This window comes from Rhododendron vialii, chromosome 5a (assembly GCF_030253575.1).
Source record: "Rhododendron vialii isolate Sample 1 chromosome 5a, ASM3025357v1".
Taxonomy (NCBI): Eukaryota; Viridiplantae; Streptophyta; class Magnoliopsida; order Ericales; family Ericaceae; genus Rhododendron; species Rhododendron vialii.
The window spans coordinates 6,879,910-6,998,901 of NC_080561.1; the positions used below are offsets into that span (position 1 = coordinate 6,879,910).

Here is a 118,992-nt window from a genome sequence, read left to right on the forward strand (position 1 = left end):
CCTTATGTTAGAAGAGCATTACAAATAACCATGAATTAGAAAAAATTTCCTTCTCCCAACAAAATCTACTTCGCGGAAATTTTCATTTTAAGAATAAGTTTCAAACACGGTCTATCTAACTAAGTTCATAAAATAGTCTAACACAACAAATATTACCAAATCTATTTAATTTCATTAGTTGCATTCAATGATAGTATCAGAGATATTAAGAAGGTATAATCATACGGGATTCCAACTTGAATTCAATTTTTTGAACGTCCACTCACTCAAAAGTGACACCCCTATCGCACTTGTTTCTTTAACTGACCTAGAAAAATAAAAAAGCAAAATAGTTCCAAGATTACATATATGATATAACCAAGTGAGGAGTAGAGTTTGAAACTCTGTCTACCCAAAAGACTCCAACAAAAAACCTACAATCTTCAATCCAAAACAGATCATGAAACTCCAAATCATCTAAACCAACAGCTCAAGTTGTATTAAATAACAATGTTGTTCGCTTACCTTTTAGTTAAAAAAAAGAATCTAACACGAAGAATTACTATTGGCCGCGAAGAATTGCTCCTGGCCGAGAAGAATTACTCTTGGACGCATCGAATTACTCCTGGCCACAAAAAATTACTCTTGACCGCAAAAAATTACTCATGTCCACTACGAATTACTTTTGGCCGCAAACAATTGCTCTTAGCCGTATCAAATTGCACTTGGCCTCACATAATTGCACTTGGCCACAAAGGATTGCAAGACCATAAAGTAATTCGATGCGGCCAAGTACAATTAAATGCGGCCAAGAGTAATTTATAGCGGCCAAGTGCAATTCGTAGTGGCCAAGAATAATTATGTGCAGTCATGAGTAATTTTTTGCAGCCAGGAGTAATTCTTTGCGGCCAAGAGCAATTTAACGCAGCCAAGCGCACTTTGATGCGGCCAAGCGCACTTTGATGCGGCCAAGTGCAATTCAATGCGCTCAAGTGCACTTCAATATAGTCAAAAGTAATTCTTTCCAGACACGAATAATTCATTGTGGCCAAATGTAGTTCATCGCGGCCATGAATAATTCAGTACAGCCATGAGTAATTCTTTGCAATAGAAGTAATTTTTGCGGCCAAGAGTAATTCTTTGTGAACTTCTAATCTTGGCCATTGGCTTCAATGGTTGGGATGGAATGCCTTTTTTGTATCTCCGGAACGCTCCCTTATATATATACTAGTGAATGTCCGTGCCTGCTCCGAATCGATAGCCAAAAAATTACTCCCTCCGTCCCTTTTTAAGTGTCCTGCTTCGTAACTCCAACTTATTAAAAAGACATCATCATTACACCTTTCACATCAACTTTTTCCTCCACTTTCCCTACTTACCCATCATCATTACACTTTTACTCACTAACTTTTCAAAATAAAATCTACTTTTAGGGACAAAATAGACAATACACCAACTTTTACCCCCTAACTTTACAAAATGGACACTTATTAAGGGACAGCCCAAAATGAAATACTGGACACAAAAAAAGGGACGGAGGGAGTATTAAGTTTTATCCCTCCAACCTCTTTAACACAATGGCAGAAAAAAATCAATAGAGCATCATTTTCTTCACTCATCAATGACTGTGCTTAAATATCCATGTTTAAAAACACATTGTAAATAACCTATTCTTCCCCCAATTGATTATCTCCACTTATCCTTCCCCCAGTTGTAAATCAGTATCACAAAGCGTATGAATATCAATATAAATTTTATGAGTTACTTTCAATGAAAGACATCCCGAACCAATAATCATTCACAAAGACTATCAAATTTAGTACATACCAACATCAACACCACCTTCATACAGGATCATTCGATTTTGCCTCCAAAAAAAATTCCATTGAAAGCCATAAGAAAATATTACTTGAAGCAGTAGTCCCAAGTCCAAACAATCACATCGCAATACTTCTCAAGCAACTGTGAGGACCTAGTCAATCACATAACCACCATCTCTTGCCAGCATAAAAAATTAGGAACCAATGTTATAGACAAAGGGCAGTGCAATTGGATTTAATCCATCACCAAGATTGTAGATCGAAAATATAACTTCAATCCCACTCTCCCAATTGCACAATACATGCCTAGTACTACAACTAAGTGGATTCAAACAAAATGAAACCTAGATAGCCAAACCAACACATGTTAACTGAAGACTTTACATTTACAAAATTAATTTATGTTGTCTATAGCTTCCCCCAAAAGCTATTTTAACCATGAAACAACAAAGAACGAAGCAACATAAAAAAAAAATTAGGCTTAAAATAGTTACATACTTGTGGCAAAGCGTAGATCGGGCGAGAAAGAATCCACTAAGCGAAGCACAAATAGATTGTTCCCTTGCATCTTGAAAGAATTGGATCGAATCCTTTGCATCTTGAAAATGATGACTAAACCATTCAGAAATGTTGAAAAAGAGTTACACTATTTTCAGAAATGTGCCATGCACGGGATGAATCAAAGTACACATAGTTAATCTAAATTCATATCAAACAAAAAAATTCTTATTCTAAATTGTCAACATCATTCAACAACAAAAAAATAAAACAAAATTCAAGTTAACAAAATAAATCAGAATTTAACCTAACAAAGACGGTTGGTCATCATGAAGACTCCAATGCTCCTTTGTCCCTCAATATTCTTAAGATTAAGATGGCTGAGGAGCTCCTTTAGGCACGCATCTAACCTTCCTTTCCTGGACAAAGGACGTGCTAGAACACCACGCCAAAGCCCCTTTCTAGGAATACCTGCACCAATCACCACCAACCAAAAACTTAGAGACATAATACATACTAACGATATCATCACGCCAGAAAATAGACTGATTATAATAACCTAATCAAAATTCTTCCATAATTATAATGAAATTAATGTAAACCAATTGTTCGGAGTGTTTGTAAATAGCAGAGGAGAAGCATAAGGACTGATCATGAGCCATGAAGCACACTTTTAGGGAAAACATTGGCATTATTGTCTTGATCTCATTGCCAATCATTGCACTTGAAGTAGAATCCCAATAAAAAAATGAAGATCATTAGAGCTAATAGTAGTACAAAACAACTAAATCAAAGCAACTACACCTTTTTACCAATGTTTAAAGGGAGAAATGAATGCTAAGAGGCATATTGAAATCTTTGAAATGGAAAACAATGGCTGAAAAAAAAAAGATGGTAGAAATTTTTTTATCTGTTGCTATCCGTTGTCCTTAGGAAGCCTATCGGATTTTCAAAGATTAGTAAACAAAAAATTAATGAACACATTTTCTCGGAAGCCTATCAAATTAAATTAGTTAACAAAACATATGTCCAGATTTTCAAAGAAACCATTTGCAAATTTCAAAGGCAGAAATCAAAATAAGAAGTTTGGATAATCATTTCTAAATAAGATCAAACGGAAGTAGAAATAAAAAAAAATCATATAAGAATAGGAATATTGTTAATACTTACAACGCTAGTTCTTCATATAAAGTTTCAATTTTGCCAAAAAAAAATCCCTTGAAATTACTTTGACAGCAATTTGAAGTTTCAGTTTTGCAGGAAAATTCACTTGAAATTATGATGCCTCCAAAGCTTCCATTTTATGTCGTCACTCCTATGAATCTGCAAATAGCAAATAAAAAGAAAATTATTAGTAACTCTGTGAAAATAAAGACTAATGTAGAAAAAAGACGATATAGATTTCAATAACAAAGAAAAAAACATAGAAAGTCTAAATGACTTAATGCATAAAAGAGACCTTTTGATTTTTGTAGATCAAACATATGTTTCAAATAAAGTAGAGATTTGTTAGTAAAGAGTTTTTTCTTCATAAGCTCTTCCAATTATTTGTTTCCTTTTGAAACCAAATTGCCAAATAAATCGAAAATCATGGGATGTGGTAACCAATCCTATTAAAAAATAGTCACTTTTATAAAAGGGGGTAACCAATTCCGTGATTACCAAATGAGAAACTTAAAAAAAAAGAAGGTTATTCTTTTAAAATCTGAACCCACAAAATCACGGGGAAGGAAAATCATGGAATCTTAATTACCAAATTTTACAAAGAATTGCTGTAGAAACTACTTTAAATGGTAATGGGGAGTACTCCTACGGTTTTCTTTGGAAAAATGCTGCCGTAAGGATAATAATTATGGGATGATTTTGCCATGTTAATGATTTATGTTTCCTTTTCAGTTTGGAATTCTCGCAAGTCATGGGATTAGAATATGGAATGTAATTATGGCAGATTTCGTTTCATAAAGGCGGGATAAAAAGCAAAGTATTTACCAAAACACCATTTTATAGAATGAAGGGGGGAGATTTATACAGAATGAGGGATAAATCTTAAGTGTTGGTTGTCTTCAAATATCACAAAATTTGGAAAGTTTTGGTAATATTTTTTTTTTTAAATTCAAAAAAAAATCACAGAGACATTAATTTACAGTTATTATGAGTAAATAAACCCATGTGACAATTGTGTAATATGTGCAAAAAGTGTGATCACTTTACTGAAAGGAGACTGAGCCTAAATCATTGGATTAAAGTAATCATCTATTGCAATAACTTGTCTTTTGTTAAGTATGGATGAACTTACACCCTTGTGTTATGTACTATAGAAAATTATGTTAAATAAAAAAATTAACTCCAATGCGAAAACACAGACACATGTATATTTTCGTTGGCTTTCAACCTTCCTGATGAAAGGCGAAGATGAATTTATGTCTTTGAATCAAGATGCAACAAAATCAATACATTTGCTGTCACCAACATATTGCAATGAAACAAATAACTAAATATATAATTAATTATTTTTTCCCTTAATCTTTCGATCAACTAAACATTTAGCAGTCTGAATATATTTTAAAAAAATTCCATGTTTTTGGGAACCATATATGATCGAGTTTGTGCTAGTACAGTACTGTAGGGTAATGGGGTATGATGGCATTCCAAGTAGCTCAACATCACATTTATTAGTATTATTATTTTTTCTTAGTATTAACATTTAACTGCTAGTAATAGGGGCTAGTAGCAGGTTTTTTTTTCCTCTATACCCAAGTATTGCTTTACACCGTAGGATTAGTGGTAATCTTGTGAGACTTGGTCTCCTTAATTTTGTCCACAATATTAGAATCTCACCCTAACAAATTATTTATACATGGGATTAGTGGTAATCTTGTGAGACTTGGCGTCCTTAATTTTCCTCACAATATTAGAATCTCACCCTAACAAACTATTTATACATCATACTAACTCCTATATATATATACCACCGCGCAAACCTTTGATTTCACTCAGTGTTCTCTTTGAATAATCCACACCTAACCATACCTTTCCTCTGCCTTTAAGGCTTCAATCGGTTCACAGATTCTAAAAAAGCTATTGCTGTTTTCCTTTTTCGTTATATATAATTGAGGGTTAACCTTCATTAATTATTTCATTTGCCCAACAGTTCAGGAGAACAACACAAACAGTCCACTTCAGGTACTTTTTCATCTGTGTATGTGAACATGCTATACCCAACATTAGAATCTACCAAATTGATAATTTGAGTATTTGAGATTGATCATGTGTACTTATTCTCGGGTTTGAGCTGGGTATTCTATTAGGATTCTCTATTACCTTTTCTTACGTATTAACATTTCGGCAGCCGGCTTTGAAAGTATGTGCCATGTTTCTAGGTTTTGGTAATTGTGGTTCTCCCCTGTATTTTGTCTAGAATCTGTACTGCCTTCGGACTTTTATTGAATGGAATTGATTCCTCTTTAAAAAAAAAGAAAAGAGAAGAAGATAGGTTATGTCATATGTGTACCGGTACAAGTTTTCTGGTGCCTAATACATGTTTGATGAAATCCTTTAACAGCGGTTATGTGTGTGATTCGCATGTGTTTCTTCCCAAAGTCATCATTCTTCAAGATTCTGGCCTAACGAGGGATTTAAATTGAACAAAGGATAAATGGGTGCGCCATTTGGTGTAAAACCAAGAATTTCATTTGACCTAACCAACACCATAATTTCTGTTGCTAATTTCGCTTGGTATATATTCTCCAATTGCATGCCTTGGTTGCAGATTATTTGTCCTTGATTTCATGTCATATCCACACTAGTCAATGATTTCAAGTGGATTTCTTCATGTAACAAACAATTTGATATAGATTTTTTTTTTCTTGGTGATTTTTGGGTATGGAGTGTTGCTGCAATTTGAGCTTTCTTCTCAAGTTTAAATTTGTGTATTACTTAAAATGGAAGACCAGTTTGATCAGAACATCAAGCAAGGCTCCTTGTATACTGTAAAACATACTAAGAGGCCCACTCCTATTGCGTGGTATGAATTTGATACTTTGCCTACTAGTGATGATGGGAAAAAAACGGCCAAGTGTAAAAAGTGTGGGCGAAAGTATGTTGTTAGTGGAGCAGGCACATCAAATTTGTTACGGTATATGATTAATTTGAATGATTCTAGAACTCTCTTACGAAAAGAAACATATTTTGCATCAACTAAATATTACAAAAGTTCTAATATTTGAGGCTCTTGTGATTCTACTCACTGGATGTCGATGGCTCCATTAGTCCATTATAACATGTTTACTTCGTTAAATTAGGTGGCAACTTTCAAGAATAGAAGAGTGCTATTCGATGCTCGGGCTGCGTTGAAAGGGCTCAACGCCTTGTGAATTGGATTATGATATTCCAGAATATTGCGACGAAGAACCTTTTTATGTTCATTATTACTGTCGTCAGCATTTTTGTGGTGGATCAACGACAACCACCCCAAAAATGCCAACGACGGTTATTATGAACGTAAAAATGTTCATTGTCGCAGTATTCTGGAATATCAGCATCCAGTTCACCAGAATTATGAGGCAAAACATGAAACCAATTCTTCGGCTGAGCACTTTCAACGCAGCCCGAGCATCCGAGAGCGTTGAGTCTAGCGCTCTTCTGTTCTTGAAAGTTGCCACCTGATTTAATGAAATAAACATGTTATAAAGGAAGTATGGAACCATCGACATCCAGTTGGTAGAATCACAAGAGCCTTAAATATTAGAACTTTTGCAATATTTAGTTGATGTAAAATACGTTCCTTTTGCAATATCCATCGTCATCGACACGGGCGGCAAGTGGAGGTCATGAAGATGTTATACTAGACGAAATGGATGTAAGTATGTCTAATTGTCTATCATTAAATTCCTTCCTCTTATTCATATTTTGATACACATATGTTGTCCTTTTGGATGCGAAGAGTACAATTAAACAAGTGTTCCAGTTAACAGTAAGCTATATTTCTGTTTTGCCTTATGTCCGAGATATCATTGTGCATTTTGTTCCCAGTAGTAATTATACGAACGGCGTTGATGCAAGCATTAAAGGCCCAAAGCCATTACCTTCGGACATTGAAGCTTACATCATGTGGAAATGGAATAAAGTTGATGCAGTTTCTTACACATGCATTGCTCTCTGTTCAGGATGCCTCATGGAAGTGGCCTCCATTACGGCCACTGTGTTTGAGCTTGAAAGTTTTTCTGTAGCAAAGAGAGTTAAATGTCTTTTTCCTCCCAGTCTTCTTGGTTTAAGAAGCCAGTCTGTTCCTTTCACATCAGGATTTTTAGTCCCGTTTCTTGGTTCAAACAATGTTTTGGTATGCTTCGATTTTAGGTGACTCATTCCTGTGAAACATGTTTTCATCTGGATTTCATACAACGGATGATTGTCTCCAACGATATAAATGAGCCATTGATAACCGGCTATGAGGTCTGCCCTTGATTCTCGATGTTTTCTGGAGGGAGTCGTGCGAACTGATTAAAACATTTCTACTTGTATTTGCAAACTTCATACGGAAGAAACATTTTCTTATTTGTTGATCATTTCGCTAATCCAGTTTCAGAATCATCTGATCTTAGCGATAGATTTCACGTATATGGTGTTCTCTAGCTGCTTCGATGGAAGAAACATTGCTACTCTCTCTCTCACTCTGCCCTTTGTTTCCATCTTTCTGTAAACCAATTTGAATCTCTATAATACCCACAAACACACGTACATATGGATCTATAAGTACATTCATACGATCCGCATATTGGGGTTTTGATGTAATCCGCTTCGAATCTTATTTGTTGATTATTAAATAAAACGCAGCTTGTTGTTGAGTTGAATTGTATATGCCCAATTTACTAAAGATTTTAACACCTTTCTACGTATGCCCAATCTGGGACGTTTCTGTACGGATTAGTGTGACTTTGGTTAAGTTTTGCTACATCAGTTCTGGATCAAATTGGTATTTTAAGTGCTGAGGCATGCGAATGTTTCCCCTTGTATGATTCGCCCGGTTGCTGAAGAACGCTCGCTGGGAAATGAAATAACTAGGCTTGCACTTTCTTGTACTGCTTCAAAATTTCTCTTTGAACTCAAAGAACGTATATTGTTTGAAGAATCCTGACCAATTAGTGGAGCCTTGGCACCAGCGGTGGATGTCGTGGAATCAATAGGCCTATTTCATGGAAGGTCCTCAAAATTGTCCATCCGCAAGAATCACAGCATTAATCAGCGGCCGACCGTGGTTTTTTTACTGCTTTTAATTCGATAATGGAGAATTTTCCATTGTTTTCTCAGTTTTTTTATTGGTTCACTCCTATTTTTGTTAGGGTTTCTATGAGATGACTTTACAAAGAGAGAGGTACTCCTGCCATGAGTTCAAATGCAGTGGGTTTCTGTCCATGGTTTACGATCACATCATAATCCTTAGATACCTGGAACTGAATCTATAGGCGGTGCATGGCAGGATGGAACAGAAAAGCAGCATGGCATTGGACTGAGGTAATGAGAGATGAGGCGCTTGAGCCGGCTGATTGAGGTGATCGGAATCTGTAGAGGTTGATATATGTTGGCAGAGGAGCCATTGAAGGAGTGCAAAATTATTGAGGGTGATGCGAAGATCTCCCGTTCCCTACTGATTATGCTGATGGATATGTATCTGCTGGGAGGTATATTGCTCCATTTTGTTTTGCATTGGGGTTTTCTCTGCCTTTACTTTATTTCAGTTGCTTGCTTGCTTCGCATTCACGGTTGACATGGTTAGTTTAGTTGTGGCAATGCATGACCTTTTATTTTTGTTGAACGGCATATGCATGATCTTTTAGAACTTGCTATATGAATATATGATCATTCTCGAGCTTTGACTTATTGATGATTATCTTGATTTGCTTGAGTAATACTGTTGCGTAGTTTGTTGGAGATTGCTCCAGCCTCCAAGTCTATTTGGAGATGAAATTTGGATCGGTGGAAGAATCCTTCCCATTTCCGTGTTTTGTACATGAACTAAATGTTACTTAAATGTGTCTTTTTGCTGAAATGGGAGACAACATACGCGGCAATATTTTGCAATTTCATATGCATAAACAAATTAAAGTCCCTTTGGTATAAATACTGGTGGTAGTTTTGGCTCTTATATTCTTGAAGTCAAATGTTCATCTTACTTATACTTGTTCTGTGAAGTGCATAGAACGAAATGGAGTAACGAAAAAGGAAGCGTTGGGGATTTTCATCAACACCGTCGACATGGGATGTTTCAAATGTCAGTTTCCTGAAGCAAATTTTGCATCTTTGGAAAGCGAGGTATGCCTACTAGTTACTAGGAAATTATTGATTCCTTGTACACGAGCTATGCCTTCTGTGTTTTCGTAAACATTGCTAGTGGATTGGCCTCAGTTTTGATTTTGTTCTATTGATTTATCTTCATGTACCAGTAGAAGTGCAAGTTAAAATGCCCAAGTCTTGAGTTGGTTTAGGAACATAAATGAAAGTCCAATTAGGAAGTTTGTTTTGGGTTTTGAAGGAGGTTTGAGTGGAGAGAGATAGATAGAGAAAATGTATTAGAGACCGTGTGCAGGGGCTTTAAAGCCCGCAAACAAACATGATTCGGAAACAAAGCCTTGGTTCTTCATGCTTTCATCTTGGACTTTAACATTTTTTTCTTCAAATCATCTTGGACCCACCTGGTTCTTCATGTTTAGGAACAGGGGTAAACCTTCTTCTAACAATATTTGCTTTCAGTGTTCATTCATTTTGATTATTATGTTACCGTACATACGAAAATAACCATCACTACAATAACTGAAACATAATAAAAATAAATAAAAAGCAATGACCACACACAGTTATATGCAACACACGTCCCCCGAAACACTAGTGATATCATAAAAAGTTTAAAAAAATAAGTCGCTCCCAAACACCCCTAAGAGGGGCAAAAAACAATAGCCTTTGCTGCTTATATGACCAGTTATCATCCAATGGTCCATATTTTTTTTTCTTATCCTGCCTGTAATATTCCCACCCTAGACGTGCACAAGATATATGAGCCTATAAATGCATCACCTACCCTTCTCCCATGGTATCCTGGAGGAGGTTCTATATCTCGTGGTGTTCCATAGCCTTGCTTGCCTTGTCTGTTTTTTGGCGAATCAATTAACAAGTCCATAGGGTTGATTAAATTCCTACCGTCTAGGTCTCCGCATACTATGACCAACACTGGCCATCCATTTTTTTCCTTAGAAAGTAGTAGTAGTGCTCGGTAGGTTTGAGAAGGTACATATTCTCATCTCAAGGAGTATCCAATACACCCGAGACAAATGGACAATGTTCTCGTTCTTCCTCCGTGGAGGAGGTGGCAAGAGATGACTGGTAAGGAGATCGCGTCTGCAATTGGAGTTACCATCTTGATGATAGTGAAGAAGGGGTGGCAAGGGCGAGCATGCCGTAGAGAGAAGCAGCGATGAAACCAAGCATATCATATATTCAACCGGTCAGTTTCTCATTAAAGTCGTTCTCTTTAAGACCCTCATTAGTAAATTCACGTTTCTACGCTAGATTCCAAAGGCCAATATGTTTTGTACGAAAGAGAGAAGGAAAATCGGGTGACGAATGTCCTATATGAAATCATTTAGACATTTAGTGCAAATATTCTCTCTCTTTCGTACATTGCATATTGGCCTTTGGGATCTAGCGTAGGAATGTGAATTTGCCGATGAGGATCCCAAAGATAACAACTTCAATGAGGAACTAACCAATTGAATATATGATATGCTTGGTTTGGTCAGGCCTTCTCTCTACAATATGGCTTGCCGTTGCTAACACCAACTTTACTATCTCCAAGATGGTAACTCCAATTACTAAGGCAATTTCGTTATGACTCATCTTCTGCCACCACCTTCGCAGAGGAGGAATAAGAACATTGTCGACTTCTCTCGGGTGATTTGGATACTCCCTGCGAGGCGAATATGTCCCTTTTCAAACCTAGCGAGCACTACAACTATTTTCTTGGAAAAAATGGATGGCAGTTGGTCAAACTATACGGAGACTTGCACGGTTGGAATTTAAGTAACCCTATGGACTTGTTAATTGATTCGCCAAACCAGATAAGGTGAGTAAGGATGTGGAATACCATGAGATACCAGGATACTATGGGTGAAGGGTACGTGTTGTATTTATAGGCTCATATATGTTGTACACGTTTAGCTAGGGTAGGATTAAAGGCGGGAAAAGGAAAATAGAATAAATATTGACGATTGAAAGATAATAAAGAAAATACTAGGGGTGTTTGGGAGTTTAGTGGTAGAAGAATGTGAATGCCAAAGCTTAAAATTCCCTCGCAATGCCTTCTACAAAATATTGCACTTCGTTGATCCGTCGTATATGATAAGAATATTAAACATTTGGATCCTTCTATTGAGAGCCACTAAGTTAAAGAAAATGAAAAAAATTACACACTCCGCTACATTTTTTTATACTTTTCAATATACTTTCACACACATCTACGCATTTTTCACAAATTTTAACGCACTTTTTCAACATTAAAACAACTCGATGGGCTGCATTTTAGCATTTTCCTAAATTATTTTATCTACTACTGTAGTACTTTTTTCTTCACAAGAATATGTAAATTGAAAGTCGAGCAAATTTCTTACCTACTTTTAGTACACAATAAAACATCCATTTTATAGCTTTACTTTGACATGATCAAAAAGCAGTTTTGAATAAGAACTGAGAAGGTGCAGCAAATATACAACAAAGTCACAACATTCCTTGAATACATAAGACTATTTTTCTGTTTCCAGAAATGAAGACTCGACAGAGTCTATGTCGAGTCTATACATCACCATCCTTTCCAGAAGATAGCCATATATCACGAAAGGTCAACTAGCCATTGCACATCCCTGCTTACAGTTTTGACACTGGTAAACCTGTACTGCGAATGGAACTTTAGGTGCAAGTGAACTCATACGTCTATTGACAAAACTGGAAGAGTTATAGAGTGATAGTATTACCTAAGGCTTTTGCGTTGACAATGCTTGGGCTTGCAGCTGGAGGAGGAGCATTCTCATTTAAGAATGGTTCTACGCGATTTGAATCGGACCAAACTGGGTATCCTTTGATTTTTCCCTGTAGTTGTCACAGTAAAGACGGTCACTAGTCCCTTAGAATTTGCAATATCATTTGAACACAAGTTAAAGCAGAAGGGTAAAATTAGACAAAACCAAGCTTAAACAGAGGCTTCACTTTCCAACGAATAAGTTTCTCAGCTGTAGATTTCATACCAAGACATTCAAAGCAGCCAGCGTTGCCATTCCTTCACGAGTCCACTGCATAAAATCATGTGGAGGTTATTTATCTATCGAGGTTATTTATCTATGGTGGTGTTATTTATACAAGGATATTCTCAAATAGCTTTAGACGTTATTTTAGTGCTTAACCATTACATAGTTTAGTTAGGTTATCTAATCTTCAGTCGCCCGTTATCATTGGGAAGAGCCTATTAAAGGGAAAAACTATTGGGTGCTCCTAGGGCACCGCCAATGGTGTCCCAACATGAAAAACAGTGTCCTTTCTCGACCACAAATTCATGTGGGGCCGATATCATCCATCTATATTGTCCCGCATCAGCTATCTTATATACATTGATGACCAAATAGCAACACAAGGATTAGCTTGGTTTCGTAAATGGACAAATCTATTGGGTATCATTTGCAGGAAAATATTTTTACCAATGTTTGAGCCTAATCTAGCGATAAACTGATCAGTATTACCTTGGAAGCAGAAGCAATGTGAGGTACCACGATGGCATTTTTCATGTCTGCAAGTCCAGGTTTCATGTATGGTTCATCCTAGTTCAGAATAGCAATGGATGAGAATTTGCTAACTTGAAGCTTTATAAAAATAAGATACACTCAAACCAAATAACAAGGTTCCTTTACCTCGAAGACGTCGAGACCAACTCGAAACATAGGATTCTCTTTCAAATGCTCCACAAGAGCTACTTCATCAACCACAGGCCCGCGACTGCAGTTTATAAGAATTGCTTCCTACGGATGAAAATTCCATCCTTTTACTGGGATGTAAATCACGTACTCGTACTATCTTCTCAAATCATCAATAACTAGAAAAAATTCAATCAAGGTTTACCTTTTTCATCTTTGAGAGGCTTTCTTTATTTACTAGATGATAAGTTGTTTTGTCCAAGATTGGATGAAGACTTATCTAGAATGAAGCATCAATAGCCATTAATTCAAAAAGAAACAAAAGAAGTTTTCCTAAAAATGCACAATAAATTCAAGGCAAGATTCTTACCACATCGGCCTCTCGGAGAACCTCTTCCATGCTCGAGGCTCTTTTCCAAGTAACAGGTTGTTCACCATTGGCTTTTAGGAACTGACCGTAAGCTGCAAAAGGGCAATGAATCAGTATCAACATAGACTTACAAGTGGTTAACTTCAAGAGGTCATCCAGACATGCCTGTGATAAACTTTTCGAGGCGTGTGGATTGATACAGATCGTAGTAAATTAAGTTCATTTTGAATCCTTCGACCTGTTACAATAGCACAACAGAAGTTCGTAGCACAACAAATGCACATACTGAAATACATTGAACCAAGCGAATGGCTTCCAGGTCATCTCACGAGTCATGACAAAACACATCTAAAATCTGAGCCTTCTACTTTGGCACTACCTTTCCTGACTACCTCTTGAAATGTTTATCATGGTAGAAAGTGAAATTATGTAAAAGTATTAATGTGCATGCCTACTTTATAAGCATAGTTTTACAATTTGGGATAGCAAAATAGACATGGGACAAGTCTTTCTGTGCCCTAGATCTCCTTTGCAACAGCTCAAATACATTTCGAGTTGTTGTGAACTATGTTTATGCACCTCTCAGTTTGTTTAATTACTAACTTAAATAAGTTTGTAAACAAAACTACTTAAGCAGAACCAGATTTTCGAACAGCCGCAAACCACAGGTGGGCAAGTAAAAACTGGTCAATACACCAGATTGGATAGTTGGCAGTATGAAATTACCATCATTCTAGCATAAGCAGATCCAATTCGACCAGCTCCAATGACACCAACAGTCTGTCCTTTTAGCAAGTTCCCCACAAATCTATTTAGTAATAGAAGACGAAGTGCATAATCATACTCATGAAGAGCACGGTGAAATCCACATTAACATAACTATCATAAGTCAAGCAAAAGTAATAAAGCTAAGGCATTGGAAATTCAAGTTGTCATACAAATGTGGAAGCCACCCATCATATAAGCCTGCCCTCATGAACTCATCAGCTTCAACAATTCTTCTAGCTGCTGCTAAAGAAAGCGAAGCAGCTAACTCTGCTGTAGTCTCCGTGAGAACTCCCTAACCACACAATCAATGCATCGATGTCAATATATTACTTCTTTGGACCGATTCAAATTTTATGCAAGTACATTGCCATATTTATGCATAATCTCGTGTGCATTCTAAAGCATTTGTGTTTGTGGTGACTCAAGTGGAAGGGATGCTGAATGCAATTTAAGTTTGGATTCCTATGACAAAATGACAAAAGGGTATGCACTTGTGGAGTTAGAATGGTACAACACAATGGCTAACTACTCTATGTAGCATAGTTTCGTCTCACGAACATTTCATCAAGCATGTCGTCTGCATTCATGACCAAAACACAAACAGACATCAAAGAGAAACAAACATACAGGTGTGTTGCCAACAGCGACACCGTACTTAGTGGCCGCGTTGACATCGACATTGTTGTACCCAACAGCCATGTTACTGAAAGCCTTGCCTCCTGCTCTGCTCAATGCAGAGAACAGTGTTTCACCCCAATCCTCAGTCAACTGGAAAACCCAACAAAAAGTTTAAATATACTAAACCAACCCAATAAACACAAAGAAAACCCATCTCAAGAATCGAAATATAAATACTTGTCCGATCACTCCATCGCACTTATTGCCGATCAGAGCAATGATATCTTCGACAGACAATATGGTTTTCTTCTGTGTGCATATCTGAACATCAAAATGAACAAAATTAAATCAAAAATACTTAACCAAAATGCTATGGGTACTGATCGGTTGGTCATAACCATTAGGTACTAACCCCTTGTGCGGGGCCATCTCGAGTCTCACACAAATAATGAAATAAATAATTCGAGACGTTCACTTTGTTTTTTTGAACGATGGACGTGCATTTTGTTTTAATGTGCTTTGTAATAATTCGATTCCGATATCGATAAGAGTTTAATCAATAACTTCAACTAGTGGTCTTCTTCAAAATTCTGGATAGCGAATTCTAAATAAATAATTAAATGAATTGTCGATATCCGAATGAATTGAAGTCTTACAAAGCATATTAAAAAAAATTATTTTGAACAAAATCAACGTGTCGAATTATCTGTCTGGACCCTATGCGTATCGGTACCCACGGCCGGATTCATTACGTTAAAAATGCAAAGAAAAGGAAACAGAGTAATTGAAATGGAAGAAGATTTACTTCGACGCGACAATCTTGTTCGATTAAGAGATTGATCCACCTGGTACCAGGCATGGATTTTGTGCTGATAACTCTGTATTTCCCATTTGGGTTATACACCTCGATCGACACTGGCTTCGCCATCTCTCTCTCTCTCTCTCTCTCTCTCTCTCTCCAGCTACGAAGTGGAGTAGTACCAAAAGAAACAGAGAGGTTTGAATTTCAGTTGCTCTGTTTCTCTTCAGTAAATGCCTGTTATGGTGTGACGCGGACTACGGTATTAAGGGTGAGTTCAGCCAACTTTTAGCGGATTTTTTTGACACGATTTTTTTTTTGGTTTTCTCGTAATTTTATTGGCTCCGTTTGTTTCAATGTAAAATATTTTACATGTAAAATATTTTTTCAGAAAACAAACTTCAAACTTTTATTTTCGGTATTTGATTGGCACTTGAAAATATTTTTAGAAATTAACAGAATTGTGTAGAGAGAGAAAATGAGGATTAAACGGTGGAGATATCTGAGAATATTAAAACTGAATGAGGGTTAGGACTGACGATCGAGGAAACTGAGCAGTGAGAATTGCAATAAAACTCAGCGGATTCATTTCGGAAATTGACTTACCTTGAAAATAACTTGTGGAAGATTTAAAGGTAAGTCATTTTCATCCAATTAAGGGAAAAGTTTTACATGTAAAATATTTTTTTCATTTTTTACACAACCAAACACTGGAAAATAGGTAAAACATTTAACCGAAAAATATTTTACACTCAAACAAACAGAACCTAAGAGTCAGGTCAAATTTTTACATCATTTTTTCCGTCTCGATGAAAGGAATCGAAAAAGCATATGAAGGCAAACAAAAATTGAAAAAAATTCATATACTGTAAGATAATTTTCTTGAGTCTTTTCGTCGTCTTATACTAACTTTTATGTATATTTTTATACTTTTTTGATTTCTCTCGTTAAGACGAAAAATATATGATGGAAAAATTATGAGAAAACAGCTAAAAAGACTGAAAAAGTATGGCAAACCAATCCTAAATTAGGTTTGCCACTTGATTTGTTTCAACGAAAAAGATTGGAACGGTTATTATAGGCCGTTGATTCTGTGGGGCCTATGGGGGATGCAGGTTATTATGGTGAGTCAGGTTGGAGGATTGGAATTTTGGCCCTGGAAGTGTTTGGACCTCTCGATTGTGGCACTGGATAAAACGGATATGGCTGCACGGCTGAACGACACGTAAGGGGCCTATCCTTTTTCTTGGAATGACATAAATGACCCCTTCTGACTGCAAAGTGAGATCCATTGGGTTTGGAAGATTCGGGACACTAGTGTTAATCCGTGCTTACGGCATTACGCATTTCAGTTAAAAGGGGATGACAGTTGTGTGATTTAGGTGAAAATCATGAGCACTTAACCAAGAAGTAGGAGGATGCACTATAGCCTTTGGATCAAATGAATCTAAACCGTTCCAACAACTTGTCCCCACATTCTTCTGTTTTATAATAGAGATTACGGTCACATAACTGATCTAGCTCAAAGATGTTCGTACGTACATCCCTTTTTTATGAACGGAGTTCTGTTTAATACAGTCCACTGAGCAATGAATAATCCAAAAAGATGTACCTCTTAGCTTATCTGGTTGTATCTTTTAACTTTCGACGAAGATTTTTGTGATTCGAGTTTATGAAGAGATGTCGAACACTGTTTAGAATTATATTGCAACCGCAAGAAAAGAATAAGATAAATCAACCTCGCTTGAGTATGCACACGGTCAAATGTAACACCTTCGAATTCAACCATAAACTCGAATCGAAAATGAGATAAGGAACATCTCTAAGCAGAAGCCATTGAACAAACTCTGGTTTGGTGTTTTGGGATAGCTCTAACGGAAAGATGAAGTAGGGTGGCTCGGCTCCCTCTGGCAATAAGTCTCCAATGTACGGAGTGGCGTTTCGCTGGCGATAGATCCGTGGCCGGAGGTTCCAGTACAAGCTGTTTTTAGCTTGGTTTCTCCCGGCCGGTCTTCCCGGTCCGGTGCCTGTACCGATCTGATTTTCCAGATCCGGTGGGCGTGGTTGGTGGGCAAATAATTTTCAGTCTGTTTTGTTTGTTTTGTTCTAGTTTGGTGTTGATTTCATCCGTGCTTACAGCTATGGTTTGAGCTGGGTGTCCCTTTGAACTCTACTACTAAAATCGAAGACCGGTTCATTGCCCTACATTTATGTATGGTCTGCCTTCGGCAGTATGTGCTTAGGAGCCTCCTAGTGGATGTGTTTTGTGTCTAGGTTTTAGTAATTTTGGTTCATTCCTGTATTTTTTTTGATGAAATCGTTGTAACCTTCGGATTTTACCATTGGGTATCGTGAAATGAATTGATTGACTTATAAAAATAAAAATAAAAACAAATCCCATGGCGAATATACATAGGGGAGGGATTTAGAGACAGTAACTTTGCTACTCCAATATATTTGACACTAAATCCCAGCCATTGATTTGGATGGTTGGGATTAAACGTAAAAAGGATACACTCTCTCTATCTTGCCCCTTCTCTCTCACGCCTCACGCGTGTTCTACTCTCTCTCTCTCTCTCTCTATCTACGTTATTCACGCTCCTCCACACAGAAACTCCAACCATCGACGAGCATCTACGCTAACCTTCTGGCCTCCAGCGACAAATGGATTCCGACTGAGTACTCTCAATTTCCGGCAACTGTTCTCTCTCCCTCTCTCTCTCTCTCTCTCTCTCTCGATTGAAAACAGAGATGCCATGGCAAAAAATTTGGGACTTTTCAGGGTCGCTGGAGTTGGGTTGCTGAATCTGTAGTTCATCATCATCTTCTTCTTCAGGACCGATTGTTGCTGATGGTGGAACCAGTGCCGGTCGCCGGAAATTGAATATCCACGTTGGAGTTAAAGGCTGTCATGACTCCGATACAATAATGGCCTTCACCAATTTCAGCCATTATAGATCTCGACTTTTGCGAAGCTTGATTTTTTTTCTTTTCATTTCTAGGTTTAAGCGTTGTTTGTTGTGACTTTTGTTCCTCACATTGGTTTGTCCATGGCTTATGCCCAACAGGTGTTTGATGTAAGTTCTCAGAGAAAATGTACTGAATTTGGAATCAAAACTGTGCAATGACATAGTATTTCTTTTGTTTTACGTGTATGTTCGAGTATGTGATGAGCCAAATTTTCTTCTTTTGACAAAATATTTGGATCTATGTTTGCCCCAAATTTTTTGTTTCTTAATCCTAACTGGCAGAGAACTTCTCTCTTCGGCTCTCTTTTTTCAATCTAGGCGGAATGGGTTGTATTTTCATCCTTGAGATAGCGATATAGGTGAATTGACCTACTCCGAAAGAGACGCAGGGCTGGCTTCCCTCTCTTTCTTTAATTTAGGACAGCCCTTATCTTATGGGTGTAAGATCTTCGATCCTCATCCCCTGGATGAACAAAAGTAGAGGCATTAACTAGCTGAAGCTGAAGCAGGTTCAGGAAGTTCTCGGAGGTTAGAGCATCATTCATAGGCGAGCAGGCGAGTTGTCCCATGTCTAGTCGAGTGTGCGAGCGGGATAGTCGAGGGGATGGATGGCTGATACCTACTTCTAGTTGTCGTGGGCTTCCAGTAGAGCTTTTGAAGTAACAGCCCCTCTCCATAAAAATGAAGTTTAATTCGTGAAAAAACTCAGCATCAATCTTCTCATGGAATGATGATGACACCAACGCAATGAATAGATATCCATATTTGTATATCTTGTAAACTTTGCCTAGAGATTCTTCCATTGAGCACACACTGCCAATAAAGTATTGCTTTCAATGTTATCCCAATAAAGTTTTTTAATATAATCCCAATAAACTACATCATGTGCTAACAAACTGAATTATTACTTTTAATGTAATCCCAATAAGCTACACCATATGCTAATAAAGTAGATTATTGCTTTCAAGGAAACCCTAATAAAGTACACCATATGCCAATAAACTACATTATTACTTATGTGCAATGATAGGAACAAAAATAAAACTCAAAATAAACGAAGCACCCTTATCCAGCATTGAAATTTTTTTTACATCGGAGGCATCCTTAAGGATGACAAGAACAAGGAACAACATAAATGCGAGGACCTAGTTAAACAAGAAATTGGTAAACTAGCATATGATTTTCATTACGAGGCCCAAGTTATAAATGAAAAAAACTATACACCAGATTTTCACAAGTAGTGTGCTTTCAGAAACCAACACAGCTTATCTTTCAAAAAAAAAAAAATTATCAGCCTCCATATCCTTCAAACATAAATTTTTGTGCACCGTATCCTTCTATTTGAAACAAGAAATCACCAAGAATTAGGGCTTGGATTGGGGATTTTCAGAAAGGCGTGAGAGAGAGATAGTTGCCGAAAATCCAGAGCACTCAAGCAGATTTGATTTCTCGCCGGAGGCCGGAAGGTCAACAGTCGTCGACGGTGGGAGTTTCCGTGGGGGCAGCGTAGAGAGAGAGAACTGAGAGAACGGTTGAGAGAAAGAATACCACGTGAGAAATTGGGGCAAGAGAGAGAGTGTGTCCTTTTTACTTTTAATCCCAGCCATCCAAATCAATGGCTGGGATTTAGTGTCAAAAATATTGGCAAAGTTATTGTCTCTAGATCCCTCCCGTGCTTGAAGAACGATAGTCCTTGTGTCACTGATCATAACAAAATTAACGAGAGTCCTTACGTAAGATAGAATCTAACTCGGGCGGAATACAACCTGTACTTGAAGTAATTTTCCTATCTAGACAACTAGTAGCAATCCAATGAGCCGCCTTGTTCTTCGAGCGATTGCCGCAAACAAAAGGCCACTGCCTATCCCTTGCCCACGATTTTATGTCTTCCACAATTGCCTGAATCTCCCAGCAGCCTAGAGAGCTTGACCCAGAAATCATCTCAATAAGGATTTTACAGTCCGATTCCAAAATAACAGAAGGGAAGTTATATTCCATTGCCAAGCCACAAGCAATTCTCAAAGCCCATGCCTCGATAGCAAGAGCAGAAGACACCTTTACTTGACCATACCGCCAAACCTGAGCAGATCCACTGTGATCTCTGACAACAACGCCAAAGGCAACTAGGCTGCAAGAGGAATTATGCGCTCCATCGCAATTAAGAGAAGATGGAGGTGGGGAAACCCACCGTTCCACCTGAGAAACCCCCCTCGGGACCATTGGATTTTTGGATAAAACCGCACTGAGATAATCTGAATTACCTCTACTTGCTTGCTCAATAACTTCTTCTGGAATTGGAATTTTCCCCCTGAAAACGAAGACATTCCTTGCCTTCCAAATTGACCAAAAAATCTGGAAAATTGCCCCGTCTTCTTCAATCATTTCTTTGGCCAGATCACCACAAAGAAGATCCTCCAAACCAGGCAGTTATAAGAAAAAATTATGGATATTGAAGCAATTGTTGAGACATGTTAAATTTGGAAAATAAACGGGAACATGACACTAGGACGCCAATTGCTTACAATCTAAACAAAAAACCGGCAAAAATATGATAGCCGTATGACATAGTATGGTAGCCATTTTTTTTATAACTGGATGTCTCGGCCAACTTGCACCCACCACGACTAATTTCAGAGTTAGAAAGTTGACGAACGGGCAAACATCTATGCATTGGTTTTGAAAAGCAGAACATTTTTCAAAATGGTTAGCTTCAATGGGAAGCTCTTTGTTTTTGGAGGCGGCTGTCGTCCTGATGGTCGTCCTGATGATGATCTGTGGGCAGAGTTTCTTGAACCCAAGGGGGCTGATCAATGTGTGGACACCCCTACCTCAGCCCCCAGCCTGCTTTTGCCTTGCGACTACGGGAGCATTTATTACGTCCACGGATTCTCCCAAAAAAAAAGGTTCTGGTGGGTTCGCCTTTCATCTGGCCGACCAGCGCTGGGAGGTATTATTCAACGGGAGCCCAGAGGAACTTGGTTTGCCACCACTGACGGCTCACGATTCTGCTCCTACGGGGCTTTGGTCTGGACTTAACATTGATCCCATGGCGGCTTGCAGCAGCCTGTATTGGGTAGGCTCCTTCGCCGTAGTACATGCCAACGACTTTGCACGGAACAAATTGTCCAAGGGGCGTTTGGAAGCTCCTCCTGTGCAGCTTCAAGCTCTTATCAGGGCCTCCAAGAAAATGTATCTACGACTTCAACCCGTCTTGTTTCACTTGACTGGCCAAATGTTCTGTTTGCTTTGGCATTGTACGTACCGATTGGGACTTCTACCCTATTTTCCACTGCCTGACCTTCCTAATAGTTACCGAAGATGGTAATGGCAATGACAACCACAACAATGAAGAAGGGTCCTTACGCTGCGTATTTTTGGCATGCTCCGCTCAATGCATCCATAGCAATGTGGAGTTGACAGAAGCTACGTTTCTGTAACCACACGGCTCCATTCGTTCTGCCCTAAATATTTTTCCAAACTGTGTGCCTGATCAATTCAAATGTTATGTTGCAAAAAAGTTTAGTTAAAAATTTTCACAGAAGGATAACTTTCATCATACGTCCCAAAACGACATGTTCTAAATCCCCGTTAAGTCAAATTTTCACACATCATTACAGGTGACATCAGAAGCAAATTGTATAAGCTCAGCAAATTCTTGCCTAGCCGTGCATGTGTTCTTATGGGCTAATTGCCCTAGAATTGGGACCGAAAAGACTAAAGTTAAGCCCATTCGTTCATTCCGTTGCAGATGTACAAAAACAGCTCTGAATATCTTGCTTAAAATATTTTCACAAGTACGTGAACCAAACCCCAGAAAACATGCAAAATGGAAAATAATACTTTTCTGCGATCATTTTATCTGCAAACTATTTTACTTCAAAACAAACGGAGCATAAAAGCGTCATAATTGATAGTCATGCCTAAAGGAAAGCTCTTACTCGATTCAGTTCTGATCCAGTCACCGGAAGTTGCTGTCTGTGTTTCCCCTTCTAGAACCTGTTGGAAATCGGAAGCGATAGTTATCACTGATGGGAGGAGGAGATTTCTCACACAATAGTAAGCACAATTTTATTGATAATGCTTCACTAATTATACAAAGCTATCATCGCTGTATTTGGTTCACAATTTTTTATTGAAATTTTTGAGTTAAAATATAAAAATATGTGATTGGATGAGTTATTTAAAAAAAAAAGTGGGACCCCTGACTAAGACTTAGGCTCCGTTCGGCTAAATAAGCCAAGTGGCTTATTTTTTTTCATATTTGTTAGTTTTTTGTCAATTTTTTTGGGGATTATTGCATCATCATGACGAGAGGAATCTAAAAAATAAAAAATTATGATCGAAATCAAATTTTTTTTAAATAAAAACAAAAAAATTGGCTTTACCGGCCTTGAAAAACTCTTTTTGGCCCCACATCTTTTTGGCATTCAAAAACAACTTTATGAAATAAAAACTCCAAATGCGGAACCGAACACTGTGCATACTTCTCTCTGTCTTTTCCTCTCTCTCAACTCTCATACTTATACTTTTACAATATGGATTACAAGCCAATTTATAGGCAGAACAATAATAAAAACAAAGATGAGATAATCTCTCATTTATTTTGCAAATCTCAAAATCTATCACGGAAGTTTGAAAGTCTTCAAGCCTAATAAGAAATAGTGCTCCACGTTTTTCTTCTCTCGAATCTAATCTTTGACTAAATCTTCTCCACTTGCCTTAGAATCTTATCACCTCCAAACCAACAGTTCCCAAAACGTTCTTGTACATCAAGCTTACTTTTCAACACAACCTCACTATTGCTGCATTCACCTTCAGGAGTCAGGAGCAGACCCTTGTGGGCTACATTGTACATTTTTACACCTTCAACTTCTAAGGCCTCGTCAACCGTTTGAATGGCAAAAATTCAGATTTCTGGCACTTCTCTTGCAAAACTAGTTTGCAATTCGTTAGTTATTCTGCTTTAGGATTATGAGTTCATGTTTCCCTGGGGAGGGGAAAACAAAGATAGTAGAAGACAACCACCCCAAAGGACCTAATAACGAATCCACTGTGTCGAGCGTTTGAACCAGTTGTAATCAGGTAAACGTTGTACTGGCCCCATGGCAGAGACAGCAACATCCTGGTCAAATATAAAACGGTTTGCAAACACGTTTGGCAGTGCCAGCGTCCGGCGTCTATGGCATCAATCCTTGCAAACCATTCTGCGAATGTGATTCTTCGGCCATATGCGAGTAGCTGCCGAGCGATATCTTCGGCAACAGGAGTGGTTCCATCCAACCGAAGCAGCAGAGAACATTTCACCTTGATACGAGCGCACGCAACATCATCTTCCGAGACTCGATAACATAACTTGCTCATCTCGTACATAATTTCATATGCCAAATTGCCCAAGGGATCTGGCTTAGCAACGGCATAAACGCCGAAAAGACCAGCGTCCTTATAGTTTTCGCTGAATATCATCATGCTCTCGATCAGCTATCCCATTTATGCCAACTCGTGCAAGCTCGGAACCCTAGCGCCTGCATTGTTATGCTGACATTCCAACCATCAAAGCAATGGAATCCGGATCCTTTGAAGAAGCTCCGTTGAAAGCGACAGCAAATTGTCTGAAAGGCGCATCATCATCGACTATATCCTGACCTTGGAACCCGAAAAAAATGCCGGTTCTTTAGCAACTAACTCAGATGCCGTGGTTGGATCCGTAGACAATTTGACAAACAGTTTTCTAACTTGCTCAACAAGGTTCTCGTGCTTCACAGCTCCGGAAGCAGCAATCACCATTCTGGGCGTACCGTGGTGCCTTAATATGTACTCCTGAATGTTATCTCTAGTGATAGTCTTGATATTTTGAGCAGGCCCAGCGATGGTTCTTCCCAACGGAGCGTGCCGGAAAGCTGCTGCGTGCAAATGGTCGAAAATAGCTTCCTCTGTTTGCCCTCGAACCGCCTCTTCTATCTCTCCCAAGATCACGTCGCGCTCTCAGTTGAGTTGTGTCCCATCAAACTTGGGACTCAACTAATCTATTACCATCAATAGATTATTTTTAGGGTAAATTGAGTAGGAGGACATACTATAAGGTTTTTAACTATAATAAGGACATAAATATTTACTCTTAGAGTTTAAAGGACATTGTGTCCAGAATTTACAAAAAAAACCCTTACGTCACGCGAGCCCTCACGCGAGCCCAAAAATTACAATAAACAAACACGTGAGCTCACTGTACGCCAAACGTCTGTGGAAACGAGAAGGCAAAGAGAGAATCGACAAAGAATCAGCAGATCGTTTTCATTTCCATCGATCGATCACTAATGGAACGTCCGGTGAGTTAATCGACCTTGTTTTTACTTCTCATCCTCTTGATCGAGTTCATCATTGTCTTCTTCATCTTAGGGTTTCATGTCTGTATCGCATTTTCTCGTTTTCATTTCTCATCGTCATGGTTGAGTTCATCATCGTTGTTGTTAAGTTCATTATTGTCTTCCCTTCTAACTTAAGATTTCATGTCTGTATCTGAATGCATATTGGTAAATCTGTTCGATTTGGTACATCTGTTTGTTGAGTTCATCATCGTTATTGTTGAGTTCATTATGAACGAGTTGGTACATCTGTTTGTTTTGTGCTGGTATCTGTTTGCTTTTTGACATTATTTTGGTACATCTATTCTGTAGTTTCGAACAATGTAGGTCTGTTTGTAGGTCTGTATCTGTTAGTACATTTGGTACATCTGTTGTTGTTGTTTGGTATACTAACTGTCTTCTATGTATATCGTTGTGCCTGTATTAGCGTATTTTGTAAGTTTTTAGTTTCTTTTGAGAACCTTCTTTCAGAGTTTATGTTCACAAAGTCATGGATCCTAAAGAACGAAGTGCAAACTAATATGTCTTCGATATCCTACTTATTACCCTGTAGTTTGGAATAATGTAGGTCTGTTTGTAGGTCTGTATCTGTTTGTACACTCGGTATATCTGTGTTAAGCATGTTTTGTACATCTGTTCTGTAGTTTTTGTAGTTTGGAACAATGTAGGTCTGTTTTAGGTCTATATCTGTTAGTACAGTTGGTATATCTCTTTTTAAGCATATTTGGTATATCTGTTTGGTTGTTTGGATCCATGTGTTGGTATCTCTGTATCTGTTAGTACACTTTGTATATCTGTTGTTTTGTGTTGGTATATTTATTTTGGATTTGTGTTTTTTATTCTGAACAGGAAGATGTAGTAGAACAGACTAGACTGTTAGAGGCAAAAAAAGTAAGATTTAAGATGCGAGCAAGAAAGAACTCACCTTCAAATGCTGTAAAGAAAACAACAGATCAAAAGGAAGATGATGATGATGATGATGAAACACAGATAAAGGAAACTGAACAGGAGAAGAATGACATTGAATCGCCGCATAAAAGGAGGGCTTCACAGAAATCACCTGTTAAAGGTACTCAATCGAGGAGAATAACAAGATCTCTTACCAAAAGAGAAATAAGAACGACAAGGATGTCAAAAAAAATTGAACCGACGATTGAAATAAAAAAGAAGCATGTTCGAAAATCAAACAGAAACAAGAAGACTAGAAACAAGGAAGAAGATGATGTGGTAGTCTTAGAGGAAGATGATGAAGAAGACAAGCAGGAAGATGTTGAGGAAGACAAAGAGGAAAATGAGGAAGACGAGGATGGTGTTGAGAAAGACGAGGAGGAAGATGAGAAAGAAAAAGAGGAAGACGAGGAGGAAGACAAGGAATATGTTGAGGAAGATGAGGAGAACGTCAAGTTCGTCAAGGTCAAGAGAAAAAGGAAGAAGTCTAGCCCACGTCTTCCTAACAAAAGGGTAAAAAAACAAGAAAGAAAAAAGGAGAAAGAGGAGAACGAAGATGTTGTTGAGATCAAAAAAGAGAGCTGCCAATACAGGTATCTGTTTTTATATTGGTGCATCTGTTTTATGTTAGTTTATATGTATCTGTTACATTACTGGTGTATCTGTTTTTATATTGGTTCATCTGTTTTATATTGGTTTCTCTGTATCTATTCCATTATTGGTGTATCTGTTTTTATATTGATGAATCTGTTTTATGTTGGTTTCTCTGTTACATTACTGGTGTATCTGTTTTATATTGGTTTATCTGTATAACATTATCTCATCTGTACAAAATCTCCTGCAGGTCTAATCTCGTCAGCCTTGTACGGCTTCTGAAACGCAGAAAATTCACTCCTTTCCAAGTTCGTGAGATCAAAAAAACCCCTTTTGCAAATCTCTTGTTTGCAATGACCAAACCGGAAATTAATGAACTTTTCGTGAAGAAAAGCGATGAAATTACATTGAAGTTGGTCGAAAAGTACAAAGGGGAGGGATACTTTGATCTTGGTGGCAAATTAGTTAAGATAAGTGTCAAAGATTTGACACTTATCTTTGGAATCAAATCTGGACCAATCAAAATACACCTCCAGGGGAACCCGAGAAGGCCAAATTCAGATTTTCTCGACAGAGTCTTCAAAAAACAAAAGGAAATGTTAGTTTCAAGGATGAAGATATTCTTGAGAAAAGCTTTTACAAAAGATTCTACTCAAAGTGCGCAGGACATCGCACGTGTGCTAATGATGTTGGTTCTCGCGACAATCTTTGTCCCACTCTCATAACCAAAATTAAGCTGGGCTTACTATCCATTCATTGACGATCTCAACACATCCACAACATATGCATGGTCAACATTCATTATAGAGCACTTGGTCAAAGAGCTTGATACAAAGCATACAAATCCAACAACTGTTGGTGGATGTGTACTTGGACTACTGGTGAATATCTCTTCTATTTTTGTAGTTTAATGTCATGTTTGTTACTATATCTGTATCTATTTTATATTGGTATATCCGTATATGTGTATCCGTTTTATCTGTGTATCTGTATCTGTTTTATATTGGTATCTGTATTTGTATCTGTTTTATATTTGTATCTGTTTTCTATACCTGTATCTGCTTTATATTAGAATTCTATGGTGATAGCTACTTTGCTTGAATGCAGTATTGGCTCTGCGAGCATACAAGCATAATGAATGTGCAACAATCAAAAGACAATTGTCCAAGGTTTATGAAGTGGGATATGAGTGATTTACCAGAAGCATTGGCACGAACACCATTGGAATCTCTTAATCCAGAAATGGTAAAGGATGCAGAATTGGAGCCCATCAACGAGAAAGAGAAAAAGTTGTTGCATTTTCTTGAACAAATTGAAAATAAGAATGATGTGAAGGATGATGATGCTCGGGAGTGCAGCTTGGACGACGATGGATCGAAATCTGAGAAGGACGAGGGGGTTGAGGAGACTAACAATGATACCAACAACCTAATTTCTGACCTACTCAAAGAAATTGACAGGTTGAAAGAAGAATCGAAGGAAAAGGACAGAGTAATTCAAACTTTGCAACAAAAAATAGCTGAACTTGAAAGGGACCATGTTCCGTATGAAGACGCCGCTGAGCAAATGTTTGACTATGAAACAGAAGTCAGGACGGTACACGTTGAAAAGGGTATCCTGCAGGAAGAAATTGTGCAAAAGGAGGTTGAGATAGGAGGTTTCTACGTCAGCAATGACTTATTAGAGGAAAAACTTGAAAAATCTGAAAAAGACAAAGCAAGTGTCGAAGATGGCCTAGATGACATGGTAACCCATATGGTTACACAAGAATACCACGTAAGAAAAACATCTCTTCATAAGTATGTTGCTATATCTGTTTGTATATCTGTTGGTATTTGTTTAGTTTTATCTGTATCTGTTAGTGTTTTGGTATATCTGTATGCCTTGTCATATATGTATCTGTACATTAGTTACACACATAAATCATAATTGCCTAATTCACTTTGTCAGGACAAAGAAGAAGACAAAGAGAAAAGGCAAGAAGAGGAGCAGAGCAAGAAAGGAGAAGTTGATCAAACTATCAGCGAAAGAGTTGAGATAGCAACTGGATTGCATGATGAAATTTTGTCTGACGAAGTCATTGACAAAACAATCTCCCAACTCTTCAAAGACACTCAGGAAGGAGAAAGGAAAGAAGAAAAGAAAAGGAAGAGAGAACAAGATAATATTGACCCGTCGTCAATGGTAAAAGATCTGAAGGGCAAAGATGACAGAACAGTGAAGATGGAGGAAGGGTTCATCTACTATAATAGGAACCAGAAGGAAAGAAAGAAAAGCAATTCTGCATTTGAAATGACAAAGCTATTCAATTACATTTCGGAGGAAGATATGGATCTACTAGATACAATTTATGAATTTGAGAAAGAAGACAAAAAGTAAGTGAAATCAGCAAAGCTAGATTTGTATCGAGTAAAATTCACAAATTTCATTCCATTTAATACATCTTTTCTTCTGGCAATCGCAGATCTTTCGTCTGGCACAACCCAGTCAACAATGATACAGTTACAATCGAAGACGTCCTGAATCTGTTGAACGAGGGTGATATTGGAAACACGGTAACACAAAAGAAACTATTTTTACTTGTATCTGATTTATGTGAGTGTGTCTGTTAATACGTTTGTATATCGGCTGGTTTCTAAGTTGGTTTTGTATATCTGCATGTTGGTAAATCAGTTCGATTGTTGTAGTTTGAAGCAATGCTGGTCTGTTAGTATATCTATATCTTTTAGTACACTTGGTATATCTCTTTTAAGCATGTTTGTTACATCTGTTTGATAGTTTTTGTAGTTTGCAACAATATAGGTTTGTATCTGTTAGTACACTTGGTATATCTGTTTTTAAGCATGTTTGGAACATCTATTTGGTAGTTTTTGTAGTTTGGAACAATACAGGTTTGTTTGGAACAACATATCTATTAGTACACTTGGTATATCTATTTTAAGCATATTTGGTACATATGTTTAGTACTTTGGAACCATGTAGGTCTATGGGTACATCTATTTTTTATCAACTTCAAATTTAACATCAAGACATAACTATTGCAGTGCATTGATGGGCTCACTTACATTTTGGAAAGACAAGAAGAAAAGACAGCAAAAACACAGGGGAACTGCTTCTACATTACATCCACCTGTTGGGTATGCAAACTGTTTAGTATTCCATCTTTGTCAACTGAGAACAGATATATGTTATCCCAATATCTGATAATATATGAAATACATTCTTTTTTGACAGACACTAATCAAAGAAAAAGCTGATGCAAGAACAAACTTAATCAACGAAAAGCTGAAAGAACTAGACAAAGTTATCGACATAAATGGTGTTGCATTCTACAAATATCTCATATTCTCGATGAATTCAATGGGAGGCAGAAAAGTGAAAGCTCCTGACCATTGGACTCTTCTGGTCTACGATACTTCCAAGCAACAATGGATGCACTACAATTCTTTGACAAAGCCCAAGAAAAAGAAGGATCCTTACTTGACAGATGCCTCCATTGTGGTACATAACTTTACCTTTAATTTGGTAGTCCATCCCTCAATCATAACAGTTAAAAAAAATTGCTATTTTTTACAAATTATAGAAAGAGTACGTGGAAGAGCAAATGAGGAAGTTGACTCTTAGTAAACCACCAAGTTTTGAACTCATTTCTACACCTAAACCAACACTGTTTCCAACCAACACACTCAGTGCTCCAATAAGCTCCATTGATGATGCACCTCAGCAACAACCTGGATCGTAAGCTTCTGTTATTTTTATGTTGGTGTATCTGTCCCTGTATCTGTCACCGTTGTCGTGTTTCTAAACTCTTCTCTTCTTCGACCTACTTTCTATGAATTCTACAAGGTTGATTGTGGAATAATTGTGTGCTATATCATTAAACAACTTGAAGAACAGAAGCCCGTCCCAACGTATCTCACTGTGGAAAATCTGAAAAAATTCAGAGCTGAATTGGTCCATATATTCTTGAATAACAAGCCCAGAACATGGTCAATAGAAGAATGGAAAAGCAACCAGCTAATGCAAGAAATGGCAGATTAGGAATATACTTTTGCTCAAGAATTAAAGTTTTTTTGTCCATACCAAGGGTTGTACATATTTTTTTGGTGTCCGGTGGTAAACTGTTATCCTCAAACCGGACGACAAGGGATATGAAGTAGAATTAGTCTGTACATGTAATGACAAGCCCAGAACATGGTCAACAGAAGAATGGAAAAGCAAGCAGCTAATGCATGGATTGGCAATTTAGGCATATACTCGGCTCCAAACAATTGGAATTTTCCATACCAATGGTTGTACATATTTTTTGTTGTCCAAACAATTGGACCACAATGGTTATGATCTTTACTGAAGTAGATTTATATCTCTCGTTTTTCATTTGTACAATTATTCTCACTAGGCATCCAAGCAAGACATACCACCAACAGATATACCCAAATGAAAGTCAATTACAAAGTGCATTCTGGACAATGATGAAAATCATATGTATGGTTTGAGGGAAATCTTTCAGATACACTAACGCACCAACAGATACAGACATACCACCAACAGATATACCGACATACACATATAGATACACCAATATACCAACATAAAGACAAACAGATACACCAACATAAAAAAGATACACATATACCAATATACCTTTTTAAAACAGATACGGTTATACCAACATTCAATTAGATACACAAAATGACTGCAGTAAATGAACCACCTCAATTTATATCCAAATGAAAGTCAATTACAAAGTATATCTATAAAACGTAAGAATAGCAATTAAAGAATCATCAATCAACGGCCTCTTTGCAAGTCCTTCTGTTGTGTTTGCCTAACTTTCCACACCTCCCGCACAACATTTGCCTTACTTTCTCACCCCTTGATCGGATTCTCCCAACTTTTGGCCTCCCACGTGGCCTCCTCGTTTTAGGAGGAAGAATGATGGCAGATTCTTTCGTGATCACCGGAGCTCCAAGAGTGGGGACCGGGTTTATAGTACCTTCATACGACAATTGAAAAGCCTCGATGGTATAATAGGGATCAATATAATCGTACATTTGCTTTTCTGTCTTTTGAATAACTGTAACAGCATGCACACATGGAAAAAGATGAAGTTGCCAACGACAGCACGTGCATGTCCTTTTCTTAAGATCAACCACAACAGTTGGCTGAGAAAAAACCTCAAAAATATCATCGTTTGCTGCTGCCACATGCCAAGTTCGACCTTTATTGAAACGGTCAATCAACTTTTTCTCCATTACAGGACAAACATAGCTGCTCCACTTGTTTGATAGTAGTCTCCTGTTACACATCTACTCCATGATTAGCACCCTTACCTTATCAACCAACTCACATATTGGCAAATGACGGAATTTAAGAATCTGGTTGTTAAATGACTCAGCTGCATTTGAAGTCATTTCACCATATCGTCTACCTTCAAAGTACAAGTTTGCCCATCTCTCAAGCAGAAATGACTCAACAAAATTCTTTGCACTCGCTCCACCAACAGTACATAGCTCTTCAAGAGCCTTGGCAAAAGTTATCACAGTAGGAACATGTGCGCAATCATTGAAAAGATTGACTACTTTCTCCCTAAACCCATTCGAGAGTCGACCTGAAAGCTTATCCCTAAGGTTTCCCTTCAAATGCTGCAAGCAGTAGGAGTGATAACCAGTTGGGAAAACTGTAGGCACGTACTTTACAAGACCAGAGTGACGATCCGTAAAGAATGTAAGAGGCCGAGAACACGTAATAACTGTCGACAGCTTCTCCAAAAACCATTGCCAATTTGCCTCTGTCTCAGAGTCAACAACACCGATAGCAAGAGGAAATAATCCTACTCCAACAAAAGGCAACAACAAAAAACAATATCAACAACAGATATACCAAACAAAAAGACAGATACACAGATATATCAACAAAACCAATATGTCAAAAGACTAAGAGATACAACAAAATCAACAAAAGATACACGAACATGCTGACAGAGATACCAAGAGACTAAGAGATAAAACAAGCAACAACAAAAAAAAGATTATCAACTGTTTGAACAACAGATATACCAAAACAAAGAGACAAATATACCAACAAAACCTAATCCTTCAACAAAAGCAAACAACAAAATACATTATCAACTGCATCAACAACAGATATACCAAAACAAAGAAACAGATACACAGATATACCAATAAAACCAACATGTCAACAGATACACGAACATGCTGACAGAGATATCAAGAGACTAACAGATACAACAAGCAACAAAAAATAGTAACTAACCTTGATCAGCATCCTTTCCTATAGCTGAGAGAAGCGTCCCTTTGTATCTCCCCTTCAAAAAGGTACCATCAACAGCCAAAATAGGACGACAATAGTTGAAGCCTTTAATGCATGCATCAAATGCCAGGAAAAACCTTATAAACCGATTAGTCTCATTGCAATATTCCACATCCATAACAGTCCCCGGGTTTTTCTCCTTTAATTCCTCAGCATACCAGCGGAGTTTGTCAAAAGATAATTGAAAATCACCAAATAGCTCCTTATTTGCTTTCTCAACTGCTAACCATGCATGGTAATAACCAATCAAATAACCATATCGCCCCTCAAAATGTTTCAAACACTCTATCGGTGTATAAGATGGCTTCGAACGAACCTCCTCAACAATTTCTTTGGCAATAATTTTTGAGGTCATCCGAGGATTTTTTGAACTAAAAAACGTACCAATACAGTTGTGCTCTTTGTGAAACTCCCTAATAACAAAAAAATTATTCGATCTTTCTAAAGTTGCGTGAATTAACCATGTACAACCATCCAGCTTCTTACAGCACTCGGCCGTTACTCTTGATCTGTCATTTTTCAGATATTTATACTTGAAACCAATTTCAACGGCATATTTGGACAAACAAGCCTTAAAATCATCTACACCATCTCTGAACTCTTGACCAACACACTTAAGCAAATTAACCCAATCGGCTGAAAGACGCACTGTCTCATGATGAGGACAAAATTTATCAAGCGGATCTTCTTCCTCTCCTTGAAAAGTACTACACTCACCATATTCAAAACTCCTAACACATTCACCCAAACTTTTACCGCATTCAATGGTAGAAGAAGAAATAACCCCAACAGATACATCAACACAAGTCACACCAAACGCAGCAGCTAATGCAATCATGTTACAAAAGTCTTCATCATTGTCCAGACTACAATTATGATGGTCAGCGACAGCATAAAAAAGCTCAAAACTACTCAAATTCTGCCACTTTTTATGAATGCTTTCCACCAGATCATTGAAACCAAAACCTCTTGTAGCCATGACAACTAGAGTAACTTCACCATATTTGCACATCAATATAACCGAAGAAGCCATTGAAATAGAGTAATCCTACTCTGCAAAAACAAATAGAAAACAAAGGTATAACAGGACAAATATAAACGCATATACCAAACAAAATAGAAAGACAAAGGGACACAGATACATGAACATGCTGACAGATACAGAAAATAAACATGCAGAAACACAGAGAGACTAACAGATACAAACATGCCAACAAAATCACGCTGATAGATACAGATACAAATACAGCATACGAACAAAAAACAACATGACAGATACACAGAAAGACTAACAGATACAAATATCCCAATGCACAAATGATCATTGTGCCAGTAAATCAACAAACAGCATTAACGAACAATGACAGCTTGCAAAACTCCAAAAAATAGTACAATTACAAAACGCACAAACTCAAAACAGAGTCAAAATCGCACGAACTCAAAACTAAACCATAACTTGCAAAAAAATCAACGAGAGAGAGAGAGAGAGAGAGAGAGAGAGAGAGAGAGAGACGTACCTGATAGAGATCAAGAGAGAGAGATCCAGAGAGAGATCCAGAGAGAACGAGAGAGAGATCGAGAGAGAGATCCAGAGAGAGAGAGAGACGATCGCCAGCCCTAGCGTTCAACGCGCCATTTGAAAAACAGCGGGCGATTGGAATGTAAATTGGCCCCAGTTTTAAATACAAAAGGCTAAAATAGTAAATTCAAGGACCTTAGACTTCAAATTAAACAATGTAATGGACCAAGTCCAGCAAGGTAAAAGAAGCTGGGCTAGAATCCAAATGGGCTGGTCCAAAATGGACTGTAGACCAATTTGCTGTTATTTTTAATCCGAATCGGCCAAAAATTGAGCTCCGTAAACAGTTCTGTAAACAAAGATTTTCTCTTCTAACAATCCCTCGTCTAAAACTTTAATTTAGAAGTAAACTTAAACTATTGGGCTTTGATATTGGGTCTAACCAAGAAGTTAAAGTTGGGCTTTTATTTTGTTTCTAACCTTATAAATTTAGATTTTCTACTATGTTATTTTTGTACATTGAAATGGAAATTATCTTCAAATTTAGATTAAACGCAATAATAGATGACTTCTGTGACTTGAAAGGACATCCAGTTCCATTTTGATAGGTGGTTGGGTTGTATATACAAGAGTAAAAGAATTTGTTTCGTCTTTTATTTTATCTATATATGCTTTTGTGAAGCTTGAAGTAAAATTATTTATATGTATTTTCGAATTCCTAGTCTTGCATTTTATTTCTTTCATGCTTGAACTTTTAAAATTTGGCACCCTTGTGAGAAAATCCTAGCCACCGCCACTGCTAATATGGATGGATGGAGCCCGCATACACACCGTCAGTTTAGTATTTGTGAAGTCCGAATGTGCTTTTCATTTTGTGTGCAAATTATGTGTAATTTTAAACCTTTTCTTTTAAAATGTTCATCAGGAGAGATTATTTAATACCCCTAGTGGTATCTCATGCTCATTTTGTAGTATACATTGGGATGGGGTAAAATTCGGCACCCCTTTGAGAAAATTTTGGTTCCACCTCTGCTAATATGGATGCATGAAATCCACACACGTTGGGAGTGCACTATTTGTGAAGCCCGCATGTGCTTTTAATTTTGTGTGTGCAAATTGTGTGTAATTTTAAACCTTTCTTTTAAAAATATTCATTGGGAGAGATTATTTAATGCCCCTAGTAGTGTATCATGCTCATTTTCTATTACACATTGGCACGGTGTTTACACCATAATTTCGTATTTAGTCTAATATGATCAATTGGGTCAAAACGTTACACGTGTTAGACTGATTAAAGAAAATGTAGTATGAAGCCTGTTAAGGAAAAATCAAGTGGACTTATCGACGGTTGATATTCGACTGAACACGTTTCAGAATATGCATCACACACAGATCGTGGGCATGACAATTAATGCAAGCAGGCAGTTGGAGTAATTACCACATTGGGAACATGTGAGATCGTGGAGAAGTAACCGCCTCGTGCAGATAGTGGAGCAAGAATAGGGAGCATGGAGCCACTTAATTCAAATCGGAGGAGGAAATTCCATATGATTTGAATTTCAAGTCGATGACAACCTATAAATACAAGAATAAAAGACATTTAGAACTCCCAATCAATCGCCCAAAGGCTTCTACTTTTATCTGTACTTTACATTTCTTGCTCTAGGAGTAGCTTGTAATTTAACCGTCTGTTCGATTGTGTTCTCATAGTCGATTGACTTCTACACCGAGCAATAATAAAGTCCATTTTGTTGTTCTTCTTTCATCTCCATTTCACTTCATTCAGTTTGCTTGCAAAGAAGTTCTGAAATACGGCAAGGAACCAAACTCCACCATCACAAACACCCACATTTCCAGCACACTCAACAACTCTTAGTCGATTCGTCGACTGCAAGTAAAAATAGACAAACACACGGGGTACAAATATTTTGTTTTGCACCCTACTTCAATGTGAACCGAACACACCCACGTGGCGATAACTCAAAAACACTGAGCTGTTTCTCGTTTTTTTTTTGTAATCTTTTGTTTTTGTCTCCTTGTTTTTAAAACGTGGAATCTATGCATAAGATCAAGCACCTCATAATCCCAATCGATTATCATATGTTATTAAGTTAACCACCTGTTCTCGAAACGTCCAAATAGAATATGATCATGTAGTAGGGAGAAAGGCCAAATGTGGACAAGGCCACCAACTATACCTACTTTTTATTCCAAACTGAGTGGACTTTTTTTTCTCCCCCATTTTCTCACCCCACCAATAAATAATAGTAGTACACTATTCTTGACTTTTATTAAGTCATACACAATTATGTTATGTCTCAATATCTCCATGCCCCTCAAATTGAGTCCGATTGAACTTAATTTAAATATTTTGAAATTAATGACTGAAAAATCTCCACGAGAAAACTCGATCTGACGATCATTTGAACTCTAGGTATTTGATCATTTGGAACTACTAAACTGCAAATACTTATTGCACTTGATTAAGGCCTTGGTCGATTGTTGTTTACTAAAAAAACTGAATAAGGGGCAATGCCTATAATAAAGATTATTATTGAAGAATTGACCAAACCAACTAACTCTTCACTCCCAAAGCCTTGTAAGAAGGAGACGTGACAGCTAGGAGTATTATTGTGGGCAGAATCAAGCCACGAGTTTCCTCAAACTTCTCAAAAGAGAGAATCAACTTCTTTTGTGAGCCAACTATATACAACTAAGCTATTAATGGACCGAATTTGATAGGACTAGAATTTGAAATAGCTCAAATCCGATCGGAATTCGAATCCGTTAAATCTTAGAGCCCGTTTCAGAACTCAAAATAAGTATTTATTTTTTAAGAAGACAATTTCAAGCTCAAAAATAATATATTTATACAAATAATTTTTCTAACAATATGTATCTTATTTGATATATATCATTAAGATCTTTTGAACGGTACAAAAAAATTAAAAATTTATTTTTTATTTATATTATTTTTGAGTTTGAAAATGTAAAATAAGTACTTATTTTTTAAGAATGTATCCTGGAACGGAGCCATCTTGTGGGATTGAAGGCAAACGAAAGAAATGAAAGTGATAAAATTAAGAAAGTGAAAAAAGTTTAAGGTAAACTTATTACAGTACCTTTTTTTATTTTCACTTATTAATTTCATTTGCATGACATTGAGAATAAAATACATATTGTTTTTCATCTTTGAACTAACATAAAATAAAGATCAATCTCTGAATAACTTCTCCTAATATCCCCACTTACAAATTAACTACCCACTCCAGTAAAAAGTAACTCTAACCAATTATCTTATCCTTATATATAAATTAGTAATTAACTTCCCACTTGCCGATCAAAAAGTAAATAATACTCTACCCACTTAATAAATTAACTACCCATTTCGCCTTCCACTCCGACATGTTTTCCATCCACTCCACAAAATTTGAAACAAAATACTAAATACTAACAAATTGATTAAATACTTAAAATGCTCTAATTAAATTTATTTTCCAAAAAATACTCCTATCAACTATACTACGTAGTACTCTCCTATAAAAACAAAACAAGTGTTTAATTGCAGATACGTAGCTCTATCCTGATTCTGATTTCCACCCCCCCTCTCTCTCTTGATTCTTCTCCTTAACAAACAAATACGCCTTTGAGCCTCTTTGGTCACGGAAAATCCCAGAGAGGGAGAAAGAGAGAATGGAGAGGCTTATCTACTCTAAATTCTCTCCAAAACCCTCTACTCATCACCTCCCTCAACTCGGCCGAATCGACGCTGCAAGACTCCGTCTTCCGGCCGAGTCACTGCGAGTCGCCTCGCTTTTCCACAAACACGATGACCCATCTCGTCGTTCGTCCCTTCTAACGATCCCTAATAGAGTACCCGATAAATACCCTACCAAATGTTCATCTGCCTCGTCTTTTCCACCAGTGGATTTGCAAAATGGGTCGAAGCCTACACGCCATTTGGTCAAGAAAATCGTGGAAAGGTCTTTTGGGCCACGAAAGGTATGAACTTTATGCGATTGGACGTGGGTTTTTTTTTTTTGTTAGCGTTTTGTTGGTGGCGTATTCTGATTAGTGGTTACTTGGAATTTGGGAATTTTGAGAATTTGTGCTGTCTTTTTGGGGTGATTTATTCCGTTGAGTATTTGTTAGTACAATTCAATAGTTTTCATCAGTGTACAATTCAATAGGTTTGGCTGCTGACTAGTTAGCAGCTAATCCCCGCCTAGGCGCTAGGCGCCCCTTTTCCGCCCGACAACGCCCAGAGATTTTTAGAACATTGGTTTTCAAATGCTAAAGTTTGCGGGTCGTTGATTGATTTATTAATGTTCTTTTGGTGTGTGATAACCGACGGGCAAGCTAATAAATAGTGGCTTTTTTGTGCAGTATATTCTGGAAATTTTACTTTGATTATGAGTAGACAAGTTATGCATCAATTGTTATTCCAAGGAGTGGATATACATTGTTGGTAATTGTGCCAAATATATGTTTGAGCATTTTAGGTTTATGGCTCTTTTGATTTGAGTGGGCACGGGGCAAAAAAACGAACTCTTGATCCATGACTTCAACCAATATCAGGAAGGAGCAACCGAGATCTTTGCCAGCATAAAACTATAGGAGCTCCTCTTTCAATTTGGTGAATTAGTCATTCTGTAGTAAGCAATATATTCCATGTTCTCCTTCTACTTGCTGATTATTGTGACTGTGTTCGCTTTGGGTCTCTAAAACCAACCCCTCTTTGCGCATGGTCAATTGGAAGTGTGTTATGGGGAGCTGCATGATTGCTAATTACTGAGTGCCTTCCGTGTTGACTTTGGGTTTGGATTATGAGGAGCTGCATGATTGCTAATTGCCTATACGTCCTCTAAGTGTCTGTAAGTTGTTATGATTTGCCTATCAAAAAAAAAAAATTTGTTATGATTTCGTTCAACGGAAGCAATCTTATTTGCAAGTTTTTACAGTTTCATTTTAAGGGGTGGAAAATAGAGTAGAAGGGATCCTTTCATTTGTTAGAGTGGATTTATATCTTCATGTCCTTAGCTGTCGTTTCTTTTGAGCATGTATTATCACCAAAAATGTGTATCAGTAGAGCTGGTTTGCATTTAAAGTTTAGTTTCAATAGGGCTTACTGTATTTTGTGGTTGAATGCTGTAGATAAAGGCAGGGTTCTTAGGTGACTTTGAAATGTCAAAAAGGGGTACCACTTTCTCCATTTTATTATAACTTGGAGTTAGGTTGGCATGACTACTGTATAAATTTTACTGAGAAAAGGCCAGTCAATTAGGCGGTTACTTAGGGACTATGAAGCACGGGTACTTCAGAAATGTCGCCGTACCCGTACCGGGTACGGGTACGGCGCCGGTACGGCAAAAACGTACCGGGTACGGCATGGGTACGGCAAAATCTGATCGGGTACTTTTGATAATTTTGGGTACGGCATGGGTACGTTTTAGCCCAAAATGATTTTTTTTTCAAAATTTCAGGGATTTTTTTGTAAATAATTATAAAATATGGGCTTATTGTGTAATTTTTTTGTCTTTTATATACACATACACGTTTATGAGTCACTGAGAGAGGCAGCGGTCTAGGGCTCCAAATCGGAACAGAAGACGTAAGTTCTCTCTCTTTTATATACACATACACGTTTACACTGAGTCAATGTTTGTAAGTACTGTTGGTATGTAAGGAACAAGGAACTCGTCTAGCTTTGATCTAGGCACGTTGAACTTGATATATGAACTTCGAACTTTTATCTATCTTACATTTTGTTGGTAAAATGGGTTTATATTTCATTTAAAGCAATAAAAAAATAGAAAAAAATTATATATCTAGTCGCCGTACCCCCGCCGTACCCATACCCTACTTTTTTGGGGTTTTGCCGTTTCCCGTACCCGTACCCGTACCGCGTACCGGTACCCGTGCTCCATAGCTTAGGGATAGGTGTCGTGATTTTTTTCTGCCATTGAGCTCTAATCTCTCTTAAGCACCTCGGCTCCTGCCAAACTTGGGAAATTGTATCCCCTCCCACAGCCTTAGTCCGTGCTCTTTTATTCGCCTTATAGGGAAATTTGAATAAGTTGATAGGTTTGTGCGTGTCTGAGTTATATTTTGCGACATTCAGTATCAAAGGTGCCAATCTGTTTCCTGTAGTTTTAGATCCAGATAGTTGAAACTTTTTTCAGAGGCACATAGATACGCAATTGGGTTCTAAGTGTCCAGTGTCTCGTTCTTGAAATAACAATCGAAAGGTGAATTGCTTCAATCAAGAGAGGGATTCCCTCTTTGTTATTTTTGTGGTATGATATCCTTCAATTCACATAAATCATTATTACACCTATTGTCTGCCGCACGTGAAAAGCCGGTACTTTGCTTACCTAGCACTTAGCGTCATCATTATGTAAAGTTGGGTGTATCTTTCATGGCAGAACAACTGATGGTTCTTTCAGAAAATGAACATAGATAGAAGTGTGCTAGTTAGTTTTACTGGTGCTTATAGGCTTATGGCTTTACAGCATTCTAAATGATGCCAGAAAAAGGGGCTATTTCCCGAATTGCATCTATACTATCTCGGATTTCTCTTAATGTTGTGGAGCTGTCTTTGTTTTCTGCACCTTATCCGACTAGTAGCATGTTCATACCAAGTGTACAGACACCAAGATTCCTGCCAAGCTTTGCACTAGTTTGCTCTATTGGTGCAGCACATTTTGGGAGCAAGGTGTCATAGCTTGGAAAAGATACAGTGATTCTTGATGATTGTGGTTATTACTATCTTTTTTTATATCCGATGGCTTTGATCATAACCAGGATCTTGAAATTGTTCATTGTAATATGAAATTGATAAGCTACTAGGAAGAGTGTGGACAACTGAACCTTTTCCTTCTCTCTTCTTCCTCTTTTTGGTTTTGTTGAGAAACTTTCATCCTGCAGTCTACTTGGCATTTTGTCTGTTCGTCATTGGTGCACTTTATATGTGAAGGGTCATAGGCATACACGTGCACATCTATATACACTTGTATACGTTCTCACAGTTTGTATAAAAATGATATTCATTTCCGTTATATTCTGGTGAAGTATTTTCTGTTTCCTTAAATGTTTCAGGCAGTTGCTGCTGGAACAATTGCACTACTCTCAGCTCTCATTATGATATTAATCCATCCAGTCATAGTGTCGCCAGCTTTGGCCACCTTCCAAACCGCAACCAAGACGGGGGCTCCAACTGCAGTTGCAGCAGGGCAAAGACTTATCCGCACTGAACTACTCAGTAGCGCTTGGACTGGTTTCTTCGCTGGTTGCTTACACACGCTATCAGGCCCTGACCACCTCGCCGCATTGGCGCCACTCTCAATTGGACGCACTCGACTCGAAAGTGCTGCCGTTGGAGCATTATGGGGTTGTGGTCATGACGCTGGCCAAGTCATTTTTGGCTTACTCTTTCTAGTACTAAAAGATCGACTCCATATCGAAATCATCAGAACATGGGGCACAAGAGTTGTGGGATTTACTCTACTTGTTATTGGTGCTATGGGAATAAAGGAGGCTTCAGAGGTCCCTGCCCCTTGTGTTGCCTTAGAAAACGGCGAGTGCGATGTCAGTGTCTATGAAACCCTTGATAACCCCAAAACCGAAAAGAAGAAGAAAATAGGGTTTGCGACTTTTGCGACAGGTATTGTGCATGGTTTGCAACCGGACGCATTGATGATGGTACTGCCTGCACTTGCTTTGCCTTCTCGCTTGGCGGGGGCAGCATTTCTAGGTATGTTCTTGGTTGGGACTGTTGTTGCGATGGGAAGCTATACCGTGTTTATAGGCTCGTGTAGTCAGGCATTGAAAGAAAGGGTACCTAGAATTACTGAGAAGCTGACATGGGCTTCCTCCATTGTAGCCATTGCTCTTGGACTTGCTATCATCATAAGCCAGTTTTTCGGGTTTAGCCTCTATTGATTTAAGTCCTTTTATAAGGTATTGTTAACCCACAGGGGATTGCTCAAAACGTAGTGAAAAGGTGGGAGCAAAGTTAGGAAAGAATTGAGGGATATTTAGTAGCAGCAGTGTTCATGGTTTAGAAATTTCATCTTATCGGGATTACTTTATTTATTTTCTTTTAGATGGTTGTTATTTTACAAAAATTTGGACCTTTCTGCATTCTGATTAACTATTTGTGACTTGAGTTTTCACATTGGAGTCCAGACTCAATTGGAAATTTGGGTTTTCAATTCTGGTTTGTGCTCGCAATTCACCTACGTGCCCTGCAAGAGAAAAAAGCTTGAACCTAATGGTCGTATCCTGTCCAATTTCTTCCCATCTTTCCTGTCCAGTTTGGATTATTTGTGGCTCCTTCTTGGGCCCACAACAATGATTGGAACCGTTCGTTTTTAAGAGCTCGTCAAGAACATTGACGACGCCAAAAATCACGTCGATCCGATATCATTTGATATTATTTCGAAATGCATTGTGCCAAATGGGTTGCAACCCAGTGTTAGCACACTTTTTTTCTTACGAACTTAATGCATTTCGAAATAATATCAAACAATATCAGATCAACGTGATTTTTGGCGTCGTCAATGTTCTCGACGAGCGCTAAAAATTGAACGGTTCCGGTCATTGTTGTGAGCCCGGGAAGGGCCCACAAATGATCCAAAACTATACTGGACTAGTTGGAACCCAGGACTGGACGGGATTCTGTCCCTTGTCAAGGATGTATCAAAAGATGTGACTTTTAGGGCTCTGTTGGCAGCACATCAGAGTTCTTGAGTTCCAGAGAAGCATGGTTGCAAGGTTGAAACTTGAAAAAGGAGTTGTCAAAGCGGCACCACTAGGATTGAAGAATTGATAGATTGAGAGCTCAATGTTGATTCTCTGAGTCTGCACCTTTTTTTCCCATTTTCTTCGGTGGTTCAACCCAGAATGGCAGATGGTTCTGGAACCAATGGTTTGTTCACCCGTTTCTTTCACTAATTGCCCTAACAATCGCTATGCATTCCTTGATACTAGATTATGATTCAACTGAAAGAAACATCCAATAGACTAAAATGGTTAGTTGCAAAAAGCTGCAATATTTACCAAGGAACAATCCAGCAGTAATTTAACAAGGGTTTTGAAAAAAATGCAACACAAACCAGATGAGAGAAACCATCTTCATTCTGATTACAGAACAATGTACATCAGTCCTTCCAAGGATAAATGACCTAGGCCTACAAAAAGAAAACCAAAACCACAATTCCGAGTATACAAAAACCATAGAGAGTTAATCTTTTCCTATCTGTAGTAAGTCCAAACAAATAGTCATGATCCATGGTAAATGGTTACACTGCTTCCAGGATGTTTTTGCTTAAGCAACGGATAACTCAATGAGGTCAGGAAGATAAGGAGGTCTGCATGTTTTTTGAAGCAACGATGCTGTGGAGAAATTTCTCAGTTAAAGTTTTACGCCTTTTGCTTTTTGTTGATGTCGTAATCCACGCATAGATCTGCTGCTGTCTTCATCTGAGACCATAAAAACGAGTTTCAATTCAACTTGGTCCAGATCACTGCAATTCCAGGATCACAATACCCAAAACAAAAGAAATCCGAAAGAATGACATGCGAACACCAATTAGAAAAGGCACGGCTAGAATCCCCACTGAACCTTTGCAGTGAAGCCTACTAGAAAAAGTGTATTAGAATCATCATGACAACACACATCAGCCAGACCAATGAAAGTGAAAAGGTAATCCATTAGCGACCACAATCGGCTGTTAAAGATTTAATCACAACCCCATTTTTCGACTCACAAACCCCTCCCAGACCCCAACCTTAGTTGCAGGAACCTTCAACTATGCCCACGTTTCTTCGACGGAAACGTGTTTCCGCGTTCCCGTCGAAGGAAACTCCAAGAAACCCGTCCCAATGACGACGGGAACTCGTTCCTTACCTATACGGGAACTTACACCCAAAAAACGGTTGAGAGACTTACGATTCAAGTTGCAATTGGTACCTTTAAAGTTGTTTTGATCTTGTTAGTGAGCACATCTGATATTAACCTTCTAGAGTCATATTAATGCCCTTAACTTTTATGCCTACTTAATATGCACAAGAGCTCTATTGTGTAATCATGTGCTACAATAAAAATGTTGAAATATAACTAGAAACTTATAATTTTAATAGTAATATTTTATGTGGTAGAATAATATTTATATATATACATTTAACAATATAAAACTCCAAAATATATTTATAATTTTAATAATTTTTCCTAACCGCTCCCAATGGCGCTCCCACACTTCTGTGATCATCCGCTCCCGCTCCCGCTCCCGCTTCGTGTAACTAAGACCCCAACTAAAAGTACATACATAACAGAGAAAATAGCAAATGATTAGGAAAAGCTCTCTGAAAAAAGTGTAATGTTACAAGTAGCAGATAGCCTGCGAATAAACAATAATCTACATGAGGAGGGTATTGTCACTGTTGTCATTATTGTCTGCCAATTTATAGATAGAAAAGGAAACATCTGAAATCTAAGTGAGACAGTTCAGCATCATTATAGTCTAAACTGAGAAACGTTATCCAAAATCAATGCAAGCATTACCCTTAACTTTAGACAATGAGTAAAAGAACTTATTACTGAATCTGTAATATGCACCAAAATTCAGCATAAAAGATATGCATATCAACTGAATTACAGTTTAGACAAAGAGGCTTGACAGTTGCTAACAAGAATCAGAAGCATATGCATGAGTCATGACTACTACTTTTCAAGACAAACTCACAATAAGCTCCACATTGAGTAGCTGTATGAATGGAGGTAATATTTTGTCCATTTTAGTGTAGGCTTAGGATAGCTAAACTTCACCGCCACCCAGAAATAAGCTTCTTTCAATATTTGGTAGGGAGGTTAAAGAGGAAGGGAATGAGTCTGGCAGAAGACTCGAACGCAGCCATCACACCTGGTGAGGGAGCCAGGCCGTAGTCCTGGCCCTACGCCGAACCCCATTGTCTTCCACAAATGTATAGGACAGGAAATGTTTTTCTTCTTTACTTAGTGACAGCCATACTTCTTACCTGTATAAAATTTACTGCTTGCTTGATCGCCCATCCAACCAATAGTAAAGCAAGTAGAACGGCAAGAGCTGAGTTCTGCTTGGCAGCCTCCAGTACAACCTAAATGGAAAGGATATAAATGATAACCTGGGTAAGAAAATCCTCACAAGTCACAACATTCAGGCAGAAAATGTAACACCATCATGCAAATGAAGTCTAACCTTGGTCAGATTCTCATTCTGGTTCTTCGCCAGAAGAAATAGAGTTATGTAAAGTAGCTACAGACCAAAGTACTTAGTTTAAATGAATAGCACAAATCCAAATGAAACAAATGTCTTAACAGAGGTAACCTGGAAAGATATTCACCTCACATGCAACACAACAGTAACACATAAAGATCCGATTTCCATAATACGCCTTGAATAGCCAATTAGTGCTGTCTTTGACATCTTTATGGCTAGCTTTGCCTGCCAAGAATGTACTGCAAAGAATAAGTGGTGGCAGAAAACAAATGAAAAGCATTAATGGCCATAAAAAAATCCCCTGGAAAGTAGCATGTATTCTAACAGAGGAGGACTTTGGTGAACATCAATTCTCGAGATCTATTCAATCTTCTTCAGATATAAATGCGACATGAGAAATACAAATTAATAAGTTAGAGTACCTATACATCTGGAACCAATGGCTGCCAATATCCAAAGCCAGTAATGACAAGAAAACTAAGCCAGGCCTGGAAAACAAACAATAGAAACCTCAAATATACAAGAAATAAACTCAAGTGTGATGACAGCAAAAGTTGCAGGTTAAAGCAATTTCTACCTATATACTTGGGAGAGAATTACCAGTAGACAAGCAGTGCTAATCCTGAGAAACAAAACATTATGAAATGGAATAATTGTGGTTGCTTAGGACAAAAACACTACAGAAGATGACAGACAAAGATTGGTAGTTGCTATTATTACACCCTTCGCGCCATTTTGTTTTCCCATCTTCCACTTTGGAATGTCCCAAAAGGTATGTCACACTTTAAAAAGTCAAAGCCTAAACATTTTCGTTTTCCAAAACTGTCCTACAAATGGTTAGATCCTCTTTCAAACATAGGGAAGACAGGGGGCAATGTTGAAAATCACTACCTTTGTATTTCAATTTGAGTGCATAAAATGCACGATCCAAAAAAAGTTGAAACTCCTGAAAGGACTACATCGTTGGATGGAAGGAGTATTATTATCAACATTATGCTTTTGAAAGAGAGAAGAGGGAAGATCACCTATCTGTCACCATGTCCAAAACGGCTCCAAAGGTCGAAACTGGAAGTAAGAGAGAAAAAACAAAAGGCATAGAGATAAATCAAATCATCCTTCAATGTGTATGACAGTGTATACAATCTGGAATTGCAAAAGTTCGTCAATTTGACACAACCTTATTGTTGTAGAGTACAAGTCAGAGACATTTTGAGTAACACTTGCAAACTCTCTAAAACATTAAGAGTGTGTCCATTTATCAAGGTGTAAGGAGAAGAAGTCTTGTTCAATGAATTTTTTCATTTATCGCTGGCAAGGAGAATAAGTCTTTTATGAATAAATACCTAAATTGTCTATTGAGTAAATTGATTTTAGATTTTAGGTGCACAGATACACAGAGGGGGAGAGATCAGATGGAACATCTAAACCAGAAAAAGAAGGTATTAAGATAAAGACGAGAAGGGGAAGAAGGTACAGGGAAAACTAAATGAAGAAAAAAAAATTAATGTATGGTTAATCAGTTTAGTATCATACAGGCAACCGATAGTTATAAACTTATAATGCTCCATTGACATATGCAGTATGTAGCCATTAATGGTCTACTTCAAGACATGTTTCTATGAAGAAAGAAAAAACTGAGGCGACAAGTTGCATTATCAGTAAGTTGATCCCATCTAATTGACACTAGACTGTAGACATTTAAGTAAGGTTTTTCAGAAACTTGAGTCTACAAGAACTAGATGAATTCATACCTTGATTAAATTTGCGAGCAAACCAACCATCCAAGGCATCACAGACAAAGCTGAAATCAGACAAAACCAGTTACCACTTAACCTCTTCACAAAACTAGAGGCAACAAAACTCATTACAAACAAACGGTAACACATATAGCAATGAAAATAACTTATAATACTTTGGACCTCACCTAATGAAGTAGAGAACTGAGAAAAGCTGTTTGTTTGAAGAGCAAATGTAAAAGGCAAAGCAGTTCATGAGAACCCTTATATATCCTGGATGTCATAGAGGCATAAGAGAATTAAACACACCAAATGGAAGTGAGCAACTATAGAAAAGAATTCTCAAGAATATTGCACACCCTTACGCCTTAGCATAGAAGCTAGAAAATGGCAGCACACCCATGTAACCCCAATGAACACATACGTTAGCCCCACAAAATCTACATATGTAAACAATATATTGACCCATTATCTGAAAAGGCAAAGAAGGCATGTGAACTCTTACGTTTCCTGTGTACCAATAAAGATTTCGACACGCAAATGGAACAAACTCAACATGAATGTTCCATACACTAAACACTAATAACAAGAAAAAGGCAGCTCACTCTTGTAAGGAATAATGAACTCCTACAGTAACCCCACAATATGTAAGCAACATACTTGCAAAATAGCAACTACCATAGAATGACATTTTCCTTGTGGCAAACCGATTACCCATATAAGCTTGCAATCAAAGAACTGAATAATACAACCATAGCCCGAGCACCCATAGAGGTATAAAATAATCCAATACGCAAATGGAACTAAATCAACATGAATCTTGCATACACGAAACATCAATAAAAAGAAAATGGCAGCATATTGAACTCCTAGTAGCCCCACAATGGCCCCGTTTGCTAGCACATATAAGTTAGCTTTTTGGATTATAACTTTTTAGATTATTTGCTTAAATAAATTAAAACACGTTATAAATGTGTTTGTTATAGCTTTTTATAAGTTATAAAAAAAAAAGTATAACATGTTTGTTTCAATAAGCTATCAAATAGATTTTTATAAATGAAATGTCTAGATTGTCCATAAAACTTGAGTAAGAATAACTTATTTACCTTAGGATTCTTTTGTCCATTCATGTTCTAACAACTTAAAATAAGCAAAACAGCTTCAAATTGGAGCTTAAAATAATCTAGCTTTTTTGGGTCAAATAAGCTAGAAAAGTCAAATAAATGATTATTCATAATTGTTAACAAACACCATTCATTAGCTTTTTTAAGCAAATAAGCTAGATTATAAGTGCTAACAAACGGGTCCAATGTGTAAGCAACATAATTGCAGAATAGCTACAGTCATTGAATTACATTAACTTTTTTCGGAAAACCCAAATAAGCTTATCTACCAATTAATTGAATAACACAAAAGAATCAAGAAATGCTCTCCACAGTGGCTGTGACATGCATTTCATATTATTGCCTATGTAATTTCTTTGAAGCCCTAATTGGAAAGGAACAAGAGAGTGAATAAAAAACCCACCAATGATGTTTGGAATGTAGAGGTACACAGATAATTTCCTGGGTCTCGACTTCTTGGCCATTTGAACAAATCTACTGCACACAGTGCACCAATACCGTCAAAATCCTACACGATTTATAAATTACAAATCTTTAACATACAACAATACATAATTTTTTTTTGAACAGAACAGAACAATAATACATAGATACATACATGTATATATCTACGAGAGAGATGGGCCAGGAACGGTATGCCTCACTTCCGGGAAGATGCAGTTCTTGAATCTTTGGTCACTTGTTTCTATGTTTTTCTACGAGTTTTGTGAATGTTTTTGCACTACTAACCCAGTAAATTTGGTGTATTATGGAAAGACCCCAGTCAGAATAATATTTTCCTTGTTTGAGAAGTGGCTCAAGTGGGTTAGGAATATCAGATGTCCTTTACTTATCAACTAATTTTCTTCCCGGTCTAATGAAAGGCAGATCATCCATGTCGAGACTAGAAAATTTACTAGAAATTTCTTTCTTCTAACCCGACCCCAAAAAACGAACCTTGATCAATTATGTTAGGAACAAACCCACCAACCAACCGAACTAACCGTTGGGACTCAGATAATGTTTTTGGTTTTAGATTCCAACCAAAACAAGAAAGCTATCCAACCCAATACAGAACCTGTCCAGTTTTAAGCCCAGACAAGCCGATGTGTATTAAAATCTTCCTAAATGGTGGATAAGAGCAAGTCCAATGGTTAAGCCAAATCTGATTAAAAAACAAAAAATGGTTAAGCCAAATTGACTTGAGGATTAGAAAAAAAAGAGTCAAACTGACTCATTGCTATTTTTGTACAATGAATAGCGATATTTTGTCAGTGCAATAGTGCAATGCCTTTTTATGAAATTTTTTGTGCAATAGTGCAATGCCTTTTTTCCCCTTTTTTATATCCGTTTTTCAATTAACCTCCACCATTGGTACAATAGTGCAATGCATCTGAAAATTGGTGGTTCGGTTCAATTTAAAGACGTGCCAACAAGCGACAGTCATCTTGGTGCCATTTTGGAAAAAAAAATAGCACAGATAAATGACCATTTTGGACAACAAGAATGGTTTTGTCATTTTAAGACCACATCTAACAAAATAAGGGCTTTTCTATAGACGGATTTGACTTGAAATTTTGACACATAATTTGGTGATGGCGTGTCAAAGTGAATTTAGAAGCTTGGGCACATGTTAGCATCGAGTTTACCCCGCATGTCCAAATGCATCAGAAGTGCTAGACACACAAATACACAAATGCATTTGCACACAATTCACAATGCCCGTGGATGGAGGTGCTCCATGTGTATTGTGAAAGGGAAAAGAGAGAATGCGAACGCTACATGTATTTTGTGCGACGTATGTGCATCGAATTATCCGTATTGAATTTGTATTTGTAGCTTTACTCGTGACAAAAAATTTCAGGAATGGGATGGATGTATCACCTACCAACACTCACTCTTACTTCATATTCCATTTTAGTTACTGAATAGACAAGACTTACGTGAAACTAACACACATCAAACGACTCCAGATGTATTTGTGCTCGAATATTATCAGAAAAAAACTGCCGAATTTGAATTGACCTTGCCATATGCTGACCCAAATGAGTCATTATTTTGCAGTGTGAAGTTACTGCAAAATTTGAACTCCCAGAAAACATAATGGGACTCATAGAGCGGTGCATGAGTGGTCGGATCTTAACCGAACAAAAAACAATTTAAATTTATATCCGCTAAAATTCGAACCAAGTCGTCTAGATGAACGGCCGGGCCGGGCCAGCAACTCGGTAGCATCTGTGGGTCCCAGAAAACAATGAATATCTTGATGCCTATATTGTTTCTTGTGCCAAAGATTACCTCAACCGGTCACTGACTGTACTTTCCTTATAACCTTCTGTTCACTGCGAAATTTACCACTGCCAAAAGACAAGGAAAAAGAACGGTAATATCTGGGTCGAGTAATCATATCAAAACCCATAATGCTGAATTTGAATCTCATAAAAAAGAGGAAGAAAACAGATGCTTTTCTTCAGTAAAATCTGTTCAATTCATTAGTGGGGGTTGTTGGTTAAAAAGTACAAATCCAATCTGAACACAGACACCCCAAAAAGGGACAACAGTGAAAAAAAAAAAAAAAAGGGGAAAAAAAAGGAAATGACCAACTGGGTTTCTGTTCATTTACCCTCACTTCGACCAAATCCACCAATTTTTTCTTCTTTTCCAGGAAAAAAAAAAAAAAAACAATATTTCCCAAGAAAATCACATCACAGCCTCAATGCTGGCCTTCTTCACCACCCCACAAACAGGGCAAGAAATCAAGAAACCTTGGCAAGATCTGCACGAACAAAGATGTCTACAGGGTAGAAAAACAACACACGAATTTCGAGAATTGCAGCATTTGCACAGCATCTTCCTCGCGTTCTGTTCTTCATTTTCTCCTCCCCTGTTTTCCCCTGTTTCCTCATCGCAGCAGGACTCTGCATCTTCAACCCAATTGGTGAAACACTGGTTTTCTTTGAGCCGTTCGATTGAATTGTTGAGGCTTGAAACCAAGGCTTCGTTTTCGTTGGCCAGTCTCTGCCAATTCTGGCTCTCGATCTCTATCGTTCTCAAGAACTGTTCGAGCTCCCCTGTTCTGTTCATGGCTTTGGAAATCTCTTCGTCTTTCTGTTTCAGTAAGTACTCTGCTTTTGCTTCGAATTTCCTCAGGAGCAACAAGATTTGCTGTTTTCTCTGCTCTTGCAAAGCCAATTTCAATCTCTCATTCTGTTACCAAAATTATAGAACCGCAAATTAGAAACTTATCCAAATTAATACTAGAAACAACAAACCCAAATCACATTTTTACAAATTGTTCTCAACTCCATCTCAATTCTCTAGTCCCTTTTAGAAATATTTCTTATTTTGAATTGCTAATATATATTATAATGTGATTTTGCAAACTTCATTTTATATCTATAAAGCTAAAGCGTATAAAAGTTCTAACAATAAAAAAGACAGTATTAAAGGGACAAATAAATTGAGATGGAAAAAATATATCATATGGATTTCCTAAATGCTCTGTTTCCGCTATATTACTAAACACAAAAAGAGTAAAAAAAAACTAGAAAACCTCTCATTCTTCGTCCAAACCCAGAAAAATTAATCAATATATTAAATTCTATAAACCCAATTAAAATTTCTAAAAAAAAAAAAAAAACTTCATTCCATGGATTTGTGAATGCTCTGTTTTCTAACCTGTAGACAGATGAACCGATCAACCTCTAGTCTCTGCATCTCAATCTGCGCCAATACGTTCATAGAAAAACCCAAATCTTGATCGTTCTTGTGATCGGAAATCAACCCACCGTCTTGAAAACAAGGATTTTGTGTTTTCTGCAACAAATTCTGTCTCTGCGGAAGATTGAAACACGACTCATTGAATCCATAACCACTGTCCATCCAATTCGTTGGCCCTCCCAAAGAAAACCCAAAATTATCCGAACACAACTGCGCTTGTATGGCCATCACGTATGCAATTGTCACAACTTAACAGGATTTTCTCACCGTTTCTTACCAAAACAAGAAGAGAATCGAAATGGGTTTGGGTGAAAACATGGGCTTGACAATTGTTGAACGAGAAGAAGGGTTAGCACAACCGCTTTCTCTCTCTCCATATATATATTTATAGAGAATCGTGCGTGTCCCTTGCGTGGGTTTGGGTTTGGGTTTGGTATGATTTCAAGGAAACATTATAATGGTAAAAGACAAAGGTGGTGGGGGAGCGTGTATATATACGTGGGGAGTGATGGTGAATTAATTAATTAATTGGGAATTGGTTTTTGTTTTTGTTTTGATTGAATTAAAGTAACTGAAAAACTGAAAAGGAATACAGAGTGTAGAGAGAGAGAGAGAGAGAGAGAGAGAGAGATTGATGGGGGGGTGGTAAGCGAAGGACGTAAACACATGCAGATTTTGTGACTAAACTATCGGGTCAGAGATTTCTGAGGAGTTGTTGAATGAGAATTCAATTCCAACTGGGGTGGTGAACGAGTACAATTATCTGAGTGAGAGACAGGGCCAAAAATTGTGTACTCCCGATGCATCATGTGACATTGTCATATGGTACTCTCGCAAAATAAAAGATCACCATTGCACAGTCTACACAACGAGGGTCACTACTTATCTCCCAGCTATCCAATAAAAGAGATCGATAGTGTCTATACTGCATAATTTGTCAATATGTAAATAGTCGGAATTTCGGACCCGGGGATGTTGTAAAACACCACCTGCCAAGCAAGGTGCCGAGCGGCATTCGGCTGTCCATCTTGGCACGAAGGGCTCGAATTAAATTTGAACGTATATAGATCTGAACCGTCCATTACTCGGTTAAGATCCGAACCGTCCATTACCGAGATGAATAACCGGATCGACCGCTCGGCACCCACTTGACCCGGGGTGCTTGGCAGTATCCCATTCCCAGAATATCACATAGGTAAACGCCACATAGTACTCCGAAAATGCTGAATAATTACTCGACAAGAGGGGAATCAAGATTTGTCAGTTTTGTCATGTGGGGAGGCTGAAAAATAGGATTCAACTTCCTATCTCTCTCTTTTTCAATTCTGAACCTCTAATTAAGGATCTTTCCTCTCCTATGTTTTTTTACCATTGATTTCTCACATTCTTATCAGTAATTTGTTGGAACTTAACCCTTTCAAAACCTCTTGTTTTTCCACACTATTAATGTTAATTTTGACTCTTCAATCACTCCGTTTAATTAGGCCAAGTTATTTCTTCCTTTTCAAAACAGATTGGATCAATTTCAGTGACGTCCCTGAGGTTTTTAAACCATTATCTAGATCCCCAATTCCATCAAGTTTGGCACTCACGGCATTAGGCGTTAGTTATTGCTATTACATGAGTGAAATGCCCTTAAATATTAGGTACACTAAATAACAAACGCCTTGAATTTTGGCTGTTTGTCCTTTGAGAATGAGAATATTAGGTAAGCTAAACAACAAACGCCTCGAATTTTGGCCATTTGTACTTTGAGAGTTGAGACAGGTCCTGAAACTGGAGTGGAGTGCTGAGTAGTCATTGTCTAGGTTCAATGACTTCGTTCATGTGTTGATGCTTTCTTCATGTCGAGTACAACCTAACAATGAAGGTTCGACAATGAGCCACTAAAACCTACGTAGCATCGTAGTACTCTAGGTTCATTGGTTTCATTGACGTGTTGATGCTTTCTTCATGTCAAGTACAACCTAACAACGAAGGTTCGACAATGAGCCACTAAAACCTAGTTAGCATTGTAGTGTCCAACATGCATACATGGTAATGTTGGTTGATGACCATTAATATTGTATGAGCAATGCTAGGGACACATCTAAGTTTATATTCACTTGTAAGTACAGCCTTTTTCACAAGTGATGGCAGGACCCATCACACTATGAGAGGGTCTCAAACTCTCACCATCACTTGTAAAAGGAGATGTAAGAATAGATGTAAATTTGAATATGTACCTAGCATTTTTGTTAAGTTATGAATTAAATTGATCAAGGAAGCTGGGAATTTTTCTGTGATTGCCCCACGGTGGTATCAAGGCATGGATGCCCCCATAAATATGAACAATTAGATTGATAAATCTCAGCCATTAGATCAAAACCACTCAAAAAATAAGATGGTTTTATGATTTTTTTTCCCTGCAGGCTACACTTACTAGAATGTATGGTCATACTTATCACAAGGTATTGTCATAATTTGTATCCACACTTACCACAATGTATAGAGCCATACTTACCACAATATATGGCCACAATCTATACTCCAACAATTGTGGAAAAATGAGGCAGGGAAAATTGGACTGGGGCATCATACCCGGATCCGGAAGCTGGCCTTCAATGAGTCCCATTATATAAAGTCTCTTGTACACACCAAGAAATTCATGAAAACGAAATTTCCTTGAAAAGTTGATGCTTAAAAAAAGGCAAATGAGCTAGCCCCCACAATATGTACAAAAAAAAAAAAAACAGTACGTGGAGTTAATGGCTATTTCTGTACGCTCGCATCAAATGCATTGTCTCTTTCCTTATTGTTTTCGAGAAACATCGCAACAGCTAGCGTGCGTGGGAGGGTGGGCAACTGGGCATGGGTGGTGGAGTCGTGACTTGACTCATGATCAGTCATGCATGCCCCCCCAATTTGGACGGTAACAAATTTATAGCTAGGATTTCGAGTCCGTTCTATTTTGATATATAATGCTGCAGCGGACCTATCGATTTGGATAAATATATGTGGAGAAGTCATTTCCTTGTGCTTATTTCGCTTTAGGGGATTGGTTCTTCGGAAAAGTACGGGGCTAATTAAGATACCTAAATGGCCGCTCGATAGTGTAAATTTCCATTATAGAGGTGTTTTTTTTAAAAGGAAAACTTTGGAAAATACAGGTTATGATAATGAATTTTAGCTTCCTAATTGCGGAAAGTTTAACCACTCGTTTTAATTATACATCCATATTGGAAGAGTCCGATACTTCTTCTATTCTTTTGTCTAGCGCAAAGTGAGTCGTCCAAGACTTGAATCAGAGACCATGCATGTGCTACTTGGGACAAAGCATAAACTTGTGATGCTCTCGGATTTGCTTAACAAAACAAAAAAAAAAAGCAACTTAAGCTTAAAAACGTGCAATGCTAGGTATTAGGGGTGTGCAAAAAAACCGAAGCCCGACGGACCCGATCCGATCCGAGGGGTTTCGGGCGGGGGCCGAACATATGGTTCGGTCGGGTACGGGTACACTTTTCCAAAAAAAATCAGTTTTCGGTTCGGGGCTCGAGGTGCTGTTTTTTCTTACCCGACCCGACCAAAAAGACAACGAATTCATGTAGTTTACTTCGGTTTTGGTTGGACCCGCCCGACCCGACCAAAAAAATCGGTTACATGGACGGGTATCTCCCCTCCTTCGGTTCGGGTTTGGGTGCCAAAAAAGTGGTAACCGACTAGTCGGGTCAGGGCCAAACCCGACCCGTGCACATCCCTACTAGGTATACATCTTTTTCTTATACAACTATATGACTACGATATTACAGTGTGCGCATTTGCTGATACTTTCATTTTAGATCGAAAGACCAAAAGTACTTATGGTTCATAATGTTGAAAATTCCCACTTATGGTATGAATGTTGAAGCTAATTAACATATGCAAAGATACATTGTGTGATATATTTCGAGTCGGGAGTTCACCAATTAAGTTCCACTAACTTGGGCCAGGTAGTGAAGACACACGGGATTTAGAAGTTAATTCCTTCTCAAAGTTTTAAATTCAAAACCTTTCATGTCCTATCAAATCTTACAATGCCAGTGGTGATGCCACATTGCCACAATGGTGGTAGTGGGGCCGGGCGACCTCGCGGAGGGAAAAAAACTACTACTATTAATACTGTGACTTTTTTTTCTAAATTAATAAATGACATCACGTGCCCCCACTCAACTCCGTTTTTTTTTTTTTTACGTTTTAGAAAAGCATAATAAATAATAAAATAATACAAACTCAGAAAGCATCCCACCATCGCACGAATGCACAATGGGGCACTTGGTTCGCTGAACTTTCTACATTGAATTCATGGCGAAACAGGATGAGTGATCAAGAGTTGAATGATATCTGGAAGGTATACATATGGAGAATGCTTTTGATGAGCTTGAAAATTAATGAGACAATCATGCAACACTTTCAAGATATGAAAATTCGGCAACCGGTGTCCCGCTATCAAAAAAATTCCTGCATCCGCCGCGGCTTTAGTTGTCAAAAAGTTCCACTTACTTTGCCGGCATTAAAATCATCTAATTGTCCGGTTCCATGTAAAAACGAGACAAAAACCAAGGCCACAAAAGTCTAAAAGGGCAAAAATCTTACAACACTTCCCAATGTCTTTTTTTGCAGTAAATTTGCACAAGTGCATTGCACGTAGATAAACAAGTTAAATGTAGGTACACCAACACAATAAAAGGCTCCGATTCCGAAGGACAATCTAAGAATTGGGTATCGGATTCTTGAGCGCGGAATTATTCTTAGATTCAGGGATTTATTTCTTAGATTTAGGAATATAATGTCATCAAATTCTTGTTTTTTTAGTCTTTGTAACAATTTTAAAAAGTCTAAATTTTTTTTTCCGTTTAAAAAAATATATATACGAGGAAAATTAAGGTGAAGGAGCGTAGATGGGGGACCACGTGATGGTCACCAGACTCACCACCGATGGTCCAGTGAGGGCCTTTCGTGTTTGGCCGGCCAATCTGCAACCAATGGTGCAATCCATGTGAATGAATGAATGCACCCAAATTTACACAAGTACAAATGACCCCAACACCAAACACACCTTGTGACAAAATCTCTGCACCATCCTTGATCACTTAGGACCCACTAGCCGATTGACAAGGATACTATAGGATAGCTACCTTCGTCGTAAAAAGATTGTTTTACTTCGTAAAATTAGGACTTAAAAGTAATGTATTTTTAAAAACATATTCCGATATTTTGAATACTGGAAGATAGCTGCTTCTGTCGCAAAAAGATCGTTTACTCCACAAAATCAACTTAAAAGTAATATTTTTTCTATAAAAAAATACTCCAATATTTTAATAAATTATTTAAAAGAACTCAAAAATATCTTCTAATAATAACTTGTAGAAACAAGTTTAAATAATTTTTAAAAAATGTATAATTTTGAAGTTTACACTTTACGACTCGAACAATTTTTTTGGGTCGACAGAGATAGGATATGAAGAGTGTTTTGATGACTCATGAGGTGGAGGTGGTTAAGGATGGAGCGAAGGAGCATTGGAGGAGCTCTTTATCTTACTGAGGTCAAAAATATCAACTAGTCCGATCATAAAAACATATCCGAAAGGGTCAGAAAACGACCCAGATTGGATTGTCCAGCCCTAGCCTACCGGAGAAGATGCCATTCCAAACAACAACAACAAAGTCTTATCAAGTACGAACTGTATACATTCACCATCCTCATGATGATGCATTGGATCCGGCTATCCCCCACCCTATTAGGGCACAATCATAGCCGTTCAAAAGTGCTTTCAATAGTTTGAACCGTTAAAAACACTCGTGGACGGTCTGCAAGATTTTCTCATTCCGTGATGCATTAACTTTGGAAAACCCCGCTAATGTTTCCCTGTATTTGATGAGAAGTCCCTAGCACTACGCAAGTTCCCAACGACTTCAGCCTCCCTTAATTTGTCCTCAACCATATTGATATATTCAAATTTTTTAAAAGGGTTGCCCCACGTCATTTGAATGTTCATTTTCAAACTTGAAAGTATTTATCTTTCAATTAGCTAGCACGCCAGTGATTTGGCCTCATTCTAATATTCATAACATGTTACCATCACTCCCTGACCAGCAACCGTACCAAAGTATTTAGTCCTTTAATAACCAATGTTTAGGAACGGCAATCCGATTACTTATCCTCAAACAACGAACCCCCATGCAAAACGTGCCAAGAAAAAACTACTCAGCATTTCCATTAGTATTAAAGAAAATTAGATAAATAGTTTGAGGGCTTTGCCATGCATGTATGTGGACACTGAAGGAGGAAAAAAAATCTTCAATGCAACATTTATTTGTAATGCTCTGTTAGATGATGTGAACCTGTAGGTCCCACACCACATAGAGAGGCATTAATTACAAATAATTGACGTACATTTCAAGAATAGCCAACAAAAAAAAAAACCAGGGTGGTTGCCTGATGGTCAAGGAGGTTTATTTCCTCCGAGGTCTTTAAGTTTGGAACTTTTTAAGTGTTATGAACTCGTGTAGGATTAGTCCATACGAAATTTGACAATTTTTTTTTTTAGCTGTTTGAATTGGTAAACTGTTCCGAACACCCCAAGGTATCCAAAAGAAAAAAAGTGTACGTAGAACCAGCAAAAAAACTACTTCTCAGGCACACTACATTGGCTTTAGTTCCTATTATCTAGCTAGGATCCCCATTCCCCAACACACAATATATCTTCTTCGTTCAAATTCAAGACGAATCACTATATATGGAAACAGACTCAACAACTGTGGTTAACATGATCAACGACACCACCATCGATCAATCATGACACTTTGCGTAACATGGCCTTTGATTGCAGGTTCCTTCTTGCCAGGTCAGACGTACGTAGGGGAAGGCAACAAATGTGCGGATATGATGGCCAAGCACTGTTGTGATGGGCAGTGCATAGTTATCTTTAATTCTATCCCTAGTTTTGTCTTCAATCTTCTGTATGATGACTCTCATAATGCACTTTCATTTCACCAAAAAGCAATAAATTCAACACGAACTTGAGTAATATTGGTACTCTCCTCCTTCTGTTTGCTACCTTTACCATGTGGTGGTTTCAAACCCCCACCAACTCCATTCCCATTACTTAAGTTTTTTGAAAATAAAAAATAGAAAAATTGAACGTTTACTTAGGGTTAAAGTACTATAAGATTTGTATAGTTCAAAGAGAAAGGACATTTTATCGGATCTGGGACGCGTGATGTCCCCTCAACGATGCAGCACTGTGCTGCTCTGCCGACTGGGGTTCGTTCGGTCTCATTCTGATTGATCGGAAACGTTGGGTTATTATTAAGTATCTGATCGAAACACATATAACTTGAAAAATAATGGGTTTCAGTGGGTTTGATCTAGTGTTTCAAATCCATTCTTTTCAAAATAAAAAGGTGTTCGATCTGGAATTTCCTGATACCCGATCGAGTTGATTATTCGCACAGTCGTTCTACTCGACATGCTCTACAAAAAGTGAACGTTTTTTATCAATACGAGTGAGACCGGAACAAACTCCGCTTGGTGGCACGTCACCCTCGATCCTCGTCACAATTTTTCTACGTTCGGCGGTGGGAACGGAGGAATGTATTGTCTTCTCGCGCACCCATGTTTGCTCCCCTCACTAAGGCATCGAGTCGGTTAACGTGACCATAATTGCTAGCACGCATTGGAGACCGACACTCACGATATGGTCATGTGAACTTGTGAAGAGTCTACGAAGGAGCAATTAACGTTGCTTTCCTCGGGTCTATTGATAAGAAAAGCAGCTTTGCTTTTTTAGCGTTATCCGTTGTATTGATCTTTGACCAAATTGAGCACTCCATACCCCATGTACTCGATGGCGCACATAGAAAACTTTTGTTTGTTTGTTTACATGTCGCTTTTTTACGATTCACGTATCCGAGCAAGCTTTCATATACACCTCGATTAATCTTGAAAAACCAATCCCGCAACTCACTTGCAGGAACCCCAAGCAGATCTGTATAGACGGGTCTCAATGGAATTGTTAGCACCTAAGAGGTTTCAAACTTAAAACGTTAGGAGAGGAGCAAACCCCTAATTTTCAAGTCTTCACCAAATTGTTTTTTAAGATGTCTTGATATGTCAATCCGTCCCCATAATTAGAAAAACGTTTTTTTCTTCAATGTTACTTATTGCTTATTAGACCCAATATCTTAACTTTTGCCGACTTGGTTAATTTTCCAAGAAGCTTGGTTTGTAACCTCAAGTCATTGATTAAAGGCATTTCCTTGTTTCTATCTTCTAGTACTATTATTCTCCTCTTTCCGTTCTCCATAATTCATGAGAGGGAGAGGGAGAGATAATCTATGACTCTATTGTTCATTTTATGTGGAAATTGGAGAATCTTTGACTCTTTGTTTTGATTGGAGAATTTGGAGAGGGGTAAGAGATATTAGGGCCATGTTCGGTTTGAATTTTTGAGAGTAATGAGTCTAGTAGTTTCTTCCCAGATTAGAGACCGTGTCCCGGGGTTATTCTAATAGTTTCTTCGCAAATTATTTCGAACTAACGAACGATTCTGAGTCTCAAGGTAGATTGTGTTGCAGAAAAAAGATAAAAGTTCGCAATATATAAATATTTTCTTGAAAAATTATTAATTGCTCTTTGTGGTGCTCCAGAGGCTATATTCTACCACACATTACTAGGGTTGTACCCATTCATTACACAGGGAACCAAAAAAAAATCCCTTCTTCCCTACACTTTAGTGCATCGAATAAGCACGCCGCTAGTTATAATAAGAAAAAGACCAGTTAAGAGGTGTGCACAATCTCCGAACAATTTTTCTGTGGGAAATTCACGGATAAAGGTTAAAAGTGATACATTGTAACTACCCCCATGCGACACCCTCTCCTGAGTTTTAAAATTTTATTTTGTATATACTTTTAATAATTTTGGTGATTTGATAAAAAAAATCGGTTATTTTACATTTTCATTTCTCAATCTGTTGAAGTTGCCTAAAAAAATAAAATAATTAGTATATTTTAACTGCATTATACTACAATTATTTCAATATACAAATGTAATGTATTGAAAAACAAAAATTTTATGATATTAATAAGTATACGTTCTAATAAAAAATATGTCTATTAATCCACCCTTGGACCAAAAATCCTGACTCTGCCACCGCCCGTATGGCTCTTTTTGTAAGTGGTCAAGGAGTCATAACTTGCAAAAAGCAATAACTGGTTATTAGTTCTTCTGTATAACAGTGTGTCGTCGTTAGTTTATTTCTTTTCCATACGAGGCTGTTTTATTACTCCGTATGTATTAATTGGCCATTGGGCTTGATTTAATTGTTGCCGACCCCCATGACTAGGCTTGTCAATAGACCGGATCAGATCCGAAGAATCCGACCCGAATCTGATAACGTCGATCCGATAATCTGATAATCCGAATCCCATAATCCAAATTCTGATCGGATTCGGATTAAATCCGTTATCAATCCGAATCCGATCTTTGTTTTTTTAAATTTTTTAAGATTTTTTTAAAAAAACAGTAAATTTTTTATTTTGAAAAAAAAATGTTTAAGAAGTTGTATTTTTATTTTAAAATTTTTTTGAAAAAAATAATTTTTTTTTGGCTAAAACTTTTGAAGTAAAAAATTTTTCGAATCGGATTCGGATTTGTCAGATCCGGCCCATTGACAGGCCCACCCATGATTAATGTATTACTTCTATTTCCTAGTCATTATTTTCGAATATAATCCCACTTATAACAGTTTAATAGGACTAATGTGTAATTATGTCCAATATTAATTACAGAAAGTAATTTCGGGATAACGGGCTGAATTGAACGTGGGCTTGACCATTTCGTTCATTTTCTTTGGGAACCGAATTGCAGCTCTTCATAGTTCCACATCATGGGCCCAACAGTGAAGGATTTGATCCATTTTCACATGTCCATCACCATCTTAGAAGCAAAGCCCAAACAGAGTATAAGGCGATACTTTTCAATATCTTTTCAAGAAATTTTTGGGTGCCGAGCGGCTACCACGTGGCGGTACCCGTCAACGATCTCAGGCGTCCAAATGTATTTTGAATGGTTCAAATTCTCTCTCTCTCTCTCAAAAATCCGGACCATCCAAAACATGTTTGGATGGTTGGGATCTACCCACCCGACACCCAAAAACTTCTCTATCTTTTCAGAAAGTTAATCATCCCCTTAACATCGGCAAATAATTTGTGCACTCTTAACATTTTTTATGTGTCCTTAAAAATTTCTTCTAATGCTTAAAATTATCAATGACACAACTGCCAAAGCACACTAAAAAGGTACTGAAATTTGCTGTGTACTCTGTGCAAAAATTATTTCTCATAGGGCCTGTTTGGATAGGGTATTGTAAAAGGGTGTTGTCTTATACCCCTTTTTAACACCTGGGACCCATCTTAATACCCTGTTTGGCAGTCAAAATGGAAGGGGGTATTCCCTTCACCTGGCGTTCCACTGCACCACCTAATACCGCCTGAGGGGGTGTTGGTGATGGGCTCCCTCCGACCGGTCGCTGTGTAATCCCCCCAAAGCTCCCTCTTTTTCGGACGAATCTACCCCTCCTAATCCCCCTTTCCCACCCCGAGGTACCCATTTTCCTATCACAATTCTTCGCCGCACTTGTTCTTCGAAGAGACGAGGGTTTGTGGCGATTTGGGTGTTTTTCGATCTGAGTTCGATTCTTCGCCGCACAGTGAGGTATGGGTTTGATTTGTTTGTAGTTTTTATATGTTCCTACTCTTCCCGCACTCTCTCTGTTGGTATTTCGATTCAATTAGGTTTAGGTTCGATTTTATGCATTTGGGTTTCGACTGGTATAATGGGATGCATGGGTTTCGGATTTTGTTTCAGGTTTTGTAGGTTGAAGGTTTAGGTTTGATTTTGGGCGCTAGGGTTTCGACTGGTTTGATGCATGGGTTTTAGATTTGTTTCAGATTTTGTAAGTTGATGATTATGAAACCCAAACCTCAGATCTTGTTTTTTTGGTTAGTTTTACACAAAAAAAAAAAACTACATTGCCTCCTTTTTATCACGCAAGACTGTATACCAACAGTCTCTCATGGCTGGTATTTCCCATTTCCAAATTTTAACTAATCATAACAAATCAGGTACCTAAATCTTGAGGCAATGAAAGATACCAAAAAACGAGAGAGTGAAAATAAAAGGGAACCAAACAGACCGTACCTCAGAGTACGTGCATTGAGAGATGAAAATGTTAATGTTTGAAGGTATGGAGTTAGAACCCATGCATATTAAGTGAATATGGTGTTGATACACAGAAGGTTTGTATGATTCTTGACGATTCTCTTTCATGGAGTTTTCTTGACGGTTGTTACCAATTCAACAACCTTGTGTTACACATTTTTGCTGGTGCTGTGCATTTACTTGTGGTTGTGTAACCATTTTATCGAATATTGTGGTTATTGTGATTTCAAGAAAAGTAGTATAACTATTGTTGTATTTTTATGCGGTCATTGTGGGCATTCATACCAGTTTATATGCAGAGAGATTTAGAATTGGTAATTGTTAAAAATTGTCAAAGTCAGGGAAACCTTGTCCTTGGGTTCCTTTTTGATGAGGTTAGAGTTCTAAGGAAATTGAAACTTGAGGGAAGTGAAGAGGGACGAAAAGAGCGTGCCGAGTTTGGTGCTATTGCTCGATCCGAGCCCTCAAAATGCAGCTAAAAAGTATGCTGTGTCGTGCCTTGTGTCGCTCTCCTCGAGCAAAAAGTGCAAGAAACTGATGGTTTCATACGGGGCAATTGGATATTTGAAGAAGCTAAGTGAGATGGATGTTTCGGGTGCCAAGAACTTGCTCAAACGGTTGGAAATAGGGAAATTATGAAGTTTGCTTGGCCGGAAATAGGAAAGAAAAAGAGGTTTCTTGATCAATGAAGTACTTAATTTGTTCATTCCAATGTATAAATTTTGTGCCATATCATCTGTATGAGACAAAGTAGTTTAAGAGATGAATTAGTATGTACAACTTACAAGCAGTAGTTAATATGGAGTACGGGTTCAATGTTAAGTAAAGTCTACAACTGTGAAGTCCTAAATTCCTGTGTCTTCGTTTGTTCTTGAAGACTTGAACTTGTTAGCAGAAAGGAATTTTTTTAGGGAATTGCCACATGAGCCATTAACACCCTAGTATCAGTTGCTAGATTTGTCTTTTTTTGTAACCGAGTGGCATTCCTGCTAAGCGCCCGATTTTTAGCCGCATTTTGTCTTTTTTTTTAGCTTCTGGCATTTGAGTAGTGAATGGTTTGCAATTAAATTCGTAAGTTCTTGCTTTTGTAGGGGAAAAAAACCCAACGTTTAATCTATTTTTAGATGCGGGACATAACATTAGTGGGGCATCCAGGGAAAGCCAAATCGTATATAGGGTTTAGGGGATGTGGTGGTGGAAGACTGGTAGTAGTGTTTTGCTATTCTATTTGGAGTTTGGACCATGATGGCATTTGCCAAGGGCAAGTGTTTTTGTACCTCTTATTTGCTAGTACTCGTACAAGTAGGCTATATTTGATTGATAAGATTAGTTAGCCGAGTATTTACAACCGCTAAAACAATTTATGGGCTGGATCACCATTTTTCCTTCACTTTTAAGAATATCCCACTTCGTAGGAGTATTTCAAAAACCAAATTAAGGTAACCCTACAAGAAATCAATACCCATTTTCCTTTGTCAAGAACCGACTCGAAGCTTAAATTTTTGCTTAAAGTGTTCCTGATAACTTAGGCTTTCAGATTGGGTAAGCCCGAGTGAACCCTTTTATTATATGCTTAAATTGAAATGAAAGGTTTATAGGTTTTCACAGCTTACTACATTCAAATAAATAAATTTTCCGTATACCTTGCTTTCTTTATAATCTTTTAAGTTACAAGGAGACTTTCTTTACAATAATTATTAGGTTAGGTGAATATTGGCTTTCATTCATCAATATATATTGTGGTACTTATCAAAGAAATGATACAAGTAATCTAGCTTTCATTCATGAATAAATATGTTGCTACTTATCAAACAAGTGGTACAAGTAATGTATAAAAGTACGATAGGCATTATCTGCTTTTGTATTAGTGGAAGCCTAATGCTACCACCATTTTGATTATCTACTGATGCTTGGCTGCTTTCATGTGATATGTTGTACACTTTCGTCGTATGAGTCTTTACTATTTAGTTAAATCTATGATTTGGAAATAGTGTCACCTATTTATGCCTTAAACATAACCTTACATCAGTAAAAAACAGGCCCATTGTTTATGATGTGCCCCTTAATTGTGAGCCACTATTTAGTATATTGTACTTTACTTGGGTTGATCATTATTATTTAGGATCCGAAGATTAGGTTTTCATAAAAAAAACCCTAAACCTTGTAAGTGTTTTTTAGGATGCCAAGATTAAACAGAAAACAAAAAAGGAGAAGAGAAGAGCAAGAGGGATTCATGGCATTACATGCCATTATTAACGCTGTGATTGGTGTGTTTCGTCTCTACTTGTTCATCACGTCCACGTTTCACCGTTCGGAGCCTCGTCCGGAATTGTCACCGAATCCGGACTTTTACCAGTCGCACATAAACAATATCAATAGGCTTGTAAGGGGTAATGACGTGGACTGCCACGAGCAATTGAGGGTGAATAGGCATACTTTTTTAAGACTTTGTTGTTTAGTCCGAGGTGTTGGGTTAAGGGACTCACGAAACGTATGTCTTGAGGAGAGGGTAGCAATATTTTTGTTCATCCTCTCTCACCATACGAAGCAGAGGCGTACGAAATTTGATTTCTATAGATCTACTGAGACAATAAGTAGGCATTTCAATGTTGTACTCCAAGCTGTCTTGCGCCTACACCGAATGCTCCTAGTGACACCCGAGCCTGTACCTGCTAACTACCATGACACCAGGTGGAATTGGTTTCAGGTATATTCGTGTTCAGTTGTTCTTATTTCTTACATTCTAAAGCTTTCCTCTAGTTGGCCATATTCACTTACGTTTTAATAATCTTGTCCAAATTTGTCAGAATTGTCTTGGGGCATTGGATGGGACGTACGTCCCAGTAAATCCCCCGGCCGTTGACAGGGCACGATATAGGTCAAGGAAGGGTGAAATTGCTACAAATGTCTTAGGTGTATGTACTCGAGACCTAAAATTTGTCTATGTATTGTCTGGTTGGGAAGGCTCGGCCACTGACTCTAGAATCCTTGGGAATGCCATGGAAAGACCCCACGGTCTCAAAGTCTCCCATGGTATGTTCCATATCCTAAAGTCATGTTTCCTTTCAGTGCATTACAATTATCCACCCATCAACGTGTTGTCTTCCATTCGTTACAGGACATTATTACCTTGTTGATGCTGGCTATACCAATGGGAATGGTTTTTTAGCCCCATACCGTGGCCAACGATATCACATTAACATTTGGAGGCAAGGTCATATGCCAACAAGCAAAGAGGAGTACTTCAACATGAAACACTCTGCCGCTAGGAATGTCATTGAGAGAAGCTTTGGGGTTCTCAAGATGCGGTTTGCAATTTTGAGATCTCCCTCCTATTACCCGATAAGGACTCAATGTCGTATCGTGTCGGCATGTTGTCTTCTTCATAATCTAATTAAGAGAGAGATGCCTAATGATCCAATTGAACACGAGTACACAGCGTGGGAACAAGCACATATTAACGATGTCCCTGTTGATGATCACATTGGTGCCGTAGAGAGTTCCAATGAGTGGACCGCAGGGAGGGATGCTCTTGCGGCAGCCTTGTATAACCAATGGTTAGGCAATGGTGGGGGACAAGTGGAGGGCATCATTCCTTGATTGTATTTGATTTTGTTGTCTTTGACGTTGTGTTTGACATTGTAAATGTAGTATTTGTAATTTATTCGTAACTTATCTCGTTGAACAACTTGTAATGTACTATTGTTTTTCATGCTCTATTCATAACTTTTGTTTACGGTCCTACTTTTACAATACTTGCACATATTTAAATGCATGTGCAGTAATGGCCACTAATGAAGTCCAAGTAGTGGACGTAGAAGGGCCGTCCAAGCAAAAACGTAGGAGTTGGAGGAAAATTGAGGAGGATGCACTAATGAAGTGCATGTTGAATGAAGAAGGGGATAGGTGGAAGTCCGAGAATGGCTTCCGAACGGGTTACTTCACCCACTTGCAAAAGGAGTTACAAAAAGTGCTCCCGGGGTGCACCATTCAAGCAAACCCCCACATTGACTCCAAGGTCAAGCATTGGAAAACCACATGGGCTAGATTAGTAGACATTACAGGCCTAAGTGGTTTTGGGTGGGATGCTGTCAACAATCGCATTGACGTGGAGCAACCCATTTGGGATGCGTACGAAAAGGTAACTCCCAATTTTCAATTCCAATACTTTAATTGAATATTAAGGCATGAGAATGCCTTACTAAAAGTGCCAATATTTGTGTAGGCCTATCCAAATAAGGTCAAAGGCTTGTACGGGAAGTCTTTCCCGTACTTTGAGGATTGGCAAATATTATTTGGCAAGGATAGGGCTACGGGGGTGGGTGCGGAAGATTATGACGAAATGGCGCGCCCGGAAGTTGCCAACGAAATTGCGGAGCCACACAACTCCAATGACTTCTATGAAGCTCTATTCCCTGACTACGACGTGCATCTCCCCAGCACTCCCACAACTCCCGTAACTCCCACAACTCCCGTAACGCCTCAAGCATTCACACCTCATGCGTCACTCCCCACGTCCACTCCCCGTGGCTCAATGCCGGCGGCCAATGCCGGAGCTCCAAAGGGGAGGAAGAGGACAAGAATGGGTGAAGCGGAGTTGTCCATATATGCGAGCATGGACAATTTCTTGAAATCAACCAATGGGCATGTGGAGAAATTGGCCAATTCCTTCGGCTACGAGAAAGAGCTATCCGCACGACGCACGATGGTCAAAGAGGAGTTGTCAAAGCTTGATATCACCTTGGCTGAGAAGTTCAAGCTAAGTGCCATAATTGTTCAATCGGAAGAGAGGGTTGATGACTTCTATGGCACGAAACCCGAAGAGAGGCAAGCTTTGGTGGAGGCCATCCTCGCCGGTGAGGTGTATGGTCCGATCTAGTGGCAATAGTAGTGCCCTTTTGAAGTGGCTTAAGTACCATTATAAGCAAGATTGGTACTTGACCCACTTTTTTTGAAGTGGCTGCACGTTATCGTCGTACAGATTAGGCCATTTGTTAATTCGTAGGCAGTAAACTAAGAACAATATATGATGCTCTAATTTGTATCCTATCTGCTGATGTACTACAATGTTGTTATCGTATGTATGTTATGTCATATTATGGTAATGTGGGTCTCTTATTATAAAGACTGTTTTGTAATTGATAATATCTTTGCATGACAGGGTTTCGTTGATTGTGTACTACAAATAGGGCGATGATAAATAAATTAAAAATGGTAAAGATAGTAGTTACCTTGGCGGGGTAACCTTAGTTGCAGTCATGAGTAACATCCAATAGTTTTCCATTAATTGCTTGAGCCCACATCGATTACATAACTGCTGGCTATGTTGGTGGCTATGATGATATTTTTCTGAGCCTAATGTTTGAATCACTTAACTGTACTTGCACTCTATTAATGAGGGTTAATGGTGGCGATGATGAAATTTTTCTGAGCCAATGGCATCCATTCACACTTCTGGATACTTGGGGCCTGTTTGGATGGGGTATTGTGAAGGGGGATTATGTGTGTGTTTCTATAGCAGTTGTGTTCTGCATGGTTTCTGCAATTATGTTCTCTTCTGGGTCTGCAGTTTTGATATGTTCTGGTTCTGCAGTTTGTTATGTTCTGGTTCTGCAGTTTTGGAGGGGGTGTAGTGTGTGTGTGTGTAGCAGGTGCAGAAAGTGTATGTGTGTCAAAATTTTTGCTCTGTTCAGTTTTAAGCATGTTGTTTATGCTATGTTAAGTTGGATGTTCTGAATTCCAATGGTTCTAAGTGGTTCTTAATAGGGCGATGATGATAAAATGACAAAGTAAATGAAGGTAGTGCCTTGGCGAGGCAACTTGTGGTTGCAGCCATGCGTACCCTCGTGCATTTCTTAGTACTTTCCTGAGCCCGCTATGATTTCTGCTCTGTCCAGTTTGGGAGTTAAAAATGGTTTCTGCAGTTGTGTTTTGTTCAGGTTCTGCAGTTGTGTTCTGTTCTGGTATTATATTTTTGATTTGTTCTGGTTCTGCAGTTTTGTTATGTTCTAGTTCTGCAGTTTTATTATGTTCTGGTTGTGCAGTTTTGGAGGGGGTGTTGTGTGTGTGTGTGTGTAGCAGGTGCACATAGTATGTGTGTGTGTAGCAGGCTCAGTTTCTATACTCAGTTTTGTTCAGTTTCAGCATTGTATTTTGTTTTTGGGCTGGTATGTGCAGGATTTTTGTGATGGTTTCAGGACTGGAAAGTGATTTCATGTATTGCAGGGAGGCTGGTATAGTCTCTGTTGGTGTTGCTGCTTTCAGTTTTGTGCAGCATAGCTGCATTTTGTGTCCAAGTAATGCATATATGTTCTCAGCTCTGTCCAGTTTCCACCATGTTGTTGCTCATCTGTCCAGTAGCCTAACTGTGTCTGCGTGTAGGGCTATGATGAAAAAATTATTTGGTAAACAAGGTAGTGCCTTGGCGGGGCAACTTTTGGTTGCAGCCATGCGTACCCTCGTGCATTTCTTAGTACTTTCCTGAGCCCGCTATGAATTCTGCTCTGTCCAGTTTAGGAGTTGAATGGTTTCAGCAGTTGTGTTTTGTTCAGGTTCTGCAGTTGTGTTCTGTTCTGGTATTATAGTTTTGATCTGTTCTGGTTCTGCAGTTTTGTTATGTTCTAGTTCTGCAGTTTTATTATGTTGTAGTTGTGCAGTTTTGGAGGGGGTGTTGTGTGTGTGTGTGTGTGTAGCAGGTGCACATAGTGTGTGTGTGTGTAGCAGGCACAGTTTCTATACTCAGTTTTGTTCAGTTTCAGCATTGTATTTTGTTTTTGGGCTGGTATGTGCAGGATTTTTGTGATGGTTTCAGGGCTGGAAAGTGATTTCATGTATTGCAGGGAGGCTGGTATAGTCTCTGTTGGTGTTGCTGCTTTCAGTTTTGTGCAGCATAGCTGCATTTTGTGTCCAAGTAATGCATATATGTTCTCAGCTCTGTCCAGTTTCCACCATGTTGGTGTGTCGTTTTGTGGAGAGTGTGTCCAACCTAAAATGGTGGCTATTTTCACCAGTTTTGTTGCCTGTTTTCTGCAGTTTTTTGGTGACTTATGTGTAGCATTGGCTGGATGTTTAATTTTTTTTTAAAACAACCAGTTTCTGGACTGTTTTCCCCTTTTGTAACTGCTGCTGCTGTTTTGAGGCTGTTAATGGGATGCATTGTTTTGCCATGCTTTGGCATAGGTTTTGCTGCTGCTGTTTTGCCATGCTTTGGCATAGGTTTTGCTGCTGCTGTTTTGGATCTGAGCTATGGTTTCATGTGTTAGCTGGGGTATTTTTTGTGAGGTTGTAAAGTAGTGGCTATGATGAAATTTTTCTGAGCCAAATGTCATAATGGTGGTGTTTTGGTATGGTGTGTGTGCGTTTAGGGGAGGAGCAGGTGTGGGATGTGCAGGTGTGGATTGTGTTATGGTGGAGTTTTGGCATGGTGTGTTGAAGCTGTGTCCTAACCGTGTCCTAAGTGTGTCCTGCTGCTGGTGCGTTTTGGCATAGGTTTTGAGGCTGTTTTGGGCTATTTTTTGGTGGTTATGTTGCAGGCTGTTTTGGGCTGTTTTTTGGTGGTTTATGGCCATGTTTGTTCCTGTTTCTGGGCTTCTTTTTGGCATACTTTACGGCTGTTTTGTGCCATATTTTGAGACAGTTTTTCGGCCTCTTCTTCTTACACTTAGGCCATGATGATATAAAAGAGACATTTGAAGGCATGTCACTTTATCTTGGCGAGACAAGTTATGAGGGTCAGCGGTTCAATCACCGTTCGGCAACATAACTTGTAGCCAAGTAGTGTACTATATGCCTGTAAAATATATCTGAGCCAAATAGAATTTCTAAGCATACTATTAGTATTGTTTCACATTTAAATATCCTAATTGTTTTATCCAAATAGATTTTCGATGGGAAGTCAAGATAAAGATAAGTTTTGGGTGGTTTTCGTTGGCCATAAACCGGGAATATATACAAGTTGGGCGGCCGCGGAATTGCAAGTTAATGGATACGCGGGGAACTTGAAGAAAAAGTACAACACATTAGACGAAGCGGAAGAAGCATTGTTAGCATTTCATGAGGAAAGATACCGGCTCATTCAAGACATGCAGTTGGCTCAAACCCAACATCAATCAAGTGACGGTGCTTCAACATCCACGAGTGCTTTGGAAGTTCAACATAAAATTAGTCTAACAACATACTTTGTTGTAACTTTTTTATTAGGTTTCGTATGTTGTATTTTATTGGCACATCTGTTATCTGGTTCGGAATGAAGTTGTAAGTTCTATTTCACAAATTCGGATGAATTAGGTTGGGAAAGACTGTATAAGTTGTAAGAATTTCGTAAGTTGTACGTTTTATTTCATAAATCACGTGATTATATATTGGTTCGATTATTCGGTTCAAAAGTAAGGTATGGTTATGATGAAATATTCGCTGGTTCGATAATTCACTTCACTTCAAAACATGATACAATACAAATGAACAACAGAAATGCACTCTCACACACATACATCAAACAAATTAGGAAGCCATGAAAAGGCAAATCCATTTATTTGACAACTACAAATTTATTCTTCGAACACATGCCTTCAACTTCGACCATCTAGTTTTCCCGACGACCGAAAATATGGCCCAATCGATTGAATTTGGGAATTTGCCTGTCCCGATAAAGTCTCACTTGTGGCCGATCCTGCATAAAGTAAGGAAAAATATTTAAGAAAATTTAGTAAACAAGACTTTTCCTACAAAATTAAATTTATTGAACAAGCCTTTATATAATATTTACTTACTCGGATTAATTCCTCCCAAACTTCATATTCTGCCACAACTTTGTTTTCATTTGAATCCCACCCAAATCCAGGACGGTGAAGTATTTCGGTTACGTAGAAAAAACCCCGTTTCCAATACTTCATCTTCCTCAGGATATGATTTGGTTCGATACCTGCTTCAGGAAAAGAAGCTTGCATTTGATTTTGAAGATATTCCAAGTATGCGGGTTGGCACTCACTGGGCTTGCCATTCCACATTCCTTGATCTACAAGGGTCGTAAGCTTGGAAAGTAACGTTTCTTCCTCCACCTCGGTCCAAATTCGCTGTGCCATCAATATGATTGACCAACGAAAAGAAAAACTTTTTTCCTCAATCAATATGAGATGTGGAATAAGAAGAGACATTGGAACAATTTATAAGGAAAAAAATTTACCAACTTAATTAGTTAGGCACATTTTGACCAAAAAAATATGTTGGTCACATGGGATTTCACCTAACAAAATTGTTGGACTCCAACTACCAAGCAATGTATTTTTCCATAAAAAAAAAAAAAAAACCAGAATTTAAAAAAAAAACGAATTTTATCAAATTATAACTGACTTTTTTATTTTCTAATATTATTAAATGTGTACATTTGTTAGACAAATTAAATACTACGGCTTAAAGTGTGAAATATTAATTATATTTTAAAAATGATATATATAACAAAATATATAATTAAGTTTCGGACTGCACAAGGGCAAAAACGTCATTTGACAGCTTTTTACATCATTCACCATTCCTTATACCCCATATTAATCCTCTATCCAAACAAAGTATTACTTAATCCCCCTTCTCTAATACCTCATCCAAACAACCTACTATTTAATACCCCCTCCATAACCATCACATCAATGTGGGCTATCCCTTACTATCCAATACCCCCTACTATCCAATCCCCCCTTATTAAATAACACCTCCAAATCTAATCCCGCATCCAAACGAGCCCATACGTCATACCATGAGTATTTTAGGTCATTGAAACCTTAGTCAAAGGCATGAGACTTAAGAGTTTACTTTTTTTCTTGTTTTCGGATTCAAAACATTTTAGGTGTTGTTAACTCTATTGGGGCCAGTTCATACGCAACTTTGCTCCCACTTTAAGTGGGTTCCGTGCAATTAGAAGGTGGGATTGCACTCCCAAAATTAACCATTGTGCGCATAAGCTGACCCGCACACCAAAACTACGGAGCAATGTTTGGGTTGATATTTTAATTTGATGTGCCTCAGTGACATAATTATGATTGAGTCTTTAGTCCAAATTGGTGTGATTAGTTTTTTGACTTGGAATGTGATCCCAATCGTGTTTAATAATTTACATTAGGAAAACGCTACCTACAAAGAAAAAAGACCCTTAATCTTCCCTTAAAACATGATGTCATTGTGGGATCCACCTATCCAACCAAACTCATTAAATCTTTTTTTGTTTTATTCTTGGGTCAGGCCCTCTTTCTGCATTCTCTCTCTCCTCTTCATGTACAACTTGCAGTTTTGTTTTCCAATTTAATTTTGCCGCTAAACCGGCGACATCCACCACCACCGGCGACTCCCACCACTACCACCGGCGGCCGCCACCACACTGGCGACCAACCCTTCACACACCACAGCATGCGAAAAGCGCGACACCACCAGCACGCGAAAATTGCGACGACAAATTCCATGATCTCTCTCTCTCTCTCTCTGGGTTGTCGATAACCCAACAAATTCTATCGATTCTACCTTAATTTCACTATAACTTGTTCAAACCACAAAAAAAGGGTTTGGGAAATTGGGGATTTTTTGGTCGAACCCTAATTATGTATTTCTGGTTCCATATTTGACTATTATATATACGAAAATTTTCGTCAAGAACAATCATCAAAGTTTGGTTCCATATTTGACGATTGATACATACCAAAGTTTGCCGTCGTGGATCAAGAGATTTTTTGATCAAGTCATGTGAGTGCAAGAGGTAATTTAGAGTAGAAGAAGGGCTGTTTTGGAGCCCTGTTTAGCGCGAAAATGGAAGTATTTTGGAACCTCTGTAGCGCCAAAATGAAAGAAGTCAGATGGTCCCCCTCCCCTTTTGGAGGGGTAAATTGCTACTCCCCCCCCCTGACACACCCCCCCCCCCGGCCCCACCTCCCTTTCCCAGTTTACCCCCGCCCCCCCTCTCTCTCTCTCTCTCTCTCCCGCCCCCCTCTCCCTCTCCCTCTCTCTCTCTCTCTCTCCCTTTTCTTTTTTTCCACTTTCTGCTTCTTTTCTTCTTTTTTTTTTTTCTTTTTCAGTTTTTTTTTTCATTTTATTTCATTTTCTTTCTTTCCGGTTTGAATTTTTTTTTCTTTTTAATAATAGGTTCAAGTCTAATTCTAGGCTTTGTAAAGTAATTGAGAGAAAAAAAGTGTTTCAATTGATCATGTTTATCCCACTGTTTTTTTTTCTTTTTTTGTCCTTTATAGATTAAAAAATATAATTACGAAAATAAGTGTTTCAATTTATAATCCGTTTGAACCAGTGCAAAGATGTTATTTTTCTGATCATTTCATCCTAAATGGTCGTAATAAATTTTTGGCTCCAAGGCCTTTTAATGAACACCCTAAGAGAGTCCTGAAACTAAATAATGAGTCTTAGGTTGCTCGTTGAAAGGTCGTAAAGCAAAAAATTCATTAAGATTACAATTAGTGTTCGGGAACTAATTACGAAATGTATTTTGCAAACGACATACTAATCCATAATACAAATATTATATTCAGGATTACTTTTTTTTAACTATAGTACAATTTTATAAATTTGTTAACCATTATTTAGCATAGATCCTCTTAACTGATTCAGTAGTATGTTGCTTCAAATCACGTTTATACTCCATAGGATTGCAAATGGATGGGTTCTATTTTTTTATAACTAAAACGGAAACGTTTTAGGGGCTACTATGTCAATGGAGGCAGCAGAGCCCCGGGTCCCCCATACTTTTTAATTTATTTTTTTATTTAATTACTTATATCTTATTTATTTAATTTCTATAAATACACCATTTGTATATTTAAAAATATAATTCAAGAATTAAGTGCTTTAATTCTCAATTCAATTAAATCAGAGCAAATATCGTTTTTTTATTATTTTATTTTAAATGGTCATAATGAATTTTTTGGTTTAAGACTTTTCAACAAACTCCCTAAGACTCATTATTTAGTTTTAAGACTCTCTTAGGGTGTCCATTGAAAACCCTTGGAGCCAAAAATTTATTATGACCATTTAGGATGAAATGATCAGAAAAATAACAACTTTGCACCAGTTCAAACGGATTGAAAATTGAAACACTTATTTTCGTAACTATATTTTTTAATCTATAAAGGACAAAAAAAAGAAAAAGAAAACAGTGGGATAAACATGATCAATTGAAACACTTTTTTTCTTTCAATTACTTTACAAAGCCTAGAATTAGACTTGAACCTATTATTAAAAAGAAAAAAAAATTCAAACTGGAAAGAAAGAAAGTGAAAAAAAAACTGGAAAAGAAAAGGGAAAAAAAGAAGCAGAAAGTGGAAAAAAAAAAAAGGAAGAGAGAGAGAGAGAGAGGGGGAGGGGGGGGGGTAAATTGGGAAAAGGAAGGTGGGGCCGGGGAGGTGTGTGTGTCAGGGGGGGGGGAGTAGCAGCCCTCGGAGGAGGGTTTACACGAAGAGGAGAGAGAGAGAGAATGAGGGCCTGGCCCGATAATAAAGCAAAAGAAAATTCAAATGAGTTTGGTTGGATGAGTGAGTTCCACAATGACATCATGGTTTAAGGGTATTTTAAGGGCCTTTTTTCTTTGTATGTAGCAGTACCCTTTACATTAACTAGTCTAACAACCTGTCAGGAGACGTAATCTCAATTAGTTTAATGATAATGAGTGGTTCATTGGATAATAATACGGAGTAATAATATACTCATGAAGGCTAATTTTTATTCATTTAGGAGTATTTAATAATTTGTTTTGACACGGAGAATATCTCAATTTGTTGTTGAGTACTTGTCTCTTTCATATGAATATTTCGAAAATATGGAAAAATGTCAAGGTGGGGTCCCTCAAGTAACAATCATGTAGATGCAGAGCACCACCACCCCACGACATTTTCTTCGATAGAGCATCGTGAGGATTACTTTTGCGCAGTAGCGAACGTAAAAGCGTTTTTTAAAACAATTTGAAGGTACTAAAATTCGCAAAAATGAGGGTTCACAGCACGACCCCAAGATTATAGAGATTGAATGATGATGTGAGTAAGGAGTTACATATATGATCCTACTCTGCAACAACATATCGAGCTCGATCTATTATGACAGTGAATAATCTTCATTTTAGAAAGTTTTTTCGTTAAGAGTCTATTCTATCCATTAGAAATCCTCAAACAACATTGTCATATCATACAGTTTCTTAACATCTCCTACTCATCCTGAAAATTTCAAAATGAAGAATGAATGTGATGTGTTAATGAGAGATTTTGACTTATTATTCAGCGGGAATTTTATAATCAAAGATGCTACATGCACAATGGTTGTGCAAAACATCAAACACAACCAATCTCCATTCGTCCATTGTTGAAATAAATGGTCAAGATTCATTCAAATTTTTCCTTGGAAGAGTTAAACTTTTTCGTTGGAAGAGCATCTTTGTAAAATCTAGAGCGTCCAAACACATCTGAACGGTCAGAATTAGTTACACAACACATACAACGGTTGTGTGAGTATCATTTCCGTTATACAATTTATCCCCTTTTTTCACTTTTTGCATTTTTTAGAATAATCTTGGAGAAACTCATTATCCTTTTTAGATATTTCAATACCCAAAAATAAATTTGGAAACCAAATCTCTAAAAAGAATGATGAGTTCCTTCAAGGTTCTCTTGAAAAAAAATACAAAAAGTGAAGAAAAATATTGATAAATTACAAAATCTTTTCAATATATATCATATCTATTTTTCATTTTGGAGTTTTGGAGATGGGTTGAAGATGTTCTTATCCATGTTTTAAAGTTTCTCCAAATTACGAGGGGACCCCGCACCCCTGCTTTTCGATGCAGAGAGGCCCATCCCAGAAATGAATGATCTACTTGCCGTATCTATCGTTGGGAAAAATTATTCAGTGCTACTACGGTGCTGCACTTGGGAGCTCGATTGAAAGATTAATCACCTTTCAAACTCAAATGCTACTATATACGCTACATAGTTATACTATATTTTATGTGGGATCCTTTTTGGATCCCACAAAAATTCAAAAAAATATTCATAAATTTTAAAATATTATTTTATGGGGCCCTTTAAAAAATCAACTCCAACGGAGATCGGTAAGTTATTATTTCTAGATTTTTAAAGGCGAAACTATGCAGTTGAACAATTTCACTCCTATAAATCCAGAAGTAATACTTACTGATATCCATTAAAGCTGATTTTTTACAGGAACCCATAAAAAATAATAATTTATGGGTATTTTCTGAATTTTTGTATGACCTAAAATGAGCCCTACACAAAATGTAGTGTAACAAGATAGTGTACTATCTTTAGTGCTCCACTCGCTTATCTACCCAGTTCCTTAAAAAAATAAAAAATAAGCAAATACAGTAAATTCCTTTAGTAGGTAAGGATATGTTGTGACAAGTGACAATGCAAGGAAACCATAGTGATATACTTAAATGTATAGTTTTGGAAAGATGGTGTAGAGTAGTTCAACCTAACGATGAGAAATTGATATTCCACTATGGAGATAGAAAACACATGTGTCTCAAAAGGCTAGGGCATATGCCCAGATAACTAAAAATAAATCTATCTGACCCTCATATTAGTAGTTCTATACTTTAGCACTATACTGGTCAATAAATTCGGGGGACACATTAATGTACAAGTCATATCTTTATCCGTTTGAAGTTACTATAGTTATCTATTTGACACGTGTTCGTACTCTTTAATTTGAAAAATTAACAGCCTAAAAATGTTTGGCTAGCTTAGAAGGTTAGGCATTCCTAGATGAATAATTAATCTCGTTATCGTGCTCGTATTATACTAGTCCAACTGATTCAAGATATGTGGTCGTACAAGTTATTTCTTGGTCCATCTTAGAGTTATAATTTACTCGTAGATCTTATAAACATGTATGATTCCAAAGGATAGGGTATGTTGTGGAGTGTTAGATTGTTTTATCTCGCTCCCATTTCCCATGCTACATATAGTTTAACCGATTGAGAAGTTATTTCTTTTATTCATCTTGAGTTATGATTGGCTCATAAATCTGATAACAATGTATGACTTAAAAGGTTAGGTAGGACAAGACTTAAAGCATTGAATAATTACCTCCCCATCACACCTATACAGCGGAGTAATTATTCAGTGTTCTTGGAGCATCGTCACGTAGCACTTTAAATGTCATTTCTACCACCCAATTGTTTGGGGCTACACACTTGTTTGTAGAAAATCATAAAAATATCAGTAAGTCTGTTTACACAGACATTTTTCACACAGATCACGCACAGATTTGTTTGTGGGGTTCACTTCGAGATCCACACAAACGATCTGAGTCGTTCAGTAAATGTAAAATATATTTTCAAGAGCCCTCGCAAAAAAAACAACTCAATCCAATATCTATAGATACTCGATTCAATCATCTAACTTTTCATCATCTTGAAATCCGAATGAAAAGTTAGATGATTTAATCGATCATCTATAAGTATCGAATTGAGCTGATTTTTTTGCAGGAACCCCTAAAAAAATGTTTTACATTTAATGAACACCTCGGATCAATTGTGTGGGACCGGATGTGAGCCCCGCAATAAATTCGTGCACAAAATCTGTTTTGTGTGTGTAGCATTACTGTAAAAATATATGGTAGAAATAGCCCGTGGTCCAAAAGCAATTAGTACTGTATAATTTTTCCATTCGAATTGCTAATCTAGTCCTGTCACTCATGGTGCTCTAGTGCAATCCGTGTAGTGCACGTATAGGGCGACACACAGTTGTTGATCTCATCAATTAATGGTTCATATTAAAAATTAATTATGACCGATGATAAATGATTTTTACCCATCATAATTAAAAATCATATCTTAACCATTCATTATTAAGATCGATGGTCCAAGTACGCCCTATAAAATGCCTTGCAAGGCTTTGCACTACAGAATTTCCCAATCCATTAGTAAGATGTGAATTGAAAACAAGAAGTTATGGATTGAAAAATCCTGTAGTGCTGCGAACAGGTTTAGAAATTTTTGCGAAAGACTTTTACTGTCTCGATCCTCTTAGATCGCGCCGATGTGGGACACGTGGCTGAAATAACTCTACGAGTGGTACGCGGACAACGGACGACTGAGATTCACGTCTGAGGTTTATATAATGTTAACCTCCTCAAATAGTCAAATCGACAACAAAAGGGTCTCTCTCTCTCGTCACATCTCAAGCGTGAAATCGAAGAGCGATAAAAAACAGACCAGTTGGTGGGATATTTGTTTGCTTCAGACATCATCTATCTTCTAGTTCGATTAACTCCATTTTCAACAATGGGTGCTCTGGATCATCTCTCTAACTTGTTCGATTGCTCCGGCGCTTCCAGCTCCCAGCATTACAAAAGACGCAGGCAATTGCAGGTACCCTTTTTCGATTCCGTATTTTTTTTTAATGCAAAGTGTTTCGAATCAGCTTGCGCGCACCTCAGACTAATCACTACAGCCTCTCCCACAGTCATGTCACGCGTTTGTGCACTCAAGAGAGGTGGTCCGAGAGTTGCTGGCAAGGGGAATCGAATTTTTTTTTTCTCACTCCGTATTGCTTCTGTGATCTTCAAAAATTTAAAAGCAACAGAACTGAACTCGTTAAGAAAATTGATTTCTAAGGGTGGCGAATTACTTGGAGTAGTTTCCTTGAAATGATCTCGGCCGGCCAGATCTACTCTGCCGAGTACAGATCTTCTCACCTCTTTCAAATTTGAGAGGTATACTGTAACTTTGGTTCTGTTTTTCCGGCGAGGTACAATACATGAGACTCGATGCATGAAACCGTTCGTGAAAAGAAATGAATATTCCAGATTCACATCACTCTGACCGTTCATTTCTTTTCGCGAACTGTTTCATGGGTCGAGTCTCATGTATCCTAACATTTTTATTTTCGGGCAGCCGGATGTTGTTAACATGACTTGGTGGTTTTCCACCGCTCCTAGGTGAAAAAGCACCACCACCGGTGTTTTGCGAGTTTGTTGGCATTTGTTTTGAGCGTAAATACTAATCGGGCCTTAAGTCACGTGATCGTTTAGAAGGACCTCCGTTTCGCTGTCAATTCGTGCTCGCGATATCAATCCTCACTTTCATGAATTTTTCTATTTCGAAAGATGTTTTCACGCTCTCGCTCATGTATGTGCACGCACATTATCTGACCTAGGTTCCAGCGGCCAGGTTGTTAATCTTTGCTTAACACTTACTCTCCTGCTTGTTTTGCTTGCCAAATAGCCTATGTAGATCTGTAGAATGGAGAAAATAGCCTATGTAGATCTGCCAAATAGCCAAAAGATACTGGTGTTATCGGCGAATTCTAAAATATGAGTTTAAAAATAAGAGATCAAAATGAACCAATTTTTCATTCTATAACACTTGGTATTCTAATGGACTTTGATTGGTGCTGTACAATGGTATGTGCAGTACCGTGTTGCGTATTTTTTGCGTATTTCTGAGCCGTTAGATCTGCCAAATAGCCTACAGTACCCTATGTGTGAATCTGAACTTCTTTTTTTCCTTCATGAAATCCTTTCATGGATCCTAAAATTTTCGAGTAAAAAATAGGAGATCAAAATGAACCAATTATTCATTCTATAACACTTGGTATTCTAATGGACTTTGGTTGGTGTTGTAATGTAGTATGTGCAGTATCGTGTTGCGTATTTCTGAGCCGTCCGATCGTGTATCTGACGGCGCGGATCTCATCTCGACAATCAACGATCGAGAATTGTTCATTGTCAAGATGAGATTCGAATCGTTGGATGCACAATCCAATGGCTCAAACGTGCGGAACATAGTACTGCGTACATCATTGCACAACACCTTCTCCAGTTCTGATATTTTAATGTCATCTATTTTCTCCACAATCCGTGTCTCGGTCGAAGCGTCAACGTTATTTTCCAACCACATGAAAAAGACTCCTTTATTCTCACCCGTATCTGGACCGTCCACGTGGCTGGATCGGGATATTTTAATTTTATGGCTGAACTACTTGCCCACCGGTATTTTGTCGTATTGCGCCCACACCCTGACAAAGCTTCCGTCCAATAACCTTAAGCCATGTGACTGAGCCGACATGCTTTACCATCCATCCTTATCGATGCCCAAAAAATCCAGTGCGTTTAGTATTTCTGTTTTTGCCATGTTCTGGTGGGACCATCTTATTAGATGAACTGGATGCACAACGATTGATCTTGGAAAACAAAAAGTCTACCTACGCGATACTAAACACAATCTCTCGCGTTGATGTGGAGCCAACACATACTAATGATGAAATAGAACAAATAGAGGGTTGATTGGAGATAGCATTATAGTTAGGCTGAGTTCTTCTAAACTTAACTTATTCTTTCATTTTGTGTGTTTTGTTCATCTTTTTTAATTTTTTTTAAGACTCGTATTTTTTTTAATTAATCATCCAATTCGACGAGAAGACGAGAAGAGTCTAAAAGTATAAAATTATGATTAAAAACAAAATAAGTTAACTAAAGATATAAAAAGTATCAAACAATTGCTTTTTAGAACTTAAGTGTCGTTTTATTTGAATTTTTTCAAAATCGATCCATATTTTTTTACTTTTTCGATTCGTGAACGATTAACCTCTAAAATTACATCAAAAAGCTATACAAAAATCACCATTCATCGAATACATCCACACTCTTCTTCTTTTTTAGTGCTGAAAAGTATATGTATTTTTTTCCTACTTAATTCCGCATTTTTTGACACATTAGTAGTCGATCCCCTAACTTATCAATTTGATGTGTGAACCAGACGGTGGAGATAAAATGCAAGATAGACTGCGAGGGATGCGAGCGGAAGGTGAGGAGAGCCGTGGAAGGAATGAAAGGCGTACAATCCGTCGACATCCAGCCCAAGCAGCACAAGGTGACGGTGGTCGGGTACGTGGACCCCGAGAAGGTCGTGAACCACGTGGCTCGCCGGACTGGTAAGAGGGCGGAGATATGGCCCTACGTTCCTTACGACGTGGTCGAGCACCCCTACGCGCAGGGCGTGTACGACCGGAAGGCCCCGGCCGGGTACGTGCGGTATTCCGAGGACCCGCGGGTGAATCAGCTGGCGCGCGCGAGTTCCACCGAGGTGCGGTACACCACCGCTTTCAGCGATGAGAACCCCGGCGCGTGCGCTGTCATGTAATCAATCACGCTAAGAAACGTAAGCACGCGCAAATTATTATCCTTCGAATGTGTTATTCCTGTTATTGTCTGTTTAATTTTTCAGAATTATGTGATCAACTGTTAAAACTTTTTATGTAGTATTGATTTTTAGGAGGGAGTAGTGTGTAATTTTGAGGTTTTTTTTAGTGTCTGTCAATTATGTACCATAAGATGGAAAACTAATGTAATTTTGAGGGGTTTTTTAGCGGTCGTGTATTGCGGATTTATGGGTAAAATAGCAAAATATGTAATCTTGTTTGGGTCTTGCTATATACTGCCCTCGCATCCCTATCTTTTATATTGTATTATATATTTCAATCAACTTCAAGCTCTGCACTTGCTTTTGTCAAGTGTACTACGTAACGACTAAATTAATACAACTGACTATCATTTCTTTTTTTCAATTGGACACTTTTGCCCTTCTATCACATGCTTTATTTGCACCTTAAAGCAACACATTTCTCAAGAAAAAGTCTGTCCACGGACTCCACACAGACTTTCTGTGCATAAATTGTGATGTGGAGCCCATCACAGGTCTCACACAAATTGATTCAAGTAGTTCATTAAATTTAAAATATTTTTTTGAGAGCACTTGCAAAACATTGCTTAATCCGATACCTATAAATGTTCGATCTAATCATTTAACTTTTCATTCAGATTATAAGATCCTAAAACATGAATGAAAAATTAGATGATTGGATCGAGTATTTATATGTATTGTATTAAGTTGATTTTTGGTGAGAATTCTCAAAAAAATATTAAAATTTTAATGAACGGCTCGGATTGTTTGTGTGCGACCCATAATAGACCCTATATTGCGATGTATGCACAGAAAATCTGTGCCAATAGCACCTCCGTACCAAAGAACCATTTCCAGTAAGTTTGGGTTCTTATTTATTTTTTCTCCTTTTTATAGTAGTATCTACTTTATTCGTTTTTGCTTGATAAACAAAAAATTAACAGAAATAGAACAACACTGAATAATCTTTTCTTTTATCAACACTGAATGCACTGAGGCACTTTGTCCTCTCTCTTTTTTTATAATTTTTTCTTTCAGGCGACACTTCTCTCCTTTTTTTTCCTTTCACTGATGAAGTATTTTATTTTATTTTTCACTTTCACCACAAACTCCATTTACTTGAAAATAATTTTTCGAGTGGCCTTGTGAAAAATCAGCCCATCCAGACAATTGTAAGTACTTAGGCCTATTTTGGCCATAATCCAAAAGGATAATTTTTTGTCCTTATTCAAATTTTTTTTACATTTGTTAGTTTTTTGTCCATTTTTTCGGATTTTTGATTCGTCGTGACGAGAGAAATCTAAAAAGTAAAAGATTACAATCAAAACCAAATTTTTTTTAAAAATTATTTTGTGGTGAAAGTGAAAAAGAAAATAAAATACTTCATCAGTGAAAGGAAAAAAAAAGGAGAGAAGTGTCGCCTGAAAGAAAAAATTATAAAAAAAGAGAGAGGACAAAGTGCCTCAGTGCATTCAGTGTTGTTCTATTTCTGTTAATTTTTTGTTTATCAAGCAAAAATGAATAAAGTAGATACTACTATAAAAAGGAGAAAAAATAAATAAGAACCCAAATTTAGGAAATGGTTCTTCGGTACGGAGGTGCTATTGGCACATATTTTCTGTGCACAGATCGCAATATAGGGTCTATTACGGGTTGCACACAAACAATCTGAGCCGTTCATTAAAATTTTAATATTTTTTTGAGAATTCTCACAAAAAATCAGCTCAATACGATACATATAAATACTCGATCCAATCATCTAATTTTTCATTCATGTTTTAGGATCTTATAATCTGAATGAAAAGTTAAATGATTAGATCGAACAATTATAGGTATCGGATTAAGCTAATGTTTTGCAAGTGCTCTCAAATTTTTTTTTTAAATTTAATGAACTACTTGAATCAATTTGTATAAGACCTGTGATGGGCTCCACATCACAATCTGTGCACAAAAAGTCTGTGCGGAGTATGTGGACGGACTTTTTCTTGAAAAATGTGTTGCTTTAAGATGCAAATAAAGCAAGTGATAGAAGGGCAAAAGTGTCCAATTAAAAAAAAAGATTGATAGTCCGCCGTAAGCAACTTTAGGCCTTGAAGTTGATAAGCAACTTTAGGCCTTGAAGTTGATTGAAATATATAATAAAATATAAAAGATAGGGATGCCCTGTGGGCAGTATGTAGCGAGATCCATCTTGTTTATAACCAATTCTTTTTGAAGCGTAATTATTTGATGCTGTCTAGGACGGAGAAACCAAATCCTCAGTTGCATAAATTTTTTGAAACGCATAAAAACTCACAATTTAAAGACCTAAAACATCTCAGTACAAAAGTACATGAATTTACTCGGCATATATGATCTCGGGTGAAGGATGGATCGGTGGATGGCTGATCGTCCATTCGTCCATTGTACGAAAGTTTTAAAAAATTCCTATCATACTCCCTCCGTCCATTTTTTAGAGTCTAGTATTTTATTTTGAGTTGTCCCTCAATAAGTGTCCATTTTGTAAAGTTAATAGGTAAAAGTTTGTAAATTTTTCATTTTGCCCCTAAAGTAGTAGATTCTTTTTTGAAAAGTTAGTGAGTAAAAATGTAATGATGATGTCTCCATAGAGGTAAAGAAAGAAAATGGAGGTAAAAGTTGATGTGAAAGGTGTAATGATAATGTCTTTTTAATAAGTTGGAGTTACGAAGCAGGACATTTAAAAAGAGACAGATAGAGTAATAGTTTTTTATTTTATAACTCGTGCGTCTGGAGTAGTTTCCAGAAACCTCGATTTATCCTGAGGCAACGGGTTTTTTTTTTCAACTCACAATGTTTTAAATTATAGAGGTTCGTCCGTTTTTTTGTTGTGTTTCAACCCAAGGCATTTGGCCAAATACGGATAAGAAAAAACAAGTGTTCGGCCTCCCAATGAGACGAAACACTCCAAACATCGGGGTATTGAAAGGTTTACACCATTGTTTACTTTAAATCTCTGGAATTAATCGAGGTTCACTTAGACTGGCCCGAACATCCAAACTCTAGTTATGAAAAGAAAAAAAAATTATATTAGTTGTGTTTGGGAATATCTTCCTATCAAAATCAATAGCTCAAATAATTTAACAGAGTCTTTTTTAGCTTTTGGGGACTTTCTGATTTGGGGTATCATGTTGGCCAAAGTCTGGTTGGGAAAATAAAATTACTACTACTTTTTTTGCGAAAAATCTATGAGTACCGACCATTGGGGGAGAGAAAACGTACCGACGGCCGCCGGCGGGCCGTCTCCGGCCACCGGACGGCCGATCCGAGCCGTTCAAAAATTTTAAAAAATAAAACCGAGGGGGCCAGCGCGGGAATCAAGGGCATCCGAGGTGTTTAGGGTGCTTGATCAAAGCACCCTTTTTTCGTGTATATATGTGTGTGTACATATATACACGAAAAAAGGGTGCTTTGATCAAGCACCCTAAACACCTCGGATGCCCTTGATTCCCGCGTTGGCCCCCTCGGTTTTATTTTTTAAAATTTTTGAACGGCTCGGATCGGCCGTCTGGTGGCCGGAGACGGCCCGCCGGCGGCCGTCGGTACGTTTTCCCTCCCCGTGGTCGGTACATATAGCAACACTCCTTTTTTTTGACATGTGCACTGTTAAATAAAGATAATACTCCCTCCGCTCCGCAAAACAAAGACTCCAAAATAATATAATTTCTGTAAAAAAAATTCAAATTTTTTTCAACAATTTACTAGATATCGAAGAGTTTTTTAAATTTATGAAATTTTTTTTAACTTTTTCTTGAAAGAAATATATTATTTTGGAGTTATTATTTTGCGAATCGGATAAACATTTTTGAACGGAGGGAATATTTTCGAATTGGGTGGTGCATGTTAATCATTGTAGGAGATTACTTTATGTCACATTGACAATGTTACCCACATGCTTGCCGCTACTTGTGAGAAAGGAATATACTTTATTGTTCTGGCCAGTAAAGATGTTCCGTATTTTGTTTGATTTGTTGTCTGACTAATGAGTGGCTAATACATGGTCGGAAAGCAAAAAAAACCGAGATATGGTCCACCACTTCCATTTTGCTGGCATGAATGATGGGAGATGTGGATGCTGCCGAGCATCTCCATGCAAAGCAAGTGCAGAGCGGTTGTTCGGCCATTTATCTCAACGACTTGAATTTTAACCAAGTAATGGACGGTTTAGATTTAAATGCGATTTATATGTCCACAAATTCGATCCGAACCGTCCATATTGAGATGAACGATTGAATTGACTGCTATCCAGGAAAATGCTTAACAGCATCCTCATTTCTAAATGATGGTGGCTAAGTGGTGTTTTGTGGTACTGTCATTGGAACTTGATACAGTTAAGCCAATATATGAAAATTTTCGGATGAATTTCACGGACACCTAAAGGCGCAGAAATTTTATTTTGAGGTTCAAAAACTAAATGCATATGTGAGTTATTTTCCCCACTTATTTCCTTATCCACAAAAATAACTAATTTAAAAGGTTAATTATATGTAACTAGCTATACACTGATAAATATATTTCTACACTCAAAAGACCTTATATGTTTTGAAAACGATGCATGATAGCCTAATCGTCATACCATCAGCTTTCAAAAAAGAGAGAATGTTTGGAGTTTCTACGCACGTTGGTGCAATTTAAAATTTTTTTTTGTGGGACAAAATTGTGAAATTTGAACCATCAAATTTGGATATCCAAGTGAGACGGGTCAAGTGGCCCACTTATATACGAATAGGGCTACAAACAAGTCGAATCGAGCCGAGCTTTAAAGTGTTCAGGTTCGTTCATTAAATTTTTAGGGAAATGATTTTGCCACTCAGTATTTTGTTAATGTTACTCCTCTGCAAGTGTATTTGAATTCGATCCAATTTTTAACCGAACTCGATCCAAAATCGAATTCTATAAAAATTTGACGAGTCAAACTTTATTAGGTTTGAGTCGAAATCGAACTTGTTCACAAACATAGAAACCACCGTGAGTTCGTTGTTATTTTCTCATGATTGAGAGGGTGTCAAATTGACTTTTTTGAGAAAAAGAAAAGAAGTTCGTAGACAATAATGTTTCAATGTAGGAAGTAAAGACTAAAGTAGGATCTCTTTCTTCGGTTAGCAAATGTCCATCTATTAAGCTCCAAAGGAAAAATGAACCACATAAAGAGATTAATTTTAAGTATACTTTCTTTCTTTTTTTTAAAATGGAGAAGAAAAATTTCCATTAATCATAAAACTTATGTAGACTTTGTAGCAACGTGATAAAAAACAAATGGACAGTCAAGATGAATTCAAAGATATATAGTCCGTCTATTTCGGATGATGTAATTATCAACATTCGGTCAAACTAATCTTCAGTGAAGATGGTAATCTTTCCAGGTCTACGAGATGAAAGGGTTTGGTCACCGAATTGAACCTGAGTTGGGTTTAAAACGGCCCAAACTAACAATCCACCCCATTATTATGATCAGAAAGAGGAGTGATAACAGAGCTCATGATATTCACTAGTCAAAAGCTCATTCGAGGTAGTTGTCTCTATATAAACAAATTAAACTTGCATATTTTTCAACATTTGTAAGTTTTCAAATCAAAACCGAATAAGTTACTATTCGGCTCGTTTAGCTGAGAATTCTTAACAACTTCGAGTTACTTGAGAATGACTCTATTAAAATCAATTGAGATCGAGTCATCTCAATAAAAAAGACTAACTTGAACATATTTTGAAGCTCGTAAAATATTGTAAACAAACTTTGATTAATTCACTCAGTTACTTGCTACAATACATCTTTCGGACTAAGCCCGCCAGGATCTCATATTGGGCCGTCATTGCACCGAAACAGACTTGTTGGCCCAGATCTAAACCCTCCACTGCGAACATCTCACAGGGCGCCTACAATAGCGGTTCATAAATAAACTAAGCTTGAAAGTTACTACACAGTTCAATGTTATTAGTTAAAAAACACTCAAGATAGACTCTATTAAAGCTGGTTTGAGATCGATTTACCTCATAACGAAGTCAAGTACCAACATATTTTAAAATAACTCCTCAAGTTTTAAAATTACACTTAAATAATTTACTAATCGACTCATTAGACTTTTTTTTATATTATCTAATCATGGAAACAACACTCCACCAACCACACTCACTTGTGTGCATTGCATGATTGGTAATGAGCGAGCAACCACTTTGAAACTACTCTGCAACCACCAATTATGTAGTGCCAAAAGATGTGGCTCTTAGCCCATTTGGTTGTATCCCTTGCATGTCTTGCAAAGAAAAGGCCTGGGGTTCGAGTCTATGAAGAGACATCAATCATCTCTTTTGATTGTGAACAAATTAATTCCTACTAATCTTCACTGATGTATACAATGTTGGCAAAAAAAAAAAAATCATGCAATGCCACATAGGTGGGTGCGGTTGATATTTGTTCCAAGCATTATTGATTTTTATCAACCCAAATCAAAAGATAAATGGGTAGTAGTTTCATGGAGAGTACCTTATTCGACAGAGACTCCAATGCAGGGTGTAGTGCACGATTTGAGTCGTTCAATAGATAATTCAGATCTGCATGATTCAAGATGAAACCTGCATCATTGGTTATCGAAATAGATTACTTGTGTTGCGCATTACACCTCTGTAGTGCAGGGTGCACTACAGGACCCCAAGTCTATTAGGCATCCCTCAAACATCTTTTGGACCAAGAGCCCACCATTATGTCACATTGGGCCGTCCATACACCGAAACAGACTCGCCGGCCCAGATCTAAACCCTCCACCGTAAACATCTCGCGTTGTCTCTCGCCTACAAAATCTGTTTACTGCTCCCTCCAACGCAACCATTTTGGCGGGAAAACCAGTGTCGCAGAGAGAGAGAGAGAGAGAGAGAGAGAGAGAGAGAGAGAGATGGGGGAGGAAGACGAGTCAGGCGTAGAGCAGTTGGTGGAGGAGGAATTCGCTGTGTGGAGGAAGAACACCCCGTTCCTGTACGACCTGGTCCTCTCTCACCCGCTCGAGTGGCCTTCTCTCACCGTCCAGTGGCTCCCCTCTCCTCTGCCGCAACCCTCCGATGGATCCTTCGCCGTGCACAAGCTGGTTCTTGGGACCCACACCGCCGATGACTGCCCAAACTTCCTCATGGTCGCCGATGCTCACATCCCGTGTAGCCCTGCCACGTCGACGGCGACGGGAGCGGCGACTGACATGATTCCCAAGGTGGGTTTTCGAGATTGGTGCTGTATGCGTGATGGGTGTGTGATTTCGTTTTTTTTGTTTTGTTTTGTATTGGTGTGTGGGTACGCCATGTGTTTGATTAAATTGCTAACTGAATCTAGTTTAGTTTGAGATTTGTAAATGGTTCTCACTTTCTCTTTCTAGTGCCAGTAGGGGCTGCAAATGAGCCCACCCGGGCGACTTTTAGAATACAAAAGTGCTAAAACCACGAACAACAAATGAAAAAACACACTTGCAAGGTGTGGGAGGCCACACACACTGCACACCACCAGTGTGAGTGGATCCGACACATCTTGTGAGTGTGTTTTTGCACTTGTGTGTGCGCAAGTGTTTGTGGTTCTAGCAAAGTTGAATATATACGAGTTCGTTTGTTAAGGTTTTTGCGAACTCGAGCTCGAGCCCGATGAAAATTTTATGAGGGAATCCCGAGCTGTGCTTGACTCGGTTTGAGTTGATCTTAAACTTGTTCAGGAGCCTTAATGAGCAAAAAATATTAGATATTTGTGCTCTCATACATGTAAAGCTGCAAATAAATCTTTTGTTATGTACATAAATAAGTTTATACATATACGAATTCCAAAGCATATACATCTTTAAGTTTTTAGTAGTTGTAAATGTTTATACATGTACAAGTTATAAAATTTTCTTTATGTATATATACAAGTTATATAAGTTGATACAGGTTCAAGTTTATATATGAAATTTTCATGGTATATATTCATACTTTTGCAAGCCTAATCGAGCCGAATAGTGTCAAGTTCAAGCTCGGCTCCTTTATTAGATGAGCCTAAAATTGAGGCTTAGGTTCGGTTTGTTTAATAGACGAATCAAACTCGAACAAGCCTTTTTATGGAGTTAAGCCTCAATCAGTTTACGAACAACTTGGTACATTTGCAGCCTTATGTGTGTGTGAACCGTTGATTTAATGACCAACTGAATCTGTTTGGTTTGGGATAGTAAAATGGTTGTCTAACATCTTAGCGGGTAGAAAAGGGAAGGTTTTGAATATGACTGCGGTCTGTTTAGTTTATAGATTTTAAAAGCACGATCTGATATGCTAGTTTGTTGTGAAAAGAACTTCTGAATATCATTTGTGAGTTCTTTTCAATATTTCGAAAAGGGAGCATGTTTGTTCCTACCTGTATGGAAATGATTCCAATATTGTTCAGCCAGCTACACTTGTGTGAACATATATGATTGGTTAAACAATGAGGTGGGTCCAATTAAAATAGTGACCCCCACTCTTTTAGCTAATTACAAGCGATGGTTGTATTCACCCACTTTTTCAGATGGTGTAACATAATTCATTCCGTTTGGAAATGGATTGGAATGAGGTCAGGTTATAGGGAGTGAGATGATTCTCAGAAAGAAGCAATAGCCCAGATTATGCTGCACAACCTACCATTCTTGCCCATGGCTACTGTAGAGCAGCACTTTTTATACAAAGGCAACGTTTTGTGCACCTCTCTTGTTGCTCAAGTATTCGTCTGTACTGGTTGCTTGTTTGAGCCTTGTGATGGTCTCTCTAGATTATTTAACGAGGAGATTGATATATCATAGGGGAAAGAAGATAAGCATTATGGGAGGATGGCCTACTTATATACCCTCCTATGCATGCCTGATCATGTATCATCTATGTGCATCAAGGTATGTGCTTTCTTATACAAAAGAGTTTTTCTTTATAACAGGTGGAGATCATACAACAGATACATGTTGATGGAGAGGTGAATAGGGCACGATGTATGTTTCAGAACCCATCTGTTGTTGCAGCAAAGACTAGTGGGCGTGAAGTGTATGTCTTTGACTGTAGCAAACACTCAATGAAGGAGGAAGGAGCATCTTGCAACCCTGACTTGAGATTGAGGGGTCATGATAAAGAAGGGTATGGTTTGTCTTGGAGCCAACTAAAAGAGGGTTACCTTTTGAGTGGTTCAAATGACTGCAAAATATGTTTGTGGGATGTTTCCTCAATGCCTCAAGATAAAGTGCTCGACGCAATACATGTTTATGAGGTTAATTTGTCTCTTACCCTCTTCATTTGTGTTTCCATAGCACATAGTCGTTTGTTGTCAATTGGATTTGTTCAATGCTGAATTAATCGTTACCTCTGTGAATTAGGCTCACGGAAGTGTGGTTGAGGATGTAGCCTGGCACTTAAAGAATGAGAATTTGTTTGGGTCTGTGGGGGATGATTGCTACCTAATGATTTGGGATTTGCGCACAAACACAGCCCAACATTCTGTCCAAGCTCATGAGAAAGAGGTAATTTTGCAATTATCTTCACTTGCATGGTTGTGCCACTCTGTGAATAGGCATTTCTTGGTTTCCATCCATGCATTCTGAAATGCTAACAATTTTAACCTTTATAAGATATGACTGTCATTAGTTCTGTGTGATATTCAATTTATTCGTTAGTCACTGTGATTGATTTGGTTACCTGTTCCATGGAAACATGTTTATTTCTATAATCTGATTTTATTGGCATTCCAACTGTATATTTTATATGTACCAACTTTTCAAGACTACTTGCCATGGTGTATCACTAGGGTGATAGGATGAATGAGCATTGGGAGAACAAGATAAATCGATGAGATCAGTTGGAAATAGAAAAAAAAAAAAAATTGATGAAGCTATAAGTGTTGCAAGTTGATTAGTTTCAAGCTGAATCCACTTGGGAGTCCAGACGTACTGGAATCATTCATAGTGAGGTTATTTGTCATAGTGAGATCTTACTTGTGTTTAATACGTCACTTTCAACCCTACTCTATCAGCAGTAAGGTGTAAATCATAGGCCCCTTTAAGTCAATTGCAGTTTTTGTACTCTGTTGTACCATCAGCCATTAGCATCTTCTTAAGTAGAGAAATGAAAACTTAGTCTCAAAGTCGCCAAAATCCAAACATATTTTGTTTTGTAATGCCAGTTTCCAATACATACTTCTTCATCATGCGAACTGTGTACCAGTACCACTATTGTTTTTTTAGCTAGTATTCAGTCAATGACCTACTTGTCTTGTTCAATCCTACCGTATTTGTTTATGGGCCTTTATTCTTATGTTTTATGCCTATATGGGCCCCTCCTATATGGAACAATGCTGTCTCAGATTAGTAAGAAAATGGCACCAATTTACCCAAAAAAAAGAAGGAAAAAGGTTCGGTCTCCAGACGTTCATGCAGTTTTGTCACTACCCTTAGCATGTATAAATCTGCGTAGCTTGTGAAAATAGAAGTAATAAGAACGCATATTTTGGGTAGTTCTCTTTAATAGTAACACCATGAGTTAGCCCAAAGATTCTTATTCTGCTGCATTACTGTATGTTTTTCAAGTATTGACATGTAAGTGCAAATTCCAGTTACGTGCTTGAGGATAAAGGACAAATTGCAAAGATAAAATTATGTTCCAATTCATATACTTTTGTAGTTTTTGGGTATGTAGCAGTAATTGATTATTGATCTCGGTTGTGTTTGTATGGATCCTACAACAGTACTAAATTTGTTCCCAGTCACCGCTCGGAACTAGATGTTCAGGAAACTTGGAAGCTTTTTCTATTGGTTTCCCATTGCTTGGTTTGAAAAAGCTTGGGCTTCTGAAGTGACCTTGAGATGTTTTTCGTGTTCTAGATTGACCAATTAGTGCACCTAGTCCACTCCTAACAGCTCCCCCATTTAACGGGAGCCAGCTCTTGGGAGTGGTCCTTTGGCGTTCACCCTGGGTGCCACCAGTCTAGAGTTTGCAATGGTTAAGGGTCGGAGGATCTGCCTTATATGAGTGACAAAAGAGAAAATGAGTTTGTATACTGTCCTTTTGGCATTCACCCTGTCTAGTCTTTGCAATGGTTAAGGTATGGAGGACCGCCTTGTATAACTGAAAATAGAAAATAACAGTTTGTCCATAGATTTTGAGGTCTGATTCCTTACTTTGTCCTCTTCTCCCATTTGTGCAACTCATTTTTTGTTGGTTCTCGGCATAAGAATATTCATGGCTTTGTTGTTTTTACTAATAACCTTTTCTGTTCATGGTCCCAGGTGAACTACGTATCCTTTAACCCTTATAACGAATGGGTTCTGGCTACTGCATCATCAGATACTACTGTTGGTTTGTTCGATATACGGAAACTGGCATCTCCATTGCATGTTTTGAGTAGCCACACGTAAGTCTTTTGGCTTTCAGATAGATCTTATACTCCAGTGCCATGAGAATTTAATATGTTGATGAGCTCTGAAGATTTGGTAATTTTGGGTGAAGTTGCTGCATTGGTAACTGAATTTACAAAAGGATATTTAAACATACTTGATGGTGCTTTGGTTCATGTATTTTCATGCTCTGTATCAGCATCAGTTAGTATTTCCCCTTATAATGTCAACTATTATTTCACAAAAGTTTCAAAGGCAAAGATGTTTCTGTGTCTGAAGTGTTGTGATAGACTTATAAAGTCGACTTTCAAAAGCTGCTCACTGGATTGTTTTCCTTACAGGGAGGAAGTATTCCAGGTAGAATGGGATCCTAATCATGAAACTGTTTTGGCATCGTCCGCTGGTGACAGGAGACTCATGGTTTGGGACCTTAACAGGTATTGTATTGAGTTTGATATACCGCTAAAACTTGTGTATGGTATCTGGTGTTTCAATTCCCTTTAAATTATGACTTTAATTGTTATTAATCTTCTGATACGCATGTATGAGAACAGGTATTTGAAACTACTTAAATATTTCCCATTTTATTCTAATGAATGAATGGCTTCAGGATTGGAGATGAGCAGTTGGAAGGAGAAGCTGAAGATGGCCCACCGGAGCTTCTGTTTTCTCATGGCGGTCACAAAGCAAAGATATCTGATTTCTCGTGGAACAAGAACGAGCCGTGGGTTATTTCAAGTGTAGCTGAAGACAATAGCCTTCAAATATGGCAAATGGCTGATAGTATTTACCGCGAGGATGATGATATCCAAACTGTGAACTAATCTGTAACTCCCACAGGGGTGTAGTGCAATCTCTCCCTAGAGGTTAAGCTTTGAGTTAGAGGATATGTCTTATACATCTGATATGATGTTTGATTTGAAACTTCTTGAACTTTTAGTTCGTTAACATGATCATCTACTTTGATCAAAGTTTGTTGTCATTGACATGGGTATTTTCGAACTTGGAAAACAAATACTACGTACTACCATCCACTCCCTCTGTGGTGCTGACCTTCTCCAACACCCTAGTGCTGGCCTTCTCCACCACACGTGCCGCCAACACTGGGGTGTTGAAGAAGGTCAGCTCCAAGTGGCAATGAATGATCAGGCGAATGGTCCTAGATTTGTAAGAAAGTTGGAACGGTGTTTTTTTTAGGGTGAGAATCAAACAAATGAAGCTTATGTTGATACAATCATATATGTATTTGTAAGAAAGTTGGAACGGGGTTTTTTTTAGGGTGAGAATCAAACAAATGAAGCTTATGTTGATACAATCATATACGTGCTCCTGTTAGACCGAAGAGTAGCCAAAACACGCATGTAACTCAACTACCTCAGCTCGTAGTATTATTAACCAAGGCCATACTGAAACTTGTCACAATGAAGGTAAGTCGACCGCATGAATTCCTCTCTGCCATCCTATTAACCTGAAAACTTAGAGCTCTACCATAACAAGAAAGACATCCAGCATCCAACATTTAGCTAGAAGTTTCCATATATTAGGGAGTAGGAAATGGGAAGAAAATACATATGGAGAAAGAACTTAAAGATTGAAAAGGTTGAAGGATAAACAGCCGAGCAATGTTTTCAAACTTCTTCACGAACTTACATGTCATAAACCATAAAAGGACAGAGCAGAAAAGCTACAGAAGCTTCATGGACGCCAAAAGTTGGGTCTCTCCCAGCTAAGTCCTACAACCAACTGTATCACGGTCAATACATATCACAAAATACAGACTGAATCAATAAATGTAGCCAACGTCGATACAGCAACATAACCCAATATCAAGGTAGCGCGGAGAATTTGAAAACTAGAACATGTTGTCCAAGGGGAGATGCACGGAAATCCAGCAAAACTACTTATTGGTAGACATAAAGTATCCTGCATTATTAATATGCTACATCCCAGTAGCTCTTGAGCCTCCCGATGCTGCACGAGTCCCTCCTGATAAAACAAAATACAATGTGCTTGTTTGTAAGAAACAGCAAAAGAAAGTCAAAAGTCCTCAAATTACATCAAAGCTTAGGTGCTTCTAATTAACAAAAACAACATATTTCAGAATGTTAACAAAGAAAACATGGTTCATACAGTTTCAAACTAACGTGTTCATGTCTAAATCAATGCCTGCGCCCTTTCTTCATTTTCTTTCTATTTCCCACCATCTTGCAGTTATTTCTTACCGGTCAGAACTTTTCCAAGCCGCAGCAATATGAATAATATACTAAAACACACATGAGGTTCACTGCATAGTCCATATAATCATACAGATGCAGTAGGAATTCTTACACATCTTTTAGGAAAAATGTCCTCACCTAATCCTGCCACCTCACAAATAGATATTGTATACTAGGAACACGAATCTTTATTACACATTAATCCAATAGTTGTTGCTGCCTCATCCTGCACTTATCAAGAAAAATATATAAAGGGCTCATCCTATCTGGGCCAAACTTTAGCTTACTGTACTTATCTTATCCTTTCTTCTTACATAGACATCCCAATCTTCAATTTTATTGGAGCTATTTACTTATTCTATAACGGAAGGTGATTTGGGGAGATGGAAAGCCTATTGAGATCATTTTTGTGGGCTGGTGTTAAGCTCAAACAAAAGGGGCTATCATGAATGAGGGTCAGTTTGTGCAACTATGCTCAGACACCTGCAGGCAGTATGTAATAAGCTGATACTTATATGGGTTAAATGGATACATAAATACATCAAAAACCATCCTTGCATCTGGGGGTGGCTACTCGTTCACCCAACGTTGTTCCTTGGAGTAAGTTGGGGTTCAACCAAAATGTTCCTAGATGGGCTTCCATTCAATAGTTCTCTTTTTGGAGAAGCTGGGAAAATAGAGACAGATCAACGGATAGAGGGGGGGCAACTGTTTAGTTTGTTTGCTACGTTGCAAGCTGAGGATCTCATAAGAAGTTGTTTATTGAGTGCAGTTTTTCTTCAAATGTATGGAGAAATTTGTTGAGATGGAATCATATCAGTAAAATGGCAATGTTAGCCATAGGTGTGTTCATTTGTCTGGGGTTCAGCCACGTTTTGTCTTGCTGCCTCTTTTAGCTAATAAACCTTTACCAAACCAAACTAAACAAAACAAACCAAGCCTAGTTTCCCAGTCAATTGGGGCTGCTAAATCTCAAGTGAACCCACAAACAAAATCCACCCTCAGATCCAAAAAACTGACCGCAACACAAATCCATTTCCCTCGGGCTTCAGGTCCTACCTCAAACAAGCTGATCATGCTAGGTTGGATTGGAAACTATCTAAATCACCATAATATCAAGTGATATCGAAGAATAGTACTTTTCTCAATGAAAGTAACTCTAACTTCATATTACAAGTAATTATGCTAACCAAGAGAGAAAAAAATGAAAACCAAAATGTCATGGCAAAAACACACCAAGCTCAAACTACACTAACTGCAGATAAGACTGCAGAGTCACGAAACAGCGAAACTATAATACTAGTCCTACAAATTGCAAAATTTCCTCATAGCGTTATTCTTCAGCTGAAACTTTGAATGTGGAGAGAAGTTACTGTTATTTTCAACATGAAATTAACACCACTCCACAGTCAGAGATCCAACTGCTTCCAGTTAGGAGCCCGAAAATGAAAAAGCATCCAACATTGAGATCAGAAATGAGCAGACCCGGATATAAGAACGTGAAGCATATCAGATAAAATTGAGAACATGAAACATATTGGATAAACATGTCGAGTTGTGCGTAAGCTGGGTCAGACCCTTGGTTATCAAAAAACATATTGTATAAAATTGCAAAAAACAAAACTGCTTCCAGTAAGGAACCCAAATTTTTTAATAAATATTATACATTGCAGTCACTCATTACCATACAATAACACTAGATGTATCCTACATACCTAATTTTAACCGGTCCTACATTTTCTATCCATATCCGAGAAAATAACTGAAACATAAAACATCAGTCTCACCTTTTCTCTTGTTTGCACGCGAAGGATTGACTGTAGAAGATACATTCCCATTTCCACCACTAGAGAAGTCCTTCAACCCATCATTTTGATTCCCCAAACAGGGAATAGTTTCAAATTCACAACCATTAAAGCCCTGACCATTTAACAACATATCTTCCCCACTTTTTCCTTCCACCCCTGGTTGAAGGCAGTAGCCCTGATCATCACACTCGATATTACACTGATTTGGTATGTACGCACCGGGAAAGTTTGGATTAACCATGTTTTGATACATATTACCACTTTTAGCCGGCTTCTGATAAGGAAAAGACCCAATCTCCCCTTCAATCCTCCCTCTGATGTCCACAAGCAAACACTTGAGCCTTGCCACCTCAGCCTCCAATGCTGCCTGACCTTGCAATCTCTTGAGCAACTGCTGGTTCAGAGTCCTCAATCTCACAACTTCATCCTCTAGAGAAGCAGCACGTGCCTTCTTCTTCTCGCGGTACTTGCGAACCGCTTCACGATTGCCCACTGAGCATTTCTTTGACTTCTTTTCTGAGGACTCCGAAGTATCTTCAGTGGAAGCCTTATCTTCACTGGTGGCGGGCAAGATTTTGGTGTGCACATGAAAACAAGTGTGCGTGTGAGAGGAATCGGGACCCGGTGGGTTGCAAGTGTGGGTATGAGTGCAGGCATGTGTATCCTTGAAAATGTCGTCGAAAAAGCTATCCATAGAGCAGCTTCCAGGGAGATCACCCATGTTGGTACTTGCAAACACCTCTTGGTTTGAGAAATCGAGCTCCCCGTCATCCATTTTGATAAAAACAAACCACCAAAGCGACTGAACAAATATACCCAAATCTAACAGGACGGACAGGCTTACGACTCCGACCTTTACCCAATCTGCTGATTCTTTAATCAACGTAGATACTCAATTTCTTAGATTCAAGTTGGGTGTTGGAAAACACTGAAAACCTGGAGACAAAAATGCAAGACAAAAATCAGGACTTCGAATGCATAACCAAGGAAAAAAGAGTTAAGCTTTGAAAATGTTGCTATGCAACTTGAACTATTGGTGATAGATCGAATGGGTCAGGCAATAACCAAGTAAAGAGAGTGAATTAAAGGATAAAAGTCATAAGCCATATTTCTCTACACAATCACATGACAGAAAAAAAGGTTGGAACTTGAAAAGACACTAGCTGCCATAGAAACCCTATAAGTGATATATCAAGTGGTTCAAGTAACAAGTAAAACAAGACCCAAATTCTTATCCCAGTGAACTACTAAACATTATTATTCCAATCTTAAAGTCAGAACCCAAATAGCTCTATGCAATCTCAATCAACCAAGTTAGGAAAAAGACGGAAAAATTGCAAAACTAGAAAAGACCCACTCACCACAAAAACCCTAGAACGCACAATTGGGCGATTATCCAGTCAATCCCATGTGCACTTAACAAGAAAACACAGTGAATTCAAGGATAAAACTCATAAACCATATTTCTCTAGGCAACCACACAGCAGAAAAAGGATGAAACTTGAAAAGCCACTTTCAATCCCTATAAGTGACATATTGAGGAGGAATGCTACATACACTACACACTTTCACTACACCATCCACTACATTTTTTATGGGACTCATTTCGGGTCCAACAAAAAATACAGAAAAATATCCATAAATTTTAAAATAATATTTTAGGGGGCCCTGCAAAAAATCAGCTTTAACCAGTATCGGTAAGTATTATTTCTAAATTTATAGGAGTGAAAATGCTCAACTGCGCAGTTCCGAACATACGAACCCAAAAATAATATTTATCGATACCCGTTAGAGATGATTTTTTACGGGGCCCCCTAAAATATTATTTTAAAATTTATGGATATTTTTCTGTATTTTTTGTTGGACCCGAAACGAGCCCCATAAAGAATATAGTGGATGGTGTAGTGAAAGTGTGTAGTGTATGTAGCATTCCTGCATATTGAGTGGGTCAAAACAACAATCACATGTAAAAGCAGACCCAAATTTACAATTGAACCACAAAAATATTGTAAATTAAAGCTTAAGTCAGAACCCATTTTGCTCTACGCAATCTCAAAGCAGCCAAGTAGTAAAGAAAAGACTGTAACCGGAGAGTGTCGATGTCCGACACTGGTACGTTACCTCTGACAAAGTGTCCGTGCTACATAGGCAATTACCCGGTCAATCCCATATGCAATTTACAAGTACACACAGTGAATTCAAGGGCCATATTTGTCTAGGCAATCACATAGCAGAAAAAGGATGGAGCTTGAAAAGCCACTTACCATATAAACCCTAGAGCTAGAAGTGACATATTGAGTGGGTCAAAACAACAATCAACAAGTAAAAGCAGGCCCAAATCCATATTACAATTGAACCACCTAAATATTGTAAATTCAAGCTTAAAGTCAGAACCCATTTTGCCCTCGCAATCTCAAAGCAGCCAAGATAGTAAATAAAAAGACGGTAATTTGGAAAAATAGAAAAGACCCACGTACCACAGAAACCCTAGAACGTAATTGGCAGATTATCCAGTCAACCCCATGTGCAGTTAACAAGTACACACAGTGAATTCAAGGATAAAACTCATAACCCATATTTCTCGGCAACCACATAGCACAAAAAAGGATGGCACTTGAAAAGCCACTTACCATAGAAACCCTAGACTTCACATATTGAGTGGGTCGAAAAAACAATCAACAAGTAAAACCAGACCCAAATTCATATTACAATTGAACCACATAAATATTGTTAATTGTTAATTCAAGATTAAAGTCAGAACCCATTTTGCTCTACGCAATCTCAAATCAGCCAAGATAGTAAAGAAAGAAAAGAACGTAATTCGGAAAAATAGAGAAGACCCACATACCATAGAAACCCTAGAACGTAATTGGGCGACTATCCAGTCAATCCCATGTGAAATTCCTTCCTTCCGATAAAGATGGCCGTGATTTTGGAATACTGAAACCCTAGAAACCAAGAAACGGTGTCCAGAGAGAGATTATAAAGGAGATGAGGAGCGATGGCAAAGGGACAAAGTCCAATAAAAGGGTGGAAAAGATGGCAGCATTTTAATGGAGGAGAGGAAATGGACGAACCAGGGGAGCCGCAAGTTCAAGGAAATATTCCGAAGATGCACAGAGCCAGTGGGTCGCTTTCTCTTTCTCTCAGAAGTCCGAAGTATGAAAAGTCTTCCAATAATGCCACGATGACAACAAAAAATTTACATCTTTACAACATTTGCCAAGTCATCAGTGGGATCCACAATTTTACCCAACACAAAAAAAAAATAAAAATAAAAGGAAAACAAAGAAACCAATACCAGATCTGAAAACCAACTGAGAGTGAGGGAGAGAGAGAGTAAGAGGGAAGAGGACTGGAGGAGCACCACCACCGGCAACACCCATTACCACCGGCAACTCCCACCACCACCGGCGACCTCCACCACGAGCTCCACCCAACAGTTGATTAATGCATCTCCCTAGTCTCAGTCTATCCTGACTCAAATTCCTCAGTCATCTCTTCTTCCGACCCACGAATCTAAGGACTTTAATTGTTTGCTTTTTTGTTTAATCTGCAAGGCCGGGATGAAAATTAGACAACAATACATCTCGGTTGTTTCTATAGATTTAGAGAAAGAGAAACCCATGGCAAACCAAGAATAATCCGACGAAAAAAATTATGGAATTAAACCCATAAGATGTTGGAGGTGGAGCCGGTGTTGGTGGTGGTCGCCAGCGGTGGTGGGTGTCGCCGGTGGTGGTGCTCCTCTAGTCCTCCTCCCTCTCACCCTCTCTCTCCCTCACTCTCCGTTTGTTTTTCAGATTTGATATGGGTTTCTTTATTTTCCTTTTATTTTTAATTTTTTTTGTGTTGGGTGAAATTGTGGGTCCCACTAATGACGTGGCAAATATTGTAAAGATGTTGTAAATTTTTGTTGTCATCGTAGCATTACTGAAAGTCTTCGGCATCTCTATTATAAAGCCGAAAGGTGTGGGGACAAGTTGTTAGAACGGCTTAGATTCATTTGATCCAAAAGCTATAGTGCATCCTCTCATTTCCCGGTTAAGTGTCCATGATTTTCACCTCAATCACACAACTGTCATCCCCTTTCAACCGGGATGCGTAGTGCCATAGGCACGGGCTAACACTAATAAATTTAAAACGGGTAAACTTCACTTTCCTTGCCTGAGGTTTCTGACAATTACAGACATTTCCTTCCATTTCTTCATTTCTTCGAAATCGTAGGGTACCACTCGACGAACAAGGGGATTGATCGATTTCAAACCCTAAGCCATTTCTCTCTTCCTTTCAAATTTCTCTCTCAGTGATAGAAGACATTGATCGATACACTCCTCTGTCTCTCTCTTCTTCGCACGTAATGCACGTAATACACCTAAGGATTAGTAAAACTCATCACAACCCTACTAGCACACACAATCTTTCTCTTTTCTTTTTACAATTTTCTTTATTCAGTGTCATAGAATGAGCAAAAATGTATTTTTGCTTTCCTCGTTAAAGTCTGTTAGGTCCTAACCTTGATAGGAGAGGTAAACGTAATTTCAAAAATTTAAAAGGAAATATATGTAATTTTTAGAAACCTCAGGGTAGGTAAGTGGAATTTACCCATTTTAAATTTATACGTACCCTGAATAAATTTGAGACCAATAGTCTCGTAGTTGTCGAGAATGTTGTGTGAGAACTACATTCTCAGAATAAGCTTTCGCATGGTCTTATTGGTTATTTTCTCTTAATCTTTATGAGATCTGAGTCAAATTTTTGCATCATATTTTTTGTCCCAACGAGAAGAATTGAAAATGTATAAAAACATAAATCGAAGTTAAAAACAATTCATACATATAAGTCGACGAAAAAGACCCAAAGATTAATTTTACATCAACTTTTTTTCTAACTTTGGTATATGTTTCTATATTTTTTCAATTCATCTCGTCGAGACGAAAAATATGATGTAGAAATTCGCCCCAAATCTTGTAAAGATTACGAAAAAACAACAATAAAGACCATGTAAAAAAACACTCTTAAAAAGTTAGGTCAAAAGGGACCGACGTCGCCAAAATCATTATCCTGGAACAGAAGAATAAAGCAGATCTCCTGGAGCCATATATTGCCTTGTAGCCGAAGAAAAAATTATACTGGGTACGTAGTTAATTGGTCATGGAAGTCCAAAAGAGTACGGTATATACCTAAGCGTGTTTACTTACAGAGATTGGGACCTTTTATGAAAGCTGTGTTATTTTCTTTTTTCAATTATTATAAATAGATATTTCTTGGTCCCCAAGAAATAATCGTAACGAGAATCGAAAGCGTCTTCTTCCTAATGTGGTCATGATTTTTACAATATGATGAAATATATAGTATATACTTCAACTTATGCCTTTGGATGACAGGGATATATTGCAGAAGTTTATTTATGGTCTAAATCAATAAGAGAAGTTATAAATTGAGGAACTTTTTGTCCCAATAGCTAGATGAGATCCTTGTTTTGTTTGTATTGCAAAAGATGTGGGGTCTATGAATTGAAGGTGATTTTTCCAACTGGGGGACGGTGTTGTGGACAAGTTGTACGGTGCTGAGCGGCATTCGAGCCGTCCGTTCGGTTATCCAACGGTCCAAATTTCATCTCCATCGTGTAGCATCCGAGCCGTTTATTATCGAGATAAAATTTAGATCATAGAATTGCCGAATGAACAGCTCGGATGCTGCCCAGCACAGTGCTATGTCCCTATTATAGAACAATGATTTAAATAACTCTTCTTAGGTTTGAGGGATATTTTAGACGATTTATTTTGCCTCTCTTTTCCTTTCGTTTCTATTTAATTTATTATGCCGTTATTATTAATTCATACATGTAGGAATAAATGAAAAACAAAAATATCAGATACACCATACGAGAAAATTAACACACACACACACCCCTTAAATGAAAATGAGAGAAATTTGATACAATCACATTCCATAGATGACATTATACTCATAAGAATATTTGCCTTCTCAAATTCCAGTAATATTTTAACCAAAAATGCTACTTGCACAACCGTTGTGTTGGTTGTGTGCGTAATTCTGACCGTCCAGATGTATTTGGACGGTCTAGATTTTATAAAAACTCTTCCAAGGAAAAGTTCAACTTTTATGGGAAAGAGTTTGAGCGAATCCTGACCATTTATTATAGCAATGGACGACTAGAGATTGGTTGTGTGTTTTCAAAGCTTTCGTATGAAAAGATCATTTCTATTTTAAATTCATCGTGATTCTATCTTGCCATTCCAAAATTCACAATTGATATTATACATTTTTGTCAACGTTAAGCTTATAAACTATATATGATGTCAGCCCATATGATTTGTTGAATATCCCAGTTCGGGTTTTTAACTCCAACCCGGGAAAACAAATTAAAGAAGAAGAAAAGAAAGGGGGGAAAGTACGATTATCATGATCATATCAAGGAAAAAAATATAGATTAGTCAATAATTTGCTCGATTATGTTTACCTTAAACTCATAGACAGAGAAAAAGTTTGAAATGAAAATAAATCACTTGTATTCCAAATTAAAGATAAGTAAAATGAAATTATGCAACTGCAATTGGAATAATTCCATCTTTTTTCCGCACTCGTTAGAATGATCAACTCATAGTAATGAAATTTACTCTAAAAAAACTGGTGAAAAATCTGCCATAGAAGTCGCGGAAGTCAACAATACCCTCCAATCCAAAAAAGAGTGTCTCCATCTATGATCTATCCATACTTGTAGGAATCAACTAAAAGAATGTTAAAGAAACCACTTCGAAGAAGACTTCCAACTTTCAAGTAACACACTCCCATTCGTGGACGGAGTCAGAAATGACGGGTGCTTGGGGCAATTAACTCGGGAAATATGACAATTTTAATGGGGGAATTTGGAAAAATAAACATCATATATGGTAGTGTAATGGAGGATTTAAAAAAACTTCAGGACCCCACTTGCACCTCCTTCCCTCCACCCATGATTTAGAAAATAAACATCTTATATGGGGTGAATTTAGAAAATAAACATCATATATATATGGTAGTGAATTTTCTTTTTTCAACACAACATTCATATCCTTTCAGGATTTTGGAATTGGATTTTTGAAGGATAGATGCATGAGATTCTTGATGACAAAATTGTTCGGTTGGATCCGGAAAAAAAAAATGCTTGCATCACCACAAAATGATCGCATTGATACTTTTTACTATAAATTGTCACAAAATCCCAAGTAGGAGTAAAAGATTGTGTGTCTCACACAAGCGGGGTTGTGCCGAATTATGTTCAATGAATTGAGAAATATAAGAAGAGCTATGCAACCAAAAGAATTGAATTGTTCCTTTTCACAATAAAAAAGATTTGCCACAACACCCAAAAAATTTTTTTTTTTTGAAGATACAAAAAAAAAATGGTTGAGCTAATCCTTTTCAATATTAATAAAATTCTTACAGAATTTAACAAATCAAGAAGTAGTAAGTTTCTTATGAATTATCTTATTCACCAAGTTACTCATTCTCTCATCTTTTACTCAAACAGATGGGACAGTCAAATTAAAATAGCAAGATTAAATTTTGGGCTAATTAAAATTTTCTCTACATTTTACTCGTATTTTCCTTCTCAATTATTTTATCTTCTTTCCCCTTCTCTTCCACAAGTCTCAACCTAAGTTACATAATTCGCGTGCGGGTGAGCAAGCGTGAAAGTGTCTTTGAAGTACATCTCGAACGCGGATCAAAAAAAAAAAAGAAGTACATCTCGAACTACTGAAATTGAGAAGAGCGAGAATTCAGAGCCCGAACACAATGCGAGAATTGAGCGTGAAAGCACTGAACAATTTGAAGAATTATGTGACTAAGATCCTAAACACAGTGTTTGTCGAATTTTGGAAGAAAAAAGGTGTTGGGCTGAGAAACTGTGCAAAGCCCATCCAGAACGAACCTCAGAGTTCTCCAAGCCCAACCCGTTTAAGTTCGGGGCAAAACTTGTTAGGAGATAAGTCTCCAATGCACAGGATCATTAACCCTTCATTCCTAGCTCTTAAATTCCCTCCAATTTCGCCATTTTCAATTGTGGGTCCTCTTTTAAAAAGGTGTTTTTTTAAACATAATTGTTTCAACTAATCTGAGAGACCAATTCAACTGTCATTGGACAGACAAATTTTTATATATGAAAACTTTAAAGGAGGATGTAAACTGCTAAATCCGTGATGGCCACTAGGCCAACCCTTGTGGTTCTCTTTCAAAAGGTAGTTGACGGTCTATTTCACTCATTCATAGAATCTGTCATATTTCTTGGCCATTGGTGGTTGATTTAAGTTTTTCTTTTTCTGCCTGGATGATTTTCAATTCGAAGTAGGACCATTGGTTCTTTTATACATATTATTATAAAAAGATGAATCGATTTATGACGTACCCTCAATCTGGATTTGAACCGATCAAGGTTAGTTGGTGGATTTTATAATGCACTGTTGTTGTTTGTTTTAATTGCTCAGAGACAATATTCAAAAAAAAAAAAATTGCTCAGAGACAGATTGATAAAAATTTTATTTTTGGGTAAATGGGTGAGCATTATACGAGAAATGAGGATAGCAGCTAGGGCTGCAAAACGATTCATTATTAACCCAGCTCGTAATGGGCTCAGCTTGTTAGTAAACGAGTCAAGCTTGAGTTTTAACCTTGTTTAATAAATGGACTAAACGAGCCGAGCTCGGCGGCTTGTTTCTAAAAGTTTGGCTCGTTTGTAGCGGATCGACTCCTTTATTAGACGAAACGAGCTCAAACGCGATAATAAACCAGCTAGCTTGACCTCTATTATTTGGGCTTGACTTGAGCTCAAACCAAAGTTGAGCAAGACTAATTTTAAATAAGGTGACCCGAGAACTTCAAACCCTGGCTCAGCTTATTTGCAGTCCTAAAAACAACCTAGGGCTATGTATGGATCTTTGATATTGGGAAGGATTTGTGAAGGGAAAAGAAAAGGCGACTGATCATGGATTTCCCTCCACATATTCAAGTTGTGCTTTTTTGACATTTTCTCCTCCTGCCACAAATTACACCAGAAATCCTTGATCCTAAGACAGTTGAATGGAATAAATTGATTGGATTACGTTGATGAAAGATGGAAGTTGATTGTGTCTGCTGGCTTTAACAGTGTGAAAATCTTGAACCTTCAGTCCTAAAATCATAGACAATGTGGTTCACAACCCAATACATATTGGAGTCATTGGAGTCCCCTAAAGATTCTGATGTTTGTTTCCTGTCATAATATGAGTCCATAGCTGCCTTGGCCATCTTCTTGATTCTTACGAATTGTTTGTTTATCTTGATAATCGTCATTGTGCAAAGAAAATATATTGTATTGCATACTTTTTAGTTACTCTCTGTCAACTGTCAAGAACACGTTCACTTTTGCAACGTGAGAGGAAACTCGGGTTTTACATGTGTGGGTGGGGGATGGTATTTTTGAGCAGTTTGGCAATGTAGGTGGTTACTTTTGGAATTGCCTTACATACTCAATCAAGAATTTATTGGTTACATCTTGCTATATCAATGGTTTTCTCTTCAAATTATATTGACTTATTCAGCCTCTTTCTTACTTTTTTTGATAATGTTATGTCGTATTTGAAGCTCAAGAGACGAGGAGAAAGTGCATTAATAATACATGATGTATGAAGACGATGGCGTTGCAGTACACACTTGATAGAAGTGAACAGAAGATGGAAAAGGAAGCAGAAATCCAAGTGGAGATTCTTTGAAAGCAGCTCACTGCTGAAAGGGGCACAGATCAAAGACTGAATTGAGTTGGTTCACACATAGCAAGGCGAGTCAGCAAAAGAAAACAGCCACTGGAAACACAGCATCTGAATATCGTGAGTATTGCATACAAATTCCACTGTGTTTTCTAGACATTGTCAATAATTGATTCGCTTTAGGTGCAAATAGAGTTACTTGCGTTGTGTGTGATGTATTGATGCTTCCTAATCCAGCACTGATTGGCTAAATAAAAAACCACTGTAGAATACATTTAGCTTAGAGATCTAGTGTGCGAAATTGCAAATAAACGCAGACGCTGTAACATCATTTGTTGCTACTCTAGTTGCATTTTAGATCATTTCTTCCCATTGAGATGTACTGAGACTTTTCTGTATTGATCCTGTCATATAATGTTTCTGCTGGGTCTCAAATGCTAACTTGGGAAAATGACGTAGAACTGGGAATGGTAAGTGGTCCAAAATGCTGTAGGGCAGCGCTGGTAAGTGGTCCAAAATGCTGTAGGGCACGTTAAGCGCTGCCGCTAGGTGATGTAATATTTAACTAGATGTGTAGAAGAACGTTCACTAAGAACACTAAGGATAGTTATACTATATAGTTTCTTGATAGCTAAACCTTAAAATACTAGTGCCAAACAATAACCAAACCAAACTGAACATTTAGTCCCGATCAATTGGGGTTAACTACATGAGAAAATTGTTACATAGCAAGAGCACATCATTGTTGAAAATTAAGTTCTAGGAAAAATGTGGAACCAAGAGGATCACTTGAATATTTTCTGAAGATTCCCAGAAAATTTCTAAATATTTTTTGAAACTATGTATTAATGAAAGTCTATGGGGAAATATAGTTTGCTCCCCCTCAAAGAGAGACCAGTTAAGCCCTTAACTTAAATGAACACAATGTTTATATTTCTACAAATCACCTCACAACTGGGTGCAAACTCTTCCTCATACTGTACAGTGACAGACGACACATGCTTCAAGCTCAGCTAGCAGCAGAAATGTCTAGAAAAAACTACCCAAATATATTTTGTTGACAGCGAAAAGAAGCTAATCTAAGCTTGATGACAGGCTCCATCTTCCTTTCGAGTATTCTTCTGAGGAAGTTCCACTTCTTTGCTCCCCACTGCTGAGCGATGGGGAGGTGTCTTCTGTGTCAAGCAATGCAAGGGTCAAATGAGTCTGCACTTGAATGGTGATAAACTTCATCGTCAGTATTTTCCTTGTTTTCCGTACCTTTCTTCGATCTCCAAACTGGTATGGGATTTTAAAATTCCTCATACATCCTTTTTTCTAGTTGGATAAATCCTTTTTTCCTCTCTCTCCCTCAAAGGCTATTCTTTTTTATTGGCATTCATCAGTACTTACACATTAAGAGAGCCTTATTTTTGTCGATCAAAAAACAAATGAAGAAAAAACTAGATTGCTTCAATCACCGTAGTTATGTACGATAACAAATGAAGAAACCAGATCATTAGCACAGCACAGGTGAATAGCTTAAAAGATAAATGCCCAAATCAATTCACCTCATTATTTTCTTCTCTTTAGTGTAGAATGCGATTACTCTGCTTCTTGAATATGCCCGGATAGTAAGTGGATTTGATCATATCAAGGAGTAATGGAAACTGCAACAACACAAACAAGGTGACGGGCACACAGGATAAAACAGCCACAGGAATAACAATCCACGCCTTCGTTTCCCCAAATACGATTTTTAATGTTGCACCAAATGCAACCATCATGGATATAATGGAGAGGAATAGAGTCACCAGCCCAATAATCAATCTCCTGGGTAAGGAATACAGAAAATCTTGTTCCCCATAGCGAGACGTGAGGATGGACAAGAACATCAACAAGGAAGAGGATGAGGAGAACATGGCGAGTGCATCAAATATGCCGAACAAGGTAAAGGCTCGGTTTCCCAATCTTAGTGGGAGACCACTGTTGCCATTGGAACCCCCTGGGACCGTGATGGCGGCCGCAAATACTATTGTCGTGATCAAGGCCGCCACGATAGAGCAGGAATTGGAGGTGTCTTTCATCCACTGTTCTCCTTCTTTGACCAAGTCCTTGTGTGTGTCTGTGAATACTTCTTGAGGGGTTTTTCCGTCTGCGTTCATGTGTTCTTTGGCTTGGGGCAATATGAAATTTCCTACTTCCTGCATTTAGAAGTGGATGAATTAGGAATGAGAAAGAACTATTTATTTTTTTGGAGTTAGGAATGCACCGTTAACAACACCATTCATCTGAAAGAAGAAGTCTTCGTCCATTAACATTTCAAAGATATCGGCCATTCTCAACAAGAAAGAAAAAAGACGGAATACTTCTATATATAGCATTTGTGGTTTGAGTCATGTGCGGATCACTCATGTTATGGGAAAATTATCACATAACATCATATTATTCGAGGACCAACATACAAGGTTAAATTTCTTGATCTAAATCACCGTCAAATACTAATGCCTAAATGAAGTTTACCATTATATGAATTCAATTCTACAAAGACTCTATAATGCGAATTGGAGTGCTTGAATATGGTTTATTTTGGGCGTTGGGTTGTTACTTGTTAGTATAGATGCCTTTTGGTTTGTTGTGGTGGTTTGTGTTGGTGTTTCGATTCTTTTGGTGTAGCTTTTTGGTGTTTTGGTGTTTTTTGGATTGGCTTCTTGTCAACTTAGGTTGTTGTTGAAGTTGAGGTTTGGTGGTATGTTTCCTTTGTTTGGGCATATCTATTTTGCCTCATTTGCTTTCGTCTTCATCATTTTTTCTCGTTGTAATATTTTCTTTGAGTCAATAAATTTCTTTTGCTGAAAAAAATTTGATTCGTAGATGTCCATGAATATCTTAACTTTGATTTTTGTGTTCTTTACTTTTTTTTTACTGGTTGAATCGAGAAAGTAAAACATTTAGATCAATTTGAAAGTCTTAAAAGCAAGTTTAAAAAGCCCACATTATCCAACTTATACTTGTCCTTGTTGATTTTCTTTTTTCCTTTTGAATTCTGATCAATTTTTTTATTTATCTTTTCTGGACGAGTTAAAAAAGTACGAAAAGAAAAAATCTAAATAGCAAACACACAATGAAAAAAAGTACAAAAAAGACATTAAAACAATTCAATTTCCTCGCATAGAACAAACATACTCTATTATGTCTCAAAAGTTAAAAGTATTAATTACCTCAAACCACTGTAACTCACGCTGCATTTGTAGAGCCGCACCAGGAGCACTTGCTCGAAGCAAGAGCTGCTGCTGCAGTGCCAAGTTCCCAGCCGAGTGCAGCGCGTTGTTTGTCGACGCATCTGGCATCGACAAAAATGCACGCGCACGCCGGTCCTCCTCCATTTGATAGATGAGGTTGAAAACGTTCTCCCGACGGTACACGATCGCGAGGTGGAATAGGGACTGATCCCTCTCGCTCCTCAAGTGAATTGCGCTGGGGAACGACTCCAAAATCTCCTCCACGATCTCATGGATCCCCAGGCACGTCGCGTTCCTCAGCGGCTCTGTGAAGATTTTCGCAGCATTCGGGAAGTCGGTTTTCACTACCTCCTCGCAAAGGCATTTGACGAGATTAAGTGCTTGGTGGTGAATCAATTTGGTCTCCCGAAGGGATTTAATGGAATTGAAAGGGTCTGCAATTGAAAGGAATCAAGACTGATTCTGCATATATGCGTGAATGTAGGTATAGTGAATCCCTACCAAGTTTTTCGGCGACATCCCAAAACAGTGCAGTCAACTTTTGCTTCACTGCATAACAAATTTTTTGCAAATCAGAAAATAGAAATATAGAAGTTAGTCGTAGTAACGGGAGTCGAGCACCGCTTCAAGGAGGACTTGAACTCAGAATCTCTCCCTCAAGAGGGAGAGTAAGAAACCAACCACACTAGGTGGCCTTCCTTCACTAGACTGGTTACTCCACCCAGTGGCGATTCCAAGAATTATTTTTCATGGGGTCATTAATTTGTCAATTTAAACTTCAATTGCTTTACATCAAATAGTTTTACATTAATCGACAAATAATCTCTATTTCCAATAACTTAATAAAAAAAATTAATTTCTACGTATGCAGATTCTGTATATTTGTGTTAATTGGCAACACTCTCCCATTCAATATTATAATCGCTAGCTTCTAACTGAGTGGAATCCTATCAATACATACTCCTACTCTGACATGATATATTCATGTCAATTTACATAGTAACGTAAACTTTCCCAAATCATATATTTCTCTAACTTAAAACTTATTAACCCCTTGATATATTGCTTCTTTTCTGAATTATCCAAAAAAACACAGTGCTGCTTGTGGTAGGAACGGTAGAGAAGGATGGAAAGTGGGTCATGGAGGGACAGGAAAACACAGGTTGTGGAGGGAAAATTATTGCGTGCAACAATGGGGGTTGGGGTCATAGCCCATGGTATGGTGTCAAATGCAGTGAATCATTTTTCTGTATCACCTGGCCCCCCACCTTACATGTTGGCGTCGCTAGTGACTCCACCCAAGTTAAGAGTGATACTAACCCAACATTTTGCACAATAATATACACAACATGCTTAGGTATATGTATAAGCAAGAAGCATATATAAACAAGTATTGAACATAAATCGTATTACACTTTTTTTTTTTTAAAACAAACGTACAAAATATATTTAAGGCTTATCGTGTCTTTATATGTGTCCCCCCCCCTCCCCCCCCCCCCCCAAAAAAAAAAAAATAAAAAAAATAAAAAAAAATTAATGGACACGCTACATGGCGTGTTTCATATGTATTTTGTCTCATCTCTTTTTTGAAAAGCAGATAAGACAAAATACATATGAAACACGCCATGTAGCGTGTCCATTATGTGGAACAACAAGATACATGCTGCCTCTAGAAGTGTTCATGCTTCATAGTTTGTCGTTATTTTCGAAATCGAAGTATGTTGTTTGTTGCTCTTGGTTACACAGTATTGAAAGGAAAATGATAATGCCAAAATCATTTTTGTTTGTGCCAAAACTGTAGTGCATAAAAGCCTCCTTTTATGTACTACATTTTTACCACAAACAAACACAATTTTGGCATTAGCAACACTCTGTTGGAATATTTTATTGAATATCTTGTAGGACTACCGAATAACTTGTCTCCATATTTGGTTAGAAAAGGGGTTTAGAGTCCAAATTTCCATATGAATAAGCCTTTGATGCTCTTTTTCACAAGAGCTAGTCCCAGGTTAATTTCGCAAGTTCTAAAATGCAACAATTACAAATGGTTGAAGGAAATTAGTGGTTCAAGTCTTACCATAAATCATAGCAGAAACTACGCACTTGGCAGGATTCTCAATGTCCCTTTCTTGTGGGTGGTTTGCAATGTCTTCCAATTTCAAAGGAATACCTACATGACAATTGACATCACAAAATATTATTTGACCATATCATAGATCGAGTGCATAATCTGCAAATGCCATAGTTTCTCAAAATGAAGAGACTAACCAAAATAGATTAAGTGCTGCAAGATGCTCAAGCTGGTTCCACTAAGGAACGAAGTGCGCTTTTGAGTGATTACCACCAATGGGGAGGGTTCCATGGATGCTAACTTTCGGTTTTGCTGAAGATATGTTAAAGCAATGTCTGTCCAATTATATCAAGTGGAAAACACACGTTAAATAATTAATTTTTTCATTCTTCAAATGCCAACAAATATACGCGTTTCCTTTTGTTTCACAAGAACTAAGGGGTTAATTACCTATAAATCCCTTCGACTTTCTTGCGAATTCCACTTTAGTCCTTCGCCTTTCAATTTGAACAAAACTGATCGTCCACTTTTGGATTGAGTTTCAATGTTGCCCCTCCCTGGCATTCCGTCCAATTTTTTGGACGGAAAATATGCATGTGATTGGCATGTGACCTATTTAGAAAGGTATATATATGACATTCCTCTCATACCCTACGTTCCCACAGAAAACCCTTCGTCCTTTATAATTCCCAATTAGCTTTTTTCCCTTTTGTACACCCTAATGTATCTACCAACCTCGAACCCAAACCACAACTAGATCAACAGGAAGATGACAACAAAGAGCCTTGGATGAAGCAATGTCTACATCTGGAAGGTGACATATAGTATTTATTTATTTCGTTGTTTTACAATTAAAAAAAAATGAAATTAGTGAACGTAGAAACGATACTATTTGGTCCTTTCACACTTTCAATGAGACGCACCACTTTCCATGCTGCACAAAGCTTTGGCCTTTGTTTATTCAAATTTGGGGGTGTGGGTTCCTTTTTTCATTGTTTACTATTCCATGCACGAGTTCCTTTTTGTTTTTTATCTTTGTTTTTTTGTCCTTATTTGTGACTTTGTGGCCCTTTTTGGAATGTTAATGTAGTGATTGATGAATTTTTTAGTATCCAGATTTTCCATGGGGGTAAGTTCGTAAACATACCTAGAATTAGGTATGAATGAGGGAGCTCTATGTAGTTGATGACTGCCACCTTGATAAATTCTCTATGATAGAAGTTACTGATATTGTCGAGAAACTGGGGTACATGGGTATGATAAACTATTACTATGTGATGACTGGAAAAATTGTAAAACTTTTGTTGAAGATGTTATTGGGTGACACTGATGTAATGGATATGATTGCACAACTTCCCCCGCGTAGGTTAGTTGAGATATATATAGAACATCAATTCCATTGAAATTTCACAAACCCAAAGCAGCTCATGTCATGGAATGGGATCTACTTCTGAGGATGGGATTGGACTTGCTAGGATTGGACCTACATAGGTGCAAGATGTAATAGAATTGGTTAAGGAACACATTGATGGTGATGAAACCTCCGACCAAGGTTTGCAAATGTCCAGGACGTTTGAATGCGAGCATGAAGTCCACAATCACGGTGCCTTCCAGCCATGGTCTTGATCCTCACTTACTCACACTCTCTATAGGTTTGGTTTACCATTACAGAATGCATTGGGTTTGGTGTGGTTTGGAGTTAATATAATAGAGGAGCTTGGCGGGAAACAGAGGACTAGAAAAGGGAAAAGAGGGAAAACTCCCTCCAAATAGGGATTGAGGGAGGAATGTCGTATATATATACCCTTCTTAATAGGTTGCGTGCCAATCACAAGTGTGCGTATTTTCCATCCAATTTTTGGATGGAAGGCTAGGGAGGGGAAACATTGAAACTCAATAAAAGTGGAAGGTCATTTTTGTTCAAATGGAAAGGTGCAGAACATAAGTGGAATTCACGTGAAAGTTGAAGGGATATAAAAGTAATTAAACAAAATTTTTACTCCTACATAATGTCATTTTGGTCATATATTTCATTTCTAAACACAATTGTGTGGGTCCAAGATGTATTCACTAAAGGGGATATATACATGTATATATATACACATATATATACATGTATGTATGTATATGGTTATAACGGGGTTCTCTTAAACCCTCTCAACCCGTATGAGATCATTGAAAACATTTTGTACGATCTCCATTGTGCATTACAACTCTGTACGACACTTCCGTCCTTTAGGATCCTCTGGTCCATTGGCACCACCAGTCTCATTCTGTCTTTTACTAGCTTGGATATCAAGTAAAACAACAAGACTTCTACAATAGCAGACATATAAATGATTGTGAGCGTGTGTATAGTTGTACATGTACTGTGTGAATGGGTGTGATTATAGAATCTTTTGGTAAAATAATAATTCGTCCGTCCCAAAAAGATGACAAATTTTAGTATTTGTGTCAATTTCATTCCTTGTATTTTTTAACATAAATCTCAAAATATTTTTTCGAATTCATGAAAAATATTATAAAATATTAAAAGATATGACTTATGAGCAATGACAAATGGTATAGATATAAAAAATTGTCAGTCTTGTCTTTTTGGGACGGAAGGAGTATTGTTGTTGTGTCTGCGCTCAATAATTGCTCAGTAAAACAGAATTTAAGGTAAGTATTACTCACCATAAAGTCCACTGGAAGCCAAAGAATGCAATAGTTTAAGACCCGATTCATTCTCGGACAGGTTCGTAGTATGTTGCAACAAGAAATCAACCATCTCCCTATTCCCAAGTCCAGCCGCCACATGCACGGCGAGTGTTCCATACTTGTCCCCAATGTTGGCCAATTCCGAATTCTTCTGCACCAGCCACTTCGCCGCCTCTATGTTGCCTCCGTCCACCGCCGCATGGAGGGCGGTGGCCCCCGATATGTCTTGTTGCGCTATCAGCGCTACACCCTCCCGCTGCATCTTCTCCATTACCTTCTTCACGAAGTGGTTTCGCTTAGCCGAACGGACAGCCACGATGAGAGCCGTTTCTAAGCACCACGTGATGGGCTGAAAAAAAGCGTCGGGATCCAGGTCCAAGAATTTGTCCGCGGTGTCCCAATCAGCGGTTAGGGCGGCTTTGTGCAACACCATGTACTGGCTTAGAATCTGCCCTCTTTTTTGGTCTGTCCAGTCTATCGGATTTCATGGTTTGAACAAAAGGGAATACTCCGATTAGTGTTTGGTTGATTAGAATGAAACTGGAAGTTGAGGAAAAAATACAATGAAATGAACGCTGCGTCTAGTTGATTGGTCGAGCTTCTCATGTGTTCATGTGAGATTTCTACCTCGGCCCCACGTAACCTTGGTAAACAACCATGAAGGTTTGGCTAAGTAAGTTAATTGACTTTCTTTTTGTGTTAAATTTTTATGATTTATTAATTTATCTTGATGAGAGAAATAAAAAAAGTATATTATGACCAAATTTTTATATTTTTTTTGAACGAAGACAAAAAAAGTCAGAAAGCTAATTATAGTTTTTATCTTTTATTTTTTTTGATTTCTTTCGTTAAAACAAATTAATAATTCGCAAAAATTTGATGTAAAACGAACAAATGCAAAATGTTTTTCGAAAAAAAGAACAAAAAGAAGCCAATTTAACTTAGCCAAACCTAGTCGGTTTTTTACCATATTTTAAATTTGAGACACGGTTGAAAAAAAAATGATATTGAGAAAGCACCCCCTTTGGCATGGGTAAAGATATTGAGCCATTTCTCTCCAAATCTCACCATTTTTGTGAGATTGGGTAAGAAAGGAGAAAGGTTAATCAAAACATTAATGTATTATTATTATTTTTAAATTTTTTCTTCATTTCTCATCAAAATGTTCAATTTAAATGAATAATTAATTTCTTAAGAAACCACAATCCTTTTCTTTATTTTCTCATGAAATCACTCCATTCAAATGGACTTTTAATCAGAACTCAACCTTAAACCCGAGAATGTGAGGGTAAAGAATTTACCAATTAGTTCAAGTTGAGAGAGTTGAAAAGGTGGGGTAAGTATTTTCTTGAGCTTAATCCAAACCTCTCGAGCAGTTACCAAATGCATCACTTGTAGCAGTATTTCCTCTGTCAGCATCGCTAGTATCCATCCCCTTACTAGACCGTCCGATCTCTTCCACCCCGTGTATATACGCTCCTCCTCCCGGCGCTCCTGCTTCCGCTTCTCCCGACGCTCCCGCTCCCAATCCCACTGCTTCCGACGCTCCCTCTCCCGATCCCACTCCTGCTGACGTTCCTGCTCCTCCCGACTCTTCCACTCCTCCCCCCACTCCCGCTTCCAGTTCTCTCGACGCACCTGCTCCCGCTCCCGCTCCCCTTCCGGACGCTCCTGCTCCTGCTCCCACTCCTGCATACGCTCCTGCTCCCGCACCAACTCCCTCAGACGCTCCTGCTCCGACTCATTCTCCCACTCACGCTGCTGCGTATGCTTCTGGTCCCATTCGTTCCGACGCATCAGCTCCCTCCTCTTCTCCTCCTCCTCCCGGCGCTTCTCTTCCAAAACCGATGACTCCGCAAGCGGAGACGGCTTGCTCGGCGGATGAAGGGTGCCGTCGACGAAGCCACAGAGGTGATGGCTATCGAAGAACGCGAGCATCAGGTTCTTCCACGCGAAGTAGTTCGTCGGGGAGAGCTTCAGGGTGACGGAGTCCGCCACTTTGACGTCCGACGGACATGGAAATGTCTCCATAGGTTCAGTCCTTTCTTTTCCCCTTTTCTGGCGGATGGAGAGAACTCCTTTTGCGTGGTTTCCTTGCCCCAAGGGAGGCAATCGGGGATGTTGTACGCGTTACAGCTGTGTATGACTTTCAAACGGTGCCGCTTTGGACCATTCTCCAACAAGCTAGCCAGTCGTTGGGGGAATAGAACTCCATAAAATAAAATTACTCCCACGTGCATTACCATGTTTTGCGCAAGAAACTATTTTATTATAGATGCTTTCTTTTTAACTTAACTTATTTATTTATTTTATGTGTTTTCTTCGTTTTTTTTTGAATTTTTGTTAGATTTACTTGATTTTTGTGGATTAATCATCCGTCTAGACGAAATGATAAGAAGAGTTCAAAAAATATAAAATTATGACTAAAAGAAAAAAAAATTCACTAAAAATAAAAAGTATAAAATAATTACCTTATTTATTTAATGTGCCGATTTATTTCGTCCAAGAGGCCATGCAAGGAGACCAAATGATAGGGCCAAGAGGCCAATCTAATGAGGATGCGTGCAATTAATGTATTTTGGGTATCTCAACACTCCCGTACGTACTCAAAACTTGTGCTTCTTCTTGATATGATGATGAGACTGGCAATGACCTACCATGCATGCATCAACAATCTCTTTGCTAGCCAAGTGGCTATGACGATGCAAATAACAAGGCTTAAAAGACTTGAACATTGAATGGTGGAGAGACCGTCTAGCTTGAAAATCTTGTGACTACTGAAGATTAACTTTAACTTATTTGTCAACACACCTTAAACAATCATTCTTTGAGGTCTGTTTTTTAAGAGGTCTCTGGTTTGTCTCCGCTGGGCTGCGTTTCTAGTGGCCTGAGCATGGATGTTTGTGGAGCGTCCGTGGATGTTTGTGGTGTTTATGGCAGTCGAAGGTGGGGTGCTGTCGTCTAGCTAGGATTTGGTTTTTGCAGCTGGTGGTGGGCTGTTTCGACTGCTGTGTTGGGAGCTTGGGTGGTGCTGAGGTGGTTGTCGGGGGTTGGCTCACGGTGGCGGCAGAGGTAGCGAGGGTTAGGGTCATTGTGCTTTGGTTT

The 118,992-nt window shown here is 38.0% G+C and overlaps 12 protein-coding genes, 2 long non-coding RNA genes and 1 pseudogene across 23 annotated transcripts; 6 read left to right on the plus strand and 9 right to left on the minus strand.

Moving 5' to 3' along the window:
- Positions 1-6,083: 6,083 nt before the first annotated feature.
- LOC131326481 (uncharacterized) lies at positions 6,084-9,941 on the plus strand. Its single transcript, XR_009200006.1, has 2 exons — positions 6,084-8,974; positions 9,486-9,941. It is a non-coding gene; the product is annotated as an uncharacterized LOC131326481 (long non-coding RNA).
- Positions 9,942-11,957: 2,016 nt separating this feature from the next.
- LOC131326686 (glycerate dehydrogenase) lies at positions 11,958-16,006 on the minus strand. Its single transcript, XM_058359545.1, has 13 exons — positions 15,805-16,006; positions 15,237-15,320; positions 15,009-15,149; positions 14,552-14,673; positions 14,340-14,421; positions 13,779-13,851; positions 13,614-13,705; positions 13,449-13,523; positions 13,241-13,348; positions 13,073-13,150; positions 12,584-12,628; positions 12,314-12,428; positions 11,958-12,229 (listed from the first exon to the last, which is right to left on the minus strand). Exons 1-13 carry the CDS (start codon positions 15,925-15,927, stop codon positions 12,207-12,209), a joined length of 1,161 nt encoding a protein of 386 aa, XP_058215528.1. The 5' UTR covers positions 15,928-16,006; the 3' UTR covers positions 11,958-12,206.
- A 4,477-nt stretch (positions 16,007-20,483) lies between these two features.
- Positions 20,484-21,149, minus strand: LOC131327506 (uncharacterized). The gene has a single exon (XM_058360668.1). It carries the CDS (start codon positions 21,147-21,149, stop codon positions 20,484-20,486), a length of 666 nt encoding a protein of 221 aa, XP_058216651.1.
- A 2,653-nt stretch (positions 21,150-23,802) lies between these two features.
- Positions 23,803-25,155, minus strand: LOC131327507 (probable mitochondrial-processing peptidase subunit beta, mitochondrial; annotated as a pseudogene).
- A 6,822-nt stretch (positions 25,156-31,977) lies between these two features.
- Positions 31,978-34,034, minus strand: LOC131327508 (uncharacterized). The gene is made up of 2 exons (XM_058360669.1): positions 32,945-34,034; positions 31,978-32,501 (listed from the first exon to the last, which is right to left on the minus strand). Exons 1-2 carry the CDS (start codon positions 34,032-34,034, stop codon positions 31,978-31,980), a joined length of 1,614 nt encoding a protein of 537 aa, XP_058216652.1.
- A 4,056-nt stretch (positions 34,035-38,090) lies between these two features.
- Positions 38,091-42,694, plus strand: LOC131325284 (chloroplast protein FOR GROWTH AND FERTILITY 2-like). The gene is made up of 2 exons (XM_058357467.1): positions 38,091-38,522; positions 41,619-42,694. The coding sequence occupies exons 1-2, from the start codon at positions 38,214-38,216 to the stop codon at positions 42,459-42,461; spliced, it is 1,152 nt and encodes a 383-aa protein (XP_058213450.1). The 5' UTR covers positions 38,091-38,213; the 3' UTR covers positions 42,462-42,694.
- On the plus strand, positions 38,537-41,055 carry LOC131325285 (uncharacterized). Its single transcript, XR_009199642.1, has 2 exons — positions 38,537-39,807; positions 40,450-41,055. It is a non-coding gene; the product is annotated as an uncharacterized LOC131325285 (long non-coding RNA).
- A 946-nt stretch (positions 42,695-43,640) lies between the features above and the next one.
- LOC131325286 (CDP-diacylglycerol--inositol 3-phosphatidyltransferase 1) lies at positions 43,641-49,376 on the minus strand. 6 transcript variants are annotated; one of them, XR_009199643.1, is made up of 11 exons: positions 49,237-49,376; positions 49,042-49,115; positions 47,703-47,787; positions 47,530-47,579; positions 46,804-46,843; positions 46,356-46,400; positions 46,201-46,266; positions 45,903-46,017; positions 45,758-45,814; positions 44,836-45,656; positions 43,641-44,311 (listed from the first exon to the last, which is right to left on the minus strand). XR_009199643.1 is itself a non-coding variant. In XM_058357469.1 (11 exons), the coding sequence occupies exons 2-11, from the start codon at positions 49,100-49,102 to the stop codon at positions 43,944-43,946; spliced, it is 678 nt and encodes a 225-aa protein (XP_058213452.1). In that variant the 5' UTR covers positions 49,103-49,115; positions 49,237-49,375; the 3' UTR covers positions 43,641-43,943. The 6 variants fall into 6 exon arrangements, 5 of the variants coding, with proteins under 5 accessions (XP_058213452.1, XP_058213453.1, XP_058213455.1 ...); XM_058357469.1 differs by having other exon boundaries at positions 43,641-44,003; positions 45,558-45,656; positions 49,237-49,375; XM_058357470.1 differs by having other exon boundaries at positions 43,641-44,003; positions 45,558-45,656; positions 49,042-49,112; positions 49,237-49,366.
- Positions 49,377-51,081: 1,705 nt separating this feature from the next.
- LOC131325287 (probable BOI-related E3 ubiquitin-protein ligase 2) lies at positions 51,082-52,868 on the minus strand. The gene is made up of 2 exons (XM_058357474.1): positions 52,296-52,868; positions 51,082-51,824 (listed from the first exon to the last, which is right to left on the minus strand). Exons 1-2 carry the CDS (start codon positions 52,563-52,565, stop codon positions 51,318-51,320), a joined length of 777 nt encoding a protein of 258 aa, XP_058213457.1. The 5' UTR covers positions 52,566-52,868; the 3' UTR covers positions 51,082-51,317.
- A 12,944-nt stretch (positions 52,869-65,812) lies between these two features.
- LOC131327509 (uncharacterized) lies at positions 65,813-67,179 on the plus strand. Its single transcript, XM_058360670.1, has 3 exons — positions 65,813-66,286; positions 66,387-66,612; positions 66,698-67,179. Exons 1-3 carry the CDS (start codon positions 65,813-65,815, stop codon positions 67,177-67,179), a joined length of 1,182 nt encoding a protein of 393 aa, XP_058216653.1.
- A 4,798-nt stretch (positions 67,180-71,977) lies between these two features.
- Positions 71,978-72,706, minus strand: LOC131326774 (uncharacterized). The gene is made up of 2 exons (XM_058359657.1): positions 72,348-72,706; positions 71,978-72,247 (listed from the first exon to the last, which is right to left on the minus strand). The coding sequence occupies exons 1-2, from the start codon at positions 72,657-72,659 to the stop codon at positions 72,161-72,163; spliced, it is 399 nt and encodes a 132-aa protein (XP_058215640.1). The 5' UTR covers positions 72,660-72,706; the 3' UTR covers positions 71,978-72,160.
- Positions 72,707-79,723: 7,017 nt separating this feature from the next.
- Positions 79,724-83,012, plus strand: LOC131325220 (heavy metal-associated isoprenylated plant protein 26-like). Its single transcript, XM_058357351.1, has 2 exons — positions 79,724-79,948; positions 82,337-83,012. The coding sequence occupies exons 1-2, from the start codon at positions 79,862-79,864 to the stop codon at positions 82,718-82,720; spliced, it is 471 nt and encodes a 156-aa protein (XP_058213334.1). The 5' UTR covers positions 79,724-79,861; the 3' UTR covers positions 82,721-83,012.
- A 6,570-nt stretch (positions 83,013-89,582) lies between these two features.
- Positions 89,583-95,093, plus strand: LOC131325654 (WD-40 repeat-containing protein MSI3-like). The gene is made up of 7 exons (XM_058358006.1): positions 89,583-89,624; positions 89,655-89,973; positions 91,680-92,003; positions 92,110-92,253; positions 94,015-94,139; positions 94,464-94,559; positions 94,733-95,093. Exons 2-7 carry the CDS (start codon positions 89,665-89,667, stop codon positions 94,944-94,946), a joined length of 1,212 nt encoding a protein of 403 aa, XP_058213989.1. The 5' UTR covers positions 89,583-89,624; positions 89,655-89,664; the 3' UTR covers positions 94,947-95,093.
- A 601-nt stretch (positions 95,094-95,694) lies between these two features.
- Positions 95,695-101,299, minus strand: LOC131325656 (basic leucine zipper 23-like). Of its 3 annotated transcripts, none has more exons than XM_058358009.1 (3): positions 100,995-101,299; positions 98,126-99,074; positions 95,695-96,108 (listed from the first exon to the last, which is right to left on the minus strand). In XM_058358009.1, exons 2-3 carry the CDS (start codon positions 98,919-98,921, stop codon positions 96,062-96,064), a joined length of 843 nt encoding a protein of 280 aa, XP_058213992.1. In that variant the 5' UTR covers positions 98,922-99,074; positions 100,995-101,299; the 3' UTR covers positions 95,695-96,061. The 3 variants fall into 3 exon arrangements, with proteins under 3 accessions (XP_058213992.1, XP_058213990.1, XP_058213991.1); XM_058358007.1 differs by having other exon boundaries at positions 98,126-99,082; XM_058358008.1 differs by lacking the exon at positions 100,995-101,299 and adding an exon at positions 100,624-100,715 and having other exon boundaries at positions 98,126-99,082.
- Positions 101,300-108,811: 7,512 nt separating this feature from the next.
- LOC131326965 (ankyrin repeat-containing protein ITN1-like) lies at positions 108,812-118,067 on the minus strand. 3 transcript variants are annotated; one of them, XM_058359899.1, is made up of 7 exons: positions 117,189-118,067; positions 115,864-116,361; positions 113,385-113,522; positions 113,194-113,286; positions 111,618-111,665; positions 111,096-111,541; positions 108,812-110,078 (listed from the first exon to the last, which is right to left on the minus strand). In XM_058359899.1, exons 1-7 carry the CDS (start codon positions 117,916-117,918, stop codon positions 109,464-109,466), a joined length of 2,568 nt encoding a protein of 855 aa, XP_058215882.1. In that variant the 5' UTR covers positions 117,919-118,067; the 3' UTR covers positions 108,812-109,463. The 3 variants fall into 3 exon arrangements, with proteins under 3 accessions (XP_058215882.1, XP_058215881.1, XP_058215883.1); XM_058359898.1 differs by having other exon boundaries at positions 111,096-111,550; positions 117,189-118,065; XM_058359900.1 differs by lacking the exon at positions 113,385-113,522 and having other exon boundaries at positions 111,096-111,550; positions 117,189-118,066.
- Positions 118,068-118,992: the final 925 nt, after the last annotated feature.

What these genes read in the sequence shown, in the direction of transcription:
- LOC131325654 (XM_058358006.1), top strand. Translation starts at nt 89,665, where the DNA reads ATGGGGGAGGAAGACGAGTCAGGCGTAGAGCAGTTGGTGGAGGAGGAA. An exon ending in CGACTGACATGATTCCCAAG is followed by an intron (nt 89,974 to 91,679) that starts GTGGGTTTTCGA and finishes TCTTTATAACAG; the next exon opens with GTGGAGATCATACAACAGAT. An exon ending in TCCAAGCTCATGAGAAAGAG is followed by an intron (nt 92,254 to 94,014) that starts GTAATTTTGCAA and finishes TCATGGTCCCAG; the next exon opens with GTGAACTACGTATCCTTTAA.
- LOC131325284 (XM_058357467.1), top strand. Translation starts at nt 38,214, where the DNA reads ATGGAGAGGCTTATCTACTCTAAATTCTCTCCAAAACCCTCTACTCAT. An exon ending in GGTCTTTTGGGCCACGAAAG is followed by an intron (nt 38,523 to 41,618) that starts GTATGAACTTTA and finishes TAAATGTTTCAG; the next exon opens with GCAGTTGCTGCTGGAACAAT.
- LOC131327509 (XM_058360670.1), top strand. Translation starts at nt 65,813, where the DNA reads ATGGCATTACATGCCATTATTAACGCTGTGATTGGTGTGTTTCGTCTC. An exon ending in CCAGGTGGAATTGGTTTCAG is followed by an intron (nt 66,287 to 66,386) that starts GTATATTCGTGT and finishes CAAATTTGTCAG; the next exon opens with AATTGTCTTGGGGCATTGGA. An exon ending in CGGTCTCAAAGTCTCCCATG is followed by an intron (nt 66,613 to 66,697) that starts GTATGTTCCATA and finishes CATTCGTTACAG; the next exon opens with GACATTATTACCTTGTTGAT.
- LOC131325286 (XM_058357469.1), bottom strand. Translation starts at nt 49,102, where the DNA reads ATGGCCAAGAAGTCGAGACCCAGGAAATTATCTGTGTACCTCTACATT. An exon ending in TTGGACATGGTGACAGATAG is followed by an intron (nt 46,401 to 46,803) that starts GTGATCTTCCCT and finishes TTTGTTTCTCAG; the next exon opens with GATTAGCACTGCTTGTCTAC. An exon ending in AGAATGAGAATCTGACCAAG is followed by an intron (nt 45,657 to 45,757) that starts GTTAGACTTCAT and finishes CTTTCCATTTAG; the next exon opens with GTTGTACTGGAGGCTGCCAA.
- LOC131325287 (XM_058357474.1), bottom strand. Translation starts at nt 52,565, where the DNA reads ATGGCCATACAAGCGCAGTTGTGTTCGGATAATTTTGGGTTTTCTTTG. An exon ending in ATCGGTTCATCTGTCTACAG is followed by an intron (nt 51,825 to 52,295) that starts GTTAGAAAACAG and finishes TTTTGGTAACAG; the next exon opens with AATGAGAGATTGAAATTGGC.
- LOC131325656 (XM_058358009.1), bottom strand. Translation starts at nt 98,921, where the DNA reads ATGGATGACGGGGAGCTCGATTTCTCAAACCAAGAGGTGTTTGCAAGT. An exon ending in GCGTGCAAACAAGAGAAAAG is followed by an intron (nt 96,109 to 98,125) that starts GTGAGACTGATG and finishes TTGTTTTATCAG; the next exon opens with GAGGGACTCGTGCAGCATCG.
- LOC131325220 (XM_058357351.1), top strand. Translation starts at nt 79,862, where the DNA reads ATGGGTGCTCTGGATCATCTCTCTAACTTGTTCGATTGCTCCGGCGCT. An exon ending in AAAGACGCAGGCAATTGCAG is followed by an intron (nt 79,949 to 82,336) that starts GTACCCTTTTTC and finishes TGTGTGAACCAG; the next exon opens with ACGGTGGAGATAAAATGCAA.
- LOC131327508 (XM_058360669.1), bottom strand. Translation starts at nt 34,034, where the DNA reads ATGGCTTCTTCGGTTATATTGATGTGCAAATATGGTGAAGTTACTCTA. An exon ending in AGGAAAGGATGCTGATCAAG is followed by an intron (nt 32,502 to 32,944) that starts GTTAGTTACTAT and finishes TTGTTGGAGTAG; the next exon opens with GATTATTTCCTCTTGCTATC.
- LOC131327506 (XM_058360668.1), bottom strand. Translation starts at nt 21,149, where the DNA reads ATGATTGAAGAAGACGGGGCAATTTTCCAGATTTTTTGGTCAATTTGG.
- LOC131326774 (XM_058359657.1), bottom strand. Translation starts at nt 72,659, where the DNA reads ATGGCACAGCGAATTTGGACCGAGGTGGAGGAAGAAACGTTACTTTCC. An exon ending in TTTGGGAGGAATTAATCCGA is followed by an intron (nt 72,248 to 72,347) that starts GTAAGTAAATAT and finishes TACTTTATGCAG; the next exon opens with GATCGGCCACAAGTGAGACT.
- LOC131326965 (XM_058359898.1), bottom strand. Translation starts at nt 117,918, where the DNA reads ATGGAGACATTTCCATGTCCGTCGGACGTCAAAGTGGCGGACTCCGTC. An exon ending in CTCTCAACTTGAACTAATTG is followed by an intron (nt 116,362 to 117,188) that starts GTAAATTCTTTA and finishes GAAATCCGATAG; the next exon opens with ACTGGACAGACCAAAAAAGA. An exon ending in GGATGTCGCCGAAAAACTTG is followed by an intron (nt 111,551 to 111,617) that starts GTAGGGATTCAC and finishes TTTCAATTGCAG; the next exon opens with ACCCTTTCAATTCCATTAAA.
- LOC131326686 (XM_058359545.1), bottom strand. Translation starts at nt 15,927, where the DNA reads ATGGCGAAGCCAGTGTCGATCGAGGTGTATAACCCAAATGGGAAATAC. An exon ending in GATGGGTGGCTTCCACATTT is followed by an intron (nt 14,422 to 14,551) that starts GTATGACAACTT and finishes ATTACTAAATAG; the next exon opens with ATTTGTGGGGAACTTGCTAA. An exon ending in ACATTGCTTCTGCTTCCAAG is followed by an intron (nt 12,629 to 13,072) that starts GTAATACTGATC and finishes GATTTTATGCAG; the next exon opens with TGGACTCGTGAAGGAATGGC.